General features: G+C 40.3%; 4 protein-coding genes and 2 pseudogenes across 21 annotated transcripts; 5 read left to right on the top strand and 1 right to left on the bottom strand.

The window, feature by feature from the left end:
• The first annotated feature begins 22,626 nt into the window (after window positions 1-22,626).
• Window positions 22,627-24,019, top strand: LOC118928734 (zinc finger protein 234-like; annotated as a pseudogene).
• Window positions 24,020-24,973: 954 nt separating this feature from the next.
• On the top strand, window positions 24,974-37,864 carry LOC130681115 (rho GTPase-activating protein 20-like). The gene is given in 4 exon segments (XM_057493316.1): window positions 24,974-25,083; window positions 36,484-36,673; window positions 36,897-37,402; window positions 37,404-37,864. Coding segments are annotated over 4 exon segments (1,251 nt in total). The 3' UTR covers window positions 37,849-37,864.
• Window positions 37,865-38,133: 269 nt separating this feature from the next.
• LOC118928758 (rho GTPase-activating protein 20-like) lies at window positions 38,134-40,021 on the top strand. Its single transcript, XM_057493312.1, is given in 4 exon segments — window positions 38,134-38,376; window positions 38,502-39,082; window positions 39,084-39,530; window positions 39,532-40,021. Coding segments are annotated over 4 exon segments (1,491 nt in total). The 3' UTR covers window positions 39,752-40,021.
• A 23,651-nt stretch (window positions 40,022-63,672) lies between these two features.
• LOC118928714 (zinc finger protein 234) lies at window positions 63,673-112,570 on the top strand. 16 transcript variants are annotated; one of them, XM_057493319.1, is made up of 6 exons: window positions 63,673-63,822; window positions 66,846-66,937; window positions 69,442-69,568; window positions 101,246-101,304; window positions 102,750-102,876; window positions 105,099-112,570. In XM_057493319.1, exons 2-6 carry the CDS (start codon window positions 66,923-66,925, stop codon window positions 107,285-107,287), a joined length of 2,517 nt encoding a protein of 838 aa, XP_057349302.1. In that variant the 5' UTR covers window positions 63,673-63,822; window positions 66,846-66,922; the 3' UTR covers window positions 107,288-112,570. The 16 variants fall into 16 exon arrangements, with proteins under 16 accessions (XP_057349302.1, XP_036774093.2, XP_036774147.2 ...); XM_036918198.2 differs by having other exon boundaries at window positions 63,676-63,832; XM_057493321.1 differs by lacking the exons at window positions 63,673-63,822; window positions 66,846-66,937; window positions 69,442-69,568 and adding exons at window positions 95,492-97,450; window positions 97,964-98,017; window positions 99,046-99,220.
• On the bottom strand, window positions 91,324-91,386 carry LOC118928760 (U6 spliceosomal RNA; annotated as a pseudogene).
• Window positions 112,571-121,738: 9,168 nt separating the features above from the next.
• On the top strand, window positions 121,739-134,584 carry ZNF227 (zinc finger protein 227). 3 transcript variants are annotated; one of them, XM_036918194.2, is made up of 6 exons: window positions 121,739-121,875; window positions 124,450-124,522; window positions 124,948-125,007; window positions 126,345-126,471; window positions 127,296-127,418; window positions 131,112-134,584. In XM_036918194.2, the coding sequence occupies exons 1-6, from the start codon at window positions 121,754-121,756 to the stop codon at window positions 133,238-133,240; spliced, it is 2,634 nt and encodes an 877-aa protein (XP_036774089.2). In that variant the 5' UTR covers window positions 121,739-121,753; the 3' UTR covers window positions 133,241-134,584. The 3 variants fall into 3 exon arrangements, with proteins under 3 accessions (XP_036774089.2, XP_036774090.2, XP_036774091.2); XM_036918195.2 differs by lacking the exon at window positions 121,739-121,875 and adding an exon at window positions 122,394-122,546 and having other exon boundaries at window positions 131,112-134,582; XM_036918196.2 differs by lacking the exons at window positions 121,739-121,875; window positions 124,450-124,522; window positions 124,948-125,007; window positions 126,345-126,471; window positions 127,296-127,418 and adding exons at window positions 127,630-128,099; window positions 130,719-130,779 and having other exon boundaries at window positions 131,112-134,583.
• The last annotated feature ends 9,595 nt before the right edge of the window (window positions 134,585-144,179 follow it).

Here is a 144,179-nt window from a genome sequence, read left to right as displayed (position 1 = left end):
CTTGCCCTCTATTCCCATTTTGCTGAGAGTTTTTAACATGAATGGATGTTGACCTTTGTCAAATGCTTTTTCAGTATCTATGGAGATGATCATGTGGTTTTTGTCTTTCTTTTTGTTAATGTGGTGGATGATGTTGATGGACTTTCGAATGTTGTACCATCCTTGCATCCCTGGGATGAATCCCACTTGGTCATGGTGTATGATCCTTTTGATGTATTTTTGAATTCGGTTTGCTAATATTTTGTTGAGTATTTTTGCATCTACGTTCATCAGGGATATTGGTCTGTAGTTTTCTTTTTTGGTGGGGTCTTTGCCTGGTTTTGGTATTAGGGTGATGTTAGCTTCATAGAATGAGTTTGGGAGTATCCCCTCCTCCTCTATTTTTTGGAAAACTCTAAGGAGAATGGGTATTATGTCTTCCCTGTATGTCTGATAAAATTCCGAGGTAAATCCATCTGGCCCGGGGGTTTTGTTCTTTGGTAGTTTTTTGATTACCGCTTCAATTTCGTTGCTGGTAATTGGTCTGTTTAGATTTTCTGTTTCTTCCTGGGTCAATCTTGGAAGGTTATATTTTTCTAGGAAGTTGTCCATTTCTCCTAGGTTTCCCAGCTTGTTAGCATATAGGTTTTCATAGTATTCTCCAATAATTCTTTGCATTTCCGTGGGGTCCGTCGTGATTTTTCCTTTCTTGTTTCTGATACTGTTGATTTGTGTTGACTCTCTTTTCTTCTTAATAAGTCTGGCTAGAGGCTTATCTATTTTGTTTATTTTCTCAAAGAACCAGCTCTTGGTTTCATTGATTTTTGCTATTGTTTTATTCTTCTCAATTTTATTTATTTCTTCTCTGATCTTTATTATGTCCCTCCTTCTGCTGACCTTAGGCCTCATCTGTTCTTCTTTTTCCAATTTCGATAATTGTGACATTAGACCATTCATTTGGGATTGCTCTTCCTTTTTTAAATATGCTAGGATTGCTATATACTTTCCTCTTAAGACTGCTTTTGCTGCGTCCCACAGAAGTTGGGGCTTAGTGTTGTCGTTGTCATTTGTTTCCATATATTGCTGGATCTCCATTTTGATTTGGTCATTGATCCATTTATTATTTAGGAGCGTGTTGTTAAGCCTCCATGTGTTTGTGAGCCTCTTTGCTTTCTTTGTACAGTTTATTTCTAGTTTTATGCCTTTGTGGTCTGAAAAGTTGGTTGGTAGGATTTCAATCTTTTGGAATTTTCTGAGGCTCTTTTTGTGGCCTAGTATGTGGTCTATTCTGGAGAATGTTCCATGTGCACTTGAGAAGAATGTATATCCCGCTGCTTTTGGATGTAGAGTTCTATAGATATCTATTAGGTCCATCTGCTCTACTGTGTTGTTCAGTACTTCCGTGTCCTTACTTATTTTCTGCCCAGTGGATCTATCCTTTGGGGTGAGTGGTGTGTTGAAGTCTCCTAGAATGAATGCATTGCAGTCTATATCCCCCTTTAGTTCTGTTAGTATTTGTTTCACATATGCTGGTGCTCCTGTGTTGGTTGCATATATATTTAGAATGGTTATATCCTCTTGTTTGACCGAGCCCTTTATCATTATGTAGTGTCCTTCTTTATCTCTTGTTACTTTCTTTGTTTAGAAGTCTATTTTGTCTGATATTAGTACTGCAACCCCTGCTTTCTTCTCACTGTTGTTTGCTTGAAGTATGTTTTTCCATCCCTTGACTTTTAGTCTGTACATGTCTTTGGGTTTGAGGTGAGTTTCTTGTAAGCAGCATATAGATGGGTCTTGCTTTTTTATCCATTCTGTTACTCTATGTCTTTTGATTGGTGCATTCAACCCATTAACATTTAGGGTGACTATTGAAAGATATGTACTTATTGCCATTGCAGGCTTTAAATTCGTGGTTACCAAAGGTTCAAGGTTAGCCTCTTTAGTATCTTACTGCCTAACTTAGCTCGCTTATTGAGCTGTTATATACACTGTCTGGAGATTCTTTTCTTCTCTCCCTTCTTGTTCCTCCTCCTCGATTCTTCATATGTTGGGTGTTTTGTGCTGTGCTCTTTCTAGGAGTGCTCCCATCTAGAGCAGTCCCTGTAAGATGTTCTGTAGAGGTGGTTTGTGGAAAGCAAATTCCCTCAGCTTTTGTTTGTCTGGGAATTGTTTAATCCCACTGTCATATTTGAATGATAGTCGTGCTGGATACAGTATCCTTGGTTCAAGGCCCTTCTGTTTCATTGTATTAAATATATCATGCCATTCTCTTCTGGCCTGTAGGGTTTCTGTTGAGAAATCTGACGTTAGCCTGATGGGTTTCCCTTTATAGGTGACCTTTTTCTCTCTAGCTGCCTTTAACACTCTTTCCTTGTCCTTGATCTTTGCCATTTTAATTATTATGTGTCTTGGTGTTGCCCTTCTTGGATCCTTTCTGTTGGGGGTTCTGTGTATTTCCGTGGTCTGTTCGATTACTTCCTCCCCCAGTGTGGGGAAGTTTTCAGCAATTATTTCTTCTAAGATACTTTCCATCTCTTTTCCTCTCTCTTCTTCTTCTGGGACCCCTATAATACGGATATTGTTCCTGTTGGATTGGTCACACAGTTCTCTTAATATTGTTTCATTCCTGGAGATCCTTTTGTCTCTCTCTATGTCAGCTTCTATGCGTTCCTGTTCTATGATTTCAATTCCATCAATGGCCTCTTGCATTCTATCCATTCTGCTTATAAACCCTTCCAGAGTTTGTTTCATTTCTGCGATCTCCTTTCTGGCATCTGTGATCTCCTTCCGGACTTCATCCCATCTCTCTTGCGTATTTCTCTGCATCTCTGTCAGCATGTTTATGATTCTTATTTTGAATTCTTTTTCAGGAAGACTGGTTAGGTCTGTCTCCTTCTCTGGTGTTGTCTCTGTGATCTTTGTCTGCCTGTAGCTTTGCCTTTTCATGGTGATAGGAATAGTCTGCAGAACTGGGACGAGTGATGGCTGGAAGGACTTCCTTTATTGTTGATTTGTGGCCCTCCTCTCCTGGGAGAACAGCGACCTCTAGTGGCTTGTGCTGCGCAGCTGCACGCAGACAGGGTTTCTGCTTCCTGCCTGGCTGCTATGGAGTTAATCTCCGCTGTTGTTGTGGGCGTGGCCTGGCTCGGGCAGCTACTCCAAAATGGTGGAGTCGCGTTGGAGCAGGAGCTGCTGGGAGGCTATTTATCTCCGTAAGGGGCCTCCCTGCTCCCTGCAGCCCAGTGGTTAGGGTGCCCAGAGATCCCGGATTCCCTACCTCTGGATTAAGTGACCCGCCCTGCCCCTTTAAGACTTCCAAAAAGCACCCGCCAAAACAAAACAACGACCACCAAAAATAAAAAAAGAAAAAAAAAATTTTTTAATTAAAAAAAAAAAGTTTAAAAAAAAAAAAAAAAAAAAAAAACGTGGTCGTTTGTTTTTCTTTATTCTCCGGTGCCAGCCTCAGGCCTCTGCTCACTGGTCTTTCTGCCCTGTTTCCCTAGTATTGGGGTCCCTATCCCTTTAAGACTTCCAAAAAGCGCTCGCCAAAACAAAACAGCAAAAAAGCAAAAAAAAAAAAAAAAAATGGTCACGCACTTTTCTTGTGTCCTCTGTCGCCCAGCCTCCAGTGCCTGCTCACTGTTCTTGCTGCCCTGTTTTCCTAGTATCAAGCGCCCTGCACTCTGGCCCGGATGGCTGGGCTGGGTGCTCGGCAGTCCTGGGCTCCGTCTCCCTCCCGCTCTGCCTGCTCTTCTCCCGCCGGGAGCTGGGGGGAGGGGCGCTCGGCTCCCGCAGGGCCGGGGCTTGTATCTTACCCCCTTCGCGAGGCGCTGGGTTCTCTCAGGTGCGGATGTGGTCTGGATATTGTCCTGTGTCCTCTGGTCTTTATTCTAGGAAGGGTTGTCTTTGTTATATTTTCATAGATATATGTTGTTTTGGGAGGAGATTTCCGCTGCTCTACTCACGCCGCCATCTTCCGCCCCCCTTTTGATGTATTTTTGAATTCGATTTGCTAATATTTTGTTGAGTATTTTTGCATGTATGTTCATCAGGGATATTGGTCTGTAGTTTTCTTTTTTGGTGGGGTCTTTGCCTGATTTTGGTATTAGGGTGATGTTGGCTTCATAGAATGAGTTTGGGAGTATTCCCTCCTCTTCTATTTTTTGGAAAACTTTAAGGAGAATGGGTGTTATGTCTTCTCGGTATGTCTGATAAAATTCCGAGGTAAATTAATCTGGCCCGGGGGTTTTGTTCTTGGGTAGTTTTTTGATTACCGATTCAATTTTGTTGCTGGTAATTAATTGGTCTGTTTAGATTTTCTGTTTATTTCTGGGTCAGTTTTGGAAGGTTGTATTTTTCTAGGAAGTTGTCCATTTCTCCTAGGTTTTCCAGCTTGATAGCATATAGTTTTTCATAGTATTCTCTAATAATTCTTTGTATTTCTGTGGGGTCTGTTGTGATTTTTTCCTTTCTCATTTCTGATTCTGTTGATTTGTGTTGACTCTCTTTTTCTCTTAATAAATCTGGCTAGAAGCTTATCTATTTTGTTTTTTGTCTCAAAGAACCAGCTCTTGGTTTCATTTATTTTTTCTTTTGTTTTATTCTTATCAATTTTGTTTATTTCTTCTCTGATCTTTTTTATGTCCCTCCATCTGCTGACCTTACGCCTCATTTGTTCTTCTTTTTCCAATTTTGATAATTGTGACATTAGACTATTCATTTGGGATTATTCTTCCTTCTTTAAATATGCCTGGATTGCTATATAGTTTCCTCTTAAGACTGCTTTCACTGTGTCCCACAGAAGCTAGGGATTTGTGTTGTTGTTGTCATTTGTTTCCATATATTGCTGGATCTCCATTTTAATTTGGGCGTTGATCCATTGATTATTTAGGAGCATGTTGTTAAGCCTCCATGTGTTTGTGAGCCTTTTTGCTTTCTTTGTACAATTTATTTCTAGTTTTGTACCTTTGTGGTCTGAAAAGTTGGTTGGTAGGATTTCAATCTTTTGGAATTTACTGAGGCTCTTTTTGTGGCCTAGTATGTGGTCTATTCTGGAGAATGTTCCATGTGCACTTGAGAAGAATGTGTATCCTGTTGCTTTTGGGTGTAGAGTTCTATAGATGTCTATTAGGTCCATCTGTTCTAGTGTGTTGTTCAGTGCCTCTGTGTCCTTACTTATTTTCTGTCTGGTTGATCTGTCCTTAGGAGTGAGTGGTGTGTTGAAGTCTCCCAAAATATATGCATTGCATTCTGTTTCCTCCTTTAATTCTGTTAGTATTTGTTTCACATATATTGGTGCTCCTGTATTGGGTGCATATATGTTTATAATGGTTATATCTTGTTGTTGGACTGAGCCCTTTATCTTTCTGTAATGTCCTTCTTTATCTCTTGTTACTTTCTTTATTTTGAAGTCTATTTTGTCTAATACTAGTATTGCACCATAATTCTTATATAGGCAAATCTGAGAACATCTTTGGGCATGGACGTTAGGGATGTGGTACATGGTGGAAGGAATATAAAGTTAGATGAAGTAAGTATAGTGATATGAGTTCACTAAATAGATATTCTGGATTCAGTATTTCAGCTCCATGTATTCAGAAGGAGTCTCATGTTTTATTTGGTTCGTTGAAATATGGATGGAAATGTGGCTTACACTAAGTTGAGTTGAAATTCCAGAACTTCCTTTGTATAATGTAGAGGAAAGTGTCCAAAGTGTAAGGGAGATTTGAATGTTAGAGTGGATATATTATGTTAGACATTCTTACCCAGACCCAGAGGAATAGAAAAGTCACCATGACCTTGGGAAATAGATTGTGAGAGGAGCCTCATCATCTTTGATGAGCTCAGGGTTTGTTTCAGGTGAGATAACACAGTGGCAATTCTATCAAACTGGGATTCCTAAATTAAATGGCATGATGGGATCCCAGTGTAGTAGCAGCCGAGTGGTGGCATTTAATCCCAAAGACAAGGTGTCCCAGAGACATAATGGACAGCAATAATAACATAGTATTCAGAATAGTGTAACATATGACATTGGCTGTTGTTTGTGGGGAAAGTGGAACTTTCTGACCAGGATTCCCACCTGGCCTTGATAATGCCTGTTGTGTATAGTAAGAGCCTGATTTCATATTTATGGGATGTTTACCAGCGACAGAACCACTGGTCCGTCCCGGGAGAGCTGGCCTAGGGGAGGGGTAGGAGAGGAAACACCCATTCTCTCTGCCCCTCAGTTCCTGGTATGTAATTGGTCAGGCGACCGCCCATCACGGGAGACCCGCCCACAGAGCTCCTTCTGGTGCTTGGGGCAGAGAAGAGAGAGCTGCCCGCGGAGCCGGGAGGAGAGCCGTGGAGGCCTGGTGTTGCCGGAGAATTAAGCCCTAGCATGGGAGCAGGGAGCTTGGCCAGCAGCAGACCTGCTGCCATGAGAATAAATGTCGTAACTCCCTTTAATCCCCAACTCTTTGCCTTTGCTTTTATCCAGTCTCTCTGAATTCACAGAGAACTTGCCCCTTCCTCCCAGAGCTACAATGTTGATGTCCCTAAGACATAAAAAATGTGAAACATACTAAATTATTATTCGATCTGTATAAGTGGTATAGGTCATGTGACTAGAAATCAAACTGCATTCACCAAAACAGAGATTTATTACCTTTTATACAGTACCCAGACATGAGCCAGGACCTGCCCAGGGAAGGCTGCATCCTTCTAAGTACCCATGTGAACATGGTATTAATTTTTCTCCTAGGCCTCCCCAAAGGGACCATTTACCTAGGATTACTGGATCCTGGCTCTGAACTGCCACACTGATTGATTCTGATTGGTCTTGGTGAGCAGGAATTAGCAGTTACCCTTGACATACTGGTAAGACATTTGCATGCCAGAGGGTGGGACATAAATTCTGCAAAATCCAGGGGCCTTCCATTTCGATAAAAATTTTAAGGATCATTGGTTTGAGCATGTTGATATATCACTTCTAAAGTAAAGGACATGTTGCATCTGGCCCCTCCTAACCAAAAAAAGAGTCACCATGCTTATTGGGCTGCCTTGGATTTTTGAACAAACATATTCCTCACTGGGGTGTGCTACTTTGCCCATTTATGAGTGGCCTGAAAACATTTTGACTGGGCCCAGTGAGAAAGACTCTCAATAAACCCAGGCTGCCTTGTAAGCTGCCTGCCACTTGGGCCATATGACCCAGCAGATTCAAAGGTGCTTGAAATGTCAGTGGCAGACAGATGGTGTTTGGAATGTTTGTCTGGTTCTTTTAAATTATTTATAGCACAGACCCATAGGATTTTGCAAAAAAGCTCTGCCATCTTCTACAGTACCCACTTCCCCTTTGAGAAACAGCTTTTGGATTTGCTACTAAGCCTTAGCAGTAACTAAGCAGGTAAACTTGGGTCACCAGATTAGCATAAGCCCTGACCTTCCCTTCATGAAGTAGGTGTCGTCTTACCAACCTAGGCTTACATTTAGGCATGCACAGAAGCACTCCATTATCAAAGGGAAGTTATATATATATGAAATTGGGCTCAAGCAGGCCTAGAAGGCACAAGCAAATAGCCCAAATGCCCATGGCCCATCCTTGTGCTACACTACCTTCTCTCTCCAGTCTGCCCCTGTGGCCTCATGGAAAGTTCCTTATGACTAATCAAGTGAGAAAGTGAAAACTCACTCTTGACTAATTTGCAGTTGGTTCTGCATGATGCAGGTACTTGCTGGAAACTGTTCGTTTGAAACACAAACAGCCTCTTTCTGAGACATCCCTGAAGGACAGTTGTGAAGGGGAATTCCTCACAATTGACCAAGCTTCAAACAGTGCACCTGGTTGTTCATTTGTTATGAAAGAACAAATGGATAGAACTAAGAGTCTATATTGTTTTACGGGCTGTGGAAAATGGTTTGGCTCGATTTTCCAGTTCTTCAGAAATGTTTGGAAAATTAGTTAGAAAAAATCCTGAGGGAGAGGTAATATGGACAGACCACTCTGAATGGGGTATATAATGTGAAGATAAATGTGCTTCATATAAATGACCACCATAGGGTACTTTCACTAGAGGAGGGTTTTAATAAGTGAGTGGAGAGTATGACCCAGTTTGTTGGTATCGTTAGCCTCTGTCAACAGCCACTTCTGTTATTTCCCAATGACCTCTTAAGTCAAGTAGCCATGGTGGCAAGAATGGAGGTTATCCTTGGTTTCAGCATCTTGGACTTCCATGTACCAAGGCCATCCTGGCTGTAGCAATTGTTGAGTGCCCAGTTGCCAGCATCAGAGACCAACATTGATTCCTTTATATGGCCCCTTACCCCAGGATGATTATGCAGCTACCAAGGAGGGTGATTCCATTAGACTATTTCCACTATGGTAGGGGCAGTGCCTTATTTGTAATTGAATAGACACTTACTCTGGATGTGGGTTTGCCTTCCATGCCTGCAGTGCTTTGGTCACAACTGCCAGCTTTGTACTGTCACAGTGCCTTTTCCACCACTGTGGTATCCCACACAGCATTGTTTCTGATAAGGAATTCACTTTAGAGCACATGAAGTGTGGCCGTGAGCCCATCCTCATGGAATGCATCATTCTTATCATGTTCTCCATCATCCTGAAGTGGTTAGCTTGATAGAAAGTGGACTTGCCTTTTGAAGACTCAGTTACATTACCAGGTGGGTGGTGGTATCTTGTTGAGCTGGAGAAATGTCCTCACAGATGCTGTATATGACTTAAATCAGTGCTCCAGATATGATGCTCTTTCACCCATGTCCAGGAATCCAGGGGTAGAAATTTAAGTGACCCCACTATCACTTCAAGTGATCCAGGTGCAATATTTTGCTTTCTGTCTGTGAACAGGCTCTACAGAGATCTTAATTCCAAGGGAATAAATTATTCCATCAGTGACACACAATGATTCCACTGAACTTAAATGTGATACTTCCAACTGGGTACTTAGTGTCTCTTGCTTCTGAATGAATAGTCATAGAAGGAGCATATTGTGCTGGCTGGGGTAATTGATCCTGATGACAAAGAGAGAATTAGGTTGCTACTACACAATGGAGGTATGCAAGAGTATGTCGGGGATGCAGGAGATTACTCAGGGTGTAAACGTACCAAAGCCAGGCGAGATATTCTGGAAATACTACAATTATCTAATCCACAGTCCATATTTAAAATTTTTATGTCTTTTATTTAAAGTCCTTTTAAATTTTATTTCCCAAGTAAGGTCAGTTTTATGGATTGCCATTTATTGTCACATATCTGTTGTCTTCCTTAACCTGGAATAATTCCCCAGCCTTCATTATTTTGCTCACGATGTTTTTAAAGTGTGTAGGGAACCCACATTGGAGAAAGTTCATCATTTGTAGTTTACCTGATATATTTCATGATTTCATTCAGATTATGCATTATTAGAGGGATTCCACAGAAGTGGTGAGGTGTCCTTTTCAGGCAACATAAAAGAAGCTGAAAGATGTTTTTTTTAGCTTTAAAATGATGATGTCATCTTTGTTCTCTTGGTGAAGGAGTTGGCTGTCCCATTTCTCCACTAAAGTTACTATTTTTCTCTTGCAATTAGTTTCTTGTGGGGAGATGTGTTTTATTTGTGGACTTTCAACTATAAAGATGAGCTTCCCTTTATCACCCACTTGTTTATTCATTCAATCAAATATAAATTCTTTATTTGAATCCAGTCTTGATAAATGAGATGTAGCTTATCCAGTGATTCTTAAAAACAACTTGATTGACATGTATTTTACGTATCAGAATTTTCCCTTGGTGTGTATATAATTCAGTGATTTCTGTAACCTTATTGAGTGGTGCAACCATCACCATAATTTAGTTTTAAAATATTTCATCCTGTGATAAGGCCCTTTATTCCCTTTATTGTTAATCCCTGTTCTCACCCGCTACCTCAAGCAATCACTAATTTACTTGCTGTCTCTAGATTGTGAAACTTACAGGATCGTACAATATGTGATCTCTTGTGACTGGCTTCTTTCACTTACAATGTTTTCAAGGTTCATCTATGTTTTAGTATATACATTAATTTTATTCCTTTTTATTGCCAGTTAATATTTCACTGTGGGCATACCACAATTGTCTATCCATTCACCCATAGGTGGATATTTTGGTTGTTTACAGCTTGGTCTTATGAATAATACTTTATATATAAACTTTTTTTCAAGTTTGTGTGTACAGATATGTTTTCATTATTTTGGGTTCATACATAGAGTGGAATTACTTGCTTGATTGGTAGCTATAGGTTTAACTTTAGGTGTAACTGCCAAACAGTTTTTATTTTTCCCTAGAATCTTCTTTATCTTAATAGACATTAGAAACCATTTTTTCCCTTTTTTCAGAACAGTTGTCCATGTAAATTTAAAAGTTATTGATAAGGCAACACATTGTTAGGGAAGACAGTGGGGGAAGAGTTGACAGATTTTTCAGTGGTTCTGAATGACCTTCACACAATAGAGCAGTCACATCAGAAGTCCAGGTATTGTACAGTGTCTTTTATAGAGATCACATTTATAAGAGCAATTTAATATGACAGAGTATCACCTTTTCCACTATACCTATGTTGGGGGGGTTGAGCTTGTTCTCTCTTCTTATCCCCACCAAAACAAAGAATTGAAGGGGAGAAACACAGTAGTGAAGTGGAGCAAAATGGTTTTTTTCATACCCTCTAAGGGGGGAATGAGCTAGAGTCAAGGTAGACAAAGGCAGGTTTACTTGAATAAAGCAGAGAGGGAGGGGAGCTCAATGATGGGAACTTAGAAGCTTAAATCAAAGCTCTCAGTAGCCGTTCCTTATCTGGAAAGAGAGTGAAGACTTGTGCTTACAGTATAGAAAATAGAATAAAAATAGAATGAAAGTGACAAAGGCACCAATGGAAGAGCACAGAGACAAATGTAATAAGTTGAACACTAAGAAGTGTTTTAAAACTACACCAGAGAGAAGATTAAAGGTGGTGGCATGAGAGGTGAGACAGATAACTCCTCCCAATTTTGTATATAATACAAAAATATAGTTAATATAACTAATCCTAAAAGAGCAACAGGAAAGAAGGTTGCACCAGACTGCATATACCTGGAGAATAGAGCAGACCTCATGAAACAGGGTAACGTACCAAAGCTTTGATCTGGCAGGACCCAAGCCCTTCCCCCACCAAAGCTCACCAGCAGGAGGAATAGAAACAGCAGGAAGGGGGTGGAAGCCTAGGACTGCTGAACACCCAGCCCTGGAGATCTGCTTTGGGAGCACAAGCCTACATTGCATGGTACTCTGGAGATTAGTGGGGTTGGAAAGCTAAGACAGGTGGAATATTTGGAGAGACTGATATTCCAGCATTTGTGAAGGACAGGGATCCACATCCAGCCACTCTGGGACAAAGGAAAGGTGGGCTGTCTGAGAGGCTTCCTAGCAGTGAGAGGGCTGCTGAAGGGATAGGGATTACATGGAGCTTGCTGCTCAGGAGAAGGGATAGGTAGACAAGGTTGTCTGGGTGTGGTCTGCTGAGCAGGTTGGGAACTTTCAGGAGCTTCAGGTGCTCCATACCCCTGGCTGGCTACTCATCTCTGAGGAACCCACTGTGATACGCAGCCTGCTGCACCTTTCTCCTGGCCTGCAGGCGCTTGCTCACAAACCAGCAGTCCCTGCCCTGGCTTCAGACTAGCCAGAGAGAGGCCCCACCTACAGCAGCTACAAATGCACAGCATGCAGGTTTATAACTGTGTGCTTGACCCACTGGTTCTGACAGTGGAGACAGGCAGTGCAGCTGGGAAGAAGGTAACAGCTCTTTCCTCTCACCAGGCACCAGTACTGCTCCCCTGCAATCCCTGACATCACTCCAAGGGCTGACCAGCTCCAGAGACTAGGGCTTCTGGGCACTAGAGTGTGCCACATACAAATATGAAACATCAAAGGAACCTGGTTCGAACCAAAATCTCACAAACACCAGAAAAAGGCCCAGGTGAAACTGAACTCACCAATTTTCCTGAAAGAGAGTTCAAAATAAAAATCATACACATGCTAATAATGGGGGTACAGAAAAATATTCAAGAACTCTGGGACAAATTTAGGACAGAGATTCAATCATTAAGAAATTCCATATTTGAAATGACATACACAATAGAGGGATTTAAAACCAGATTTGATGTAGTAGAAGAGATGGTAAATGAAATAGAAATTAGAGAAGAGGACTACAAAGAAGCTGAGGCACAGAGAGGAAAAAGGATCTCTAGGAATGAAAGAATATTGAGAGAACTGTGTGACCAATCCAAACGGAACAATATTCGCATTATAGGGGTAGCAGAAGAAGAAGAGAGAGAAAAAGGGAAAGAAAGTGTTATTGAGGAGGTAATTGCTGAAAACTTCCCCAATCTGGGGAAGGAGATAGTCTCTCAGGCCATGGAGGTGCCCAGATCTCCCAACACAAGGGACCCAAGGAAGACAAGACCAAGACATATAATAATTAAAATGGCAAAGATCAAGGATAAGGATAGACTTTAAAAAGGAGCTAGAGAGAGATAAAAGATCACATAAAAAGGAAAACCCATCAGGCTATATCAGGCTTCTCAACAGAAAACTTATAGGCCGAAAGGGAGTGGCATGATATATTTAATGCAATGAAACACAAGACCTCAAACCAAGAATATCTACTGGCAAGATTATAATTTAAATTTGGAGGAGGGATTAAACAATTTTCAGATAAGCAGAAGCTGAGAGAATTTACCTCCCACAAACTACAGTGTATTTTGGAGGGACTGCTATAGATGGAAGTGTACCTAAGGCTAAAGAGCTGTCACTAGGGGAAGTAAAACCACAGTAAAGAAAGTAGAACAACTAATTATTAAGCAGATGCAAAATCAAATCAACTACCCCCAAAGTCAATCAAGGGACAAAGTGTACAGAATATGATACCTAATATATAAAGAATGGAGGTGGAAAAAAAGGAGGGAAAAAAAATCTCTAGGTTGTGTTTGTAATAGCACAGTTGGTTAAATTAGACTGTTAAATAGTAGGGGGATTACTCTTGAACCTTTGGTAACCATGAATCTAAATTCTGCAATGATAATAAGTACATACCTATCGATAGTCACTCTAAGTGTAAATGGTCTGAATGCACCAATCAAAAGACACAGAGTCACTGAATGGATAAAAAAACAAGACCCATCTATATGCTGCCTAAAAGAGACTCACTTCAAACCCAAAGACATACACAGACTGAAAGTAAAGGGATGGAAAAAGATATTTCATGCAAATAATAGGGAGAAAAAGCAGGAGTTGCAGTACTTGTATGAGACAAAATAGACTTCAAAACAAAGAAAGTAACAAGAGACAAAGAAGGACATTACATAATGATAAAAGGGTCAATCCAACAAGAGGATATAACTATTATAAATATCTATGCACCCAACACAGGATCACCTACATATGTGAAACAAATAGTAACAGAATCAAAGGGGGAAATAGAATACAATGCATTCGTTTTAGGAGGCTTCAACACACCACTCACTCCAAAAGACAGATCAACCAGGCAGAAAATAAGTAAAGAGACAGAGGCACTGAACAACATGTTAGAACAGATGGACCTAACGGACAACTACAGAACACTCCATCCAAAAGCAGCAGAATACACATTCCTCTCAAGTGCACATGGAACATTTTTAAGAATAGACCATATACTAGGCTACAAAACTAGCCTCAATAAATTCGAAAAGATTGAAATTGTACCAACCAGCTTCTCATACCACAATGATATGAAACTAGAAATAAATTACACAAAGAAAATGAAAAAGCCCACAAATATATGGAGTCTTAATAACATGCTCCTAAATAATCAATGGATCAATGACCAAATAAAAACAGATCAAGCAATATATGGAGACAAATGACAACAGTAATTCAACATCACAAAATCTGTGGGACACAGCAAAGGCTATGCTAAGAGGGAAGTATATTGCAATACAGGCCTGCCTCAGGAAAGAAGAACAATCCCATATGAACAGTCTAAACTCACAATTAACAAAACCAGAAAAAGAAGAACAAATGAGGCCCAAAGTCCATAAAAGGAGGGCTATAATAAAGAGTAGAGCAGAAATAAAATTGAGAAGAATAAAACAATAGAAAGAATAAATGAAAGCAGGAGCTGGTTCTTCAAGACAATAAACAAAATAGGTAAGCCCCTAGCCAGATTTATCAAGAAAAAAAGAGTCTACACACATAAACAAAATCAGAAATGAGAAGGGAAAAATGATGACAGATACTACAAAAATACAGAGAATTATGAGAGAATACTGTGAAAAATTATATGCTAACAGACAGGATAACCTGGAAGAAATGGAAAATTTTCTAGAAAAATACAACCTTCCAAGGCTGACCCAGGAAAAAACAGAAAATCTAAATAGACCAGTTTCCAGCAATGAAATTGAATTGGTAATAAAAAAACTACCCAAGAACAAAAATCTTGGACCAGTTAGTTTCACTGATGAATTTTATCAAACATTTAATGAAGACCTAAAACCCATCCTCTTTAAAGTTTTCCAAAAAGTAGAAGAGGGAATACTCCCAAACTCATTCTATGAGGCCAGCATCACTCTAATACCAAAACCAGTCAAATACACCACCACAAAAAAAGAAAATTACAGACCAGTATCCCTGATGAACATAGATGCAAAAATACTCAACAAAATATTAGCAAACTGAATTCAAAAATACATCAGAAAGAGCATCCATCATGATCAAGTAGGATTTATTCCAGGGATGCAAGGATGGTACAATATTCAAAAATCCATCAACATCATTCACCACACCAACAAAAAGGACAAAAACCACATGATGATCTCCATAGATGCTGAAAATCATTCGACAAAATTCAACATCCATTCATGATAAAAACTCTCAAGAAAATGGGTATAGAGGGCAAGTACCTCAACATAATAAAGGCCATATATGACAAAAACCCACAACCAAAATAATACTTAACAGCAAGAAGCTGAAAGCTTTTCCTATAATATCAGGAACAAGACAAGGATGTCCACTCTCCACACTTTTATTCAACATAGTACTGGAGGTCCTAGCCATGGCAGTCAGACAACACAAAGAAATAAAAGGCATCCAGATTGGCAAGGAAGAAGTTAAACTGTCCCTGGTTGCAGATGACATGATATTGTACATAAAAAACCCTAAAGAATCCACTCCAAAACTACTAGATCTAATATCTGAATTCAGCAAAGTTGCAGGATACAAAATTAATACACAGAAATCTGTTGCATTCCTCTAACAGTGAACTAGCAGAAAGAGGAATCAGGAAAAAAAATTCCATTCATAATTGCATCAAAAAGAATAAAATACCTAGGAATAAACATAACCAGGGAAGTGAAAGACCTATACTCTGAAAACTACAAGACATTCATGAGGGAAATTAAAGAAGATACCAATAAATGGAAACACATCCCATGCTTGTGGATAGGAAGAATTAACATTGTCAAATGGCCATCCTGCCTAAAGCAATCTACAGATTCAAAGCAATTGCTATCAAAATACCAACAGTATTTGTCAATGAACTAGAGCAAATAGTTCTAAAATTCATATGGAACCACAAAAGACCCCGAATAGTCAAAGCAATCCTGAGAAGGAAGAATAAAGTTGCGGGGGGTGGGGAGTTTATGCTTCACAACTTCAAGCTCTACTACAAAGCCACAGTAATCAAGATAATTTAGTCCTGGCACAAGAACAGACCCATAGATGAATGGAACAGACTAGAGAGCCCAGATATAATCCCAAGCATATATGGTCAATTATTATACGATAAAGGAGCCATGGATATACAGTGGTGAGATGACAGCCTCTTCAACAACTGGTGTTGGCAAAACTGGACAGCTACATGCAAGAGAATGAAACTGTATTATTGTCTAACCCCATACACAAAAGAAAACTGAAAATGGATCAAAGACCTGAATGTAAGTAATGAAACCATAAAACTTATAGACAAAAACAGGCAAAAGTCTCTTGAATATAAACATGGGCAACTTTTTCTTGAACGTATCTCCTCTGGCAAGGGAAACAAAATAAAAAATGAACAAATGGTGCTACATCGAGCTCAAAAGCTTCTGTACAGCAAAGGACACCATCAGCACAACAAAGAGGCATCCTACAGTATGGGAGAATATATTTGTAAATGAATATCTGACAAGGAGTTAACATCCAAAATATATAAAGAACTCACACGCCTCAACACCCAAAATGCAGATGACCCTATTAAGAAATGGGCAGAGGACCTGAAGAGACAAGTCTCCAAAGAAGAAATTCAGATGGCCAACAGACACATGAAAAGATGCTCCACATCGTTAGTCATCAGGGAAATGCAAATTAAAACCACAATGAGATATCACCTCACACCAGTTAGGATAGCCAACATAGAAAAGACTAGAAACAACAAATGCTGGCAAGGATGTGGAGAAAGGGGAACCCTCCTACACTGCTGGTGGGAATGTAAACTAGTTCAACCATTGTGGAAAGCAATATGGAGGTTCCTCAGAAAACTAAAAATAGAAATACCATTCAACCCAGGAATTCCACTCCTAGGAATTTACCCAAAGAATATAACTTCTCAGATTCCAAAAGACATATGCACACCCCTCTTTTTATTGCAGCACTATTTATAATAACCAAGATATGGAAGCACTTTGTGTCCATCAGTAGTTGAATGGATAAAGAAGAGGTGGTACCTATACACAATGGAATACTCTTCAGCCATAAGAAAGAAACAAATCCTACCATTTGCAACAACATGGATGGAGCTAGAGGGTATTATGCTCAGGAGAAAAAGTCAGGCAGAGAAAGACAAGTACCAAATGATTTCTCACATTTGTGGAGGATAACAAAGCAGAACTGAAGGAACAAAATAGCAGCTGACTTACAGGCTCTAAGAAAGGACTAGTGGTTACCAAAGGGGATGGGTGGGGGAGGGTGGGTGGGGAGGGAGGGTAAATGGGATTGTGGGGTATCATGATTGGTGAACATGGTGTGTGTGGGGTCACAGGGAAGACAGTGTAGCTCAGAGAAGACAAATACGGCCTCAATGGCATCTTACTACACTGATGGACAGTGACTGCAATTGGGTGTGGGAGGGGAACTTGAAAATAAGAGTGGATGTAGTAACCCCATTGTTTTTCTTGTGAAATCTTCATAAGAGTGTATATCAATGATACCTTAATAAAAAATAAAGAAATAAAAATACACACTCCAAGAAAGGGGAGTGTGGGCAGCCTCAGAGAGGAGACCATATGGGTTTAAGATTCTGTCTTTTAAGGCTTCCAAGAATGGCACAAAGGGCAGAGATGTGGGTTGTTGGGCATAGGCTTGACTTGTGTTCTCATGACATCTCTGGTGAGAGACATTATGTCACTATCCACAGCCAGTCCTCTAGATAATTCTGTAGAATAAACTTCCTGTTCTCAAGAGAGTGGTTTCCTTCAAGCACTGGGAACATCTCAGTTCAGACTGCTTGCCCTGCCTTAAGATCGGGTGTGTTAATGTCTGATTAGCAGAGAATATGTTAAGAATCTTACCTCTTAACTCCCTGTTTTTAAAAATGGAATCTTAGGCTTAAGATGGAGTCCCTCCAGTTCTTACTATACCACTTATGTCTTGGCATTTTTCATCATAGACAGGAAAAGTTCATCATGATGCTTGTCTCATGTCCCTGCCCTATGTCACTTGCTTTAGCTAAAGCAAGTCTCAAGGTCAGCCCAGTTTCAGAGCATGTGGAGTGAACTCACTGCAAAGTGTGATAACACCATGAGTCCTTTCTGGTTCTCTGACTTTATCTGATTAACTCCCTGAGCTCTTTGTGAGCTCCACCCTCTTTTCATCCCTCTCATATCTGTTTTTCTGTTTAACAACTACACAAATAAGAAACCCTGTTAGTATTCAAAATGCTGTCTAGTTCTCAAAAGTTACATGAGTTGGAATATATATTTTTCTCTAAATTGTGCAGATGACAAAATTGAGGAAAGATATATTACTAATTATGACATAATAAGTCATAAGAAATGCATATTTGGTCATTCATATGGCCAAATACATATTTCCTAAGTATATTTGGTTTTCACCTACAGTTCCTGAACACTGCAGTTTTAAAGGTGAAAAGGGTGTTTAGTCATGTTGATGAGAGGCTTTTGGGCTGCCACACCCAAGGGCAGGGGCTGGAGGCTGGATTAGCCAACAGCCAATAATTTAGTCAATCATGACTATATAAGGAAGCCCTCACAAAAAAACCCTGAGAACAGCTCCTCTCTCTCTGCTCTGCACAGTGCCTTTCAGCTGAGCAGAGCTTCCATGCTTGGGGAACCAGAGCGCCTCCATGTGCCACCCAGCCAGGCCCCAAGCTCCATGAGGATAGAAGCTCCTTTATTTGGGACCTTGCCCAGTCTCTCTTCTTCTGGCTTTTAACTTGTATCCTTTGTGATATCCTTTATTAAACTGGTAAACGTGTTTTCCTGAGTTCTGTGAGCCGCTCTGGCAAATTAATCTAACCTAAGGGGGTGGGAACCTCCAATCTGTAGCCGGTAGGTCAGAAGCACAGAGAACTGCCTGGGGCTTGCCACAGGCGTCTGGAGTGGAGCGCAGGGTGGGGTGGGGAGGCGGTCTTGTAGGATGGAGCCCTTAACCTGGGAATCTGGTGCTGTCTCTGGGCAGATAGCCTCAGAATTGAGTTCTTGGACACCCTGCTGGTGTTTGACAATTACTTGGCATATGTATGTGTGGGAAGACCCCCTCCCACATATTTACGCACATTGGGATTGGGTCTGGGTACCTGAATGAACTTAACAGTACTATTACTATTACTGGTATGTATAATATTGTTAGTTACACATACATGTAGGGAAAAAATATACCATCTCATTTGGTGTCAGAGGTATTGCAGTCCTACATACCCTGTGTGTCTTTCACTTATTGATCTCCTTTTATTCCTTCATGGATTAATTTTTTCAAAGTAATATATAACCTTAGGTTTGTGTATGTTTGTGTTTAAATAATAGAGTATTTTCTAGGGAGGTTTTACATTCACATTAAAATTCAGCAGAAGACACAGAGTTCCCATATTCCTGCTGCCCCCACACATGCATAGTCTCCCCCATTATCAACATCCCACACCAGAGGGGTAAATTTACACATCTTTATTACCCAGAGTCCAAAGCTTACATTATGATTCACTCTTGATGCTGTACATTGTATTAGTTTAGATGAATTTATAAGTACACATCCCCACTATTGTAGTATCATACACAGTAGTTTCACTGCTCAGAAAAATCTCTTCTCCCCCTGTTTATCCCTTTCTCCCAACCCCTGGCATCTCCTGATCTTTTTACAGTCTCCATGGTTTTGCCATTTCCAAGGATATCTTGGTTTCTTCTGGTTATAAACCAAGATATAATCTGAGTTTTAACCATCCAGTATTGCTGGAGTTGCCAGACACTTACCTCTGCCTCTGCATTTACTCCTTAGAAGTGCTCGTTAAGAAGGTTCTTGATCTCATCTTCCATTTAAAGACATTAAATACAAGAAGCCTGTTGAGGTTCACACAGGAAACCAAGAGTCAGGAATGTTAGCCCTTCCATTTGAGTGAAAGCAACAGACAAAAAGGTGTCATCTGCTCAGTGCCATCCCTTTCCCAGTGGAGGCTGGTTGTAAGATTGAGAATGCATGTGTTGGTGCTGAAGGAGGAAGTGACCTTCAAGGACATGGCTGTGACCTTCACTGAGGAGGAGCTCGGGCTGCTGGACTCCACCCACACAGCTGTACTGAGATGTGACGCTGGAGAACTTCCGGAACCTGGTCTCTGTGAGTGAGGACAGGCGCCCTCTATAACTCAATGTCAGCCTCCAGGAGTGGCTTTGTATCCTTGGGTTTTCTAGGCTTTGGGGCCCTGGACACGGTTCCCTAAGTCTTGAGCTCTGACTGTCATAATATATGTGGGACACAGAGAATTATTTTGTGGGTTTTTTTTTTTATCAATGGGAAAGATTTGTTACAGAACTGTAAATGGACAATATACAGCTATAACTTATCTATTTTTTACTATGTCACGAGTTATAAAACCACTATGTGGAGTCCTATGATCAATTTTTAATGCAATCTTCCAAAAAATTGAAGGGGAAGAAGCACTTCCAACTCATTCTATATGTGTGTATGAGACTTGACAAATGATAATCTTCAAATGGATCATGAAAAATATGTTTGAAAAATACCACTTCTGATTACTGGAGGTGTATGCAGTGGGAACCTAGTTTTCCAGTGACCCTTACCCAGCATGTGTTGGTTTTAAGCACGTGATTTTGCATGTTCACAGGGCATTAGCCATTCTGATGAGATATGGTCCACTCAGTGAAGGAAGATAGGTTCTGGATGATTCCCAAAGAAAAGGGAACCCAGGTAAGAACCAAGTAACTGTGAGTCTCGGACACAACTTGCCTCGTCTCTTTTACTTCTCTCATGTGTATTTCCATTGCCCTGGTCAAAATTGCCAAAACCACTTTCCTGAATTATTACAACAGCCTTTGCCCTGGTTCCCTGCCCCCACCCTTCCCACCATACATCTGTTGTCCACATAGCAGCCAAAGTGACCCTTAGGAGATATCAGAGTGCCTTTATGGCTCCTTCCCCCATCCCCCACATTAAAGTTAAAACCACTTAAAGTGACTCCTGGATTCCCCTGCGTTCTGCTCCGTATCCCCACTCCCTCTCTGAGTATATCCTATGTCTCCCTCTTGCTCCTTTTTTGCACTCACATTATCCTCCCTGCTATTTCTCAGACCTGCTAAGGATGCTGTAATTTGCCCATTGCTGCTGTAACAAATTTAGTAAATCACAGAGGATTAAACAACAAAATATATTATGCTTTAGTTCTTTAGGTGTGAAGTGTGGCATATCTCACTGGGCTAAAATCAAGGTGTCTAGAGGGTTGTGTTCCTTTCTGGATGCCCTAAGGGAGAACTTTTCCCTTACCAGTCTTTAGGGCCTGCCCAGTTCCTTCGCTTTTTGTTCCCCTTCCTCCACGTTCACCGCCAGCAACAGTGCATCTCTCTGACTGCTCTTCTGCCTCTGTCTTCCATCTCTCAGGACCCTTCTGATTAATTTGGTACCTCTCAGATAATCCAGGATGATTTTCCTACTTTCATGATCAGCTGATCGGCAACCCTCATTGTGCCTGCAACCCGAGTCCTCTGCCGTGTGACGTAACATGTTTGTAGGTTCTTGAGGTTGGATGTGGACATATTTCAGGAACCATTATTAAGTTCTACAGAAGCTTCTCCCTCAGGGTCCTTTACTTCTCTCTGCCTAGAATACTCTTTGACCTAAAGTCCTACTGGTCCTTCCCTTCTTCATTCAGGTCTCAGCTCAGTTTTAATATCAGGACGCAGGCCTTCTAACCACTCTATTTTAAATAACCATGTTGTCTTCTTGAATTGTGTATCATGTATTTTTTGTTTACCTCTCACTTCCCTTTCCCCAGTAGTAGAATGTCATCTACAGGGGAGAATTTTAATTATTTTGTTTATTGTATCCTCAGTACCTAGAATAGTTCTGGGATATGGCAGATATCTTTAAGTATTTATTGACTTAATGAGTCAATGGATAGGTGTACTTACTGTCTTTCTTGCTGTTAGAAATGCTTTTATCTTCCTATCCTGTTTATTATTATTAATGTTTGTTTCAAGCTTTTAAATTTATTTCACAGCTAGCTGTAGGCCTGTACTCCCTAATTTGAAAAACTGATGGGAAAGACCAATTTACGTACATCCAGAATTTTTCCACACTGTTTTCAAAGAGATAGTCCAAGGCCCTCATAAAAAACAAGTGTTTAGGCCCTCATGCTTCCTTTTCATCCCAATCCAGTCTGTGACTCAGAGGGACAACTAATAAGTGACACATAAAACAGTGAATTAAAGATACTGCAGAATGTTTCTTGTCTTCAAATGGCTGCCCATCCAGTTTCTACTTAGATACTCTTAGTGTGCTTGTGTGTTTGTGTATGGAAAAATACCCAAAATCATATTCTTGGACTTTCTGGTGTGGTCAGCTTAATACCTAAATCATATTGTTAGGCTATCTAGTGTGACCCAAGACACTCAGGCAGTCCTTTCAGGACAAGTGACATTCTACAAGCTTAGAGCTATCTCTCAGATATTGAAGACAAACTCCAGACCCCCTTTTTGGTAAGATGAAATTATTTACTACCTAAGTATATGTAACATAAACTGAAATATAAAAGTATTGATTAAATTATTGCTTTTCCTCAAAGTTTGCATTTATTCGTACTTTATTGTATTATGTATACAATTCATTTACATAGTTTACTATGCAATAGTTCACACTGATTATGAAATTCAGTAGAAATAGCAATAGATTAACATTATCATTCTTGTTATTAAGTCTTTGATTTCTAGTTTGTATCTCACATATAAATTTGTTTCACTGATTCTTAGCAGATAGGAGTCTATTGGACTACCTCTTAGTTTCTGTAAACATGTAAACCAGAGACCATGATGCACACACAAAGGACATAGTGAATATTCCCTGGGTTCATAAAGTCTCATGCTCTCTCCTAATAGTGAAATCTTAAAGACAGTAAACAAAACCTTCACTTGTCCACATCTCTGCATTCTCTGTCCTTTAGGAGGCAAGATCACCATGAGATAGAGACTGTTTCAGAAGCAGAACTATATGAAGAACTTTGGCAAATCTGTCAGCAAATTGCAAGCAACTTAACCAGGTGTCAAGACTCCATGATAAAGAGTTTTCAGTTCCATTAAACAGTGTGATTCACCCAGCCAAGTTGGGGCAGGATTATCTATGACTCACCCAGGCCAGAAACCTTACCAGGGAAATATGTGTAAGAAATCCTTCAGTGATGTCTCCAACTTTGATCTTCACCAACAGTTAAACTCAGGAGAGAAGTCTTGTACATGTCATGATTGTGGAAAAAGCTTCTGTTACAGCTCAGCACTTCATATTCCTCAGAGAGTTCACTTGGGAGAAAAACTCTATAAATGTGATGAGTGTGGTAAGGAATTCAGTCAGAGCTCACATCTGCAAACTCATCAGAAGTCCACACTGTAGAGAAACCATTCAAATGTGAGTAGTGTGGGAAAGGCTTCAGTCGTAGGTCAACACTTACTGTTCACTGTAAATTACACACAGGAGAGAAACCTTACAATTGTGATGAATGTGGAAGAGCTTTCATTCATGCTTCACATCTTCAGGAACATCAGCGAGTCCACACTGGGGAGAAACCTTTCAAATGTGATATATGTGGTAAGAACTTCTGTCACAGATCAGCACTTAATAGCCATTGTGTGGTCTACCCAGGAGAGAAACCATACCAAATGTGAGGAATGTGGGAAGTGCTTTGCTTGGAGCTCATGCCTTCATGTCCATAACAAGGTCCACCTGGGACAGAAATCATACAAATGTGAGAAGTGTGGGAAGAACTTAATTTCTAGGGCATATCTTTATAACTGTCAGAGGGTCCATACAGAAGAGAAACTTCATAACTGTAACAAATGTGGGAAGGGCTTCAGATGGGCCTCCCATGTTTTGACATATCAGCGAGCCCACAGCGGAGAAACACCATTTAAATGTGAACAGTGTGGGAAGTGATTTGGTCAGAAATCACACCTGCAAGCTCATCAAAAAGTCCACACCAGAGAAAAGCCATACAAATGTGAAGAGTGTGGGAAAGGTTACATGACAAGCTTGGATCTTGACATGCATCAGAGTGTCCACACAGGGAAAAACCATACACATGTAGGAAGTGTGATAAGCACTTCAGCAAGACCTCAAATCCTAAACTTCATCAGAGAGTCTACACTGGAGAAAAGCCATACAAATGTGATGTGTGCAGTAAGTCTTCAGTTTGCACATCTACAATCTCATCAGAGAGTTCACACAGGGGAGAAACCTTACAAGTGTGAGATATGTGGTAAGCACATCAGTTCAAGTTCATACATTAAAATTCATCACAATCCATGTTCGTGATAAACTTCATCCAGTCTCATTGGAGAGAAAACATGTTTCACTAAAGTGACTGTTTTGGCCATTGCTGAACATATATCCCAGTGATCCCAAGACCACACAGTTAGTGGGAAGCTTAACTATCATAGTTATCACCCCAGAAACAGGTCTTAGAAAATAATTTGTTCAGGCATTTGCAGAACTCTGATGATGGATGTTAAAATTACGTCCACCAGAATGTAAACTCCATGAGGGCAGTGAGTTTGTTTGCTGATGAATTACCTTCCCATTGACTAGCACATTGTATGTGCACTCAATATTTGCTGTTAAATGAACCAAAAGGAGAAAATGTACAACACGTATGGAAGAGGAAACGGGTGAAAAGTAAATTTAACAAGTACGAGTTGAAATGCAGAAATAACACTGCATTCCACAGCATTATTTTGGTATCCTGTTGCATTTGGCTCCTGGCCTACCCTCAGCCTTTGTTCTAAGGTTGGGTTTTTATTATTTCAGTCTCTGTCCCATGTTCTATTGGTGTATGCAGTATAAATTCAACTCTGTGATTTTTCTCACAGTACAGTTTTAACTTTGCAACACTGAAATTTTTCCAATAATGTAAAGGCAGCAGTATAAAGTAATACATTAAGTGACTGATTCATTTACCAGTGATGAAAATTTCCATAGTTAATCTTGAATTCATCATTTATTTTTAAATTTCTTCATTTCTCTGTGGGCTTTGATAGGAGTGGCTTCTAATTGTTGCATTTCTTATCAAACTTTTCTAGTAAGGATTATGCCAAATTTAATTAATTGGTCAAATTCTCATATTTTTCCCCCAGCCCCATGAAATTCATATCAGAAAAACTTGATATTTGGTAATTTCATCAAATGCGTTCATTACTGGTACAAGAATGACCTTAAAATGCTTTTCTTGGTGGCAGTAAAAACACTTCTTTTGAAAAGCAGTATATAAAAATGTATAAAGTGGAGAAGTGTGTGCCTTCATCCCTGGACCTACTCACGGTGCTGCAGCTCTCCCGGGAGCAAGGCATGACCCTGCGCAGGAGCGCCGAAATCGTGGCCAAGTTCTTTCATTCTTCAGCTCCATGAACAAGAACCCTGGAATCATTTTGGGGGCTCATTTGGGATAACTTCGGAGGTGAGTATCAGCACCCAAGCCTGCCTTTTCTTTCACTGTCATACAAGGAAGCTGTCTGTGGCCCTCAAAATCGGGCGCTCATCAGCCACTTAAATGGGACAAGCCCGGCTGCCGATCTCAAAGTCTCGAGCAACAGTTTCCCCTGCGTCTCCCTCAGTGGATGCCCCGTCTCCCTTGGGAGCTGGGGAAGTCAGCTGAGCGGAGGCCAGGATTCCCTTTCAGAGGCATCTCCTTGGATACGAGGGACCGAGGAAGGCCGTGGGCAACTGCGAGACTCTAGGCTGAGGCTGCACTTCAGTGGCTTCTGAAAGGCCCACGTGTCTGGAATCAGACCCCGACAGCCCGACTGGGTATCCGTGAGGAGTGTCTCTCTTTCTGTCTCCCTGACTTCCAGCCTGCTTTTTCAGGCCACCCTGACCTCTGAGTAAGGCAGGGGCGCTCTTTACTCTCTTAACATGCTCTGTGTGCCTCTAACTTCATCAATTTCACGGAACCCGATGCTCACCACAGCAAGGTAGGAGATCTATGCTTCACTCTTATTCTTGACTAAATGCTGTACTTTTTAGCTCATAAAAATGTGTCTGGGCACCTGTTAGCCACTTAAAAGATGATTAGTGTCGCTACCAGTCTTGTCTCAAGTGAAAAGTTTCCTGGTGTCTGTGGCTCCTTGATGTCCCACCTCTGGGCAGGAATGTTGGGGAGTGGCTGAGCTGATTTCCTACTTTCCTATCCTAATCTGTGGACTCCAAGGGCAGACCAGACTAGTAGGCAGTAGTCCTTGAGTCTAGGCTCTGGCCTATTGATTCTAATAGTGCTGAGTAAACCTCCAGCTAGGCTGCTGCCTATGTGAGAGTTGCAGATGACCCCCAACCTCTTTGTCTCTCAGGTTAGATCTCTTACAGTGGGTGACTAGTAGGATAATTCCCAGGCAGTAGCATAAACTGGTGTTTGAGAGTATAGATCCCCTACTTCATAATTTTCCATGGCAGCCTCTGTCTGAATTTTATCTCTGGCCTTAGAAAAAGTTACCCTCCTCCTTATTCAAAGCAGTTCTCTTAGGCCTGCGCCTCTTTCTCCTGTGTGATGTAAATGTCTGTAAAGTAATCAAGCTGAAACCTGAGACCCCAACATGTAAATGGCTCTATTCTGTTGATCTCCTTTCCTTAGAGGCAGTCATTCTGGGGCTAGGCATTTCATTTTCTGTGACCCCAGGGAAGCAAAACAGGCTGTGATTCAGATCAAGGCTCTGGCTGCAAGAGGTCACACAGTTCCTGCACTTATGGGACAGGCAGGGGACTCTCAAGGAATGACTAAAGCTCCTGCAGAGAAAACTAGGAAAACTCCCAAAAGGCGTAAGTAGGGGCACACTGGTAAGGTCCCACCAAATCCAGAGCTCTGAGGCAACTCTTGCTGAGTGGGAAGGCAAGACGGAAATCAAGGCAAGGTGCAGGCCATGCTGGTAAGGCGTGGTTAAGTCCAGTAGGCCTGACAGGGGAGGTGATTGACCACTGTCTTGCCAATGGGTTTCAGCCCCAGGCAAGTTCACTATGGATTCAATGTGACCAAAGAAATTGACAGCAAAACGTTCTTTGGGGTGAAATGGTTTATTATCTGGCTTGGTGGTAGGTCGAGCACTAGCATCTCTGCCTCTGCCCAGAGGATGGGCCGAGCTCTCTATATAGTGCAATAATAGCTTATTGCCTAAAGGTGCGGAAGCGGTAGCCTAGCAACAGGTCAGTTACATCATCACGTAGTTTAAGTTCAGTGAGGATCCTGACCATAGGAACCCCAACTTCCCCACACTCCAGCCCTCCAGGATTCTCACCTTACAATCTACACGCTTTCAATCTTCCGCAGTGGTCCCTGTGCAAGAAAGCTGGAGGACTATAACCAGATTCCACAATAGCAACAGAGGATAACAACTTAGAGATAATAAAAATTAAGACACAGCAAGATTTCGATACAGGTAACAAAAATTACAATAATCCTCAAGCCAGAGGAGGTTCCTAATAACAAAAATTATAATAATCCTCAAGCTAAAGGAAGTTCCCAATCCACAAAAACTTTAGGGGTGATAAGACACATTTTTAATGCCACCAACATAGGCAAATCTTGTCCATCAGGTAGGATGCATGCAAGAGAGTGGTCCTGTGAAAGGACTGTAGCAGGAAGGGGGTCCCTCCCAGGTCTAGTATACCATACTTTTACTCCTTTCCCCGTGGGGGTTACTGAAGGGTCTATATATAGTGCTACTGGAGGTGCATGCACTGGCCATAATGATAAAACAAAACTGCCCAGTAAGATGCTCCTTCCTTCTGGCCGTTCAGGATATACTACTGTGACCTTTGGCGGCCACTCTGCTGTTATTCCAGAAATACACAGGAGGCCAGCTTCCAGGCCTTGTCCCCAAGGTGCCAGGAGAGCCAGCCATCATTGGTCCAGGTGTTGAAAGGGCCAAGGCCACGTCCACTCAATGGAGTCTCCGGGGTTCAGTGCAGTTGGTGCTGGCAGCAAGATGTTATTCTGGTGGCCGAACCTCAGCTTCAGTGATTCTTCCTTGGTTTGTACTTGCAGTTGCATAGAGGAGGCAGCCATATGTGTTAACATGTCTACAGGGCTCAGGGCTCCCTTTCAGGGTCTTGTTCAAACACTGTAGCACAGCCCATAAGCAGACTGACCATCCCCACAGACTACTGGTGTCTGACTTTAGTCCGGATTTTAACAAACCATTGTGCCTCTCTGTCATGCCTGCTGCAGTAGGATTGTATGGCACATGAAACCATTTGATTCCCAGCTGTCGCACCCATTCTTGCAGTGTATGTCCAGTAAAATGGGTGCCCTGTTCACTCTCAATTACCTGTGGTTGGCCATAGGCAGCAAAGAGATGCTCCAAGCCTCTCTTGGTCAGCTGCTGGTCTGCACAATGGGTAGGAAAAGTAACCAGAAGTCCAGTAGCTGTGTCCACACAAATCATCGCATACCAATATCCTTCTGACACAGGTAGAGGCCCAATATAGTCTATCTGCCACCTGACGAGGGGTATAGGCCCCTTAGCTATTGTCTCTTGTTGCTGTGGAACTCAGTGTAAGTCCCTTTTGGAGCACATGACACACTCCTGCCAGGCTCTAACTTTTTTGAAGGTCAAAGGCAAGCCCCACCGACGGGCTACAGCCCACATTGTCTTTTGCCCCGCATACAACAAACACTGATGTAGCCATTGGGCTACATCAGAGGCAGGCTCTCATTCTAACCAACGTATCTGAGCCAATTTATCGGCATCATTTCCTGGGGATGCCAGTGGCAAATGACCTGTCACATGGTATACTGTAATTATTTTAGTCTGACCACAAGCCCAGAAGTCTTGCCACAATTCTTGCCCCCAAAGGGGTCAGTGACCAACTAGCCAGTTGGCATGGTACCAGGTTGGTAGCCACAGAGTCAAGCTCCAATAGACAGCCCAGCTGTCAGTGCAGACAACTATAGGGGAGGGCTCCTGGCTGATCACAAGCCACACAGCCCACAACTCTGCCCATTGGCTGCTCTTCCCCTCACCATCTTCCATCCATATTGTCTCAGTCTTAGGATGGAAAGCTATGGCCCTCCATTATGGGGGCTGCAATGGCTGGAGCCATCTGTGTACCATGCATCTTTGGGTATAGGGGCTCTTCCCTCCCGATAGGGACTCTCTGCTACTAATGGTTCAAAAGCAAGTTCTTCCTGCTTTTCACTAGTGTATGTCACCAACCCCAAGAAGTGTTGGAGTTCTTCACTCAAGGGGCTACTAGAGAGGGCACTACGCTGCTGTAGGTAAGCACCCCATTTGGCTAGTGTGGGTGTTTGTGCCACACCACTCCTTGACTTTTGGGTCCAGTCTTGTACCCACCCCAAGATGGCATAGGTGGTTATTATATCAGGGCCATTCCAGTGATGGGTTCTGTAGTCAGCAAGGCGTGATACACGGCAGCCAGTTGCTTTTCTATCAAAGTGTATCGTACCTCTGCCACTTTCCAGAGTTGTGACCAGAATCCAGCGGGTTGGCGAGTTTGTGCAAGCCACTGCCAGAGACCCCAGCCATAACCGTCTTCAGTCACATGAATGTCCAGCTCACAGGGCCTCGATGGGTCTTTCACACTCAAGGCCTGCACGGCCTTGACTGCCCGTTTTGCTGTAGTAAAGGCAGATGCACATGTCTCGTCCCAGTCCCACCTGACGCCCTTTTGTACCAACCAGTATAAGGGCTTCAGAATTTGTGCCAAATGCGGTATAAACACTCTCCAGTAGCCTAGAAGACCCAGAAACTCCTGTAGCAATGCTACAGTTGAGGGGGGAGAAAAGGCCTGGACTTTACCTATAACTGCTTCTGGTATAACTTTGGTTTTACCCGACCAGATGACCCCCAAGAATTTGACAGACAAAGCAGGTCCCTGAACCTTGGTGCTGTTCACAGCCCATCCTTTCTCCTGTAAATGTTGGAGCAGTTTAGGTGCTGCACCTTCTAGATCTGAAAGAGAACTGGACATGAGCATGACATCATCAATATAATGGTACAGCCACACCATTGCAGTTTCTCCCATGTAGCCAAGTCATGGGCTACAAGTCCATGACAGACGGTGGAGCTGTGGAGGTATCCCTGTGGAAAGATGGTGAAAGTCCATTGACATCCTTCCCATGTGAAGGCAAACTGTTCCTGACTTTCCTGCTCAATGTCAATGGAAAAGAAAGCATTAGCAAGATCTACCACATAGTAATATGTTCCTAGTTCATGGCTGAGGGTATCCATCAAGCCTGCAATAGAGGGGACAGCAGCATGCATAGGGGGTATGACTTCTTTCAGTTCTCTGTAATCCACAGTCATACGCCAGGAGCCATCTGGCTTTTTTACAGGCCACACTGGGGAATTGAAAGGACTACAAGTGGGCTTTATAATACCCACCTTTTCCAGCTCCTGGAGAGTTTCTCCAATCTCTTTATGGCCTCCAGGCAGTTTGTATTGTTTGGTATTAGTCACCCGCTGAGGCACAGGCAAAACTATGGGCAGGTGCCTAGCATGTCCCCTTAGGACCCCCTTCACCACATGTACTCTCAGTCTGAACTCACCTGCAGTGGTCTGCAACCATAGACCCTGCAGGATATCAATCCCCAAAATATACTCAGGAATAGGAGATATATACACAGTGTACTCTTTGGGGGGTAGGTGCTCTATTCCCAAAGGGATTTGGGCTTTTTTCACCCTGATAGCCTTCTCCCCATATCCATCTATGATAGTGGAGGTCCTGGGGAACTGCTCAGGGTTACCATGAATCAATGAACATCCAGCCCCTGTGTCCACCAGAGCCAGACACATTGTATGTTCACTGGGGACCAATGGATAGCTAGTTCAACATGTGGCCTCTGGTCTCCCCCCGGTCCCTCAGGGCAGATACTTTGACCTTTCCCTCAATCAAACCGTGTTCCCCAATCACCTTCCTGTGTGGGCTCAAGTGAGGTTGGCTCACTCTCCAGCAGGGAGTCTTGCAAACACACAGGCCAGACTTATGGCTCTGTCTCTGATCTCTGCCTCTTTGGTCTTAATGGCTGGAACTGCTGCTCTGGTTTCAGCTGTTACCATAGCTCCAGTAAGATCCTATTGGACTTCCCGTCTAACTTCCTTCCATCTGCTCCTGCCCATATTAAATCAACCCATATCTGGGTCCTTGTAACCTTTATGGGGCCCTGTAAATTCTTCTTGTGAGTAACAGATCTTATTTCTTTCTGGATTCTTGTTGCTTCAGCCTCTCCTAAGTCTGCTACTGTATGTGTCATCTCGCTTATGGGATGCCCTAAGTGAAGGGGAAGAATGGCCACTAGAGACCCAAAGAGGGATGTAGGAGCCATTTGAAGTACAATATTTCTCATCCCAGTAGTGAAAATTTCTTCATCTGGGCCATAATTCTCTGGACTATAGATGGCATTTCTTATGCCTAGCTGTCGTGGCACCTGTTGGAGCTCTGCATATGTCTGCCATCTAACAGGAGAGGATGGCAGATCACCCGGATTGGGCCACACAGCACGAAGTGCAGCCATAAGCCAATCAAGGAGGGAATGACTCCCTGGGGTCTGATGTGCATTTTGTAATCGCTGCCTCAAGGCAGGCTGCACTGTCAGGTAAGACAGCTTTCCCATCTCTGATCCCCACAGACAATTCCATCCACACTTAAGTCCCACAGAGGCAGGAGCCAAGCTGATATTGACTCCGAGGGCTTCTGTCTAAACCAAGAGCCCAAATCCACCAGCTCAGCCTGAGTACAGGGGCGGACCACGGAGTGCTCCATGACCTGGGGAGGGGGCCGCTCCTCTCCTTGGGGAGCTCTCAGCTGCTGGGTTTTTATTTTCTTTACAACCACTGGGCGTGCTTTCAATACAGGAGGCGCCAGTGCCTCCAGCACCACCCCTTCATCCTTCCCCAGCTCCTCCATTTCTGGGGCTGATGGCACCTTTCTCTCCCCTCCCTCGAGTGCCTCCTCTGCTACAATCTTTACCTTTTCTACTCTGCCTCACAGCAATGCTACCTCAGTCTTCAGAACTTCTCTTTCCTTCATCTCAATGCTTTGCAGCTGATACTCTCGTGCCACCTCTGCCTGTGCTTCCCTGAGGACTGTGTCCTTTTCCTTGATGGCCTCTTCCTCCTTCAGAACACCTGGCAGCGCTGCCGTCTCATCTCCAGTGGCACCTTGCTGCTAGTGTTCCCATGCTGCCTCCTCTCATATCAATGCCATATCTTTCTTCAGGGAATCCACAGAAGTTTGCAGCTCGTGTTCTTGTGCCACCTCCTCTCACATCAATGCCATTTCCCTCCTCAGGGAATCCACAGAAGTTTGCAGCTCATGTTCTCATGCCACCATTTCTTGGGTCTCTTCTGTAGACCTTTTTTAATACTGTGAGCAGCAGTCAACCCACAGTCCCTGCTGCCTCATGGGCACTCCGTTTCTTAAAGTATCACCTTACTATATACCAAGGGCAGCCCCTACTGCCTCAGGTGTCACCTCCACCTGCCTCCAGTCCTGGGGTGGGGCCCAGTCCTCTAGGAGGCAAGCCACCTCAGACCACATACCCATTGGGGTATGATCCACTGTTTCCCCATTCACAGGGGCAGCCCGCTGAAGCACCCCTCCCATTGGGCAGCCTGTCTTTTTCTGTGGTCAACAATGAACCCTGCCAACCTTTGCCAATTGTCTTGCCACTGGGTTTCGGCCCCAGGCAAGTTCACTATGGATTCAATGTGACCAAAGAAATTGACAGCAAAATGTTTTTTGGGGTAAAAGGGTTTATTACCTGTCTTGTTCTCCCAGCAGTAGATCAAGCGCTAGTGACTCTGCCTTCGCCCAGAGCACTGGGCCGAGCTCTCTATATAGCGCAATAATAGCTTATTGCCTAAAGGTGTGTAAGTGGTAGCCTAGCAACAGGCCAGTTACATCATCAGGTGGTTTAAGTTCAGTGAGGATCCTGGCCATAGGAACCCCAACTGCCCCACACCACTGTCACCTAGACTCCAAGGCAAGGATACGCCCTCACAGAGAAAGGCCGACCAGGTGTTGCCCACCTGTCTTTCTCTCTCTTCTGGATGGGAGCTTCCTCTTCAAGGTTAAAGCCAGACACGCCTCTGGCATGCATTCTGAAGAACTGGGAGAAATTTGATCCCCAGACCCTGAAAAAGTGTCTTATCCTGTGCACACAAGCCTGGCCTCAATACAAACTCTCTGATTAGAGAGGCTTGGCCCCTGAAAGAAGTATGCAATATAAGAAGGTTGTGCAGCTAAATATATTTTGCCACAAGAAAGGAAAATAGTCAAAAGTCCCGTGAACTACTACAATGTAGGACTAATTTTCTGAATTTTTTTTAGTAAAAATCGATTCTACTTATTGGGTTCATCATTATCCCCAAAATTTGGGAGATTTTTTAAACCGGACTCCCTGAGACGAAAGAAATATATCTTCTGTAATACAGCCTGGCTTTAAATAACTGGTGCTAGAATTGTACTTGCATTTCATTTCCAGCCCCCTGGCCACTCACGGTCCTTATCAGTTCAGAGCCTTTATTGGCCCTGTTAGTCTGGGGCCATCTAAACCTTTACCGTTATATAAACTGCTCACCCTTACAGTGTATTCTTGAAAACTGAGATACTTTTAATCAAATAAGCTAGTTTGTCTTTGTATATGTTTTTATGAAAAGTGTTGCTAACTGTAGTCATTACATCTCAATCTGTATGTTTGTGTGTCTAAGTGTGTAAATGAAAGATTTTTCTACCTCTGGAAGGTATTAATAAAAACTGATTTAAAGACAAGTGCTTGTGAAAATTGGGCATTCTAAAACTTACAGAAAATTTTAATAAAAAATATTGAACATTACTGCTAATTTAAGTTGAACTTAAGTGGACATGTCCTTAGGGTTATCAGCTGCCTGTTTACCTAAAGTCATTTAAGTTGATGTTATTTGTTAAATCTTTAAAGAAAAAATACTTAGGCTTGACTCTGTGTAATGTTTAGTAAAAGTTTTGTGAGTAATCTAGTATAGTTATGAGTAAACATAATTGTGTGTTAGTGTGTGTACATACAAACTGCCCGAGAATCTTTGTGGTAACCTAAAACCTAAAAGTTTTGTTAAGTTAAGTAGACATATTTTATGCTTAGAGATTGTGCTGTAAAGCACACAGTTTCGAAAATTATGAAATGTGTTCACAAATTTGTTAATCTAAAGAATGCTAGTGTAATAGTTTACAATAGCCCACTTCTCAGTGTTCACTGAAAATTAAGGTTCCTAATGGTTTTAAATTTTAAATAAAACTACTTAAGTAATAAAGAAAACATCTCTGCTTGCTAGAAAAGATGTGTGTTTAATACGAGAAGGTATAAGGAATGGAAATTGGTTTTGTTGAGGGTAAAAGATGGTAACTTCTAAAGTACAGCTGTTTACTTAAACAGGGAGAACTCTGAATGTAAAAGAAAGTTGTAGACTTGAAAACCTATGTCCATGCAAATACCTGGACACATATGTTTATAGCAGCTTTATTCATAACTGCCAAGACTTGGAAGCAACTAAGACACCCTTCAGTAAGTGATGGATAAATAAGCTCATACATCCAGACAATGGAGTATTACTCAGTGCTAAAAAGAAACAAGCTCTCAAGCAATGCAGACTTGGAAGAAGGCTGAATGCAAATGCCTGAGTGAAAGAAGCCCATCTGAAAAGGCTACCTACAGTATGATTCCAAGCACAGGACATTCTAGAAAAGGCAAACTATGGATCCAGTAAAAAAGATGACTGGTTTCCAGGGGTTAGGGAGGAAGGAGCAATGAAAAGGTGGACCAGAGGATCTTTAGGACAGTAACATTAGTCTGTAGGATGGCAGATACGTGTCTTTATACACTTGATCAAACCCATAGAATGTATAATGACATCAGCTGTAAGCTCTGGACTTTGGGTGATGGTGATGTCAGTGTAAGCTCCTCTACTGTAACTCATGTCCCACTCTGGTGGGCGATGTTGAGGGGGAGATCATGCATGTGTGGGGGCAGGAGGGGTACGGGGAATCTCTGTACCATCTTCTCAACTTTGCTGCAAACCTAAAAGGTTAAGTCTTAAAAATATTCTGATAGACAAGCAGGCATGGATGTAAGCAGAGGAGATACATGCAGTACACATGTTTATCGCTGCCTGGTGTGCAGGTAGCATTCGTGATACCCACAGGCAGAGTTCCAAGGCCCCATGAGGGCTGGGTGTTCAGTGAGCCTCAACGTGAGTATAAGGAACTGTGCTATGTCTACATCTGAGTTTGTAGGGGCACTAGCAGCCCCAAGAAGCCATGCTTTCCATTCAAATCAGAAATCATCTCAGATGCAGAAAGAAGGCAACGCCCCCTAAACAGCAAGAATGACTAAAGAACTCCCTCATATCCTTTCCCGCTTATGCCGCCTCCCTGCCATAGCCAATGTGCTGAAAACAACGAGAGGGGAAGACAAGACAGGCAAACCACAGTTTCTTTTCCTTTCAACCCTTCCTTACTCACCAATGAACTGAAGGCAGAGAGTGTTGGTAGAATGTGTGAGTATCTAGATGTGAAATAAAACCAGTGGCGTCAAAAAAAAAAAAAAGTTGTAGAAAGTTTGTGGAAGAATTGATACAGTCATGCCAATGTGAAATTGAAGCAAATGAGTCTTGATATCAAATACACAGCAAAATTAGAATTTTGTTCTCAGTTAAAAGGACAAAGTTTTCTTAAACTGTTAGCCTGCTCTTAATGTTGAAAGATTGCAAAGAGCTTTCTAATTGTTTTTATCAAAGCAGTTTCTCATGCTTAAAGTCTCAGTGAGTTGTCAGAGTATTTAAGAAAATAAGATCTTGGTATTAAAAGGATGAAAAGTTAAATTTTGCTAACAACTGTGTAGTCTTCTGTATTTGCCTTTAAAATCTTCTGTTGTCATTCTGGTTAAATACATCCCCTAGTCACGCCTCACCCCAGGGCTCTATTGTCCCCTCCTCGCCTGAGCCAGGAGTGCTGTCCTCTTGCTTTCTCTCTAAATAAAAGCCTCAACCTTGCTCGCCTACCTTGACCATTTGCAACGTTCATTCTTTACCTTTGTGAACAAGAACCCCAGTATCACTACCTTACCTCCAGCATTTGGAATCAACAGCATTTTGCATCAGCCCAGCATATCCATCTGAAAACTTCACTAGAGTGTAGAAATATGGACTTATGCTTGTAACTACTGATCCTGAGCTCATAAAATACTTAATGTGGTGGAACAACTAAAACATGTGTGAAACCATTTGATGCATGTCTTTCTCCGCCTGGCTTATTTCACTGAGCATAATAACCCTGTAGCTCCATCCATGCTGTTGCAAAAGGGAAAGCCCTTCTGTTGAGGTGGACACACACAGTGAAGCTACTACATCAACTGAGGGCACCCATCGGACTCTGCTGCTTCACGGCCACGTAGAACTCAGAAGAGGCTGGAGGAGACAGCAGCGGCACCTCTTCTTGTTCAGCGGTTTGTTGCTTGTGTCTAACACCACCTCACCTGCAGGCTTCTGCTGGAAACTCTTTGAACTTTGAAATCAACTGAAATGGAAGAAGTAGTTGACTCACAGCTACCTAAGTATTTGATCAGAGTATGAAAAAATCTATAAGAAAAAAAATTAAGTACGATTGAACAGTGTGGACTGCTGACTCTAGGGGAGAGCCAACATCAGTGCCCAGAGGTCCTCTGTCTTGGGCTGGCCCACGGTGAACTTTGTGGCCACCTTTAGATCTCCGGAACTAAAGAAAAAATGGCACTCTTTCCTTCAAAGATACATCAATCTAGCCAAAGAGAAGGACCAGCCCAAAAACATTCCCCTCAATATCTGCACTGGGGACATCAAGGACTGTGCTTGTTCTATACCTATAACAGTAACAAATTCAGACACAGTGAATGACGTAATCAACATGTCACTACCAGTGCTAGGAATAACCGGCTGTGAGAAAGATTACCAGCTGTGGGTCAGTTCTGACAAGGAAAAGAGCCCATATCTACTCATTGGGCATGAACGCCCCTATGGAATTAAAATGAGCCATCTTCCAGCTACTACTTTCCTGCCCCAGGGACTGGAGGATTCTGCCTCTTCTTTCATCCTGAGGCCGAGGCACCTGGCCAGGAACCAACACGGGAGACATTCCGCTGGAAGAGAGAAAGATTCCCGGCGCACACCTGGCCTGTTGACAGGGCTCGGGTACTTGTCTGGACTACCCCTGCCCGGCCCCACCAACTACAAAGCCAGGACATCCCCCTGGCATTTTTCTCACGGATGTGTGTGACAATGACGAGCTGCTCAACACCATCCTGGATCTGCTTGATTCTATCAATCAAAAAAGGCTGCTCACAAAAGACATCTTCAGGACAGTGACCAGTAAAGAATCCTGCAGATCCCTAAAGGAGCAGCTCAATTCCGGGGACAAAGGGAACTGGGATGGTGAATCTGTCTTTGTGGCAGTGGTGGTCTTAAAGAACTTTTTTGAAAATATCCAAGGAAGGATATTTTCATCCAGTCTCTATGGTAAATGGTTTGCTGATCCTGAGCAAGGGGAGAGCGAGGATGAGAAAATAACTGTCACCTGGAGGCTTTTAGACCAGGTGCCGAGAGCCAATGTTGTTCTCTTGCGGTATCTATTTGGAGTATTACATAACATCGAGCAGCAGGCAACACACAAGATGACAGCTTATGGTTTATCATTGTATAGGCCCGAGCCTTTTTTGTCTGCCCAGTCCTTGCAATGCAGATTTAGGAAAGGACTTGGAAAAAAAGCTTAGTCTTGTGCCATTTCTCATTGAAAACTGCCTCAAGATATTTGGAGAAGACGTCCCTTCCCTCCTGGGGGAGAGCTCCATGAATGGTGGTAACAGTGAGGCTACAGATTCCTGCCAGAAGACAGTCACAAAACTGCAGGTACACACATGGCCTGTTGGCAGGGCTTGGGTACTTGTCCAGACTACCCCTGCCCGGCCCCACCAACTGCAAAGCCAGGACAGCTCTCTGGCATTTCTCTCACACACGTGTGTGACAATGACGAGCTGCTCAACACCATCCCGTATCTGCTTGATTTTATCAATCAAAAACGGCCGCTCACAAAAGACATCTTCAGGACAGCGACCAGTAAAGAATCCTGCAGATTCCTAAAGGAGCAGCTCAATTCTGGGGACAAAGGGAACTGGGATGGTGAATCTGTCTTCGTGGCAGTGGCGGTCTTAAAGGATTTTCTTGAAAATATCCAAGGAAGTGTATTTTCATCCAGTCTCTATGATAAATGGCTTGCTGTTCCTGAGCAGGGAGAGAGCAAGGATGAGAAGGTATCTGCCACCTGGAGGCTTTCAGTCCAGCTGCCGAGAGCCCATGCTGTCCTTTTGCGATGTCTTTTTGGAGTATTACACATCGAGCAGCCGACAACACACAAGATGACAGCTTATGGTTTATCACTGTATAGCCCCAAGCCTTCTTTGTCTGCCCAGTCCTTGCAACGCAGATTACACCCGCAGCGAAGGTACTACAACATCTGAGGGCACCCATCAGACTCTGCTGCTTCACGGCCACGTAGAACTCAGAAGAGGCTGGAGGAGACAGCAGCGGCACCTCTTCTTGTTCAGCGATTTGTTGCTTGTGTCTAACACCACCTCACCTGCAGGCTTCTGCTGGAAACTCTTTGAACTTTGAAATCAACTGAAATGGAAGAAGTAGTTGACTCACAGCTACCTAAGTATTTGATCAGAGTATGAAAAAATCTTTATGAAAAATAATTAAGTACCACTGAACACAGTGTGGACTGCTGACTCTAGGGGAGAGCCAACATCAGTGCCCAGAGGTCCTCTGTCTTGGGCTGGCCCACGGTGAACTTTGTGGCCACCTTTAGATCTCCGGAACTAAAGAAAAAATGGCACTCTTTCCTTCAAAGATACATCAATCTAGCCAAAGAGAAGGACCAGCCCAAAAACATTCCCCGCAAAATCTGCACTGGGGACATCAAGGACTGTGCTTGTTCTATACCTATAACAGTAACAAATTCAGACACAGTGAATGACGTAATCAACATGTCACTACCAGTGCTAGGAATAACCGGCTCTGAGAAAGATTACCAGCTGTGGGTCAGTTCTGACAAGGAAAAGAGCCCATATCTACTCATTGGGCATGAACGCCCCTATGGAATTAAAATGAGCCATCTTCCAGCTACTACTTTCCTGCCCCAGGGACTGGAGGATTCTGCCTCTTCTTTCATCCTGAGGCCGAGGCACCTGGCCAGGAACCAACACGGGAGACATTCCGCTGGAAGAGAGAAAGATTCCCGGCGCACACCTGGCCTGTTGACAGGGCTCGGGTACTTGTCTGGACTACCCCTGCCCGGCCCCACCAACTACAAAGCCAGGACAGCTATCTGGCATTTCTCTCATGGACGTGTGTGACAATAACAAGCTGCTCAAGCACATCCTGGATCTGCTTGATTTTATCAATCAAAAACGGCCACTCACAAAAGACGTCTTCAGGACAGTGACCAGTAAAGAATCCTGCAGATCCCTAAAGGAGCAGCTCAATTCCAGGGACAAAGGGAACTGGGATGGTGAATCCATCTTTGTGGCAGTGGCGGTCTTAAACGATATTCTTGAAAATACCCAAGGAAGTGTATTTTCATCCAGTCTCTATGATAAATGGCTTGCTGATCCTGAACAAGGGGAGAACGAGGATGAGAAAATAACTGCCACCTGGTGGATTTTAGACCACGTGCCGAGAGCCCATGCTGTCCTGTGGTATCTTTTTGGGGTATTAAACATCGAGCAGCTGACAACACACAAGATGACAGCTTATGGTTTATCACTGTATAGCCCAGAGTCTTATTTTTCTGCCCAGTCCTTGCAATGCAGATTTAGGAAAGGACTTGGGAAAAAAGCTTAGTTTTGTGCAATTTCTCATTGAAAACTGCCTCAAGATATTTGGAGAAGATGTCCCTTCCCTCCTGGGGGAGAGCTTGGTGAATGGTGGTACCAGTGAGTTTACAGAATATTCTTGCATCTCAAGCAGTGACAGTGATTCATAAATGGCACAACTGGAACATGATGCCAATGCCCCGGCAAACATGGTTTTACACTGCTTCTTTCCTATGTTTTTCCAAGTTACTGAAGAATCGGGAATCTGTTGGAATGCCTCATAGTACCTGTTTCTTTTTTTTCCTGTAATAGTCCACTAGAACGATTTCCAAATATTTGTAGTGTTTGTTAAAGATCTGGGTTAAGTCCTCAGGTTCTGTCCAGAATTAAGTGAATTTCCTGGCAGATGTATGAGCACAGGTTACCTTAAACTAAGTCAACCATTGTGGATCATTTTTTTGAGTACTTATTATATTTATTTTTAATGAGATTTAAATTGTAACCATATACAATTTAAGTATTCTTTTACTTCATTTTTTATTTTTTCTCTTTTGGTATCATTAATCTACAATTACATGAAGAACATTATGTTTACTAGGCTCCCCCCTTCACCAAGTCCCCTCCACATACCTCTTCACAGTCACTGTCCATCAGTGCAGTAAGATGCTGTAAATTCACTATTTGTCTTCTCTGTGTTGCACAGCCCTCCCCATGCCCCCCCACATTATACATGCTAATCATAATGCCCCCTTTCTTTATCCCCACCCTTATCCCTCCCTTCCCACCCATACTCCCCAGTCCCTTTCCCTTTGGTAACTATTAGTCCATTCTTGGGTTCTGTGATTCTGCTGCTGTTTTGTTCCTTCAGTTTTCCTTTGTTCTTATACTCCAGAGATGAGTGAAATCATTTGGTACTTGTCGTTCTCTGCCTGGCTTATTTCACTGAGCATAATACCCTCTAGCTCCATCCATGTTGTTGCAAATGGTAGGATCTGTTTTTTTCTTATGGCTGAATAATATTCCATTGTGTATATGTACCACCTCTTCTTTATCCATTCATCTACTGATGGACACTTAGGTTGCTTCCATACCTTGGCTATTGTAAATAGTGCTGCGATAAACATAGGGGTGCATCTGTCTTTTTCAAACTTGAGTGCTGCATTCTTAAGGTAAATTCCTAGAAGTGGAATTCCTGGGTCAAATGGTATTTCTATTTTGAGCATTCTAAGGAACCTCCATACTGCTTTCCACAATGGCTGAACTAATTTACATTCCCACCAGCAATGTAGGAGTGTTCCCCTTTCTCCACAACCTCACCAACATTTGTTGTTGTTTGTCTTTTTGATGATGGCGATCCTTACTAGTGTGAGGTGATATCACATTGTGGTTTTAATTTGCATTTCTCTGATGCCAAGCGATGTGGAGCATCTTTTCATGTGTCTGTTGGCCATCAGAATTTCTTCTTTAGAGAACTGTCTATTCAGCTCCTCTGCCCATTTTTTAACTGGATTATTTGCTTTTTGTTTGTTGAGGTATGTCAGCTCTTTATATATTTTGGATGTCAACCCTTTATCGGATTTGTCATTTATGAATATATTCTCCCATACTGTAGGAGGCCTCTTAGTTCTATTAGTGGTGCCCTTTGCTGTGCAGAAGCTTTTTAGCTTGATATAGTCCCACTTGTTCATTTTTGCTTTTGTTCCCTTGCCTGGGGAGATATGTTCATGAAAAAGTCACTCATGTTTATGTCCATGAGATTGTTCCCTATGTTTTTTTCAGAGTTTTATGGTTTCACGACTTACATTCAGGTCTTTGATCCATTTTGAATTTACTTTTGTGTATGGAGTAAGACAGTGATCCAGTTTCATTCTCTTACATGTAGCTGTCCAATTTTGCCAGCATCACCTGTTGAAGAGACTGTCATTTCCCCATTGTATGTCCATGGTTCCTTTATCATATATTAATTGGCCATATATGTTTGGGTTAATGTTTGGAGTCTCTATCCTGTTCCACTAGTCTGTGACTCTGCTCTTGTGCCAGTACCAAATTGTCTTGATTACTGTGGCTTTGTAGTAGAGCTTGAAGTTGGGGATTGAGATCTCCCCAACGTTATTCTTCCTTCTCAGGATTGCTTTGGCTATTCAGGGTCTTTGGTGGTTCCATATGAATTTTTGAACTATTTGTTCCAGTTCATTGAAGAATGCTGTTGGTAATTTGATAGGGATTGCATCGAATCTGTATATTGCTTTGGACAGGATGGCCATTTTGATGGTATTAATTCTTCCTAGCCAGGAGCATGGGATGAGTTTCCATTTGTTACTGTCCTCTTTAATTTCTCTTAAGAGTGTCTTGTAGTTTTCAGGGTATAGGTCTTTCACTTCCTTGGTTGGGTTTATCCCCAGGTATTTTATTCTTTTTGATGCAGTTGTGAATGGAATTGTTTTCCTGATTTGTCTTTCTATTAATTCATTGTTAGTATATAGGAAAGCCACATATTTCTGTGTGTTAATTTAGTATCCTGCAACTTTGCTGAATTCCAATATTACTTCTAGTAGTTTTGGAGTGGAGTCTTAGGGTTTTTTATGTACAATATCATGTCATCTGCAAATAGTGAGTTTGACTTCTTCTTTACCAATCTGGATTCCTTGTATTTCTTTGTTTTGTCTGATTGCCGTGGCTAGGACCTCCAGTACTATGTTGAATAACAGTGGGGAGAGTGGGCATCCCTGTCTTGTTTCTGTTCTCAGAGGTTAAACTTTCAGCCTCTCGCTGTTCAGTATGATGTTAGCTGTGGGTTCATCATATATGGCCTTTATTATGTTGAAGTACTTGTGCTCTGTGCCCATTTTTTTGAGAGTTTTTATCATGAATGGATGTTGAATTTTGTCGAATGCTTTTTCAGCATCTGTGGAGATGATCATGTGGTTTTTGTCCTTCTTTTTGTTGATGTGGATGATGTTGATGGATTTTTGAATGTTGTACCATCCTTGCATCCCTGGGATGAATCCCACTTGGTCATGGTGAATGATCCTTTTGATGTATTTTTGAATTCGGTTTGCTAATATTTTGTTGAGTAGTTTTGCATGTATGTTCATCAGGGATATTGGTCTGTAGTTTTCTTTTTTGGTGGGGTCTTTGCCTGGTTTTGGTATTAGGGTGATGTTGGCTTCATAGAATGAGTTTGGGAGTATTCCCTCCTTTTCTGTTTTTTGGAAAACTTTAAGGAGAATGGGTATTATGTCTTCTCTGTATGTCTGATAAAATTCCGAGGTAAATCCATCTGGCCCCGGGATTTTGTTCTTGGGTAGTTTTTGATTACCGCTTCAATTTCATTGCTGGTAATTGGTCTGTTTAGATTTTCTGTTTCTTTCTGGGTCAGTCTTGGAAGGTTGTATTTTTCTAGGAAGTTGTCCATTTCTCCTAGGTTTTCCAGCTTCTTAGCATATAGGTTTTCATAGTATTCTCTAATAATTCTTTGTATTTCTGTGGGGTCTGTCGTGATTTTTCCTTTCTCATTTCTGATTCTGTTGATGTGTGTTGACTCTCTTTTTCTCTTAATAAGTCTGGCTAGAGGCTTATCTATTTCGTTTATTCTCTCGAAGAACCAGCTCTTGGTTTCATTGATTTTTTCCTAATGTTTTATTCTTATCAATTTTATTTATTTCTTCTCTGATCTTTATTATGTCCCTCCTTCTGCTGACCTTAGGCCTCGTTTGTTCTTCTTTTTCCAATTTTGAGAATTGTGACATTAGACTATTCATTTGGGATTGTTCTTCCTTCTTTAAATATGCCTGGATTGCTATATACTTTCCTCTTAATACTACTTTTGCTGTGTCCCACAGAAGTTGGGGCTTTGTGTTGTTGTTTTCATTTATTTCCATATATTGCTGGATCTCCATTTTAATTTGGTCATTGATCCATTGATTATTTAGGAGCATGTTTTTAAGCCTCCATGTGTTTCTGAGTCTTTTTGCTTTCTTTGTATAATTTATTTCTAGTTTTATACCTTTGTGGTCTGTAAAGTTGGTTTGTAGTATTTCAGTCTTTTTGAATTTACTGAGGCTCTTTTTGTGGTCTAGTATGTGGTCTATTCTGGAGAATGTTCCATGTGCACTTGAGAAGAATGTGTATCCTGTTGCTTTTGGATGTAGAGTTCTGTAGATGTCTATTAGGTCCGTCTGTTTTAGTATGTTGTTCTGTGCCTCTGTGTCCTTACTTATTTTCTGTCTGGTGGATCTGTCCTTTGGAGTGTGGTGTGTTAAAGCCTCCCAAAATGAATGCATTGCATTCTATTTCCTCCTTTAATTCTGTTAGTAGTTGTTTCACATATATTGGTGCTCCTGTATTGGGTGCATATATGTTTATAATGGTTATATCCTCTTGTTGGACTGACCCCTTTATCATTATGTAATGTCCTACTTTATCTCTTGTTACTTTCTTTGTTTTGAAGTCTATTTTGTCTGATACTAGTATTGCAACACCTACTTTTTTCTCCATTGTTTGCATGAAATATCTTTTTCCATCCCTCGACTTTTAATCTGTGCATATCTTTGGGTTTGAGGTGAGTCTTTTGTAAGCAGCATATAGATGGGTCTTGCTTTTTTTTATCCATTCTATTACTCTGTGTCTTTTGATTGTTGCATTCAGTCCATTTACATTTGGGGTGATTTTTGAACGATATGTACTCATTGCCGTTGCAGGGTTTAGATTCATGGTTACCAAAGTTTCAAGGTTAGCTTTTTTACTACCTCACTGTCTAACTTAACTTGCTTATTGATCTATTATAAACACATTCTGATGATTATTTCTCTCCCTTATTTGTCCTCCTCCATTCTTCATATGTTGGGTGTTTTGTTCTGTGCTCTTTTTAGGAGTGCTCCCATCTAGAGCAGTCCCTCTAAGATACCCTGTAGAGGTGGTTTGTGGGAGGCAAATTCCCTCAACTTTTGCTTTTGTGGGAATTGTTTAATCCCTCCTTCATATTTAAATGATAATCGTGCTGGATACAGTATCCTTGGTTCAAGGTCCTTCTGTTCCATTGCATTAAATATATCATGCCATTCTCTTCTGGCCTGTAAGGTTTCTGTTGAGAAGTCTGATGATAGCCTGATTGGTTTTCCTTTGTAGGAGATCTTTTTCTCTCTCTGGCTGCCTTTAATACTCTGTCCTTGTCCTTGATCTTTGCCATTTTAGTTATTATGTGTCTGGGTGTTGTCCTCTTTGGGTCCCTTCTGTTGGGAGTTCTGTGTGCCTCCGTAGTCTGAGCAACTATTTCCTCCCCCAGTTTGGGGAAGTTCTCAGCAATTATTTCTTCAAAGACACTTTCTATCCCTTTTTCTCTCTCTTCTTCCTCTGGTACCCCTATAATGCGGATATTGTTCCTTTTGCATTGATCACACAGTTCTCTTAATATTGTTTCATTCCTGGAGATCCTTTTATCTCTCTCTGTGTCAGCTTCTATGCATTCCTTTTCTCTGGTTTCTATTCCATCAATGGCCTCTTGCATCTTATCCATTCTGCTTATAAATCCTTCCAGAGATTGTTTCATTTCTGTAATCTCCCTCTGGACTTCATCCCTTAGCTCTTGTATATTCCTCTGCAGCTCCATCAGCATGAGTATGATTTTTGTTTTGAATTCTTTTTCAGGAAGACTGGTTATGTCTATCTCCTTCTCAGGGGTTGTGATATTGGTTTGTATCAAATTCTTCTGCCTTTTCATGGTGATAGAGATAGTTTGCGGAGCTTGTGCAAATGGCTGGGAGAACGTCTCTTCTTGGTTTGTGCCCTTCCTCTCCTGGGAGAACAGTGACCTCTAGCAGCTTGTGCTGGGCAGCTGTGCGCAGACAGGGCTTCTGATTCTTGCCCGGCCATAATGGAGTTTTAGCTCCACGGTTGCTGTGGGCGTGGCCTGCCTCAGGCTGCTGCTCCAATATGGCGGGGCCATGTCAGAGGGGAAACGGCCAGGAGGCTGTTTATCTCCATGAGGGACCTTCAAGCTGCACTGCTGCCCAGGGGGTTAGGGTGTCCAGAGTTCCCCAGGATTCCCAGCTGCTGGGCTAAGTGTCCCAGGATGCTTCCGTCCAGCTGTGAGGTCCCTGTCCCTTTTAGACTTTCAAAAACCATTTGCTTTTCTTTGTCCCAGGGGCACCAGCTGTGGGGACCCACTGACAGGTCTTACTGTCCTTTTCCCTATTTTCCAGCACCCCCCACACACACTGTGTCTGTGCTCTGGTGTGGATGGCTAGGGCTGGCTATTTAGCAGTCCTGGGCTCCCTCTCCCTCCCTGCTCCAACTCCTCTCCTCCCACTGGGAGCTGGAGTGAGGGGCGCTTGGGTCCTGCCAGGCTTGGTCTTGCATCTTACCCCCTTCACAAGGTGCTGGGTTCTCGCAGGTGTGGATGTCGTATGGCTGTTGTCCTGTGTCTTCTGGTCTCTCTTTTAGGAAAAGTTGTATTTGTTGTATTTTCAAAAATATATGTGGTTTTCGCAGATTTCCGCTGCTCCACTCACACCTCCATCTTGGCTCCGCCCTCTTAGATCATTTTTTTAAACACTGAATTTAAGAATGAGCAACTTCCAAAGTCCCAGTTTATCCCATCTGGTTGTGATAATTGATCCCATATATGCATATTAGATCAAATCTTCCCACAAAATCTCTCTTCCATCTTCCATTCGTACCATATTATAGAATGTATTTTTTTTATCTTGTCTTGTGCTGTATATTTTTATATTCATGCACTAAAAATCATTCCATAAAAGAAATGTATCAAGTACAACTCTTTGATCTGGAAATCATCAGAATTTCGGAGTATGAGATTCAAACAATGAAAAGATAAATACCACACCAGTAATGTCATGTACCTTTTTTTTTTTTTCGGAGCAGAAAGGCTGGTTTATTTCTCTTTTTTTTTTTTTTTAGATAATTATTTTTTATTGAAGGGTAGTTGACACACAGTATTACATTACATTAGTTTCAGGTGTACAACATAGTGATTCAACATTTATATACATGACAATTCTAGGTACCAGATATCACCATACCAAACTGTTATATTATCTTGACTATATTCCTTATGCTATACATTACATCCCAGTTACTTATTTATTTTACCATTGGAAGTGTGTACTTTTCTTTTTTGTTTTGTTTTTTTGTGAGGGCATCTCTCATATTTATTGATGAAATGGTTGTTAACGACAATAAAATTCTGTATAGGGGAGTCAATGCTCAATGCACAATCATTAATCCACCCCAAGCCTAATTTTCATCAGTCCCCAATCTTCTGAGGCATAACAAACAAGTTCTTACATGGAGAACAAATTCTTACATAGTGAATAAGTTACATAGTGAACAGTACAAGGGCAGTCATCACAGAAACTTTCGGTTTTGCTCATGCATTATGAACTATAAACAGTCAGTTCAAATATGAATACTCATTTGATTTTTATACTTGATTTACATGTGGATACCACATTTCTCTCTTTATTATTATTATTTTTAATAAAATGCTGAAGTGGTAGGTAGATACAAGATAAAGGTAGAAAACATAGTTTAGTGTTGTAAGAGAGCAAATGTAGATGATCAGGTGTGTGCCTGTAGACTATGTGTTAATCCAAGCTAGACAAGGGCAATAAAACATCCACGTATGCAGAAGATTTCTCTCAGAACGGGGGGGTGAGGTTCTAAGCCTCACCTCTGTTGATCCCCAATTTCTCACCTGATGACCCCCCTGCGACTGTGCCTGTCTTAGGTTGTTCCTCCCTTGAGGAATCTTACCCGTCTCTGGCTAACCAGTCATCTTCCGGGGCCATACAGGGAAATGTAAAGTTGGTAAGTGAGAGAGAAGCCTTATTGTTTGAAATGGTTAGCTTTTTATTTCTTTGCATATTTATGCCCTGTAGCTTCTATGCCCAGCATTTGTCTTGAGGTATCTTTACCACTTGGAAGAATTATGATACTCGGTAAATTTGATATGAGGCACGAATTCTATTTAAGGGTTATAATTAGGAAGGAAGAAGAAAAGCTATAGAAGTAGCAGGCGGAAGAAACCATGGGAAGATTGATTATTTCTTTGACATATCTTCTTGTAGAGTAACTTCAGCATGTATAGGTTTTAAGCTACTACTTAAATTGCGCACACACATTAACATAATAGGAGTATAGTTACATAACCAAAGCATATCTGTAATTACCAGCCATCTCCAGTGAATCCAAGAAAACCAGATAGGCACCTTAGGCATTTGTGAAAACTTATCTATGATATGGTGGATATTGTCCAACTGAACTTGAACAGTCTGAGAGAAATCAGACAAATTAAAACAACCCATTCCTGAGGAATGTTCACATCCCTTATGTTCTTTTAACAGTAAATAGTCTGTAGTTGTAAGATTTTGGAGCACTACAATTTGCACTTCTCCTAATTCTTGATTGAGTTCCAACAGTATAGATCCAGTCAAATTTGTTGTTTTACTGTATGCACAGGCCAGCTTAGATATCTCCTTCTTCATTCCCATGGTAAGTCCAGGAACTGGTGGGATGAGTGCACCTACAGCTGTAGCAGTGCATGGATCTTTGTTGGGGTTTTTTGATGATCATCTTCTGGCATGAGTCTTCCAGAGAGTGCAGATGTTGGAAGCTCTTTTTCATATCATATCTTAGTTCATTTTCGGGGTAGCCCAATTAGGCTTTGATCCTCTGTATAAACACAAACAGACCCTTTGCCTACACTTTTATATGCCCTTTATACCCTTGTGTAGAACTCATTGGAGGTTACCACACAGGAACTGCCCCCCTTTTTTTTTTTGGTATCACTAATCTACACTTACATGACGAATATTATGTTTACTAGGCTCTCCCCTATAAACCCCTTTACAGTCACTGTCCATCAGCATAGCAAAATGTTGTAGAATCACTACTTGCCTTCTCTGTGTTGTACAGCCCTCCCTTTTCTCCTACCCCCCCATGCATGTTAATCTTAATACCCCCCTACTTCTCCCCCCCTTATCCCTCCCTACCCACCCATCCTCCCCAGTCCCTTTCCCTTTGGTACCTGTTAGTCCATTCTTGAGATCTGTGATTCTGCTGCTGTTTTGTTCCTTCAGTTTTTCCTTTGTTCTTATATTCCACAGATAAGTGAAATCATTTGATATTTCTTTCTCTGCTTGGCTTGTTTCACTGAGCATAATACCCTCCAGCTCCATCCATGTTGCTGCAAATGGTTGGATTTGCACTTTTCTTATGGCTGACTGGTATTCCATTCTGTATATGTACCACATCTTCTTTATCCATTCATCTATCAATGGACATTTAGGTTGCTTCCAATTCTTGGCTATTGTAAATAGTGCTGCGATAAACATAGGGGTGCACTGATCTTTCTCATACTTGATTGCTGCATTCTTAGGGTAAATTCCTAGGAGTGGAATTCCTGGGTCAAATGGTAAGTCTGTTTTGAGCATTTTGATGTACCTCCATACTGCTTTCCACAATGGTTGAACTAACTTACATTCCCACCAGCAGTGTAGGAGGGTTCCCCTTTCTCCACAGCCTCGCCAACATTTGTTGTTGTTTGTCTTTTGGATGGCAGCCATCCTTACTGGTGTGAGGTGATACCTCATTGTAGTTTTAATTTGCATTTCTCTGATAATTAGCAATGTGGAACATCTTTTCATGTGTCTGTTGGCCATCTGTATTTCTTTTTTGGAGAACTGTCTGTTCAGTTCCTCTGCCCATTTTTTAATTGGGTTATTTGTATTTTGTTTGTTGAGGTGTGTGAGCTCTTTATATATTCTGGACGTCAAGCCTTTATCAGATGTGTCATTTTCAAATATATTCTCCCATACTGTAGGGATCCTTTTTGTTCTATTGATGGTGTCTTTTGCTGTACAGAAGTTTTTCAGCTTAATATAGACCCACTTACTCATTTTTGCTGTTGTTTTCCTTGCCCGGGGAGATATGTTCAAGAAGAGGTCACTCATGTTTATGTCTAAGAGGTTTTTGCCTATGTTTTTTTCCAAGAGTTTAATGGTTTCATGACTTACATTCAGGTCTTTGATCCATTTTGAGTTTACTTTTGTATATGGGGTTAGACAATGGTCCAGTTTCATTCTCCTACATGTAGCTGTCCAGTTTTGCCAGCACCACCTGTTGAAGAGACTGTCATTTCGCCATTGTATGTCCATGGCTCCTTTATCAAATATTAATTGACCATATATGTCTGGGTTAATGTCTGGATTCTCTAGTCTGTTCCATTGGTCTGTGGCTCTGCTCTTGTGCCAGTACCAAATTGTCTTGATTACTATGGCTTTATAGTAGAGCTTGAAGTTGGGGAGTGAGATCCCCCCTACTTTATTCTTCTTTCTCAGGATTGCTTTGGCTATTCGGGGTCTTTGGTGTTTCCATATGAATTTTTGAATTATTTGTTCCAGTTCATTGAAGAATGTTGCTGGTAGTTTCATAGGGATTGCATCAAATCTGTATATTGCTTTGGGCAGGATGGCCATTTTGACGATATTAATTCTTCCTAGCCACGAGCATGGGATGAGTTTCCATCTGTTAGTGTCCCCTTTAATTTCTCTTAAGAGTGACGTGTAGTTTTCAGAGTATAAGTCTTTCACTTCTTTGGTTAGGTTTATTCCTAGGTATTTTATTTTTTTTGATGCAATTGTGAATGGAGTTGTTTTCCTGATTTCTCTTTCTGTTGGTTCATTGTTATTGTATAGGAAAGCCACAGATTTCTGTGTGTTGATTTTGTATCCTGCAACTTTGATGTATTCTTATATCAGTTCTAGTAGTTTTGGGGTGGAATATTTAGGATTTTTAATGTACAGTATCATGTCATCTGCAAATAGTGACAGTTTAACTTCTTCTTTACCAATCTGGATTCCTTGTATTTCTTTATTTTGTCTGATTGCCGTGGCTAGGACCTCCAGTACTACGTTAAATAACAGTGGAGAGTGTGGGCATCCCTGTCTAGTTCCCGATCTCAGAAGAAATGATTTCAGCTTCTCGCTGTTCAATATAATGTTGGCTGTGGGTTTATCATAGATGGCCTTTATTATTTTGAGGTACTTGCCCTCTATTCGTATTTTGCTGAGAGTTTTTATCATGAATGGATGTTGAACTTTGTCATATGCTTTTTCAGCATCTATGGAGATGATCATGTGGTTTTTGTCTTTTTGTTGATATGGTGGATGATGTTGATGGACTTTCGAATGTTGTACCATCCTTGCATCCCTGGGATGAATCCCACTTGGTCACAGTGTATGATCCTTTTGATGTATTTTTGAATTTGGTTTGCTAATATTTTGTTGAGTATTTTTGCATGTACGTTCATCAGGGATATTGGTCTGTAGTTTTCTTTTTTGGTGGGGTCTTTGCCTGGTTTTGGTATTAGGGTGATGTTAGCTTCATAGAATGAGTTTGGGAGTATCCCCTCCTCCTCTATTTTTTGGAAAACTTTAAGGAGAATGGGTACTATGTCTTCCCTGTATGTCTGATAAAATTCCGAGGTAAATCCATCTGGCCCGGGGGTTTTGTTCTTTGGTAGTTTTTTGATTACTGCTTCAATTTCGTTGCTGGTAATTGGTCTGTTTAGATTTTCTGTTTCTTTCTGGGTCAGTCTTTGAAGGTTGTATTTTTCTAGGAAGTTGTCCATTTCTCCTAGGTTTCCCAGCTTGTTAGCATATAGGTTTTCATAGTATTCTTTAATAATTCTTTGTATTTCTGTGGGGTCCGTCGTGATTTTTCCTTTCTTGTTTCTGATACTGTTGATTTGTGTTGACTCTCTTTTCTTCTTAATAAGTCTGGCTAGTGGCTTATCTATTTTGTTTATTTTCTTGAAGAACCTGCTCTTCATTTCATTGATTTTTGCTATTGTTTTATTCTTCTCAATTTTATTTCTTCTCTGATCTTTATTATGTCCGTCCTTCTGCTGACCTTAGGCCTCATCTGTTCTTCTTTTTCCAATTTCAGTAATTGTGACATTAGACCATTCATTTGGGATTGTTCTTCCTTTTTTAAATATGCTTGGATTGCTATATACTTTCCTCTTAAGACTGCTTTTGCTGTGTCCCACAGAAGTTGGGGCTTAGTGTTGTTGTTGTCATTTGTTTCCACATATTGCTGGATCTCCATTTTGATTTGGTCATTGATCCATTGATTATTTAGGAGTGTGTTGTTAAGCCTCCATGTGTTTGTGAGCCTCTTTGCTTTCTTTGTACAGTTTATTTCTAGTTTTATGCCTTTGTGGTCTGAAAAGTTGGTTGGTAGGATTTCAATCTTTTGTAATTTTCTGAGGCTCTTTTTGTGACCTAGTATGTGGTCTTTTCTGGAGAATGTTCCATGTGCACTTGAGAAGAATGTATATCCTGTTGCTTTTGGATGTAGCGTTCTATAGATGTCTATTAGGTCCATCTGCTCTAGTGTGTTGTTCAGTGCTTCCGTGTCCTTACTTATTTTCTGCCCAGTGGATCTATCCTTTGGGGTGAGTGGTGTGTTGAAGTCTCCTAGAATGAATGCATTGCAGTCTATTTCCCCCTTTAGTTCTGTTAGTATTTGTTTCACATACGCTGGTGCTCCTGTGTTGGGTGCATATATATTTAGAATGGTTATATCCTCTTGTTGGACTGAGCCCTTTATCATTATGTAGTGTCCTTCTTTATCTCTTGATACTTTCTTTGTTTTGAAGTCTGTTTTGTCTGATATTAGTACTGCAACCCCTGCTTTCTTCTCCCTGTTGTTTGCTTGAAATGTTTTTCCATCCCTTGACTTTTAGTCTGTACCTGTCTTTGGGTTTGAGGTGAGTTTCTTGTAAGCAGCATATAGATGAGTCTTGCTTTTTTATCCATTCTATTACTCTGTGTCTTTTGATTGGTGCATTCAGCCCATTAACATTTAGAGTGACTATTGAAAGATATGTACTTATTGCCATTGCAGGCTTTAAATTCGTGGTTACCAAAGGTTCAAGGTTAGCCTCTTTAGTATCTTACTGCCTAACTTAGCTCACTTATTGAGCTGTTATGTACACTGTCTGGAGATTCTTTTCTTCTCTCCCTTCTTATTCCTCCTCCTCGATTCTTCATATGTTGGGTGTTTTGTGCTGTACTCTTTCTAGGAGTGCTCCCATCTAGAGCAGTCCCTGTAAGATGTTCTGTAGAGGTGGTTTGTGGAAAGCAAATTCCCTCAGCTTTTGTTTGTCTGGGAATTGTTTAATCCCACCGTCATATTTGAATGATAGTCGTGCTGGATACAGTATCCTTGGTTCAAGGCCCTTCTGTTTCATTGCGTTAAATATATCATGCCATTCCCTTCTGGCCTGTAGGGTTTCTGTCGAGAAGTCTGATGTTAGCCTGATGGGTTTTCCTTTATAGGTTACCTTTTTCTCTCTAGCTGCCTTGAAAACTCTTTCCTTGTCCTTGATCTTTGCCATTTTAATTATTATGTGTTTTGGTGTTGTCCTCCTTGGATCCTTTCTGTTTGGGGTTCTGTGTATTTCCGTGGTCTGTTCGATTATTTCCTCCCCCAGTGTGGGGAAGTTTTCAGCAATTATTTCTTCTAAGATACTTTCCATCTCTTTTCCTCTCTCTTCTTCTTCTGGAACCCCTATAATACGGATATTGTTCCTTTTGGATTGGTCATACAGTTCTCTTAACATTGTTTCATTTCTGGAGATCCTTTTGTCTCTCTCTATGTCAGCTTCTATGCGTTCCTGTTCTCTGGTTTCAATTCCATCAATGGCCTCTTGCATCCTATCCATTCTGCTTATAAACCCTTCCAGAGTTTTTCATTTCTGTGATCTCCTTTCTGACGTCTGTGATCTCCCTCCGGACTTCATCCCATTTCTCTTGCGTATTTCTCTGCATCTCTGTCAGCATGTTTATGATTCTTATTTTGAATTCTTTTTCAGGAAGACTGGCTAGGTCTGTCTCCTTCTCTGGTGTTGTCTCTGTGATCTTTGTCTGCCTGTAGCTTTGCCTTTTCATGGTGATAGGAATAGTTTGCAGAGCTGGGACGAGTGACGGTTGGAAGAACTTCCCCTCTTGTTGGTTGTGGTCCTCCTCTCCTGGGAGAATAGCGACCTGTAGTGGCTTGTGGTGGGCAGCTGCACGCAGACACGGTTTCTGCTTCCTGCCCGGCTGCTATGGAGTTTATCTCCGCTGTTGCTGTGGGCGTGGCCTGGCTCAGGCAGCTGCTCCAAAGTGGTGGAGTTGCGTTGGAGGGGGAGTGGCTGGGAGGCTATTTATCTCTGTAAGGGGCCTCCCTGCTCCCTGCAACCCAGGGGTTAGGGTGCCCAGAGATCCCCGGATTCCCTACCTCTGAATTAAGTGTCCCGCCCTGCCCCTTTAAGACTTCCAATAAGCACCCGCTAAAAGAACACAACGACCACAAAAGTATATATATATATTTTAAATTAACAAAAATTTTTTTTAATTAAAAAAAAAAGGTGTCCGCTCGTTTTTCTTTATTCTCCGTCGCCAGCCTCAGGCATCTGCTCACCAGTCTTGCTGCCCTGTTTCCCTAGTATTGGGGTCCCTATCCCTTTAAGACTTCCACAAAGTGCTCGCCAAAACAAAACAGCAAAAAAAAAAAAAAAAAATGGTCGCTCACTTTTCTGGTGTCCTCCAGCGCCAGGCCACTGGTGCCCACTCAAGTGTTCTTGCTGCCCTGTTTCCCTAGTATTGGGGTCCCTATCCCTTTAAGACTTCCAAAAAGCACTCGCCAAAACAAAACAGCAAAAAAAAAAAATTGGTCGCTCACTTTTCTTATGTCCTCCAGCACCCAGCCTCCGGTGCCCGCTCACTGTTCTTGCTGCCCTGTTTCCCTAGCATCCAGGGCCCCCTGGGCACGTACTGTGTCTGCACTCTGGCCTGGATGGCTGGGGCTGGGTGTTCGGCAGTCCTGGGCTCCGTCTCCCTCCCGCTCTGTCTATTCTTCTCCCGCCAGGAGTTGGGGGGATGGGCGCTCGGCTCCCGCCGGGCCGGGGCTTGTATCTTACCCCCTTCGTGAGGCGCTGGGTTCTCTCAGGTGCAGATGTGGTCTGGATATTGTCCTGTGTCCTCTGGTCTTCATTATAGGAAGGGTTGTCTTTGTTATATTTTCATAGATATATGTGGTTTTGGGAGGAGATTTCCGCTGCTCTACTCACGCTGCCATCTTCCGCCCAGCCTCTGTCATGTACTTTTTAAAATGGAAATAACAGGTGTTCACCAGTAGGAATTTGTTTAAATTATATGTACTTCCTTAATAATGTGGGGCCATTAAAGTGATGGCAAGGATGTGTAATAACAGGAGAACATGATATGGGCTTTGTGAAAACATACCATACCCTTTATAGTATAATCAAATTCGTAAGTCTTTGTGTATATGTCTATGTGTTCTGCACATATTCATAAATAACAATGTGAAAGTAGATAATGATTTTCTCTGGCAAGGAATATTTGGTGGCATTTTCCATTATAATTCCATTATATGTTTTTATTTCTCATAAACATTGATTTGATTAAACTGATAAATTATGTACAGTAGAATTTGAAAATTATTAATATGAATCCTTACAGTTAAGGACTCCTAGTAAGATTGCTCTACATTGTATGATGGATAAGATCAAAATTAAGGACTAGGACTCAGTCAGTATTAAAAAAATTTTTTTTGCTTTGAATACACAAATTAATGAGTGTGATCAACCAACTTTGTAGCTAATAAGTGACACATCTTGAGGTATAAGCCAGGGAACAAGCAATATTGGAGATGGCAGTAAAGTATACATATATTGTGGGCACTTAAAGATAAAAATATCCTTTAAAAAAAAGGTATACATGATTAGGGGACATAGAATGATGGCAGCAGAGCCTCTAAGAAGAAAGAGCAGCTTTCAGTGCTGTTTCATGCTTACTGGACTCCAGTGATTATTTTAAGTGTACTAGGTTAAGAGGTGTTACTTACAATGTATATCTAATAGATTCATTTTATTAGGTTTCTGAGCTATATTATCACAGGATACTAGTACTTAATTAAGATTCAAGCTGTCTCAGTTTGTATAGTGTTTTGGGGATAAGACCACCTTCAGGTTCTGTGATTTGCTTGGAGGACTCAATTGGATTTATGATGATACTGCAGTGAAAAGATACAAAGTATAAAAGGAACAGGTGCATAAGAGATGTCTGGAGGAAACCTTCCAAGAGTCCTCTTCCCAAGGCATTACACAGAACTCACCTCCTCCAGCACTGAATTGTGGCCACGTGTGAAATGTCTGCAATAAGACATCATTAGGTTGTGACAAAGTGATGTGAAACAGTCTAGCTTGCACCAAGTCCTGAATTAATGTCTCCTTTCCCCATCTGGTATACTGCACTGCTTTTGTTGAAAACCCCGTTGGGACTTGAGTACCTGAGGTGGTAGGCAGGAGTCACACCCCCACTGTTATGGCTTGAATTCTTTGCTGTGAGGAGGCATATCCTCTCAGGAGTTGGTGGCATTCTGTGTCACAAGCAGTCAAAATATCCATGCCCATATTGCACTTAGCTATGGGAACCACGGTGACTGGCATGTGAAGTGTCCCAAAGGACTCTACCCACAAGTACATACGCTACTTAAATCACACAATCAGATAAGCACTATGGGTTGTCATGTTCTCACTCAACCCCACCCCATGCCCGCAACATCACCAGTTTAATCTTTAACCCTTCAGGGACATAGAACAATTATCATGTGGGCCCCAGTACTGAAAAGCTCCAGAAAAGTCTGAATTCCCCTGATTTCTCATTTTATCCTGACAGAATAGGGCCACTGGTCTGGGACACAGAGACCTTGGTCCCATCCCTAACTGCATCATTTGGCCTGAGACATTTGGATTTGCAACGTCCCCTCATCAAACATCATCCAGGCAGCATGGGATTTTCCTGACTTCCAGCCATGTCTATACTTGAACTTTTTTAAAATTAAGGTATCGATATACACTCTTATGAAGGTTTCACATGGCACTGTGGTTACTACATTCACCCATATAATCAGAGGCCCCATACCCCATTGAGTCACTGTCCATCAGTGTAGTAAGATGCCACAGAGTCACTACTTCTCTGTGCTACAGTCTTCCCTGTGATCCCCCCTACAGCGTGTGTACCAATCATAATACCTCTCCATCTCCTTCTCCCTCCCTCCATGCCCACCCTCCCCCACCCCTCCCCTTTGGTAACTGCTAGTCCCTGCTTGGAGTCTGTGAGTCTGATGCTATTGTTCCTTCAGTTTTGCTTTGTTGTTAAGACTCCACAAAGGAGGGAAATCATTTGGTACTTGTCTTTCTCTGCCTGGCATATTTCACTGAGCATAATACCCTCTGGCTCCATCCATGTTGTTGCAAATGGTAGGATTTGTTTTCTACTTATGGCTGAAGAGTATTCCATTGCGTATATGTACTACATCTTTATCCATTCATTTACTGATGGACACTTAGGCTGCTTCCATATCTTGGCTATTGTAAATAGTGCTGTGATAAACATAGTGGTGCATATGTCTTTTTGAATCTGAAAACTTGTTTTCTTTGGGTAAATTTCTATGAGTGGAATTCCCAGGTCAATTGGAATTTTTTTTAATGGCTTTTCTTCTTTATCACAATTTCAAGTGATTCAAATTGCAAACAAAATGGACATTCACTAATGTTTTTCCTAAAGAAGATGACAAAAACAACCTTTGCTATTTTTTACCCCATATCATCCATTTTCAGTTATACAGAGTATAAGTACATATCCTAGATACATTTTGTATATCTGACTTAGACTACTGAGAAACATTGAGTTCCATAGCTTTCTTTTGACTATTTACTATGTAAAGTGTTTTTTATTAAGGTATTATTGATATACACTTTTATGAAGGTTTCACATGAAAAAAAATGTGATTACTACATTCACCCATGTTCTCATGTCCACCCCATACCCCATTGCAGTCATTGCCCAACACTACAGTAAAATGCCACAGTCACTCTTTGCCTTCTCTGTGCTACACTGTCTTCCACATGATCCCCCCCACCATGTGTGTCAATCATAATACCCCTTCACTCTCCCTCCCCAGCCGCCCTCCCACACCCCTCCCCTTTGGTAACCACTAGTCCTATTTTGGGGTCTGTGAGCCTGTTGCTGTTTTGTTCCTTCAGTTTTGCTTCGTTGTTAAACTCCACAAATGAGGGAAATCATTTGGTACTTGTCTTTCTGTGCTGGACTTATTTCACTTAGCATAACACCCTCCAGCTCTATCCATTTGTTGCAAATGGTAGGATTTTTCTTCTTATCGCTGAATAGTATTCCATTGTGTATATGTACTACATCTTCTTTATCCATTCATTTACTGATGGACACCTAGGTTGCTTCCAAATCTTGGCTATTGTAAATAGTGCTGCGCTAAACATAGGGGTGCATATGTCCTTTTAAATCTGAAAACTTGTTTTCTTTGGGTAAATTCCTAGGAGTGGAATTCGTGAGTCAAAATACTATAATAGTATTTCTATTTCTAGTTTTTAAAGGGATCTCCATATTGCTTTCTACAATAGTTGAACTAATTTACATTCCCACCAGCAGTGTAGGAGGTTTCCCCTTTCTCCACATCTTCACCATCATTTGTTGTTCCTAGTCTTTTTTATGTTGGCCATCCTAACTGGTGTGAGGTGATATCTCATTGTGGTTTTAATTTGCATTTCCCTGGGAATTAGCGATGGAGTATGTTTTCATGTGCCTGTTGGCCATCTGAATTTTTTCTTTATAGAACTGTCTATGCATATCCTTTGCCCATTTTTTAATAGGGTTATTTGCTTTTTGGGTGTCAAGGCATGTGAGTACTTTGTATATTTTGGATGTTAACCACTTGTCGGATATGTCATTTACAAATATATTCTCCCATACTGTAGGATGCCTTTTTGTTCTACCAATGGTGTCCTTTGCTGTATAGAAACTTTTTAGCTTGATGTAGTCCCATTTGTTCATTTTTGCTTTTGTTTCCCTTGCCCAAGGAGATGCGTTCAGGAAAAAGTTGGTCATGTTTATAAACAAGATATTTTTGCCTATGTTTTCTTCTAAGAGTTTTATGGTTTCATGACTTACGTTCAGGTCTTTGACCCATTTCGAGTTTACTCTTGTGTATGGAGTTAGACAATAATCCAGTTCCATTCTCTTATATGTAGCTGTCTAGGTTTGCCCAAACACCAGTTGTTGAAGAGGCTGTCATTCCCCCATTGTATAACCATGGCTCCTTTATCATATATTAATTGACCATATATTCTTGGGTTTATATCTGGGTTCTCTATTCTGTTCCATTGATCTATGGGTCTGTTCTTGTGCCAGTATCATATTGTCTTGATTACTGTGGCTTTGTAGTAGAGCTTGAAATTATGGAGCATAATCCCCCTTGCTTTATTCTTCCTTCTCAGGATTGCTTTGACCATTTGGGGTCTTTGGTGGTTCCATATTAATTTTAGAACTATTTGCTTTAGTTTGTTGAAGAATGCCATTGGTATTTTGATAGGGGTTGCATTGAATCTGTAGATTGCTTTAGGCAGGATGGCCATTTGACAACATTAATTCTTCCTGTCCATGAGCATAGGATGTATTTCCATTTATTGATATCTTCTTTAATTTCTCTCATGAGTGTCTTGTAGTTTTCAGGGTACAGGTCTTTCATTTCCTTGGTTAGGTTTATTCCTAGGTATTTTATTATTTTTGATGCAATTGTGAATGGAATTGTTTTCTTGATTTTTCTGCTCATTCATCATTAGTATATAGGGATGCGATAGATTTCTGAGTATTAATTTTGTATCCTGCAACTTTGCTGAATTAGTTATTAGTTCTAGTAGTTTTGGAGTGGATTCTTTAGGGTTTTTTATGTATGATATCATGTCATCTGCAAACAGTGTAGTTTAACTTCTTCCTTGCCAATCTGGATGCCTTTTATTTCTTTGTGTTGTCTGATTGCCGTAGCCAGGACTTCCAGAACTATGTTGAATAGAAGCATGGAGAGTGGGCATCCTTGTCTTGTTCCCGATCTTAGAGGAAAAGCTTTCTGCTTCTTGTTGTTAAGTATAATGTTGGTGTGGGTTTGTCATATGTGGCCTTTATTATGTGGAGGTACTTACCCACTATACCCACTTTGTTGAGTTTTTATCATGAATGGATGTTAAATTTTGTCAAATGGTTTTTCAGCATCTGTGGAGATCATGTAGTTTTTGCCCTTTTTGTTGATGTGGTGGATGATGTTTAATGATTTTCTAATATTGTACCATCCTTGCATCCCTGGAATAAATCCTACTTGATCATGATGGATGATCTTTCTGATGTATTTTTTAATTCAGTTTGCTAATATTTTGTTGAGTATTTTTGCATCTATGTTCCTCAGGGATATTGGTCTGTAATTTTCTTTTTTTGTAGTGTCTTTGTCTGGTTTTGGTATTACAGTGATGCTGGCCTCATAGAATGAGTTTGGAAGTACTCCCTTTGCTTCTACTTTTTGTAAAACTTTAAGGAGAATGGGTATTATGTCTTCTCTAAATGTCTGATAAAATTCACCAGTAAATCCATCTGGTCCAGGGGTTTTGTTCTTGAGTAGTTTTTTGATTAACAATTCAATTTCATTGCTGGTAATTGATCTGTTTAGATTTTCTGTTTCTTCCTGTGTCACCCTTGGAAGGTTGTATTTTTCTAGAAAGTTTTCCATTTCTAGGTTATCCATGTACTTGAACTTTTAAATTTCTCCCTCAGAGATCTTATTTCAACAGTCTTATTTTCAGCAATGCCATCAGTTGTTTAATGTTGAGTCAATGGGTCTTATTTGAGGCTGTCAAGTGACTTGGAGCAGATGGAGCTTCCTGCACAGGCCCTTCTGCTACCCCCAGTGATTGTCTGCAATCCTTGGGACACTATGGGACTTGGAAGATAGCATAGGAGTGGTCAAAACCTGAAGCATAGCTTCCTTGCTCTTCTTAGGAGCCACCTCTCATACTTCAGCCCCCACCCATTACACCAACTCACTCCTGTTAACAGGGATATTGTTTACAATCCATTTGTCCCTATGTCCCTATGCCCAGCACCTTAAGACAGCTCCTCCCTGGGAACCTGGCACTACCTTGAGGCCATGGGGCTGACAAACCCTTGCAGTTCCACCATACCATGGTATGTTTCTGAAAGTATGCCTTGCAGGATTGCAATTGCAAATGATTAATCAATACTCTTGAGCTTACTTTTCAAATAGTGACCAGAAATGTCCCAGCCCTTGTCAGGCCTGCAGCAACCTGCTAGGTCCAGGTGAAACTTGTGGAGCCCTCTAGAGCATGCCCAGGTTAGGTTCATTTGCCTGGTTGTTGACCTTTTTGATGCCTGGAACAAAAATTCTCCAGGCAATGAAAGTAAAGGCCTTGCCTCAAGGACTTGAGTCTAAGGATTTGAGGTGACAGGTGACATAAAATGAAAGGGAAGTGGCAATCAACAACAGAAAGCATGACCCAAATTAGCATGCAACTAATCACTCTCATTGTGGAATAGGAGAAACCTGAGTAGGCATTTCCCAACCCTCAACCAATCCCACTTCATGCTCTGAACAGCCTCCATCTTAATCCTGTCTAAAGCACTTTAAAAAGCCTCTTCTGCTGATGAGCGGAGACAGATTTGAGCTCAAGAGTGTCTCCTTGTTCCATTGCCATTAATAACACTCTTGCTTTTGCAAAATCTGGTGCCCCGTTTGGCTTAACGTGTGTTTCGGACAGTGGACCCTTGTTTGACTGCATTTCTTTGGTGACCCTGCTTACTGTACCAAACTGTCAAGGAGATAACTGATGCACAGTACCCTTTACCCTTAGGATTGACAACCAGTGCATAGCAATCTGCTCCAAGTATCTCATTGGCCAGGTCTACCCATGCAAATGTGTTGCTACAAGGAAGGTGGGAAAGTGAGCATTTAGCATTGCTGTTCCCTATAGTGAAGGTATAAGAAATGAGGGATTTGTGATGGGTAGTTGGTTCACTAGCCAACAGTGTCTATCCCAGAAGAACATAAAATTATGTTAATTGCAGCTTCATATGTAATAGCCAACCTATTACTCATCAGAGGGTATGCCAAAATGCTTAATTCATCCAGGCACACACAAGTAGGACAAGCTGAGCTTATTATTTGTTGCAGTGAGAGAGTACACCCATCACAGGAATGTGTCACATGGATAAGATGGTGTCAGAAATGATCTATTATAGGATTTGGGCTTTGGTTGGGTGGTTTGGGGGAGGGTCTAAGGAAGCAGGGTTCACTCTGGATTGGATGCTGTCAGAAGGCCAGGGCAACATTATCTCAACAAATTTTATCCTTTGGGAGGGCAGACTAGAGTGAGGATAAAGCTGTAAGTGGGAAAGAAGTAGCAGTTATTTGGCCAAGAGAGGACTATTTGAGATTGTGTGGTTTGTACAGTGACCTTGTTTTCATCTGTGTCTAAACAAAACTATGAAAGGGCATTGTTTTGTCTCACTTTACCACGGTCTCAGAGAAACATCAATTGAGGAGAGTATTCTGCAGTTCTTTTATGTCCCAAAGGAGAATAACAGGGCCTACCTGTGAGAGTCACACCAGCTCCCAGATGTCAGGGGCAGCTTTGCTTTTCGTTCTCAATCCATTCAATACAGCATTATACAGCCATCACTTGGAAGGACTTAGATTTTCAGTGACCGATATTAGAAAATGTATACCATATACTGAGTTTAGAACAATGGACACAGAACATGAGGCTTCACTTTAAAAATAAAATATGTATGTTGTCCCATGAGGACAAGCTTTCACTTTGGCCCTTTCAAGTTGTTTTTTTCCTGCCAAACCAATGTTACCACAGGGGCCAGAGTAAGCGGTTGGTATCTTCCTCGCTTCCACCCACACTATTCTACCTTGTCCATTCTTTAAACTGAGTTTTAGTCTCATCGTGAGATTATACAGAACATTATCCTCTCAATCATCTAGTGTCCCCTAAACAATCATTAATTTCTTGAGGATTGTATCTCCTTACTTGTTCCAACAATACTACTCCTGTCATAATATGAAGCACTACTGAGACAGGGACCATGGGTTTAGGTAGAGTAGGGTGAGGGCCTCCAGAAAAAAGCAAAGCAAGATAATTACAGTCAGAAGAATGTAACAATGTGCAAAGAAGTCCCTATCAAAACTCTGTGTTAAGCATTACCCAAAGTCAGAGTTACACTAATTCTCTAGGGTAAAGAAACCAGACTAGGAATACAGACATTCTTCAGTGAAAACAGGTAAAGCTGCAAAGGCCAAGAGCAACTTGGTCTGAAATGTTTAAATGTTCTCCAGATAAAGAAAAGTATCTTAGCATAACCCGGGACTTCATTGTGTCAATTAGATCATGACACTGTAAAATTTACCTTAGCCTGCTAAAAGGCCCAGCTTATTTTTAACTGTACCTATATGCTGTTTTTCCTTCTTTAATCCTAATCAAGTAATCTGCAATCTGGGCAAACGATTAATTTAGTAAGCAAGCCAAACTATAAACAACCCAAAAAGTTAAGAAGACTCTTACCACACTCTTTAGCAAACAGACAACAACCCAGCCCACCTGGGGGCAGGGCAGGTGGTCTTCATTGATATGCTCCCAGAGGGAAACTGCTGTCCTGAGAAACAATCAGGGCAGCAGATGTCTTCTGTTACTCATCAAAAATGGGCATTTTATCTCTAAATAAAAGCCTCTACCTTGAGTGTTTCCGAAGTTCATTCTTCCGCTCCGTGAACAAGAACCCCGGTATCACTTCGACTTCAGAAAGTCATGTCCATGGAATATTTTCTTTGAAGGACTCAAGGAAAGGCTACTCACAGGCTTAGTGTAGGAACCGTTATTACCGCCCAGGAAGTCGGGACTGTGGGATTTTTTTCCGCTCTGGCCTTTTGCCAAATATAGTCACGGAGTTTCCGGTCTCCGCAACACTTGTTTCGGGAGGGTGAAACTATGGACGCTCTTCCTGCAGCATTCTGGGAAGTGTAGTCCAGACGCCCTGCGGCCGCGACTGTTCCGCTGAGGAAAGTGGGTTTGGTGCATTCTGGGAAGTGTAGTCCAGGAGCTCCGTGGGCGGGCAGGCACTACCGCCCGGGTAGTGTGCGGTTGCTAAGGTATTTTCCGCGGGAGTGTCGCGTCAGTTCCGCTTCTCGCTGGCCCTTCCGAATTTCCCGGACCTGCAACAACCAGGCGGTGAATTTAGGGGAAAATAAGCCTCAGCGAAGAGCGCAGGTATGAAAAGGCGAGAGCGGCAGTGTGCGTCCCCTCCGTCGAGCTTCAGCCTTTGCGGCGATTCTCGGGTCCCTGTGTGGGGACGAGCTCGGGTCGCGTGTCGCGCGGTTTGAGAGTTCCCTGGGTCTCAACTGGGACAGTCCGCCTCCCTACACCTTCCGCTCTCGCTTCTGCTTCCTAGCCTTGAGGAGTTAATCTCCCTTGTGCTTCCCGTTGCCGTTCTTTGAAAGGAAGATATTAGGACCTTCCTAAAAGAATTGTTTTGGGAGTTAAAAAGTGGTAGAAGTATAAATCTTAAAACAGCTCCTGGCACGTGGTGAATGGTGATGTCTCCTTAGTGTTTTGTATCTCTTCCTTTGGAGCGGTCAGGTCCCCGGTTAGGGTCAGAGATCCAGCTGCAGTGACCCTTGCTCTTCTTCCTGGTCCCTGCCTGACTCTGCTTAATCGTGGACCGCTTCTGATCTCATTTTTAGGAAGGTGGGGGTTGCCTCCAGACTGCAGAGGGGGAGTGAAGGCTTGAATTTTATTGAGGATGGCGACACGATGATGACGATTCACAGCATTCTTTCTTTCTTCAGCCTGACTTCTCCAAAAAGACTGAATAGAGGTGGAATGAGTGACTCCTAAGCTACCTCAACTACTGACATCAGCTCCACATAAGTGGGACTTCGCATTTTTTCTGTTACAGCATGTTCAAATCAATAGGAGAATGTGTAGGACGTGTAATGGGCATGGATATTGATAATCTTTAAATGCTCATTTAAGTGATGAGGTCTTTATGCAGATTAAATACACTATGCCACACCACGGCTTTGCGAATAAATTTTTTGCCCTTAATCTATAAAATGAGATTGAGACCGAGGAAGTGTAAATTATTTGCTCATCCTCACCCACCTGCTAAGAGCCTGAGCTGAGGTTGGAATTTAGGCGCTCTGAGTCCAGAGCTTGAGTTGTAATCTCTTGGATATATTCTCTTAGCTGGAATCAGGCCAGGTTGTTAGGACTTCATTCTGGGTGACCTTAACAGCAAGGCTAGTGGGCTTGCACTTATTTTATAAGTTTTTTATTGTCAACTATTCGTTTCACTTATAATATTTCTTACTCTTACTGAACGACTATCATCGTGCAACATTCAGAAATTCTAAAAATATGGAGAAAACAATTTTTTAAAAATTTCCCAGTAATCCAAGGTGTAAAGACAGCAGCTATTGGACTTCTAATGCATTTCTGTTTAGTGGGTTTTGTGTATATTTGTCTATAAACATTTTATAAAATTCCTACCATATTTGTCTTAATGTTTTTTCCCCTTGTGTTTTTTAACTATGGAAATTTCCAAACCTTGCCAATAAAGAATAAGCTAATGAACTTACATATAATTTCATGATCACCCTTATTTTCATTATTATTGCTATTCCTGTGACTGTTTACTAATTTTTTTAAACTTCCTATTTTTATATAACTTCAAATCTATAGAAAAATGACAAAAATAGCATAAGGAATTCTTATATACTCTTTACCCAAATTCACCAGTTGTTTACATTTGGCTTATCTTCTTTGTGGCTCCATGAGCACATAACACCAAGAATATGCATGGATTTGGTGGCAGCTTATTTCAGGTTTTTGCAGGAAGGAAGCCCACATACCATGGAAACAGGAGATGTCTTGGTAAGAGAGATTTAGGAGAGGCTTATTATAGGATTTTAGCATCACGTGCTTGGTAATAATTAGACATACTAGGTAATAGTATTAGTATTATCTATTAGATATTAGATTATATTAAGTTATTGTTAATAGTAAATAGTGTTATCTATTAGATTAAGCTAGATAATGCACTGTTATGTAATCCTGTATTTATTTGTTCTGTTTTTAATTTAAAGTCCTTATAACTGCTTGCCCACCAGTTCAAAGTTCAATTATATGCATTGCCTTAAATGGTATATTTGTTCATAAACATTTTACAAAGTTTGTATCACACAGTGTACTTTAACATGGAACAGTTCCATAGCCTTTGTCTTTTTTTATTATTGATGTTTTTGAAGAGTATGGAGGCAGGTTCTTTTGGAGAAAGTCCTCCGTTTGGGGTTTATCTGCTAGAGGCGATGTTTCAGTTCAGATTATGCACTGTTGGTGGGGAAATGGTGAGGTGTCCCTCTCACTGCAGCATAACAGCAACAGAAGGAAGTTAGTTTGTGCCTAGGTTGGGGAATTCAACTTGGTTCTCTAGGCTGAGATGCTATCTGTCAGATTTCTCCACTGTAAAGTTACTGTCTTTTTTTTTTTTTTTTTAAATTAGTGAAGTATTTTTTGTGGGAAGATACAGTTACCTAGTATACATTCTACTATGAAGACAAGTTTCCTCTTTTCCCTCACTTATTTATTCATTCATTCAAATAAAAATATTAGTACGACTCAAAACCCATAAGTTAGTTTTGCTAATTTCATATGACGTGTAAATTAGCAAACATTTATTTTGCCTACTTGAGATATATCGTTCATATAGAATTCACCCATTTTGGGTGTGCAATTCAATGATTCTTAGTGACTTTACTAAGTGGTGCAACCACTGCCATCATTCAGCTTAGAACAGTTTCATTCCTCAATTGGATTCCTCACATCCACTTTCAGCTAACCCACGATAGCACTCCCCAGACACCCAGACAATCACCAGTCCACTTCTTGTCCCCGTGCATTTTCCTGTGCTGGCCATTTCATGTAAATGGAATCAAACAATATGTGATTTTTTGCAACTGGCTGCTTCTGCTTTCCATAATGTTTACAACATTCATCCACGTTATAGCATAATCAGTACTTGTCTCTTTTTGTGTCATTCCTTTTAATTGGTGAATAATGTTCACTGTATGGATACACCACAATTTGCTATTTGTTCATGCAAAGGTCATTTCAGTTGTTTGAGGTTATAAATAATGCTGCTATGAACATTCATGCGCTCATTCACAATAATTGTCCGTGTAAGTGAGCAGTATTCCAGGCCCCCCTTCCATCTCTTCTTCCTGCCTTCCTAGGTGCTGCCAGGCACAGTCTGCCTGCCTGGGATCTCTATAGCTCAGGACTCTGCACATCCCTAGAAGTAGAAGGAAAAATGACCACATTCAAGGTGAGTAGAGCTTGCCTTTCTCACTTCAAAATTCCACCTCATTACTCATATTGTCAACAGGCTTTGTAGGACCTATTTTGTTCCAGAGTTTTACTTTGTCCCTTTCAAGTTTACTTTGTGTTCATTTTTAGTTTTTATCTTATTTACTTATTTTATGGAGTGGAAGAATAGAAATGAACAATTTTCCCACATTACTACTTCCCTGCTGACAAATTAGCTGTCTTTATTTTTCTCATACTCTTCCTTATTTATAGTCACAATACACATCTAATTTTAAATTGTGACTCTTTACCTTTAATGTTATATAACATTCATTTTTTGTGTGTGGAATGTAAATCACACCACATTTGCATTGAATTGATGCATCTTTTTAACTGCTTCCCCTTCATAGACGTTTAGGTGGTTTAGGAAACTGTTTTAAGCAACACTGCCAGGTCAGCTGGCTCTCCAGCAGAAAACCTTTCACCCCAAAACCAGTTCTGAAAACAGTCTGCATATTTTTGGTGTTCGATGTACCATGAGCTCAGTATTGAAAGAGTGCTTTTGATATGTGTCAAATTGGCGGCTTTGTAGGTAGAATATCTGCACACAGACACAGCCCAGCAGGCTCTAACTGCTGCTTCACATAAATATTGTTGAAGGTCTTCACACAGGAAAAGCTAGATTCTGCCTTCCACTTGCCTGTCATGATTTGTGTGTATTTTCTTTATTGACCTTTTTCATTCTTTTATGTGTTAACTAGCTGGACCAAACTAATAGGTAACCTTAGTATCAGATGTCCAGTGATAGTAGATTTGCCGCTAACTTGCACTTTGTTTTCTGCATTCACTCCATGGAGCAGTGGGATGCGGAGATTTTGGTCCCATCTTCAACTTAAACACATGAAGTATGAGCTACCTGCTCAGGCTCACTAGGAGACCGAGGGTGGCAGTGTTAGGCCTTCTGCTCAAGTGACAGAGATGATCAAGAAGAAAGAATTCATCTCGGGACCTGTGCCCTGTAGTGTGGGTGTCTGGGTTGCCCTTTTAAGGGCTGGTTTCCACAGGGGGCGCTGCTCCCCTGGCCCCCATTTTGAGGTGCATCTCTGCTCCTCTTGTAGGACCAACGCCTCAGGTGCTCCAAGGTGCTCAGTGCCCCAGGTGCACAAAGACCGCAGTGAGCACAGTCGTTTAAAAATCTTTAAATTCCTCTGGCAAAAGATACTTTACATGTATTGTCAGAAAAAAATAACAGCCTGAGGCAAAACATTTACCGCTCAGATGCAAAAAGAGACAAAATCCATAATAGGAATCTTATGTATATGATAAAGAAAAATATCCATTGAGTATGAATAAGGACATGAACAGACATGTTCAATAAATGTCAGTTATTAATACACATTAATGGATATTGGAAAAGGTAATTAATTTTATTAATTTATAATCAAATAAGTCAGAATACAAAAATTAATTGTTCCTCCCACATGGGAAAATTTATAACCTGCTGTCATATGGCAAATCGGGGCCCTTGTGTTCTCTGAAAAGATTACACAAGTAGGAAAAAGTTTGAGAAGAAAATCTTCCATTATATGATAATTCTAAGCATGCTTATTTTTAACATTTAAATTTTCATTTGCAGTTATTTTTTAAAAGTGAGACAAGGAAGTACATAAAATTGTGCTTTTTGCAGGATGGGTTATAATGAGAAAAATATGTAAAATTTAGTATTCTTCCTTAAGAACAGTAAATATAGATAATCAGTTCCGTGGAATAATATACAGCCACAAAGTGAAATGACGTAGATACTGATAAAGATACTATGAAGAAGTAATAATAGCCGATGTTTACAAGGCACTTTTTTCTGTGCCGCACACTGTTCCAAATGCTGGATAGTCCCTTGTTTGATTCTTGAAAGAACTCTTGTCATGTCAGGACCATTATACAGAGAGGAAACACACGGGTCTGTGAACTTGGCCAAGGTCACACAGCTAGTAAGGGGCAGACCTTTGGGAATCGTCCTGAGGCATGCTGGCTACAGAGCGTGATGCTGAATGATCCAAATAGCTGTCCTGCACAGGTTGCCAACAGCTTGTTAGTTTGGCAGATGCTAAAGAAAAGTGATAGCATCCGGGATTCATGTGTGTGAGAGGAAGTCGGGTGCTGTCAAATACGTCTGGACTAAATTGCTAAATGTTTCTGGAAGCAGCTGGCAATTTCACTAAAACATAAAACACCTGTAACCCAGGATGCATGCTTGTAGTTTTTGGGGTCAGTTATAAGGAGCCTCAATGAAGGCACAAAATAAAGAGCCAAGGACATTGTCATTGTCACACTTCAGTGAAGCTAAGGAAAATCAAGGTATGGCATTGGCGACACAGAAGGGAAGGGCTGAGAAGTCTAAAAATTGACTTAAGTCCCTCAAAATCTGGAATCACTTCCCACACTGTCCTTTCCACCTTTCAGAGCTGTCCCTTTCCAAGTGGCCATTGATTATAAAATTGAGGTTACAAGTGTTTGCTGTTCTAGGAGGACTTGACTTTTGAGGACGTGGCTGTGGTCTTCAGCGAGGAGGAGCTGGGGCTCCTGGACGCCCCCCAGAGGCAGCTGTACCGAGACGTGATGCTGGAGAACTTCCGGAACCTGGTCTCTGTGGGTGAGGACTGGCGCCGTCTCTAACTGAATGTCAGCTCCCTGGACTGGGTTTGTGTCCACGGGTGTTCAAGCCTTTGGGGGTCCTGAAATGGTCACCTGCATTTGTGGACATGACTTTTGGAGCAATGAATTCTCATGAAATAAAATAAGGTAGGAAATATCAACTTGTTAGGAAGAACTGACTACACTGCAGCAAAACCTCTGGCCAGTTGTATGAGTGATATAAGACCCAGTGGGAGAGATTTAATGAAAATAGAAATAGGTTTTTGGGATTCATATTCATGCATTTGTGTGTAGGTCTTGAAATACTGGTATTTCTTCAAATAGGTCATGTTTCTTAAAATGTTTGCAGACCACTAGTTTGATTAATTGATTAGTTAGCAATAGGAATCTGAATTTCCTGTAAATTGTACCTTTGGTGTGTGTTCATTTTAAATATGTGACTTCGCGTGTTCGCGTCATCCCTTCAAACGTGACAGACGCCACTTAGAAAAGGAAGAAAGGCTGTGGACAAGGAAGACAGCAACCCAAAGAGAAGGGAAGTCAGGCAAACACCAAGCAGACGGGAGGCCAAGTAGGTGTTCTCCCATGCGTCCTACTTCTCTGCACACCAGTTGCCATCATCTGCTCCAAATTGCCAAACCCTTTTCTCGAATCATTTCAGCCGCCTTCGTACCGGTTGCCCTGCTTCCGCCTTCCCTGCTGTAGGCTGTTCTCCACGCAGCAGCCAAAGTGACCCCTAGGAAAGGTAGGTCAGATGGCCATTGCTCTGCTCAAAGCGCTTTAGGGCTTTATTTCTCTTAACCTTAAAACCTCTCCAGGTGGCACCTAGAGTGCCCCTGGTCTGCTCCACATGCCCTGCCGCCTCTGCGAGTACATCTCCTCTCCTCCCTCCACCCTCGTCCTCCCTGCGCTTCCTCAGACCTGCCAGGGACTCTTGCTGCTCTAACAAATCACCACGGTTTCACGGCTTTCAGCAGCACACACCGATGACCTTAGAGCCCCACAGGTCAGAAGGGTCTCTTGGTTCTTACTAGGCTAGAATCAAGGTGTCCCCGTGTTGGATTCCCTTTTGGAGGCTCTGGGGAGAGTCGTGTCTTTGCCTTTTCAGCTCCTAGAGGTCACTCAAATTTCTTAGCCACTGGCCACCTCCCTCTGCCTTCTCAGTGTTGCCTCTCTCTGCCCCTCGTCCGTGGCCACATCTCCCTCTTCCACCCTGAAAGACCCTTTTGTTGCGTTGAGCCCACCAGATGAGAGGGGATAGTCTTTCATATTAAGGTGCCCTGGCTGGTAGCCTTAAGTCCATCTGCAACCTTAATTCCCCATGTAGGTTCATTTGCCATGTAGCCCAACATAATATTCTGGGCTCCAAATATTAGGACATGGATTCTTTGGGGGACAGTTATTCTGCCTGCTACAGATACTTCTACCTCAGAGCCCTTAGTTGCTTCCTCTGCCAGACATAACTTCTCACCTAAAAGCCACCCAGTTCGCCCTCTGACTCATTCAGGTCTCTGCTCAGTTTTTAACGCCACGAGAAAGGCCTTCTCTGACTGCCCTATGCACAGTGCCAGTTCCTCCCTCTCTTTGTTCTGCCTTTTATTGTGTCTCCTAGGCTTTTGTTTGCTTGCATATCGCCTCCCTCCTCACTAGAGCATAGTCCCCAGGAGTGAGGATTTTTGTGCCTCCCTCCTGTTTATGACTGTTCTCAGTGCCTAGAATAGCCTGCTTTGTGCCAGGCATCTGTAAATAACTGCTGTCCTAGTGGAGGTGTTAATGGGTGCGGAGCTCAGTCTCCATGGGTTGGGAGATAACTCTAGGTCACATGCGAACCAGAGGGAATGGAAGCCATTGCAGAATATTTTTTCTTCTGGCGAATGCCTATCCAGTTATTTTCATAGGTGCCCTGGGCGTGAATGTGCATTGGTGTGTGTGCACTTGGCCCATTTCCCAGAGAAATTCGTAAGCATTGTGGTTGTGACGATACTGAGTCACGTGCTTTCCCTGTGGCTTTCCTGGAGCCTTCCAGAGGGGAGCATGTTCACTTATGGGAAGAATACTTTAGGAATGAGGATTCTCATGTCTAATTCTCAGACAGCTTCCACACACGAGGAAAAAACATCTATTTCCTACAGTGTCAGACAGTTACCAGGCTGCAAACTGCCTGTCCACTGATTTGCCATCTACAGCCAGTCTTCTCTTTCAAAACTCCTGTCTGTGTCAGTGCCCCCTGGGCTCCCCTTCCCTGTTCTTGACGGGGAAGATTTAAGGTAAGAATGACATGAGACGCATACCTAATTATTGCCTATATGTCTGGTTCAAAAATCTGCTGTGCCTTTGTTTTCTACAAATTTAGCTGTTAAACAAACACAAAAATTCCCTTGATTTTTATAAAGACTTGGTGTTTTGTCACTTAGTGAACATTATAACCTGGGAAGAATCTAAAAAGTTCATGCTCGAAATTGTCACATCCTCAGACTCCCTGACCCTCTCACACATCCATTTTTAAGGTTCAGTTTGTTAACTACAACCATAAACCACCCTACCTACCAAGAAGTACATCGGTACCTAGTAATAGTTTTGCAAGCTTCTACTCTGGAACTCATGTTTCCCATTTGAACAATTTGTTTAATTAAGAACAGAACCAAACTTTTCAAGATTTTTTTTTGAGCATGAGCCATAATAAGAGATGTGTCTTTCATTGTAACCAGAACAAACATTCATGTGTTGGAGATTTATATGTATGACTTCCATAGGCATTTCATGTAATGATCCCTTTCCTGTTGGTGGTGATGTTCTGATCATTTCTATCCTGGTTCTTTTTTCTGATTGCTTATTATAAGCTTCTAAATTTATTTCAAGCTCCTTGGCTAGAATTTTCCATTTGAAAAACTGTTGTAATGGATATTTTATCTACATCCTAAGTTTTTCACACTCTGTTTTTTTAAATTAAGGTATCATTGATATACAGTCTTATGAAGGTTTCACATGAGTGACACTGAGGTTTCAACATTCACCAGTATTATCAAGTCCCCCCCCGCCGCCCCGTTACAGTCACTGTCCATCAGCACAGTAAGATGCTGTAGAGTCATTACTTGTCCTCTCCATCCACACTGTTTTTAAAGAGACAGCACAGAGGCTTCAGAAGGGACCACAGATAGGCCCTCTCACTTTCTTTTCACCCCAAGGCATTCTTGCCGCCTTTGGTTTTCTCATTAACATCATTCTTGGTGTACCCCCATGTCTGGTACAGCTTTTCAGCTTTCCAGCAGAAATGCGGTTTTCTGTCCCTTTCCTATTTCAAATAACTTACCTGGAAAATAGGCTCCCTTCTAGGACTTGGCTTAGACTCTCACCAAAAAAGTCAAACCAGGATTCATTTATTCATTCAACATGCATTTTTTGAGCGCTCTCCTTGGTCCAGGCATGGTTCTGAATGGTGGTTATAAAGTAGGAATGTGTACAAAGTGTTCAGCGTACAAGGTGTAACGTGCCCCCCTCCTTGAAGCTGCGTCGTGTTGGGAAAGACAGGCACTAAACAACAAGTGACTTAGTATGTGCGTGGTAAAATGTGCCGGGTAGAACACAAACAAGGAAGATGGAAGTGGCCAGAGGTGAACTGAGTGGGGGCAAGACTTATTATTTTGCACTGGGGGCTACGAGGCCTCTGTGGGCTGACACTGAGCAGGGACCTAGAAGACAGGAGCCATCCATGTGTTCGGGGATAGTTCCTGGCAGAACTGGACTCCCGTTCTGGGGTTGGCTTTCAGTTTACACTGTGACCTCATCTTTTCCTTCTCCCAGGCTCTGCCTTCATTGTAAAAGATTACCTTCCTCTTTGTCACTTTTTCTCTAGAGATCTGAATCACTGTCGGGTTTGAGAATAATATGTATTATCTACTCAGTTTCATTTTTGTCTTCATGCAGGAAACTTGCTAGTAGGAGCTAAAGTTCCATTCTCTGCTTTATGCTGTGTTTTAGTCAACATGTGATCAAGTATTTGCTCCCAAGCTGCAAATCATTCTAGTCATTCCAGGCACTTTGACATTGAAATAACTTTCTAATAAAATGACCCAAGGCAGAAATACAGAGATGTTTATCACACCATGTTTACTGGATAAAAAGAGGAGGCAGCTTGTAATTGACTCCTACAGGGAGGAGAGTGGATTTCTCCTTTGTAAAAATTTCTTCAGAAGAACTTTCTTTTTCTTAAAAACCAACTTTATTTTTTAGAGCAGTTTTAGGTTCATAGCAGAACTGAGAGGAATGTACAGAGATTTCCCATATTTCCCTGCCCCCACACAGCCCCTTATAGCATTGACATCCTCCACCAGATAAAACTGATGAACTTAAATAGACACATCATTACCACCCAGAGTCTATACTTTACATTAGGGCTCACTCTTGATGTTGTACATTTTATGGACTTGGACAAATGTATAATGCTTTCTAGGCACTGTTACAGTATCAAAGTATTTTCACTGCCCTAAAAATCCTCTGTGCTCTGACTCTTCATTCCTCCCGACCAACCCCTGGCAACCACTGATTTTTTTATTGTCTCCATACTTTTGCTTTTTCTGGAATGTTACATAGTTGAAATCACATGGTATGTAGACTTTTCAAATTGGCTTCTTTCACCCAGTAATATATCTTTAAATTTCCTTCACATCTTTTCACAGCTTGACAGCACATACCATTTTAGAACTGAATAATATTCTTTTGTGTGGATGTACTGCAGTTGATTTATCTGTTTATCTACTGAAGGGCACCTTGATGTCTTCCAAGTTTTGTCATTATGAATAAAGCTGCTCTACTCATCCATATACAGATTTTTGTGTGTACTTAAGTTTTCAACTCCTTCTGGTAACTACCAAAGAACATCACAGGTGGATGGGATGATAAAAGTGTGTATAGTTTTGTAAGAAACCACCAAATTGTCTTCCAAGGTGGCTGGACCATTTTGCGTTCCCATCAGCAATGAATGAGAGTTCCTGTAGTTCCACATCCTGGCCAGCACTTGGTGTTGTCAGTGTTCTGGATTTTTGCCATTCTGTATGGGTATCTCATTGTTCAAATTTGTATTTCCCTGATGACATAAGATGTTGAGCATCTTTTCACATGCTTATTTGCCATCTGTACATTGTCTTTGGTGAGGTGTATGTTAAGGTCTTTTGCCCATTTTTAAATCAGATTCTTTGTCATTTTAAGAGAGGTACTTTTTAAACTAATTGAGAAGTTTATTGAAAAAAGAATCTCCAGATGTTTAGATATCTGTATAAATACAGAAAATTTGAAATATCAACGGTAAATCTCTTAGAAAACACATTTCAAAAATTCAATTATTAGAAGTGGTCAAAAGTCTGTTAATAGTTGCTAACTCATTTAATGTCTGTCAACACAGAAAAATAAGATCAGGTGTACATGTGCAGAATTTCAAGAAGTACTTTGAATATATAAATTCAAATACTTAAAGGTATTTGATATTAGGATATATAACATGAGCCCAAAATTCAAAATGTTTGGTTATTATTGCTCTTCTCGTTCTAGCTGATTCATATTTTATTATCTATATACTTTTCCTATCTACAGAGTTAATTAACTGCATAATTTGCTGTCAATGATTCTACCCTGACTTTGAAATTAAATAGAAATGGTCATAGGTTAACAGTTTGAATATTACCAATTTTCTAAATTAAGTCTTTGACATCTCCCTTGTACCTCACCAAGGAGATTTGGTGTGTACTAATGTATTTCTGTGCTTAGTGGATAGGAGCCAGCTGGACCACCTCTTGGTTCCCATAGGCCTGCGAATCAGAGAACATGATACACAATGGGAAAGACAAACTGAATATTCTCTAGATTCATTGAAGTCTCATGTTCTCTCCTAAATGTAAAATCCTGAAAACACCAAACAAAGCCTTCATGTGTCCAAATCTCCGAATTTTCTGTCCTTACAGGAAGAAAGAGCCAAAATGAGATGGAGATTGCTTCAGCATCAGGACCACATGAAGAGCTTTCCTGCTGGCAGATCTGGCAACAGATTACAAGTGACTTAACCAAGTGTCAAGATGCCATTAAAAGTTATTGTCAGTTCCCTAAACAAACTGATTTACCCAGACAGATGGGGGCAGGATTGTCTATAATTCACACAGACCAGAAACCTTATCAGTGTAACGAATGTAAAAAATCTTTCAATGATGTCTCCAACTTTGATCTTCATCAACAAAAACACTCAGGAGAGAAGTCTCATACGTGTGGTGATTGTGGAAAAAGCTTCTGTTACAGCTCAGCACTTCGTATTCATCAGAGAGTTCACTTGGGAGAAAAACGGTACAAGTGTGAGGAGTGTGGTAAGGAATTCAGTCAGAGCTCACATCTGCAGACTCATCAGAAAGTCCACACTGTAGAGAAACCATTCAAATGTGAGCAGTGTGGGAAAGGCTTCAGTCGTAGGTCAACACTAATTGTTCATGGTAAATTACACATGGGAGAGAAACCTTATAATTGTAATGAATGTGGAAGAGGCTTCATTCATGCTTCACATCTTCAGGAACATCGGCGAATCCACACTGGGGAGAAACCTTTCAAATGTGATATATGTGGTAAGAACTTCCGTCGCAGATCAGCACTTAATAGTCACTGTATGGTCCACACGGGAGAGAGACCATACAAATGCGAGGAATGTGGGAAGTGCTTCTCTTGCAGCTCAAATCTTCATATCCATCAGAGGGTCCACACAGGAGAGAAACCTTATAAATGTGAGGAGTGTGGTAAGTGCTTCATTCAGCCTTCACAATTTCAGGCCCATTGGAGAATCCACACTGGTGAGAAACCATATGTATGTAAAGTGTGTGGTAAGGGGTTCATCTACAGTTCAAGTTTTCAAGCCCATCAGGGAGTCCACACAGGAGAAAAACCATACAAATGTAGTGAGTGTGGGAAGAGCTTCCGGATGAAAATCCATTATCAGGTTCATCTGGTAGTCCACACAGGAGAGAAACCCTATAAATGTGAGGTGTGTGGAAAGGGCTTCCGTCAGAGTTCCTATCTTAAAATCCATCAGAAGGCCCACAGCATAGAGAAACCTTACAAGTGTGAGGAATGTGGGCAGGGCTTCAACCAGAGTTCACGACTTCAGGTTCACCAGCTGATCCATACTGGTGAGAAACCATACAAATGTGAAGAATGTAGGAAAGGATTCAGTCGTAGAGCAGATCTTAAAATTCATTGCAGAATCCACACAGGAGAGAAACCATATAATTGTGAGGAGTGTGGGAAAGTCTTCAGTCAGGCCTCACATCTTTTGACCCATCAGCGAGTCCACAGTGGAGAAAAACCATTCAAATGTGAAGAGTGTGGGAAGAGTTTCGGTCGGAGTTCACACCTTCAAGCCCATCAAAAAGTCCACACTGGAGAAAAGCCATATAAATGTGAGGAGTGCGGGAAGGGGTTCAAGTGGAGCTTGAATCTTGACATGCATCAGAGGGTCCACACAGGAGAGAAACCATACAAGTGTGGGGAGTGTGGGAAGCACTTCAGTCAGGCCTCAAGTCTTCAACTGCATCAGAGTGTCCACACTGGGGAGAAGCCGTACAGATGTGATGTGTGTGGTAAGGTCTTCAGTCGGTCTTCACAGCTTCAGTATCATAGGCGAGTTCACACAGGGGAGAAACCTTACAAGTGTGAGATATGTGGTAAGAGCTTCAGTTGGCGATCAAATCTTGTAAGTCATCACAGGGTCCATGCTGATGATACAGTTTATAAAGGCAGAAAGAGTGGTAAAAATATCAGAGACTCCACATGGGAAAGAAGTTCTACAAAATGATGTTTTAAAAAAAAAAGCTCACATGTGACCTGAATTCTTATCAGCTCTCAGAGGAGAGAAAATAATTGTTTTAATTTATTTGGTGTTTTAAGTAGTTGCTGAATATATCTGTTTTTACCAGACCATGCAGCAGAAAACCTTTGTAAGTGGTGCAGTAAAGGATTCATTCCAGAACTTTGATATTTATCAGATGTCACTTAGAGGATAGTATTTAGAAAGAAAAGAGTTTGGTCCAGCCTTTAACGAAGATGAAATGATGGGCATGCAGAACTGATACCTACCAGAATGTAAGATCCACGAGGGCAGGGACTTTGCTGCTGAGCCTACACAGCCTTAACACTGACTAGCACGTGTAGGTGTGCTCAGTGCTTGTATGTCAAAGAAACCAAAGGAGAAAATGTACCATATGTGAAAGTCATATCCTGAGGGGAAAACCTGCGAAGTGAAATTAATTCAGGGAAGTGAACCTGTGGAAATGCAGAAAACCACTAGACAGTATGGTCTGCAACATGAATGTGGTATTTCCCTTCTGCACTTTGCTTCTGGTCCCCCCACAACCTCTGTTCTCAAGTTGGATTCTTACTTGGGGCCCTGTCTAGTTTTCCAAGTATTGGGTACAGTATAAATTGGACTGTTCTGTGATTTTCCTGAAAGTACAGGCTGCCCAAGTTTTTAAAACTTTATAAGAAGTTACTGCATATTGCACTTTTTTTTTTCAGTGTTGAATCGGGTTTACCATAACACGTTGAAAATGTTGTAGGCGGTTACCAATGATAATGTTCTTAATTGACCTTGAATTAATTTTTTAATTCTCTGCATTTACATCCGGACTTTGAAATGTTTGCTTTCTAATTTCTGAGCATTTCTTTCATTAAAACTTCTCAGGTAGGGGTTATACCATATTCTTTCCCCACACCCATGAAATGAGTACTAGAAAGTCTTAAGGGAATTTGATAATCTTATCCAATATATTACTGAAGTAAGAATGGCATTTATATGCTCTTCCCTGTTGGTAGCAATAAAGCATAGTTTTGGGAAAGGACTATATATCAGAATATAGATTATGTATGTCTTTCATCTGGAAATTATATAATTGGATGTTATGATGATGAGATTAAAATACCAAAAAGATGAGAACCACATTGATGATGTCACTGAATTTTTTTAATGGACGTAAGTGTATATATGTAGAAATTTGAGTTTTGGTATATTCCTATGTTAACATGAAGACATTAAAATTATGACCGATATCTTTAATAACAGGAGAAATATGTATTATGGGCTTTGAGATAATAGTTTATGGATTTTATAGTATCAAATCTGTGTGTATACATATATGTGCGTATGTATGTGTACATGCATGAGATGCATAAAGGAATAGTCTGTGGTATTTCTCCTTTTATAATTTGCTGTTTTATTTTTTTATTGAACATTGAATATTACTAAAGCAATAAACTATTACAATAGAAATTGAAAAAGTACTAAATAATCATCCCTTTCAGTTAAGACCCCATGATATGAGTTTTCTATATTGTCATAAGACATATCAAGATTAAGGAATGGACTCCGGAAGCCATTTTCAAAAATAAAAAATTCTCTGGTTGTGTTGCATTCAAAGATAAACTGAGTTTTCAACAATTTTATCTTTGTAATTTGTGCATGTATGCTTTAAGTATAAACCCATAACAGAAAGAGGGCAAATCCTAGAGCTAAAAAATCGTGTACATACCTTGTGCAGGTATTAAAAAAAAAGACTCCATGTTGAAAAGGTATGCATGAGGGAGGAACACAGCAGAATAGTGGAGGATCCTCTAGAAGTAGAACCAGTAAAGATAAGTTTTGTTGCCATTCCGTACTCAGACATGATGATATTTTCAGTGTAGTTGGTTAAAGGGATCTACTGACCAAATCACGTGTAATTGAGGGGACAGGTTTCCACAGTTGGTTTTCTGTATCATGCCTTCACAGGATGTGAGGTACTCACTAAGGTCCATGCTGTCTCACTCTGTGTGGTGTATTGCACGTCCCTAAGACTACTTCCATGTTCTGTCATTCAGTAGGAGTACTCAAAAGACGCTAGTCATATTCGAGGTGATGATTTGATAGAAGGGATACAAAGTAAAATGAGCAAAGGGAAAAGGTACATGGGATGGTGTCTGGAGGAAGTCATGTGTCAGCTTCCCAGAAGCCTCTCCCTGTGGATCACACATGATGTCTAAGATCCTTCAGCATTGAATTGTAACAACACATGCGAAATGTCTACCAGAGAGGCTTGACACCCTAGGTATTTATTTGGGACTGGTCACCTAGGCACTCTGCATAACATGTACCAAAATTAGACACTCTCAGAAGGAAAATAGGTACTCAGCATAAACCACATTGTACAAATAGCTTTGGCACTGTGATCTACTCTTACCAGGGAATGGTCGAAGCCCTCCTGCAACCCGAATATCCAGACACCAGTCATGAGTCAGCCTTGCAAGCAGGCCTTCCTAAAGATAGCAGTCTCAAGTCTATGTTAAACTCTTCTCTGCACACGTGACACCAGAAATCCAGTGCCTTCATTTTGTTTTGTTTTTACTGTCATAAGATGTAATGGGTCATCTTTCCTTGAGGTAAATTTGTAACAGAAAACGAGATGAAACCAAAATGGTTTATTGTCCTCATAACTGCATAACTGGCTTATATCTACCCTCCTGGGTGACCATGAGGTCCATGCTGGTCACAAGATAGCAACAGTACGTGAGCTATGCAGTAGCTTTTGTTTGTTCTTTGTTCACAGTCAAGAGAAAAGGAGCTGTCTTGTCTGTAGTGTTGTGAAGACTATGTCTCAAAGTGCATGGAGTGTCAACTTCTTGGAGGACCAGGACAAATTCAACACCTGACAAACACCCCTGTTGGCCCATTCTAATAACCTTTCTTTCCCTATAGTAGCCACTAAGTTACAACAGCACAGATTCACTTAGCCCGCTTTGTACTTTGTATTAATGGAGTCATACAATATGTACAAGTTGTCTAGTTTCATTCAGTCAACATTATGTCCATGACATTCATCCATATTGTTTGGAATGGATGACTTTGATTCACTTTTATTGGTGGATATTATTACAATGTGTAAGCATTAATAATTTATTCATCCTATTGTTGAGTATTAGGTGATCTCCAGTTCTTGACAATCATAAACAGTGCCAATATAAGCACTCTAGAGTAGGTCTTATGCTTAATGTATGACACATTTATTTGAGGAACATTTCTATGGGTGGAATGAACGGGTTATAGGTTGTATGTTCTACTTTAGTAGATACTTCCAAAGAGGATTCCAAAGTAGTTATGCCAATTTACACTCCCTCTAGTGACATGCATTTATTGGCATCTGTGCCAACATTTTTTTCAATCTTTTAAATTTTAGCCTTTTTGATCAGAGTGTACTGGTATCTCATAACAACTTAATTTGAATTTCCTTTCTGATTAATGGAGTTTCATGATTATTGGCTACTCTGACATCCTCTTTTCTGGATTGTTAAGTCTTTTGTCCATGTTTGTTTTGGGGTACCGGTCTTTTCCTTACTGATTGGGAGGTTTGCATTTTGCATAGGAGTCTTTTGTCCCATAAGTGTTTTAAAAATATCTTTTTTCCTTTTCATTCTATTAGTGGTGTGTTTTGATTAACAGTGTTTCTTAACTTTAAAATAGTCCAGGTCTTTTTTTTTCATTTTTTTCTTAGAAACTTTGAGATTCTTCTTTTTTTTCTCTTGGTCTTAAGATATTCTTCCTACTCCAGGTAAAAAGCTGTTCTCTTTTGTTTCTGTCCTAAAGCATCATTGTTTACTTTTCAAATAGGTCTGCAGAACTTCTGGAATTTGTATCTTCGTATCCTATGAGATAGTGATAAATTCCCCCCCATATAGACAGCCAACTGACTGAGAACCACATTTAGAAGACCTCTTTACCCTCTCTGCTACAGTGTTTTCTTTTGTACAAATTATATCTATTTCAATATGGATCTTGATGTCTCCACTTATTTGTCTACAGCAAACACCAGGCTATCTTATATTGTAGATTTATAATAATATTTAATATATACTATTGTAAGTCTTCCTTTTCTTTCTTACTTCAGATTATCCCAACTTTTTTTTAGCTCTTTGCTTTTCCACATAATATTTATCATCAACTCATTGATTTCCAGGAAAAAATATGATATTTTTATTGGGGTTAGATTGATACCATAGATCACTTTGGGGAACACTGACATCTTGGTAATATTGAACCTTCAAGCCAAGAATATCACTCTTTTTAATTTCTTTTGAAGAAAAATAAAAGTCGAGTCCCATGTAATAAGGTGTACATAAATAGACTCCGGAATATTTAAAGGGCCTAAATGAAAGACAACATCCTATAAGAGGACCCATAAAAGACAAGTCTAGAAAACTAATTTTAAAAAGGAAGAAATAAATTTTTTACCTTGGTTTCAAAGCCACAGAAATTTCAAAATTCATAGTTTTGTATATTATAGCTGAAGATTTCTATTCAACAAAGGGCACAATAGACAAAATTTTAAAACATGGTTAATCTCTAAAGCCAACAATGACAATAATCAGAATATTATAATGCAAACAAGAAAGAAAAGGATAGTATCCACAAAGAAAATGTAGTAAAGGGGATAAGCAGACATTTATAAATAAGGCAATGAAGCATTTGAAAAAAGCGGTCAAGCTTATTAGGCATCAGAAAATTTTAATAACAATGAGATACTACTATACATTTAATATACTAGCAAATTGAGGGTGATGAGTCAGTCATCCAAATGAAAGAAGTAGTTACGCAAAAAATCTCATACAATTCTTGGTAATATGGACTGGTGTAATTCTGGAGATCAATTTGGCTAATATAAATTTCAGTATAAACATGCTATGAAATAATTTCATTTCTTGAGTATGTATTCAAAAGATTTGCACATAGTTCTATAAGCCATCATGTATGAAATTGTTCATTTAATTGTTATTGGCAATGGGTATAGGAAGAATAGATGGGTAAAATGCTGTGGGTGCAGAAATGGAGTTCTATAGATGGGTGGATAAATCTTAAAAACATACTCCCAGATGGAGAAAATAAACACCAGAGTTAATTTTATGACACAAGATTATTTATATCAATATAAATTATTTGTACATAAACTGAACATATTTTGCACAAGAACACACCTAAAAGGAAACACATCAAATTAGAATGATTGCTGATGGGGCAGAGAAGGAAGTAGAGGATGTCATGGAGAAAAAGTGAGTAAATAAAATGTTAAATTATGTTTTATTTATTGTGGGAAGAATTCTATGTCTGCTGTGTGTGACATGTTGCCTTAAGATAGTTCTTGGAGGATTTTTTCCTGAAAGAATTCAGAACATAAAAATATAAAAAAGGACAATAAAATCCTGTAATTACTGTTCCATTGGATATAGTTTTTGATGTTGTAGGAGCAATCAGCCAAATCTGAACCATCACAAGTGTAAGAAAAGCAACAAGGTTTCCTCTTTCACATACAAAAAAAAAAAAAGTGACAGAGCATGCACTATTAATAGAACTAAATTTAATAATGATAACCAGTAAAAACTATGGCTCTTTTTGGTATGTGAATTTGAAAAAAATGCTCTAAATAAACAAGTGAGGCATTTTTATGAGAGCTTAGGTATTATTAAACATTTTTACTTTTCTAAAATGGGTAATTGCATGTTACATTTAGGCTTTAAAATTTTTCTTATCAGTAAGAGATAGTAAGGCATTTACATGTGAAAGTACATATCTAGAATTTGCTTTAAAATATTGAAGGCAAAAATAAAAATTGAGAATGTATCAGAGGAAATAAGTTGTCCTAGTCAATGCAGAAATGAAGAAAAATAGAAGATATATATATTGGAAATGAAGAAATAAAATTGACATTATTTACAATTAGCACCTTAAAAATAAAAGATACCTTACCAGCAAAAATAAGTTTATTCAGGAATAGCCGAGAATTGCAATTTGGAGCATGCAAGCAATGACAAAACCATGGGCAAATTCAGCATAAAAAGGAGAGGAACATTATAGAGAAGGAGGAAGTTGGAAGGAGTTGTTTTAGTGACAGTCCAGAGGAGAAATGTTCAGGGTGAAAGGTTGTTTCTCATTGACCAAGTTGCTGGGGTAGTTGATTTCCTGTAGGGGGTACAAAGTACATTCTTTCCTGTTGGGACTTGTAATTAATGATTCTTTCCTATTGACAGATTCTTCTGTTAGGGTCTGTAATTGACAGTTCTTCCTGTGATTGGCCTCAAGTGGTATGCTGTGAAAGCTCTCCATGCTGGCCTCCTGACTCCATTTTTTTAATTAAGGTATCACTGATATACACTCTTATGAAGGTTTCACAAGAAAAACAATGTGGTTATTACATTCACCCATATTATCAAGTCCCCCCTCCATAACCCATTGTAGTCACTGTCCATCAGTGTAGTAAGATGTCACAGAGTCACAACTTGTCTTCACTGAACTACACTGTCTTCCCTGTGACCCCACACACACCACGTGCACCAATCATGATACCCCACAAACCCCTTCTCCCTCCATCCCCACCTGCCCTCCCCAACCCCTCCCCTTTGGTAACCACTAGTTCCTTCTTGGAGTCTGTGAGTCTGATGCTATTTTGTTCCTTCAGTTTTGCTTCACTGTTATCCTCCATAAATGAGGGAAATCATTTGGTATTTCCCTTTCTCTGCCTGACTTATTACACTGAGCATAGTACCCTCTAGCCCCATCCATGTTGTTGCAAATGGTAGTATTTGTTTCTTTCTTACGGCTGAATAGTATTCCACTGTGTATATTTACCACATCTTCTTTATCCATTCATCTACTGATGGACACTTCCATATCTTGGCTATTGTAAATAGTACTTCGATAAACATAGTTGAATCTGGTAAGTTGTTTTCTTTGGATAAATTCCTAGGAGTGGAATTCCCGGGTCAAATAGTATTTCTATTTTTAGTTTTTTGAGGAACCTCCATGTTTCTTTACACAATGGTTGAACTAGTTTACATTCCCATCAGCAGCGTAGGAGGGTTCCCCTTTCTCCACATCCTTGCCAGCATTTGTTGTTCCTAATCTTTTCTATGTTGGCCATCCTAACTGGTGTGAGATGATATATCATTGTGGTTTTAATTTGGATTTCCCTGATAATTAGCAGTGTGGAGCATCTTTTCATGTGCCTGTTCGCCATCTGAATTTCTTTGTTGGTGTCTGTTCATATCCTCTGCCCATTTTTTAATGGGGTTATTTGCATTTTGGGTGTTGAGGCATGTGAGTTCTTTATATATTTTGGATGTTAACCCCTTGTCAGATATGTCATTTACAAATATATTCTCCCATACTGTAGGAAGCCTTTTTGTTCTTTTGATGGTGTTCTTTGCAGTACAGAAGCTTTTGAGCTTGATGTAGTCCCATTTGTTCATTTTTGCTTTTGTTTCCCTTTCCCAAGGAGATGAGTTCAGGAAAAAGTTACTCATGTTTATATTCAAGAGATTTTTGCCTATGTTTTCTTCTAAGAGTTTTATAGCTTCATGACTTACATTCAGGTCTTTGATCCATTTTGAGTTTACTTTTGTGAATGGGGTTAGACAATAATCCAGTTTCATTACCTTGCATGTAGCTGTCCAATTTTGTCAAAACACCAGTTGTTGAAGAGGCTGTCATTTCCCCATTGTATACCCATGGCTCCCTTATAGTATATTAATTGACCATATATGCTTGGGTTTATATCTAGGCTTTCTATAGTCTGTTCCATTGGTCTATGGGTCTGTTCTTGTGCCAGTACCAAATTGTCTTGATTACTGTGGCTTTGTAGTAGAGCTAAAGTCGGGGAGCGTAATCCTCCCACTTTATTCTTCCTTCTCAGGATTGCTTTGGCTATTCGGGATCTTTTGTCGTTCCATATGAATTTTAGAACTGTTTGCTCTAGTTCACTGAAGAATGCTGTTGGTATTTTGATAGGGATTGTATTAAATCTCTAGATTGCTGTAGGCAGGATGGCCATTCTGACAATATTAATTGTTCCTATCCATGAGCATGGGATGTGTTTCCATTTATTGGTATCTTCTTCAATTTCGCTCATGAGTGTCTTGCAGTTTTCAGAGTGTAGGTCTGTCAGTTCCTTGGTATTCTCTTTGGTGCAATTGTGAATGGAATTGTTTTTCTTTTTTCTCTTTCTGCTAGTTCATCATTAGCATATAGGAATGCAGCAGATTTCTGTGTATTAATATTGTATCTTATGACTTTGCTGAATTTGGATATTAGATCTAGTAGTTTTGGAGTGGACTCTTCAGTGTTTTTTATGTATTATATAATGTTATCTGCACACAGGGACAGTTTAACTTCCTTGCCAATCTGAATGCCTTTTATTTCTTAGTGTTGTCTGAGTGCCATGACTAGGACCTGATGACCTGTGTTTAATAAAAGTGGGGAGAGTGGGCATCCTTGTCTTGTTCCTGATCTTAAAGGAAAACCTTTCAACTTCTCACTGTTAAGTATGATGTTGGCTGTGGGTTTGTTGTATATGGCCTTTATTATATTGAGGTACTTGCCTTCTATGCCCATTTTGTTGAGAGTTTTTACCATGAATGGATGTTGAATTTTGTCAGATGCTTCCTCAGCATCTATGGAGATCATCATATGGTTTTTGTCCTTTTTGTTGATGTGGTGGATTATGTTGATGGATTTTCAAATGTTGTACCACCCTTGCATCCCTGGGATGAATCCCACTTGATCATGATGGATGATCTTTTTAATGTACTTTTGAATTCGGTTTGCTAATATTTTGTTGAGTATTTTTGCATCTATATTCATCAGGGATATTGGTCTGTAATTTTCCTTTTTTGTGGTGGTGTCTTTGCCTGGTTTTGGTATTAGAGTGATGCTTGCCTCATAGAATGAGTTTGGGAGTATTCCCGTCTCTTCTTTTTTTTGGAAAACTTTAAAGAAGATGGGTCTTCGTTTGATAAAATTCAGCGGTGAAACCATCTGGTGCAGGAGTTTTGTTCCTAGGTAGTTTTTTGATTACCAATTCAATTTCCTTGCTGGGAATTGGTCTATAGATTTTATGTTTATGCCTTGGAAGGTTGTATTTTTCAAGAAAATTGTCCACTTCTTCTAGATTATCCAGTTAACATAATTTTTCATGGTATTCTCTCATAATTCTCTGTATTTCTGTGGTGTCCATAGTGATTTTTCCTTTCTCACTTCTGATTCCATTTATGTGTGTAGACTCTCTTTTTTTCTTGATAAATCTGGCTAGGGGTTTATCTATTTTGTTTATTTTCTCAAAGAACCAGCTTTCATTGATTCTTTCTATTGTTTTATTCTTCTCAATTTTATTTATTTCTGCTCTAATCTTTATTATGTCCCTCCTTCTATGTCTCAAAATCCTGACTTTGAGCCTTACTTGTTCTTCTTTTTCTAGTTTCCAAAATTGTGAGAGTAGACTGTTCATATGGGATTGTTCTTCTTTCCTGAGGTAAGCCTGTATTGCAGTATACTTCCCTCTTATCACGGCCTTTGCTGCATCCCAGAGATTTTGCAGTGTTGAATTATTGTCATTTGTCTCCATATATTGCTTCAGCTCTGTTTTTATTTGGTCATTGGTCCACTGATTATTTAGAAGCATGTTATTAAGACTCCGTGTGTAGCTGGGTTTTTTCTTTTTTTGTGTGTAATTTATTTCTAGTTTCATACCTTTGTGGTCTGAGAAGCTGATCGGTACAATTTCAATCTTTATGAATTTACGGAAGCTCTTTCTGTGGTCTAGTATATGATCTATTCTTGAAAATGTTCCATGTGAACTTAAGAAGAATGTGTATTCTGTTGCTTTTGGATGGAATGTTCTGTAGATGTCCATTAGGTCCATCTGTTCTAATATGTTGTTCCGTGCCTCTGTCTCCTTACTTTTTTTCTGTCTGGTTGATCTGTACTTTGGAGTGTGTTGTGTTGAATTCTCCTAAAATGAACGCATTGCATTCTATTTCCTCCTCTGTTGGGTTCATAGATATTTATAATGGTTATATCTCTTGTTGGACTGCCCCCTTTATCATTATGTAATGTCCTTCTTTGTTTCTTGTTACTTTCCTTGTTTTAAAGTCTATTTTGTCTCATACAAGTACTGCAACTCCTCCTTTCTTTTTAACTTTTTAAAAACTTTTTGTTGTTGTTGTTATCATTAATATACAACTACATGAAGAACATTATGTTTACTAGGTTCTCCCTATCCCAAGTCCCCCCCCCCAACCCCATTACAGTCACTGTCCATCCGGGTAGTAAGATGTTGTAGAATCATTACTTGTTTTCTCTGTGTTGCACAGCCCTCCCCTTTCCCCCACCCCCCACATTATGCATGCTAATCATAATACCCCCTTTCTTCTTGCCCCCCCCTTATCCCTGTCTACCCCCCCATCCTCCACAGTCCCTTTCCCTTTGCTAACTATTAATCCATTCTTGGGTTCTGTGATTCTGCTGCTGTTTTGTTCCTTCAGTTTTTCCTTTGTTCTTATACTCCACAGATGAGTGAAATCATTTGGTATTTGTCTTTCTCCGCTTGGCTTATTTCACTGAGCATAATACCCTCTAGCTCCATCCATGTTGTTGCAAATTGTAGGATTTGTTTTCCTCTTATGGCTGAATAATATTCCATTGTGTATATGTACGACATCTTCTTTATCCATTCATCTAATGATGGACATTTAGGTTGCTTCCATTTCTTGGCTATTGTAAATAGTGCTATGATAAACATAGGGGTGCATCTGTCTTTTTCAAACTGGAGTGCTGCATTCTTAGGGTAAATTCCTAGAAGTGGAATTCCTGGGTCAAATGGTAAGTCTATTTTGAGCATTTTGAGGAACCTACATACTGATTTCCACAATGGTTGAACTAATTTACATTCCCACCAGCAGTGTAGGATGGTTCCCCTTTCTCCACAACCTGGCCAACATTTGTTGTTGTTTATCTTTTGGATGGTAGCCATCCTTACTGGTGTGAGGTGATATCTCACTGTGGTTTTAATTTGCATTTCTCTGATGACAAGCGATGTGGAGCATCTTTTCATGTGTCTGTTGGCCATCTGAATTTCTTCTTTGGAGAACTGTCTGTTCAGCTCCTCTGCCCATTTTTTAATTGGATTATTTGCTTTTGTTTGTTGAGGTGTGTGAGCTCTTTATGCATTTTGGATGTCAACCCTTTATCGGATCTGTCATTTATGAATATATTCTCCCATACTGTAGGGTACCTTTTTGTTCTATTGATGGTGTCCTTTGCTGTACAGAAGCTTTTCAGCTTGATATAGTCCCACTTGTTCATTTTTGTTTTTGTTTTCCTTGCCCAGGGAGATATGTTCATAAAGAGGTCTCTAATGATTAAGTCCAAGAGATTTTTGCCTATGTTTTTTTATAAGAGTTTTATGGTTTCATGACTTACATTCAGGTCTTTGATCCGTTTTGAATTTACTTTTGTGTATGGGGTTAGACTGTGATCCAGTTTCATTCTCTTACATGTAGCTGTCCAATTTTGCCAGCACCATCTGTTGAAGAGACTGTCATTTCTCCATTGTATGCCCATGGCTCCTTTATCGAATATTAATTGACCATATATATTTGGGTTAATGTCTGGAGTCTCTAATCTGTTCCACTGGTCTGTGGCTCTATTCTTGTGCCAGTACCAAATTGTCTTGATTACTATGGCTTTGTAGTAGAGCTTGAAGTTGGGGAGTGAGATCCCCCCTACTTTATTCTTCTTTCTCAGGATTGCTTTGGCTATTCAGGGTCTTTGGTGTTTCCATATGAATTTTTCAACTATTTGTTCCAGTTCATTGAAGAATGTTGTTGGTCATTTGATAGGGATTGCATCAAATCTGTATATTGCTTTGGGCAGGATGGCCACTTTGACTATATTAATTTTTCCTAGCCAAGAGCATGGGATGAGTTTCCATTTGTTAGTGTCTTCTTTAATTTCTCTTAAGAGTGTCTTATAGTTTTCAGGTTTCAGTGTCTTATAGTCTTTCACTTATTTGGTTAGGTTTATTCCTAGGTATTTTATTCTTTTTGATGCAATTGTGAATGGAATTGTTTTCCTGACTTCTCTTTCTATTGGTTCATTGTTAGTGTATAGGAAAGCCACAGATTTCTGTGTGTTAATTTTGTATCCTGCAACTTTGCTGTATTCCGATATCAGTTCTAATAGTTTTGGAGTGGAGTCTTTAGGGTTTTTTATGTACAATATCATGTCATCTGCAAATAGTGACAGTTTGACTTCTTCTTTACCAATCTGGATTCCTTGAATTCTTTGTTTTGTCTAATTGCCATGGCTAGGACCTCCAGTACTATGTTAAATAACAGTGGGGAGAGTGGGCATCCCTGTCTTGTTCCCGATCTCAGAGGAAAAGCTTTCAGCTTCTCGCTGTTCAGTATGATGTTGGCTTTGGGTTTATCATATATGGCCTTTATTATGTTGAGGTACTTGCCCTCTATACCCATTTTGCTGAGAGTTTTTATCATGAATGGATGTTGAATTTTGTCGAATGCTTTTTCAGCATCTATGGAGATGATCATGTGGATTTTTTCTTTCTTTTTGTTTATGTGGTGGATGATGTTGATGGATTTTCGAATGTTGTACCATCCTTGCATCCCTGGGATGAATCCCACTTGGTCGTGGTGTATGATCCTTTTGATATATTTTTTAATTCAGTTTGCTAATATTTTATTGAGTATTTTTGCATGTACGTTCATCAGGGATATTGGTCTGTAAGTTTCTTTTTTGGTGGGGTCTTTGCCTGGTTTTGTATTAGGGTGATGTTGGCTTCATAGAATGAGTTTGGGAGTATTCCCTCCTCTTCTATTTTTTGGAAAACTTTAAGGAGAATGGGTTTTATATCTTCTCTGTATGTCTGATAAAATTCCGAGGTAAATCCACCTGGCCCGGGGGTTTTGTTCTTGGGTAGTTTGTTGATTACCGCTTCAATTTCATTGCTGGTAATTGGTTTGTTTAGATTTTGTGTTTCTTCCTTGGTCTATCTTGGAAGGTTGTATTTTTCTAGGAAGTTGTCGATTTCTTCTAGGTTTTCCAGCTTCTTAGCATATAGGTTTTCATAGTATTCTCTAATAATTCTTTGTATTTCTGTTGGTTCCATCGTGATGTTTCCTTTCTCGTTTCTGATTCTGTTGATGTGTGTTGATTCTCTTTTTCTCTTAGTAAGTCTGGCTAGTGGCTTATCTATTTTATTTATTTTCTCAAAGAACCAGCTCTTGGTTTCATTGATTTTTTCTATTGTTTTATTATTCTCAATTTTGTTTATTTCTTCTCTGATCTTTATTATGTCCCTCCTTCTGCTGACCTTAGGCCTCATTTGTTCTTCTTTTTTCAATTTTGATAATTGTGACGTTAGACTATTCATTTGGGTTTGTCCTTCCCTCTTTAAATATGCCTGGATTACCGTATACTTTCCTCTTAAGACTACTTTTGCTGCGTCCCACAGAAGTTGGGGCTTAGTGTTGTTGTTGTCATTTATTTCCATATATTGCTGGATCACCATTTTAATTTGGTCGTTGATCCATTGACTATTTAGTAGCATGTTGTTAAGCCTCCATGTGTTTGTGAGCCTTTTTGCTTTCTTTGTACAATTTATTTCTAGTTTTATACCTTTGTGGTCTGAAAAGTTGGTTGGTAGAATTTCAATCTTTTTTAATTTACTGAGGCTCTTTTTGTGGCCCAGTATGTGGTCTGTTCTGGAGAACGTTCCATGTGCACTTGAAAATAATGTGTATCCTGTTGCTTTTGGGTGTAGAGTTTTATAGATGTCTGTTAGGTCCATCTGTTCTAGTGTGTTGTTCAGTGCCTCTGTGTCCTTACTTATTTTCTGTCTGGTGGATCTGTCTAAAAGGGGCCATGCTACTCTTCTCTGTATCATTCCAATTTTAGTATATGTGCTGCCAAACAAGCACACAACTCCTGCTTTTTTCTCCCTATTATTTGCATGAAATATCTTTTTTCATCCCTTTACTTTCAGTCTGTGTATGTCTTTAGGTTTGAAGTGAGTCTCTTGTAGGTAGCATATAGACAGGTATTGTTTTTTTATCCATTCAGTGACTCTATCTCTTTTGATTGGTACACTCAGACCATTTACAATTAGGGTGATTATTGATAGGTATGTACTTATTGCCATTGCAGGCTTTAGATTTGTGGTTATCAAAGGTTCAAGGATAATCCCCTTACTATCTAACAGTCTAATTTAACTCACTTAGTATTCCATTACAAACACAACCTAAAGGGTTTTTCTTTCCTCCTTTTTCTTCCTGCTCCATTCTTTATATATTAGATGCAAAATCGTATTCTGTACTCTTTGTCTATCCCTTGATTGACTTTGGGGGCAGTTGATTTGACTTTGCATCTGCTTAGTAATTAATTGTTCTACTTTCTTTTTTTGTATTATCATTAATGTACAATTACATGAGCAATATTATGTTTACTAGACTCCCCCCATCATCAAGTTCCCCCCACATACCCCATTACAGTCACTGTCCTTCAGCATAGTAAGATGCTATAGAAATCAGTACTTGTCTTCTCTGTGTTGTACAGCCCTCCCCATACATCCCCCTACATTATGTCTGCTAATCATAATGACCCTTTTTTCCCCTTATCCGTCCTTTCCCACCCATCCTCCCTAGTCCCTTTCCGTTTGGTAAGTGTTAGTCCATTCGTGGGTTGCTGCTGTTTTGTTCCTTCAGTTTTTCTTTGTTCTTATACTCCACATATGAGTGAAATCATTTTGTACTTGTCTTTCTCTGTCTGGCTTATTTCACTGAACTTAAGACCCTCTAGCTCCATCCATGTTGTTGCAAACAGTAGGATCTGTTTTCTTCTTATGGTTGAATAATATTCCATTGTGTATATGGACCACATTTTCTTTATCCATTCATCTACTGATGGTCACTTAGGTTACTTCCATTGCTTGGCTATTGTAAATAGTGCTGCGATAAACTCTACTTTCTTTACTGTGGTTTTATTTCCCCTGGTGACAGCTATTTAGCCTTAGGAACACTTGCATCTATAGCAGTCCCTCCAAAATACACTGTAGAGGTGGTTGTGGGAGGTAAATTCTCTCAGCTTTTGCCTCTCTGAAAATCATTTAATTTCTCCTTCAAATTTAAATGGTAATCTTGCTGGCTAGAGTATTCTTGGTTTGAGGCCCTTCTGTTTCATTGCATTAAATATATCACGTCACCCCCTTCTGGCCTGTAAGGTTGCTGTTGAGAAGTCTGAGGACAGCCTGATGGGGTTTCCATTGTATGTGATCTTTTTTCTCTCTCTAGCTTCTTTTAAAAGTCTATCCTTATCCTTGATGTTTGCCATTTTAACTATTATATGTCTTGGTGTTGTCCTTGGGTCCCTTGTGTTGGGAGATCTGTGCACCTCTATGACCTGAGAGACTATCTCCTTCCCAGATTGGGGAAGTTTTCAGCAATTACCTCCTCAGAGACACTTTCTATGTCTTTTTCTCTCTCTTCTTCTGGTACCCTTACAATGCAAATATTGTTCCATTTGGATTGGTCACACAGTTCTCTCAATATTCTTTCATTCCTAGAGTTCTTTTTTTCTCTCTGTGCCTCAGCTTCTTTGTATTCCTCTTCTCTAATTTCTATTCCATTTACTGTCTCTTCTACTACATCTAGTCTGCTTTTAAATCCCTCCATTGTATGTTTCATTTCAGATATGGAATTTCTTTATGATTGAATCTGTGTCCTAAATTCATCCCTGAGTTCTTGAATATATTTCTTTACCTCCATGAGAATGTTTAGGATATTTATTTTGAACGCTCTTTCTGGAAGATTGGTGAGTTCAGTTTCACTTGGGCCTTTTACTGGTGTTTGTGAGATTTTGGTTTGTACTTGGTTCCTTTGACGTTTCATATTTGTATGTGGTGCCCTGTAGTGCCCAGAAGCTCTAGTCTCTGGAGCTACTCATCCCCTGGACTGATGTCAGGGGTCACAGTTCAGTGGTGCTGGTGCCTGGGGGTTAGGAAAGAGCTGTTTCCTGCTTCCTGGCTGCAGTGCCTGTCTCCACTGTCAGAGCCAGTGGGCCAAGCACACAAGTGTAAGTCTCTGTGCTTTGCATTTGTAGCTGCTATATGGAGGACCTCCCTCTGACTGACCTGACGCCAGGCAGGGACTGTTGGTTTGCGAGTTGTTGCCAGCAGGCTGCAAATCACAGTGGGAGGCCTTGGAGCTGAGTAGCCAGCCAGGGGGATGGAGTGCCTGAAGCTCTTGAAAGTTCCCAACCTGCTGGGCAGAGCATGCCCAGGTAATCTTGTCCACCTATCCCTTCTCCCAGTAGCAAGCTCTGTGCAATTTCCACCCCTTCAGCAGTCCTCTCACTGCTAGGAAGCCTCTTAGACTCCCCGCTTTTCCCTTGTCCCAAAGTAGCCAGATGTGGATCCCTGCCCTCCACAAATGGCTGGAATCTCAGTATCCCCAAGTTTTCTTCTGGTCTTAGTTTTCCAACCCCACTAATCTCCAGAGCACCATGCAATGTATGTTTCTGCTCCCAAAGCAGATCTCCAGGGCTGGGTATTCAACAGTCCTAGGATTCCACCCTGTCCCCACTCCATTTCTCTTCCTCCCACCAGTGGGTTGGTATGGGGGAAGGGCTTGGGTCCCACCAGATCAAGGCTTTAGTACATTACACGTTTCGTGAGGTCTGCTCTGTTCTCCAGGTGTATGCAGTCTGGCACAGTCTTCTTTCCTGTTGCTCTTTTAGGATTAGTTGTATTAATATATTTTTGTATTATATGTGGTTTGGGGAGGAGTTCTGTGGCTCACCTCTCATGCCACCATCTTTAATCCCCTCTCCTGACTCCATTTTAAATGAGGTTTTCCTTTATTAATTTTCACAGTGTATATATAGAAAATCCAAAAGAATGTGGAGATAACACTGAAATTTTTAGGTGAATTGGAGAAGTTTATATCTAGTATGATTTGATTAGAAGTGGTTATACCAGCATTGTCTTCTAATTTGTAGTGTCAAAAGTGAAGTTTCCACCATTTCATCAAGTATGAAGTTTATGTAGTTTATTATAGTTTTGTTTTTCTAGAGATATGTCAATTTTATCTAAGTTTACAAATATATTTTTGAGAAGTTATTAACAATATCCTCTTATAAGATTTAGTGATATTCTTTTTTTATTTCTGACCTTGGAAGTTTTTCATATCCTTTTTCTTGGTCATTCTCAGTAGGCTTTTGTCAACTTTACTATTTTTTCCATTGGGTGATCTTTGAGCATTTTTGGGGAGGGTCCACTTTGTTTGTTTTTCATTAATCTGCTCTAATTTTCTTCCATCTACTTTCTTTGGTTTTCCTATTTATTTTCTCCTTGACATGGATGTTTTCTGAATCTATTTTCAGCTTCCCTTGTATTTTAATATGTGCACTTAAGACCCAACATTTCCTTCTATGTGTGTGTTAAAATCTCCAGTTCCAATTATGAGTCTGATTTTTTTTTACCAACGAGTGATTTTTGCCCCTAGAAAAGATCAATGGTTTGCTTTTGAAAGTAATAGCTGTTATTTACCAGTTGTGTACCACATGTAAAGCACTATATCTAACACTTGACATTGTCCTTAATCCTAAAAACCTATAAAGTAAGTGATAATAGCCTTGCTTTACAGGTGAAGAAACTGAAGCTCAGAGTTGTTCAGACACTTGTACAGGGTCACGCAGCTTACACTGGCAGAGCAAGAACATGAACCCATGAATGCCTGACTCCAGAGCCCAGCCAGTGTCTCTCACTGCCTCTTCACTCACTTCCTTCTAGGCTGTTGCCAAAGGCTGTTATTGCCAGAGCTGATAAAAGGCTTTTCATTTCAAGAAAGTGGTGTGTGTGTGTGTGTGTGTGTGTGTGTGTGTGTGTGTGTGTGTGTGTGTGTGTGTGTGTGTGTGTGTGAGAGAGAGAAAGAGAGAGAGAGAGAGAGAGAGAGAGAGAAAGAGAGAGAGAGATTTGAGAGATTTACTGTTTGGTTTGGAGTTACTGCTATAATACATGGGAGAAGGTAAGGTAAGATACTGGATTATCTTTTCGAGGTTGAGAAACACTATAGTGAAGTAAACTTTGGCATCCTTGAGTATGAACAAATATTGGCCATGACCCTTTGAGTGTCAGGCAGACGGTTCTTACTCATTAGTTCACAGATACTTCTAGAGACACTCTTTGTTAGGAAGCATAGTGTGTGATGCTGTAAGGTGGAAATGAATGGGCAGGATCACCATCTGGGGGCCTTTGTTACCCCGATGAGCCCTGCTATGAGTAGAACATGGAAGATTTGACCCTCACCAATAGGTTCTTCAAATACTTTATTCAGTTGTGCTGTTGTTTGTGTCCCCCCAAAATGACAGAAGAGGCTGGTGGTGTAGGTGGTGATTATAAATATATGCTGTACCCTGTGATGAACATTTGGACAGTGACCCAGTAATGAGCACAGCAGTTAAAATGAATCACCTGCTTGAATTGCCAGTAGCCCAGCTGCAGACCTCCTCTTTTCACTTTGTGTGCTTCAGAGCCTCCTCACACCAGTGCTTTGTGTCTTCTGTCTCCTGCGCAGTATTTGCAGATGAAATGGCCTCTCCTTGGTCTCCCCTTTACAGCCACACTCAAGGACACCATCCCCAGCACACTTGATAAGCCTGTTTCTCCTTAAGGCACCAAAGGGACACACTCTCACTCACTTTGTCCCATGTCACTGCCTCCCCTCCACCTTTCATAAGCTGACGGCGTCTGGTGTTGCCTCAGGTGTGGTAGCATAGTGAGAAGAGCCGAGCAGTCAGGGGGTTAGCAATTAGGTAGCTACCCATGCACTTCCCCACCTCATCCACTTCAACACCCATGCAGATCCCACCTAGGTATCTCAGTGTCATGCTCCAGGTGTATTGTGAGACACCACTATGACCCACAGTGCTGGCTTTTTTTTTAACCTTGACCCCCTTTACCCATTTGAATCTTTTTGTGGTTCTGTCAATTTTTGCTTTATAAAATATGAACTGAAATTACCAGTTCCTGATAATTTGAAACTTTTGTCATTATGGTGTCCTTCTGTATGTCAAGCAATGGTTTTCTTCTTTAAGTTCACTTGGTCAAATATTGTCAAATTAGTAATTATTATATTATAGAAATAATTTGAGGCCTAGGATGATGAAACCGTTGTGTAGAAAGGATTTTCATTTGCTTCTGCAAGGGGAAGATACTGACAATTCGTTCATCTTCATGCAATTTCAGTATTGAGGTGATTTGACGTTTGGCTTCAGTCCCTGCCAGAAAACGCCCTGGTCCCTTTTGCTCTTGTTCCTATGGTGAAGTCTTCGGGGATTACCAGAAAAGCTGTATAGCAGGCAATGGATTTATGCCTCTTAGCCCTTAGAACGTGTCTAAAGTGCTACTCAGCTTCTCGGCCTTTCAATGAATAGAGTCTACACTCTTGGTTCCAAGGCCGGCAGAGTAGAATAGCAAGACATTTTGCCCGAGAGGTCAGCGATTCCAGGAAGTTCTGAACACCAGGAGCTCAGAGCAATTGGGCACTTCCGCATCAGGGGACGCGGCTTTGCCCGCTGTTCACTCAGACATTTGGAACAGTGTAGGACAGGCAGGTACTGTGGCCGTTTCCCCGCTCTGGCTTTCTCATAGAGTCCAGAGCTCCGTGCAGCCTCACATCCCTCTGACCAGTAAGGCAAGCCTGTGGACAGCTTCCCCCACGGAATTCTGGGAAGTGTAGGGCCAAGAACTCTCCGGCACTTCCCTTCTCGGCGGGCGGTGCTGAGGAATTCTGGGAGATGTAGTCCAGGAGAGCCGGGTTACTCGCAAGCGCTTCTGCCCCAGGAGGACGTCGTAAGCCATCATTTGTTCTCTGATTACAGTGATTCAGGTCCGCTCTTCTCGACCCATTCAGACTTCCCTGAAACGCACCTGGGCCCAACAGCGGCCGGCCTTTCTTTTGGGGAGAAAGGAGGAGGCTAAAAGCGAAGGTTTGAGGGCCTAGGGTGGTGATCTGCGTTCCCTGGGCGGAGCTTCTTTGCGTTTGGGACGTCCCCGGGATGGGGCGGGCTCGGGCGGAACTTCGTGCGTTGGGAGGGTCCCCCGGGCTCTCTGCACCCATAACCCTGCTCCCCCACCCACGAATTAGCCCTACCGCTTCATACGGTATCACATTAGGTGAGTTCCATAACTCTTCTTGCCTTCCTTTGCTGTTCTGTAAAAGGAAAATAAAAGCAGTACTTAATACCATAATGTTTTGAGAAAAAACGAGGTAGCAGAGTGAAAGGTTTAAAACTGCCTGGCATGTGGATTGTTGTTATTAATACTATTGTAATGCTCAGAGAAGCGCCAGTTTCGCCGTGAGATTCTGTGAGCCCAGGAAGTTGAATTGCCCTGGACTCCTGAACATTTTTGGAAGGCGAGAGTGGCTTCTAGCTGGTACCAGGGGATGTGATTTGTCAGGGATTAAAACATATTTCACACCCTCTCCTTCCCTTCCCCAGCCCTGACTTCCCAACAAAGCACTGCGTGGAGGAGGAGGCGGAGGCGGTGACAAAGTCTCACGTGAGTAGGACTTGGCGTTCTTCTACCCAGGTAGTCACATGAGCTGGAGAATGTGTAGGACATGTACTTGGGCATGAGTAATAATTATAACTACGCCTTAGTTGCTAAATTCCATCCTAAAAGCTTTACCCAAATGAGCACATTTCCATCACACAGTAGCTCCGTCAAGTGGTAGTGCTATTTTCTCTTCTTTAAAGATGAAACTGAGGCGGGGAACACAACCTGTTTGCCCATGGTCACCCAGCTAGAAGGCAGAGAGAGGTTGGAATCTAGGCAGTCTGAGTCCAGCACCCGGGTTCATTAATCTCTTTGGTGTCCTTGAGCCTAGGAAGTGGCTTGAATCATCTAAAGTAGGTTGGGACTTGACTGTGGGGACTTTGAAGGCAAGGTTTACACTGTTCTATGTGTTTTTAAAATAGTTTCCTGAGCTGTGTCATTTATTTCAAATGATACTTACATTGTAGAAGTAACAATCATTATGGAAAATACAGAAATATATAAAGAAAAATTTAATTACCTTTAACCTTAGAATGTGAAGACAATAATTGTTACCATTTTAGTGCCTTTTTGTCATTTGGTGTGTTTTCTTTGGGACTCACGGTACACTGCCGTGCTGCTCAAATAGTGGTCCACAGACCAGCAGCATCGGCACCACTTGGGTAGAAAGGCCCATCCTTGAGCCCCTTGAGCGTTCTTCTACCCAGGTAGTCACATGAGCTGGAGAATGTGTAGGACATGTACTTGGGCATGAGTAATAATTGTAATTACGCTTTAGTTGCTAAATTCCATCCTAAAAGCTTTGGGATGAACTTTGAAACCTTCTGATGTAGAATTTCTGCATACTGGTCCCAGGAATCTGCATTCCATAAGATCTACAGTGACTCCTGTACATGTGAAAATTCAAGAAGCTCAGGAAAGGGTCTTGTCTGGGAACTGGCCTAGAAAACTGACCTGAGTTGAATACACCAGACCCCTATTCAGTCGTGATTTTTTTTTTTCTCCCACTAATTATTTTCAACAGTCGGGTCTCCTTGCAAAATCCTGACTTGAGCAGAAGGCAGCTGGCAAGTTTAGAGTCAGAATGGAGGGAATTTGAATTTGTGAAGATATATTTCTCCCAGATTTGGAGACTGGATTCATTGCCATCTTTTGTACTAGACGACTTCTGCCTGGAGTGGGAAGATCAACTAGTAACTGTTAGTATTTTTGCTGTATTCTTCACTGTAGTTATTTTTTTGCCATGTTTTTTATATTTTTGCTATATTCACGATCACCAGAACTATTATGACTGCTGTTATTACTATGACTATTTCCTGATTTCTTTAACTCTTTATATAGTTGCAAACTTAGAGAAAAGTTGCAAAAATAGCTTTTAGTTTTAGGCCGTGAGAGTTTGTTCTGGATTGGATACTGTCAAGAAGCAGCAGCAGTTTGTTGACTGGATATTGTATTGATTTTTACCTAGTAGAGAAACAAAATGAGACTGGAGTTATTAATAAGGTAGTCAACTCATTTTAGCTGGAAGGGCAGTTCTTTGGTTATTATCATTGTCAAGTGTCTTTCTGTATTATGGAGTGTCTTGTCTTTTTCTTGTTCAGCACGATCACTTTAGTGGCCCTGATTCTTGTTGATCAGTTAAAAACGCCAAATTCTAGCTATTGCTGCTATTAACTGTCAGATTTTTTCCCCCTCTTTCACAGCTTTATCATACATACTGTTTTTTTTTGTTTTGTGAGAGCAAGCTAGAGACTGATCAAAATAAAATAATGACATTGATAACACATTGGTATCTAATCCATGGTCCATATTTAAATTTTTTTTCCATTTTCCCAGTGAAGTCTTTGTAAGCAGTTTTTCTTTTCTAGTTCAGGGTCCAGTCCAGTTCTATGCATTGCACTTAGTTTTGTTTCATTAGTTTTCCCTTAATCTAGAATGGTTACTCACACTTGATTTTTCCTTTTTGTGCTTGAAATTTTTGAAGAGTCTTTGATTATTTTGTGAAATGTCCCTCTCATTTGATTTATCTGGTGTTTGTTTATAATTAGGTACAGGCTCTCTTTGCATTATCAAGAGGGATGCCTCAGGAGTGGAGAGGCATCCTTCTCGGTGCAGGATATAAAGCAAATGTCCGTTTGTTGGTTTGTCCCAGTTGCTGGTCTCAACTTTGTTTTCTTGGTTGAGGTGTCTGCCAGGTTACTGTTTTTCCTTTTGCAATTAATATTTTGAGACTATGTAGCTATCTCATTCCTCACCAAACTTCCACCAGTTTTTAGAATTCATTGATGATTTTCTAATTATCTTTCATTCTACATTTATTAGTTTGCATTGTACCATGAGGGAAGCTTACTCTTCTCACTCATTTATTTCTTAGGCATTCCCTTATTTATTGCAATATATTTGTAACTCAGTCCTGTCTTCTTAATTTAGAGTAGGTATGGACAATCAAAACTATTTTGTTCTTGTTGCAAAATCTTGGGTTTTATTAGTTTTCTTTACCTCCCACCATACTTGTCAAAAGGGTGCTGCTCCGTGGTTAAAGAGAAATTCGCGTATTTTTATATTTCTTCTAAAATTGTCCATGTCAAGTCAGATATTGTTGAGGTAACAGATTATTAGGAAGACAACCAGAGATTTTTCAGAAGTTATGAGACTCTCACATGACAGAGTAACAACCTGTGAACCCATGTATTATACAATACTCTGTTGGTAGAAATCACATTTATAAGGATAATTTCAGACTATAGAATGTCGTCTGCTTTACTTCAGTTGCAAAGAAATGAGAAACCATGACAGTATTCTAAGAGCTTTCTACCTTACAGTAATTCCATGAGGTTGGAACTGTTTTGCTCCCCCACTTGCAGATGACAGAATTGAGGCAAAGAGATGTTAATTTGCCCAAGATGACACTGCTAGTGAATAGCCTAACCAGGATTTCAACCCGTGCATATTGATGCCAAAGCCTGCTCTTAACATTGTCTTAATATGCAGCCTACCCAGAATAAGAATTACTACTGCGGAAGCTACAGGCACACAGTGTTGGGCCACTGTTGGTGGTTTGGCAGGTCATTCCTTGACCCGCTACCCAGAGGGTTATGGGGGTGTCTGGTATCCATGCTGAGCTACTCATCAAGCCCCCTGAGGAATGGCCACCTTAGCTAATTCACAATGAGCAGCCACATGGGTTAGTGTCAGTTGCCATTAACTTCTTTTTCCTTTCCCAGTCTGTCTTCCTAGGACTCTGCATTTCCCCAGAAGGAAAAAGAAAATGAGCATGTTTAAGGTCAGTAGGGCTTGCCTTTCTTGCTGTTAAAACACCATTTTAGTACTCAGAGATTGGACACAAGTTTTTCTCTTTCAAGGAGTCAAGGCATTTGGGAACCTACTAAACATGCCAGGTGAATTTTTAAATTCCTTTTTAAGTTAAATTGGTTTTGGTTCTGGTTCTAGTTTTATTTCCTAATTTTTTATTTCACAAATAAAAGTAGAAAATAGAAATGAAAACATCTTCCACTTTGTTACTTCCCTGTTTACAAATTAAATTAGCTGCTTTTATATTTCCATCATCTTTTCATCATATGCATTCATAGCTATGTATTTATATTCCTCACATAGATACAACTTTAAACTGTTTTTATCGGTCTATACTATGCAGCATTCTCTTTTTATTACCATCTCATGTTCCCATCAAATCTGTATACCTATTTTTTGAACTATTTTCTATTCATAGACATTTAGTTCAGGATTTTTACTGCTTGAGGAACACCACAGTGACAGTTTTCCAGATTTAACATTTTTCTCAAAAGAGAAATTCTGACAACTACTGCCTTTTTAAAATCTTTAATTACTTGGTATTCAAAATTAAAGAAGTTAGTTTTATGTGTGGTGCCTTGGGTAGGTTTTTTGGTAGGATAGTCATATATGGCAGAGTGCGTCAGGATCAGACTTCTGCTTCACACTGAGAAAATATTGTCAGAAGTTTTCTCTAAGAGCTACATTCTGTCTCCCCCATGCCTGAGTCAGACTATGTGTATTTTATTTACTGATTTATATTTTTTTCAATTAAAGTAATACATGACCTTAGTTTTAAAAGTCCAGTGGTACTAAAGGACTTGTTACTGCATTGGCATCTTGGGACAATTTTATGAAGAGGTGCTTGATTTCATTTTCATTTTAAATGTAAAGAAAAAGATTGTGAAAATGGGGAACCTGCTTCACTTCACACAGAAGACCAAGGATCTGGAGTCAGAGCATTGTATTCAAGTGAAAGAGACATGAGGAAAGAGAGTTTTCCAGAGACCTGGAATGCCCTTTGGTTTCTTCCCACACAGAACGTTATTTCTCACTTGTTTCCCACCTCAGTGCTTTGAAAAACAGAAGATGAAATAGGCTGGAACTAAATTGGTGAATGTTTCTGGGGCAATTGGCAATATTAAAAAGTGAAACCTTTTCAATTCAGAAAGCAGGAGTTCAAATTCTAGGGAGCTGGCTTATAACAGCACTCAGAGCACGAGGTCAGTATACAGAACTTTCTTTCTCATAGCAGCACTTTTGGTGATGCTGAGGAAAATCTGTATATGGCATTGGCAGGCTAAAAAGGAGAAGGGCTGGAAAACCTACAGATTGCTCAGAAACAGAGCAACTGCCTGCTTATCCTTCCTACCTTAGGACTGCCCCTCTTCCAGTCACCACTGGGTGTAAGGTTGAGGTTGTGTGTGTTCTTTGTAGGAGGTGGTGACATTCAAGGATGTGGCTGTGGCCTTCACGGAGGAGGAACTGGGACTGCTGGACTCCGCCCAGAGGAAGTTGTACCAGGAAGTGATGGTAGAAAACTTCAGGAACCTGGTCTCAGTGGGTGAGGACAGCTTCCCTCCGAGTGTCTTTGTGACCTTGGGGTCTTAAGGCTTTGGGGCTCTTGAAATGGTTCCCTGAGTTTGGGGACCAGACTTTCCCAATTCTGTGGCAGCAAGAGGACATTTCTGGCTTTTCTAAACTGTATATTTCAGGTCTTTGTCACTTGTGTTTCCTAAAAGAACTGTAAATGGACAGTATATTGCTATGCTTTGTCTATTCATTTTCAAATTTCACTCTTGCCCCACTAGTGAGTTATAAAACCAATTTATTGAGTCTTATGAGAAACTTTTAGTGAAATAAAATTATGCAGAAAATATCAGAGCTGCTTGGGAAGAATTGAATATACTGCAACAAAGACTGGGCAATTCCATGAGTGGTTTACGAGCCAGTGGGAGCAGATTAAATGGGAATAGGCATTGGTTAGATATAAGTCATTCAACCTGTGTTTTAGTAATACGTATTTTGCATATGTCTAAATCATGAAACAAATGCTGTTTCTTCAGTGGGTCATGATAAAAAGGTTTGAAAACCACTATGTTCAATGTTCAGTATCTTGAATATGCAGTTGAAACTCAAATTTCCAGTAAATTTTTTGTCTAGTATGTTCATTGTGACTATATGTTCTGAGAACATCAACCCTTGAATAAGATATATCGCACATAAAAAGTGAAGAGAGGCTTTGGGTAATGAAGACAACCCAGATGACAGAAATTTAGGTAAGAACCAAGCAGTTGTGAGTTCTGGGCTTAACTGTCCATCGCCACCACTATGCTATTAACTGGTCCAAATTGCCAGATCTTTTCCCTGAATTATCACAACAGTCTCTACACTGCTTGCTTGCTCCTACCCTCCACCTCCTCCAGTCTGCAACCAAAGCGATCTCTTGTAACTTTAAGTCAGATCATGTTAATACTGTATTTAAAATTCTCTAATGGCTTATTTTACTTGAACTGATTTCTAGAGTACTCTGTGGCCTAGTGTGGCATCCCCCACTGCCCCTCTGAATACACCTTCTCAACCTCCCTCTTGCTCCCATCTTTTCCACTTACTGTCCTCCCTGCTGTTTCTCAGACTTGGAAAGGATGCTTCTGGCTCCACACCCTTTACTAGTTCCCTCCATCTGGAATACTTTTTCACCTATAATCTTTCAGGTCCCTTCTTTACTTTCACATCACTCAGTCTTAATGTCACAAGAGGGCCATCCTCTGACCACTCTGCTGAAAATAGTCTTGTCTACTCTGTCCCTGCCTTATTTTGCCTCTAAGCAGTGATCATCACCTCACACATATATTTTTATTTACTTATTTCATGAGTAACGCCTTTACTAGTGATGATTCTCTGATAGTCTGTTTCTTCTAAATACTTATCGTAGCTGTGGAGTTTATTTCCCAGTTCACTAATAAATTTCACTTTGGAAATCATTCTTGTTAAAAGGCAGGGAATCTGTATCTATATCCAGAACTTTTCTGTGCTGTTTCCAAAGAGGTAGCATTCTTCCCTAGTCTTTAAATTTTGACTCCTACTTAGGAAAAAAAACAAACATATCAGAGAGATAGTACAAAAGCATCAGAAGATTCCAGTGCATAGGTCTTCATGCTTTTCTCTCACCCCAAGGGATTCTTAGCACCTTTAATTTTCTCCTGAGCATTAACCCCCTTGGTGTAACTACTGCCTCTGGTGTAGCCTTTCAGCTTCTCAGCAAGCTGTACTTTCCACTCCTTTTCCTAATTCAGATAGCTTACATGTAAAGGACGTTTTGCTTCTCTGACTTGGTTCAGACTTAAATTGGAATTTAGGATTATAGAGAATCCCACAGTTCAAATTGGGATTCATCTACGCATGCATTTCTTGGGCACCTGTTAACTTGCAGGCTTTGTTAAAGCTGTGCCTTATGCTTTTTGTGCCTAAATGCTTGTCCTTACTGATACTGTGTTGTGGTAGGAAAGACATGTAACTTTGAAAAAATGATTTAAATAGTATATCAGATGGTAGTGATTTTGTTTTAAATGAGTCTCATTTATGCTAAGTGTTTGGTTGTTTAATGGACCACCTCTTGGTTTCTGTCAGTGTGTAAACCAGCAAACTTCCTATGTGGTGAAAAAGATAAGCTGAACCATCCTGAAGTTAATTAAAGTCTCATACTGTGTCCTATGTTTTAAACCTTGGATCTTTGAAAATTGAAGATTCCCGTTGTCCTTATCTTTGAATTGTCTGTCCATGTAGGAAAGAACAATCAAAGTGAATTGAGTACTGTTCAAGACAGAGGATCACATGAAGAGCTTTCCTGCTGGCAAATCTGGCAACAGATTTCAAATGACTTAACCAAATGTCAACATTCTGCAATAAATTGTGCTCAGTTCCACAAACAAGGTGATTCCCCCTGCCAGGTTGGGGTAGGACTGTCTATTCAAATTTCTGAAAATGAGAACTTTATACTAGATCATAAAGTCAGTGGTCCCAATGGTACCAGAAACCCAGAGTTTCCAACTTTGAGAGCCCAAGATTCTTGCAGGAAAACTTCCTTGATTGAGTCACAGAATTATCAGAATGGATATCAGCAAATTTCCATGAGAAATAAATTATGTTGGTGCAAACAGGATGTTGATACCATCCGTTGCATTTCACATCACCTCGATGATCATGGAGTACACAAAGGTAAAAAATCTTATAGCCACAATGATTATGAGAAAGACAGCATGAAGATCCCAACACTGGATCGGAATAGCATGATTCACACAGGACAAAAACCTTACCAGTGTAATGAATGTAAAAAAAACTTAAGTGATCTCTCCACTTTTGATCTTCATCAGCAAGGACACTCAAAAGAGAAGTCTCACACATGTAGTGAGTGTGGAAAAGGCTTCAGTTATAGCTCAGATCTTCATATTCATCAGAGAGATCACATGGGAGAAAAACACTGTAAGTGTGATGAGTGTGGTAAGGAATCCAGTCAGAGCTCACATCTGGAAACTCATCAGAAAGTCCACACTGTAAAGAAACCATTCAAATGTGAGGAATGTGGGAAAGGCTTCAGTCGTAGATCAGCACTTACTGTTCATTGCAAAGTCCACACGGGAGAAAAACCTTATAATTGTGAGGAATGTGGGAGGGCCTTCAGTCAGGCCTCTCATCTTCAGGACCATCAGAGAGTCCATACTGGAGAGAAACCATTCAAATGTGGTGCATGTGGTAAGAGCTTCAGTCGGAATTCACATCTTCAGTCCCATCAGAGAGTCCATACAGGAGAGAAGCCATACAAATGTGAGGAGTGTGGGAAGGGCTTCATTTGTAGCTCAAATCTGTACATTCATCAGAGGGTCCACACAGGAGAAAAACCCTACAAATGTGAGGAATGTGGTAAAGGTTTTAGTCGGCCTTCAAGTCTTCAGGCCCATCAGGGAGTCCACACTGGAGAGAAATCATACATATGTAATGTGTGTGGTAAAGGCTTTACTCTGAGTTCAAATCTCCAAGCACACCAGAGAGTCCACACAGGAGAAAAACCATACAAATGTGATGAGTGTGGGAAAAGCTTCAGGAGGAACTCTCATTATCAAGTTCATCTGGTAGTCCACACAGGAGAGAAACCCTATAAATGTGAGGTGTGTGGAAAGGGCTTCAGTCAGAGTTCCTATCTTCAAATCCATCAGAAGGCCCACAGCATAGAGAAACCTTACAAGTGTGAGGAATGTGGGCAGGGCTTCAACCAGAGTTCACGACTTCAGGTTCACCAGCTGATCCATACTGGTGAGAAACCATACAAATGTGAAGAATGTGGGAAAGGATTCAGTCGTAGAGCAGATCTTAAAATTCATTGCAGAATCCACACGGGAGAGAAACCATATAATTGTGAGGAATGTGGGAAAGTCTTCAGACAAGCCTCAAATCTTCTGGCCCATCAGAGAGTCCACAGTGGAGAAAAACCATTCAAATGTGAAGAGTGTGGGAAGAGCTTCGGTCGGAGTTCACACCTTCAAGCCCATCAAAAAGTCCACACTGGAGAAAAGCCATATAAATGTGAGGAGTGCGGGAAGGGGTTCAAGTGGAGCTTGAATCTTGACATGCATCAGAGGGTCCACACAGGAGAGAAACCATACAAGTGTGGGGAGTGTGGGAAGCACTTCAGTCAGGCCTCAAGTCTTCAGCTTCATCAGAGTGTCCACACTGGGGAGAAGCCGTACAAATGTGATGTGTGTGGTAAGGTCTTCAGTCGATCTTCACAACTACAGTCTCATCAGAGAGTTCACACAGGGGAGAAACCTTACAAGTGTGAGATATGTGGTAAGAGCTTCAGTTGGCGGTCGAACCTTACAATTCATCACAGAATCCATGCTGGTGAGAAATCCTATAAAAGTGATAGAGGTGGTAAGAACATTAGAGAGTCCACTCAGGAAAAAATCTGTATAAAATGATTTTTTTAAGTGTCATGTGAATTCTTCCTACCAGTAAGTTCAAAAGGAAAAGTATATATATATATATATATCATTGAAGTCAGTGTTTCAGCCGTAGCTCAGCATATCCCAGTAGTCAGGAGGCTACACAGCAGAGAACACTTCTATGTGGTATAGTAATGGCTTCAGTTTGTCTCTTGGCCTTTATTAAATATTACTCAGGGAAGAGGCTTTTAGCAAGTATGAATTATATCAGGCCTTGTACAAAAGTATGATAGAAATGCCAAAATCAGTGCTCATTAAAATGTAAGTTTCATAAATGCAGACATTTGTTCTGAATCTATATAGTCTTAATATTGCCAGGTACTTTGTAGATGCTCATAACTTGTTAATAAGTTAGGAAAATGTATATTTGAGAATTGTTGAGATCTCCAGAATGTCATAAAAGTGTATTCAGAACGGGAAACCTAAATGTGGCCTTAATAAAATTAATTCAGAGAGAGATGAAATGTTAGAAGACCACTCATTACTGTAATGTGTTTAATCAGTTTGGCATTGCCCTATTGTGATGAACTCCTGCCCCACATCCAGCTTCTCATCAAGTTGGGTCTTATCATCTTGGACTTTGTCTAGTGTTTTTTATTGATACTATACAGTATAGATCTAAATGGATTGTTAATCTTGCAGTAATTAGACATATTACACTTTTTTCCAAGGATGTCAAGGCAGGAGTTTGTGTCAGAGTTCCTAATGACAAACATTTCTTAGTAAATATTGAATTGATCATTGGTTTCTTATTCTGCACGTTTCCATCCAGGCTTCAATGTGATTGCCTTTAATGTTTTTAGTAATACTTTCATCAAAATTTCTTAGCTATGAGAGCTATTTGGAGTATATTACTTTTGTCAAATTCTCTACCCCATTTCTCCTTGCTCTCTGCCCAGCCTGATGAAAAGGAAAAAAATGTTTGTTGGGCTTTGATTATCTTATCAAATGCATTCATTTTGGGGCCTGATTTTCATACTTTTTACTAGCAGTGGTTGAAAATTTGGTTTTCAGAGTGGTCAGTATATATCAAAATATAGAATATGAATCCCTTTGAATTGGAAATCACAGAATACAAATTTATGACTAGGAAGTTCACATAGAAAACGTGTACATCGATGATGTTACTAAATTTTGGAAGAAAATATCAGTAGGGATTTAAGTATGTTTTAATATACTTATGCAGTAATGGATTAAAATGGTGGCTAATATTTATAACTGAAGAATTTAACAGTTTAATGTAGTTTAGGTACATCACATACCTTAATCAAATATGTGTCTCTGAATGTTAATGCATTTGATGATGTGTGAAGGGATATTCACCCTTAATGTAAACAGTAGCAAGACAGATTTTCAGATTTTTTTCCACATTTAACTTCAATATTTTTTATTTTCATTGCATCCATTTTGCAGTAAAATAGTTATTTTAGGTAGTAAAACTATATAATTTGAAAAATTACTAATATATTATTCCTTTATAGTAAGAAATCCTGTTATCATGTGGTATATACAGCCAAATTAAGGAATAGAACACTGAAAATCAATTATTTTTAAAAATTCTGTGGTTATTCAAAGATAGAGATACGTTAGTGAGTGTATAAATTTCTAAGTAATGTATTTTAAGTTTAGGCACGAATCTGTGTAGCACAGAAAACTCCAGTGTAATTCCAGTAGAAATGCATATTTCCTACTTCTTGTCGGACTGCCCTACTGGGGGAATGGCTGGCCCAGGGTACTCACTTGTCCTTTCAAGGTTTGGTCTGATTGGGGAAGTGGCTGGGTCTTTCCAGACACTATGGCACAGAGAACCTTAAGCAATGAGAAAAGAAGAAATGATGAAAAAATGGTTTCAGAGCAGCAGTGAGTGGGCAAATCCTGAAGATAGTGGAAATATGTTTTGGAGGTAAAATTTAACCAAGAGTCCCTATGTAAAAGATGTACATAGGGACAGAACCTAGCATGATGGGAAATAAAGATTTTTGGGGAGCAGGTTTGTATACTATTTCCTGCTTAGCCATTTAGCTGATGTTCAACACTGTGGTTAAAGGGCATTGCACAACAAAGGATGTATGTGATGTGAGAGGCAGGTTCTAAAATTGATTTTTTGGACCACACTACATGCTAAGTGTATGAAGTCCATGCTACCTCAACTGGCATTAGAGATGATAAATCCTGGGCTTCCCATGTTTTGTTTTGTAGATACTGGTGTAGCCCTCCCACTCTCAAGGTGATGTAGTTTAGTGGGTTAAGTCAAGTGTTGGCAAACTACCTCTTGGCCAAATCTGGCCTACTACCTTTAAAGTTTTATTGGAACATAGAAATGCCCATTCATTTATGTTATCATCTGTGGCTGCTTTCTGATTGCAATGATGAAGTGTAGTCGTTGTGAGAAACACTATGGCCACAAAACCTAAAATACTTTTGGGTCCTTCAGGAAGTCTATTGACCTCTGTGTTAAACCAAAAGGATTTCTTTCCCGCAATTGAAAATACCACAAGTAGAGCAGAACTTAGATCTGGTTCCCTCAGGATTCCAGAATTGTTCCCTTTTGATTCGCATCTGCTTTTCTGATTGACCTTGTTCATTAGATTGGTCCAAAGATGGTCAAACTAGAGACTCTGTTTCTTTCTCCACAGCCAGTGAAAGAGAGCTGCTCTTTTATCGTAATGTTGGGTAGTTCACTGCTTATTCTCGGTGTGCATGACTGCTCTGACCCTGACTCCGAGCCATGTTAAAGGTTAAACCTCTAGCTGTGTATCCAATTTTTGGCCTCTGGGGAGTTTTCCTATCTTAGCATTGAGCTTGGCTACATGTTAACACTTTGGAGAACTTGGGTATGTGTGTGTGGGTGTGTGTATGTCAGCATTCTTTTTTTTTAAAAGGGAACACAAAGTCAAATTCAGTCATCAGCTGAATAACAGAATACATTGATTTGCAACCTTGTAAATCATCGTATAAAGTCACCCAGAGGAAGGAATAGAAACATGAAGAAATGAGGTGAGAGTATATGGGCAGACTCCAGCAAAGCCGGTGACTTTGACCTCTAAGTTTAACTGAGCCTCCTTTGCCATTGGAAGGAAGCCTTCCTCTCCTGAGTTTCTCTCCCCTGAGAACTTGTAATGATTTTCCCCGAGATAGTTTCCTTCCCTGGAACTGTAGATTCTCAAAAGACTTGGCTCCACCACCTCATTTTCTAAACCTAGTAATCAGACTGAAGTCCTTGTGGGCCACGGGGAGAAGGGTAAGTTGGGGAAGAGAGCCATCAAGAAGGAAGTATGACCATGGGGATAATATACCTGCCAAAATAAGGGTTTTTATGATTCGTATCACCAGAAACCTGATAAATGTATATAGTTGTGGACAAATGGGCATTGAATTGGGAGGAAATAATAGGTTAGGCTGGATTGGTTGATACGGGACACTGAACACTGATTCCAGACTCAGTGTATTGAGCACCTAGGAAGGCCTTGAGCAGTTTGCCCAGTTGAGGGACTGAAACCTGGACCTAATATTAGCTTATGCTTATGCTAAAATCAAAATGCCAGAACTTTCTGAGTATGTTGTAGAACAGTTTCCCAGCCTTAGCACCATTGATATTTTGGACTGGATAGCTCTTCGTTGGGGGTTATTCTGTGCCTTGTAGGGTGTTTAGCAGCATCTCTGGCTTCTACCCACCAGATGCCAGTAGCACATCCTCTTCCCCAGCACCCAGTTGTAACAATAAAAAGTTTCAAGACACTACCGAATGTCCCTTGGGTGGGGTAAAGGCAAAATTGTCCCCAACTTGAGAACCACTGCTATAGAAGAAGATAAAGATGGGAATGCCAGACTGCTGGAGTGGATTTATCATGTAAGACCTGCTTACTCAACTTCCCTATGTGCCTTGGGAGGGTTCAGAGGACCCTCCCTTCGCCAAAGATTTAGGAAATAGATTGGTGAGGGGAGTATTGGCAGACCTTTGTAAGGACTCCTCTCTGCAAGTCAGAAATTATGGCATCAAAATGGGCTCCCTGAATTCAGTGAGGATCATGGGGTGCTGGGACATCAGAGATCAAGTGGAAACACTTCATTGGCAGAGAGAGATAAAGAGTGTGTCATAATGAATGGCAAAACCAAAGAGATCAGAATGGTTTGATACACAGATTTTTGCGTTTGTATGCTGATTATGGTGTCCCGGGAGCTGAAAAGGAAGCCTACTAATATCCTACTTGATATAAGTGGAAAAGCACTAGGTCTGGTGAACATAAATCTGACTTGGATCAACATGAGAGTTGTGTCCCTCGGCCAATTCCACAACAGGAGTCACTTCCCATTTCCAGAGTATCTTGAATAAAGGTCAGGCTGGATCTCCGTGAGGAAGGACCCTGATATATTGCAAAAACTATGCCATAAATCAATCTGTTCTTCCTCAAAGTGACTTGCAGCCATATTTTATTGAGATTCTGCATTAGGTAAGTTGAAATAACCAGATAATGGAGGGATTACTGGAATCAAGAGCTGACATGAATTCCTGGTACCCCCAAATGGCAGTGTGGTCTACCAGTTAGTAGAGGGGCTTCTAAAGGACAAATAATTAATGGATGTTTTTGCGAGGTCCATATGTGGTAGTCTGAAGGAATCCCTGAACCCATCCTATGGTTATTTCCCAAGGTCCAGAATGCAGAGTTGCAATAGAAATATAATACAGTGATTGGCAGAATCCTTACATTGGTTTCCTGATCCATGGAACAAGAGTTATTGATAAGAAAGGATAAGTAAACACTATAACTGCCTTGTCTGTACCAAAATAGAAAACCAAAAGCAATACCATATTCCTGAAGGGATTGCAGAGATTAGTGCTACTACCAGTACCTTGAAAGTTTCAGGGGTCATGATTTCTATCATATCCCCTCAATTCACTCATTTGATCTGTTCAGAAGAGAGGAATCTTGGATGTGACATGGGATCACTGTGAACTTAATTAGAAGTTGATGCCAATTGCAGCTCCAGATGTGGTTTTATTACTGGAACAAATCACCACATCTGGCACCTGATGTGCAACCATTTAGCTGATGTGCTTTTTTTCTCTGAACCTATTAATAAATATCCAAAGAAGTTTAGTTTCCCCTTGTTGGGCTTTCAATATACTTTATGGCCCCAGCTCAGGGCTACATCTATTTTCTAATCTTTCACAGTTAGGTCCAGGGATTGGAAAACTCTGTTCTATGGGTCAAATCTGGCTACCACTTGTTTTGGGAAATAAAATTTTATTGAAACATGGCCATGACAATTCTTTATATATTGCCTATGGGTACTTTCATGCTAAAATGGCAGGATTTTGTAGTTGTGACAGATTGTGTGATCTGCTAAGCCTAAAATATGTCTTATTGGGACCTTTACAGACCTCTTTCATATAACCCCTGATACATATCCAATGATGTATGAAGTATCTGTAACAGGGATGCTGCATGGAGCTCACAATAACTTTTTGGAGTTGAGAGGCACAATTAGGTCATTCTTTGCAGACGGCATTATTCCTTCTGAGAAAGGAGTTTCTGGTTTCATTGGCCCATAGTCAAAACTAAATACTTGGCCATGAGCTAGAGAGTTTCTATGCAATGAAGTCATAAATTTGGGCATACCAGAAGCACCTCATCAAGTGGAGGTGATACATACGAGATGGTTTGAACAGAAGTCAGGAGAGTTGCATGAGCAAGTGACTCAGATTCCTGTAGCTCCAGTTCCTACAAAAGTGACCCCTGTGTCTCAACCCATACCTGTGGCCTCATGAGGAGTTCTCTGTGATCAGTTAAATGAGGAGAGAAAATTTGGTACTATTCTCCAAAGACAACCACCAAGCCCACGTGATGACACAAGAGCCTTTCCTTCCCGGAAGGGACAGCACTTTGTTTTCACTTGAAAAGGAACAGTCGCTCTAGACATCAAATTGCCTTTCCCGCTCCAGGGCTTATGCTGAAAGCCCCATCTGTGGCCCTTACAGGATGCTTTGTTCTCTGCCCTGGTGTTCAATCCATCATTGCGACCAGGGAAGTCGTTTTACAAAAACTGAAGTGTAGCAGTCGGGCTCACATTCTCAGAATTCACTGTTCTTAACCGTGTTCCTTGTTAACAGTTCCACTTCAGTAGCTGGATGTGCCTGGGTTCTCAGAATTCCTACAGACTTTCTCCTTTCATATTTGTGTAAGGACTAGTTCCTATTTTAACATTCCTTTATCTAAAATCATAGTGATGCAGTTTTTCAGATTAAGCCATGACTCATACTGAACTCTTGTGTAAGTGCTTAACAGTAAGCTTTTGATTTTCAAGGCATCCATTTAAAGACATACACTTTGAGTAAATATAATGCCAGCTATATGACACAGCTCCTAGTAAAACAACCAGGTAAGGAACTCGGCCACCCACACCCATAAAGTCACCTTTTCAGAAACCCTGGGTGACCCAGATAACTGACTGCTTGAATGACCCTGCCTCCATGCCCTACGCTCTAATTTCCACTCTGACATTTCAACTGAGCCAATAATGAATGAACCCACGTGACACTCCAGAGCCCTTTGGACTTTAATAAAGGCTCTCTCTACCTTTGACTTCACCGTCTAACCCTTGGGCATGCTGTGTATGCTCCAGAACTGTGAGTAGCAAATCTTGTTCCTCAAAGTTCCCTGATGTTTTTTTGCTGAAGTGTGTCCTTTATCATAATGAGACCCTCAGGGCTGGCCCAGCCACAACACTGGCTCCAGTGGCGCTGGGGGAATGTCTGTGGGGCCACATATGAGTAATACAGAGCCTGTGCCTGTGCCTCGGGCATTTGTAGCCAAGAACATTACCATCAGTAGGCTGGGACAAACAGCAAACCTTTTCTGCTTCATTTCAGCCACTACCCTTCTCTCTCAAATGCACCTTTCTAACTTCTATCACCATTGACTACTTTTCCTTTTGTTCATATAAATGACATCATATTATATGTATTCTTTGGTGTCTCACTTGTTTTGCTCAACATTGTGTTTGTGAGATTGAACTGTATTGCTGTTTATAGCAATCGTTCACTTATTTTCTTACTGTAGAGCAAGGGTGGGCAAACTACATCATATGGACCAAATCTTGTGTATATGTTTAGGGGTGTGTGTGTGTGTGTGTGTGTTTATTTTTCTGCTTGCTAGAAGTGGAATTCCAACATCATGGAATATGCATATATTTAAGTTAGCTGAAACTGCCAAATATTTTCCAACGTAATTGTACCAGTTTACAATCTCACAAGCAAAGTGATGCTGGGACAGTTTTTTAGCAATGCATACTTTTTTGGTCTTGATAATTTCCTACCCCAGACAACAAACATCTTCTCTTACATTTTATTCCTAAAATCTTCATTGTTTTACTCTTTAGTTGGATCTGCAGTCCTGGAAGTCATTTTGTGGATTCTATGAAGTAAAAGTAAATATATCTTTTGGGTATATGGATATCCGATATAGATATCCAGTTGATGGAGAAGTATATATTAAAAAGAACTCTCTCTCTCTCTGCTGCAGTGTCTCCTTTTCACAAATCAAAGGACAGTGTCTGCTTTGATTTGAACTCTGTTCTCTTCCCTTTCTATCTTTACACAGATGCCACATGATCTTAGATAATGTAGCTTTATAATATGATTTACTATCTGATAAAGTAAGTCCTCAGTTTTGTTACTTTCACATTATCTTGACTATTCTTAGCCCTTTGCTTCTCCGCAAAATTTTTGTAACCATTGCATCAATTTCCAGAAAAAAAAAGCTGGTATTTTTAGTTGGTTCGCATTGATATTATAGCTCACTATAATAGTTGATATTTAAAATACTGAATTTTCTATCCACAAATACCACTATTTATTTTTAAGTATTTCTTTTATATATGCAGAAAAATAAAATGGGTCTAATTAAGCTAATCACATGTACATAGGTAGACTCCAAAAGCATATAAATACAAAAGATAAATCAGAAAGTTATTTTTTAAATATTAAAGAATCCTTGAAATGTAGGAGTTTCAAAAGCTAAGAAATTAATGCAATTTTTTGTTAAGTTAATTTCCTCATAATTAAGGATGTTTATTCAATGTAGGACAGAACGAATTTTAAAATCCAGTTCAAGTGCCAAGACAGTTAAGCGGGAAAAGAATGGTCTCTTCAACAAACAGTACTGAGACAACAGAATATGCACTTGCAAAGGACAAATTTGAACCCCCTACTTCATAGAATATATGTAAATTAATTCAAAATGGATCAAAGACCTAAATGTAAGAGCTAAACATTATAAAATTCTTAGATGCAAGCAGAGACATAAATCTGCAAGACCTTGGATTACGCATGGTTTCTTAAGACATTTAAAGTGCAAGGAACAACAACAAAAAACAGGTACACTGAATTTCATCAGTATTAGAAATTTTTTATATCAGAGGATATTATCAGGAGAGTGAAAAGCCATCCAAAGAATGGGAGAACATATTTGCAAATCATTTATCTGATAAGGGACTTGTAAGTAGAATATAGAAAGGTTTTTCACGTAAAGCTAGTGATAAAAAGACAAGTAATTAAACAATGGGCCAAAGTATCTGAACAGATATTTCTCCAAAGAAGATACACGAATGGCCAATAAGCACACGAGAAGAGCTTCCACATCATTAGTCATTAGAAAGATGCATATCAAAACCATGATGAGATAGCACTTCATATCCACCGAATTGGCTACAATACAAAAGATAATTGGGAGAGGAGAAATTGGACACCTCAAACACTGTGAGTGGAATGTACAATGCTCAAAGGCTTTGGAAAACAGCCTGGCAGTGTCTCAAAGTGTTTAGCTATTATTTATAAATGTAAGTATATGAATATGCAGTGAGACAAATGTTCTTCTTAGTTATGTGTCCCAAATGAGTTCTCATACATTTGTATAGGATTATAGGGATGTGGAGAAATATTCCTAACATCGTTACTGACAATAGAAAACTGGGTGTCTGTCATGGAAGAGCAGATAGATAAAGATGTTATGCATGTAGACAATGAGTTCTGCAAAGTAGAGGATGCTAAAAACATGGATGAATCTTAAAAATATACTACTGGGGAAAGATGCACAATTTATTTTTATAATACCATTTATGTAAATTAAAAATACGTGCACAAAACTACACCACACATATTTTTCACAAGAACGCACACAGAAATACATCAAACAATATCCTATGGGGTAGAGAAGTGAATGAGAATGTCTCACGGGGAAAGAAAGGAATCAAAATTGTTTTATCAAATTTTATCACATTTTACCCAGGATTTCAATTTGATTGTACTGAAAAAAATTTCTGCACTTTGCTTTAAAATATTTTAGCAAAAATTTTTTAGAAGTATCAATGGGCTAAAAATAAAGAGATCCTTGTTAGCGTACAAAAGAAAAATAAAGTATTGGAAAAGAAGGGAAAAACTCAGTATTTACCAATGACATTATTACATATTTAGGAAATTTATTTACAGAGAAGTTACTGGAATGGAGTAATCTTGAACAGGTTGCTGGATACAAGGTCCAGTACAATTTGATTAGAAATGGTGATAATCAGAATTCTCTGCTGATTTGCATTCTCAGAGGTAAAATTTTCAATATTTTATCACTATGTATTATGTGTAATTGTTCTGTAAGTTTAGTTTAGTTGTAAGTGGTATTTTTCTAGTAATTTATAACCATTTCACATTTATTTTCAAGTTTATCATTATAATGTTCCTTATAATGTCCTTAATGTCTTTAGTGATGTTCCCCTTTTTATTACTGAAATTGGTAATATGCCATTTCTTTTTTTTTGTCTTGGTCAACTCTTACTACTTTATTGTTTTATTCATAAATGGTCACTATATTTTGTTTTCTATTTCACGAATCTCTTTTATCTTCATTTCCTTCCTCTCATTTCTGTAGTTTTTAACTGTTAAATTCCTGAGTGTTTTTATTTTAAGCTTCTCTTTTAGTATATGCTTTTAAGACTCTACATTTCTTCCTAAGTATGTATTGAATTTCCTGACTGAATTTTTCTCCTTGTGGGTCTGTCAATTTTGCTTTTAAAAATTTGCATTATATTATGTGGAGCTGTTATTCCTAATAATTTAAAACATGATTTTTTGTTTATCTTATAATGCTCCCCCTCCCAGGGCTATTTTGTGCAATATTAATATATTTTTAAATTATAGAAATAATTTGAAACCTAAGACGATGTTCTCATTCTCTAGAGAGGATTTTCATTTGTTTCTGCTAGATGCCTGAAAATACTAAGAACAACAACAAAATGTTTGTCTAATTCAGTTTCAAGTGCCGAGTGATAGGGAGTTTGGTTTCAGCCTCCACGAATGATGATTCACTCTCGGATCTTTTGGGGTTTTACCAAGGACTCCTCCCCTCCCTACCCCGACCTCCTCCCCAGCCCCTAGAACATAGATAGCTAAAGCGCTGTTCAGCTTTCAGTAAGAGAATCGATGGGAGCCACCGAGGCCGACACTAGCTGCCTATAAGAGCACACCTTGGCCAAGGTTTGCTCAGCCACGCTAGGAATTACTACCCAGAAGCTCAGGGAACTCAGGAGTACTTCCGCTTCAGGGGCCGGGGCTGTTACCGTCGTTTGTCACCAGCGTTCTGGGAAGCGTAGTCTGGGGTCTATGTAGTTCCGAGCACTTCCGCTTCGAACTGCAGGGAATTCTGGGAAGTGGCCGAGCCTCTGTTTCTGGGCGGAAGGAAGCGCCTTCGCGGTGAGAGGGCAAGACTGCTACGCACCTTTTGCTCTCGTAGATGAGTCTTCGAAACCGCGGTATCCGCTCCAAGCCTGTGGCTGCCCCAGCCTGGGCGAGGAGCCAGTGGGGCTCCGTCCCTCGCCCTCCCTCAGGCTGAGAAGCCGCAGCCGGCGGAGGAGGATGGAGTTGGGAGAAGTTGGTGTGCCCGGGTCGCGTGTCGACTGATTGGAAGCTCTTCCAAACAGCTTCCCTCACCTACCAACCAGCTCTGCGACTTCTAGCCGTATAACGTTATAGGATTTTACTTAAATATCTCTTGGCCTCATAATGCTCATCTCTAAAGTGCTCTTATTGGTAGTAGTCAATCCCTTATCATTTTATATGAGTTAATTCGTTATGAATTCATTAAATCACCTCAACAGCATTATGAAATAGGTAGTGCTGCTAGCCTTAAAAAAGAAGAAAGGAAACGGAGGTAGCGTTGGGGAAGTATTTTACCAACACAGAAAGTCCGGTCTACACAGTGTAGAAAGAAAACGCTATTTTCTTACTAAATAACCATATGTAGAATACAGTATTGTAGGTAATTTATGGAGATTTCAAAGAAATTGCACCCTATTTTTACAGTCAAGCAGTTACAAGCTTTTATATCATTACATTTTTAACCACTAAGTACATTTATTCTGAAGATGAATGGTACCTTGTCTTCCCAATAAGAGGACTGCACCATTTGCTGCAAATTCTTTAATAAATTCATCCTAAATTTACTGGGGAATCAAGTCTTAGTTGACTTTATCCAAAGTAGTAGTAAAATTATCTCCCCTGCTGGCGATTTACAGCTCAGAAAAAGGCACCCTGGTTAAACTCCCACGGAGATAGAGACACTAGGCTATTTTTCTCAGGCATTTACATTCAAAAGGGACAAACCCCAGACGCTTGAAAAACACTTCTGGGCTGTTATCTTGTAAGAGATTACTTAGTTTCTAACAAGATTTACATCTCAAAAGGTTAGAGAAAGGAACCCAAAGCCCTGAGTTACGGAAATGCTCTTAAGAAAAAAGATGGGCAAAACAGTCCCTTTGGAGAAGGAACATCCTTTTTTTCCTTCTTTTTTCATTTATACTTGGAAAATTTGTGTTGTTTGCTTAGCATAGCTAGTAAGAGGCAGAACTGCCCTTTGAGCCCAAGAAGTTGGAGCATCAAGTCTGTGTTTTTAACCTCTACGCTGTAAATGTAAAAATAAAATCACAGGTAATAGTTATGTATATGGTTTGAAAACATAAGCAAACTAAGAGACAGAAAAACATTGAAATTTGGAGAGGAGTACTTATGAATTTGGTTTATTTATTTGGAGTTTGACTTGTCATTGTCTTCCAGATCTTGGTTTCTGATCGTTTGCTCCCTTATGTTGCAGGCTACTTTGTTGCAGAGAGTACGTCCCATTCTTTACAGTGTGTTAGCTCCCAGCTGGGGACTGGCAGAGATGTTCTTCCGTGTTAATGGCTCGTGTAGTTGCCCAACGTCCTAAAACCAGGGGTCTGTCTGATTTTATTTAGGATTCTTGAAATGGATTTAGCGAACAATAAAAGAGAATAATAAAGACTTGGGTAATCCTTTACCTCACTTGCAGTGAGATGCAGAATCTACCACTTTTTCACAACATTCAAAAGTTGATGTATGATTATAGATAATATTTTAATGATTGTAAAGCAAATCTATTTAGAAACAACTACTCTTACTATATGTGCCCTGTGTTTATCATCTGAGTATAATCCTTGTTAGCTTTTTATAGGGTGGTCATGAGGCAGGCACTTTCCAATGCTTTTACATGTGTTTATTAATTAGTGCTTCATGTCAACCCTATTTATTTCCACTTCGAATGAAGAAAAGAGGGACAGAGTTCACAGAGTAAGTATTTTAACCTAGGTAGCCTAATTCAACGTCTGTCATCTTGGTTATTACACACTGCTTTTGTAGTCTACAGGACAAAACCCCACAAATCTGACTGGAGCAGAGATATTTAAGCTGTGGTTGAAGGTTATGACCCAGCAGTGACTTGAGCAACAGGATATGACAGAAGGAACGGCAGATACAGAGAAGTCTTTTGTAGGAGTACAAGTGATTCAATAAGTCTGAACATGTGAAGTGGAAAGTAGGTTTAAAGAGGGAAGACCCCTGTTTGTGTAACTTGCTAAAGCGTTTGGACCTTCTCTTGAGGGCACCGGATAGAAATATAGGTGAAGATAACTGAATTTCCTTGTTAGGCTATATCTCTCTGGCATTAGGAATGAAAAAAAGTGATTAAAGTTAAATATTCATGGTGCTTATACAAGAGGTAGGGCTTAGCACTCAGGCCCTTGTCAAATGCCAAGTTTTGAGACTTGGCTCTAGGATTTACTAATTTAGTAACATGGCAAATTACTTAACCTCTTTCTGCCTCTAACTCTTAAACTATAAAATAGAGGAAATAATAGTTTTACCCCAACAAAGTTGTGAAGGTGAAGGGAGAATCCTAGTATTTGAATAGTCCCTGGCGCACATTAAGAGCCCCATAAAACATAACTGTGTATACATTGTTAAAAGTAAAACTGTGAAAGTTATTTTAGCATCAGAAATGGGTATATCTGTGAACAGAAAATTGCAACCCAGGGCAAACAAGCTGTGACAAAGTCACAGGCAAATTCCAGAGAATGGAGGAGAGGAAGCTCTTTTATAGAGTTGGGACTGTTCCAAGCAAAAAGTCCATAGGAGGAAACAGGGAGTCCCACATGTCGTGGCTGCTCATTGGCTGAGTTGCAACAGTCTCATTGGCTGGGCTGTTGCCAGGCAGTTCGTGGGGGAGGCAGAAGCTCTTCATTCCTCTTACTGGGTGGTATAAAGTAGCCAAAATAGTTTTGAGTTGTAAGGTGTACTTTTCCTTCCCATGGGGCCTGCCATTGATTAAGAGGTAGGCATGAGAACTCCCCCTGCAGGCCTCCCAACTCCGTGTCAGGTTTCCCTCTTACCAATTTTTACAAACAGGAGGAATGTATGTGTTCAGTAAGTGAAAAATACCAACATATAGTGACTATAGTGGATACTTTTAAGTATTCTCTTCCACCCTTCATTTATTTGAACATCATTCTATCAGAGATTTGAGGAAATGATAAGGCTTTACAGTGACCATTGCATAAACATCTAACAATATGTTCAACTTCCAAATTCAGAAACACCCTCAGGGGCAATACAAAGGCCCTACTATGTCGAGAAGTTGATCACACTCTAAAGCTTTTTACTCTGAGTATGTCTAGTTGTTCTCAGCAGGCAAGTTCTTAATTTGTGCCAGTAACAAAAGTGGAAATCTACAATATACCGCGCCTCTGCTGCGTATTTTTTGTTTTTCATTCTTTTTATACCTAAAAAGTGTTTAAAATGGCAAAATAAAGGCTATCATCCCAACCCCGCCTTTTTCGGGTAGCGGTACAATTCCATTAGTAAAGGATCACGTGATCCGTTTCTTAAAAATCGTTAAGAGTGACTTTCCAAATATTTGCTAATTATCTTCTGTGCGTCAACGGGACAAGTTCAACTATACTGGCCTCAGAGAACTGCTTCAGACCGGCATGACCGGAAGCTATGAAAAGGATTCTGGGAGTTGTAGTTCGGGTTTTTCTTTTTCCTTTTCCCTTTTTGGTTCTAAGAGGACGATCACAGTCTTCCTCCTCTAGGGGCTTCTGGGAATGTATTCCCCAGCTTTGTCATTTAACAGTGGGCTTCTGGGAAGTGTAGTTCCTGGGCACCATGTAGTCCAGGCACTTCCGCTCCGGAAAAGCGACGCCGCCACCATCTTTCGGTCCCCGAGGTGAGTGAGAACTGCGCCCCACACCCTCTCCGAGCCTTTTCGGCATGAGCGTGGGGACTAGTCGCCACCTCGCCGCCCGTCTTAGGATGGAGAAGTCGCGGGCGGAGGCTGACAGGCGGAGGGCGGAAGTTTGGATTTCCTCAGCTCTCCTCCCCTTCATACCGAGCAGCGCTGCTACTTCTATCTGTACAGTATACGGCGAGTTTATCATCTCTGCGCTCTACTTTCTTCCTCTGTAAAACGTATATATATAGAGTGAGGGAGTAAACTACTGGGTAGGGCTGTGGTCAGAACTAAATGGGACAGTACATGTCCAAAGCGTAGGACGGCGGCGGCACATGATAACGGGCCGACCCTTGCTGTTGATACAGTGAACTCCCTCACGAGCGCGCCGCGGACGGGAAGCCCGGGGCGGAGAGGGCAGGGCCCTGGGGAGGATGCCACTGCTCATCGGTCATCCTCCGGAGACCCTTCTCTTCCCGAACTTGACTGACCTCTTTTAGGAAGCACGAAGTCACCCCGCCCTCGTGCCTGGGGATGTCCGCTGCGGTTTATCTCGGAGACGCACGCAGTCGTGCAGTCCCACCAAATCCATGTCTCCAAAACCCCTAAGTTCAGAAAGGGGCGGGGGGAAGAGGAGGACGACTTGGTTTCTCGCAGCACAGCCCCAGGTAACTAGTGAAAGTACTTTGTTCTGTTTGCATTTAATCAGGTTTCCTTCCCTCAGTACATTACTACTAGGAAAATGTTCAAATATTTGTTGACCAAATCTGTGAATGGTTAATCTTCTTGTTAATATATATCAGTGTGTACTCCTAACACACTTATATTTAAATATTTATTTTACATATATAGATTTAAACTCCCATGTTTTACCTTTCTTCCTTTTCTCCTGTTTGTGTCCAGTTTATTTTCGTTTATTTGCACTCAACTGGTTTGGAAATTATATAGGCTTGGGTTAATCTTTTATCTTGTAAAAATTATTATCTGTCTCTACAAATACCAAATTTAATCAGCATGTCCTTATTCTGAAAAATACAGACTAAAAATATATTTGAAATTTGATAATGGCTCTTCCCTCCCCAACCTTTTTTTTTCTTTGGCGTAGGCTAGGTTCTGGGTCTACTTTTTATTACAACCTCCCTCTAAATTTGTCATATTGTTCTTGGGCTTTTTTTTTTTATTTTTAGCAAAGATATTACCAACATATTTACAAATGTTTTTTTACCATGTCTTCTCCCTGGGTTCATTTAGTCATAAACGTTCTTCATTTTCAACTAAAACGTTTTCCCCTGATGTAAAATTATCATTTAGTTGAGCATAGAATTCAAGGTTGACAATTATTTTCTTTTCTTCATTTTGGAGACATTATTCAGTTGTTGTAGATCTCCATTGTGTTCCCCTGTTTCTGTCCATTTAATAGTCATTTCTATTAGGTAAACGATATTTTCTCTCTGGGAGTTTTAAGGATTTTGTTGTTGTTCTTTGTTTTATTATTTGCATTCCTGCAAATTTCACTATGATTTGTTTAGGAGTATGTTTATTTTTATTTATACTGTTGAATTTCTGTATTTGAACTCAGTACTTATCTCTTGACATAAAACCTCTTTGCTATTTCTTCCATTCTCGTCTCACATTCCTATTATGTAAATGTTGGGGTCTCTCAGCTTCCATGTTTCTTGATTTTTATTTTGTGTGTTTCTCTTATGTGTTTCACCTGCATGCACATAGGATTAAAAGCTTTTACCAATAAGCCTTTTCTGATGAGAATGAAAGCTTGAGAAAGCTTGCAAATAGGGTTGCCAAGGAAAGGGAAACTGTAACAAAAAGATTCTAAATTCAGTGCCTAAAACCAACTTCAGAAACATGAGTTTATCCTTTGGCATTAAAAGATGTCTCTGCTACTGAATATGACCAATGTAAGTTAGATGTATGAGATACGTAACAAAAAAATGTAAGTAAAGTAGTAAAGCAAGAATCAAAGTAGGAGCTAGAAGCCCTCAATTATTCTGATTTATTTGAACATTACCAGTATGTAGAAAAATTAGCTCCTTTTCTTCCTCTAGCTTCTCACAGCCCCTGTCCCAGTATTTGTCACCTCTATTCCCTTTGCCTAAGTGGCTAGTAACCATTGCATATCTTAAGTTGTGCTTATAATACTGCTTTTCAAGTTAAGATTATCATTTTGTGATCTTTCTTAGGGCAAGTGGTTTGGTTTTTTCTTTAGTAAACTTTGCAATATTATTAAATTTATTTTTGGTTCAGTGAAGTGATTGGAAAATTAAATCAATACCTGGAAAAAAAAGCCTTTTCTGCCTTCCTGAAGTAAATTGACCCAAAATGATACTTTGCATAAAACTAATGCCAGTGTGATAAAATATTACTAGCTGGGCAACAAATTATTAAGAAGAAATTTTAAGTCAGAATTGGACTTTCAGAGAATAAAGGTGACTTTCATAGGACAGCATTAATATATGCAGTCTAGGTACCATTCAATCTTTTTGTTGTTGTTAGAAAATACATTTGTAAATGCAGTTCATGATGCAAAGTTTCATCTGCCTTTTTTTTTTGCAGCTACAAGAAGAAAGGACTCCTGGTTCTTAGAACTTTCCATCTACTCATTTACTCTTTGGAACAGCCCTATGAGGTGGGTATGATTTATGATTCTTATCCTCATTGGGCAGATAACCAAAGAGAGGCTTTTTTTTTTAATACCCATCATGTTACACAAATGGTGAGTATCATTTCCAGGATTTGAACCTAGGCCTTTGACTCCAGAACTCATTTTTTTTTAACCCACATGTTGCTATGATGCCTTTCATTTTCTGCCAGCCCCGGATCAGAAACCCTTCTAGTGGGGATGCTGCATTTGGTTGTGCAGCTCGTCCACTGCCCCATAGCCCCTGTGACAAATCTGTTGGTAGCTAGAATCTGCTCCACACTCTGCTTCCCAAGCTTTATGTGGCTACATCTGTCTGGAAATAGGAGGGCTCTGGTATAGTATCTGCACAGATCTTCATGGGCTCATGGCAGCCCTAGCCTGCATCTCATGGCGTCTTTGTCCTTCCTCAGTTATGCCTTCTCAAGACTGACCTTCCCCCAAAGGAGCAGGAGAAAATGATCAACTTTCAGGTAAGTAAGGCATTCCTGTCTGTCTTTTAAGATGTGATTTTATTTCTTAAAGATAAGGCACATCCATTTATTCTTTCTTATAAAGGTTAATAGAAAAGGGTCAAGGATGACCTTGAATGTGTGTTGTCTGTGAATGACCCAGACTGTGTGTGCATTTGTGTGTTTTTATTTGATCATCTTTATTATTTCACAGTCCTCAGGAAAAAATAATAAAAGTCTGAAACAGACAAAAAAATTTACATTGATACCCTGCTTACAAACTAGCTCTTTGCACTTTACCATATTCCTTTTTTACTTGTATTCACAGTTATATCTTTGCAGTATTAGAATTAATAGGATATACTTATAAGATGCACATTAGATAAAGGCTTAATATCTCTAATTCTTATTAAGATTAGTAAGATGAAGAAAACCCAATTGGAATGTGAAAAAAATAAATGGAGTGTCACAAAAAAGAAAATGAATTTATGGGGGAAATGATCATTATAACTAAATGTGTGCAAACAATAAAAGCTTTCTGTTTATTTACTTCACTTAGCTTGCTGACAGTTTTTTTTGAAAAGGAATTATGTCCTGTTTGGCTAGAGTCTAATTCAGGAACGCTTGTGCTCTCTCGCACGGAAGGTGAATTGGGAAAACCTTTTGAGGGAAATCTGCCATTATGTTTTCAAGATGTTTAAAGTGCTTATTCTATGACTTTGCAGCTGCCACTTCTTGGCCAGCATTTCTGTAAGAGGATCTTTGCAGCCTTGATTATAAGTAAAAATCTGGAACCAATTGTACATTATTTGGATTGATGAACGTAGTTGCCAAATGGAATGAAAGAGGTCATAACAATACTGATGGTTTAGTTTTATCGAGCATTTGTGATGGTAGGCTCCATTCTAAGTGCTTCATGCATGCTTGCTCATCTAATTCTTTCAAACACCTTGTGATTGAGACACCATTATTACAGAGAAGAGGAAATTGAGATTGAGGTTAAGGAATTCCCCCAAGGTCTGTAAATAAAACTTAGAAATTTGAATCCAGCCTGTGCCTTCACCAGCTATGAATGCATCAGTAGGTGGGTAGGGTGTGTGTCTTGAAAACACAGCAGAAGAGCGATATACCCATCCTGGAGGGTTGCTGAAGACTTGTGAGCTTGCACACATTAAAAGTAGTGATAGAGTCCAAGCTTCGTGAGGAGGCAGGGAGAGGAAAGAGACAAGTGTTGGGACTAAAAACTTCCTGGAGTCCCTCCAAATCTAACGGATTTGTTAATCCTCTTTATCCTAGCAATGCTGCCCTCTTCCAGTGGAGGGTGTTAGGATTGAGGTTGTGTGTGTTTGATGTTGTAGGAGGCAGTGACGTTCAAGGACGTGGCTGTGGTCTTCACCAGAGAGGAGCTGGGGCTCCTGGAACCTGCCCAGAGGCAGCTGTACCGAGATGTGATGCTGGAGAATTTCAAGAATCTGGTCTCAGTGGGTGAGGACGGGCGCCCTCTGACACCGAACCTCACCCCTCTTGAGAGTCTGTGTATCCACTGCTGTTCAAAGCTTTGGACTGTTTGAAATGGTTCCCTGACCTTGAAGGCACAAGTTTGTCTAATCTCTGGGACTGCAGGCATAGGTTTTTCCAGTCTTTCTGCTCAGGCAAAATTCTGTCCAGGGGTAGTTTTGCCCCCTGGGGCATTTGGCATTGTCTGGAGACAGTTTTTGATTGTGACTAAGGGAGGGGTGGTGCTGACATCTAGTGGTTAGCTCTGCTGCTGATTCTCCCCTGCGCAGGACAGCACCTGCAGGAAAAATAGCCAGTCCGTGATATCAAGAGTGCCTCTGTTGAGAAATCCTATTTTAAATGAGTTAAAAATGGGCAGCTTAGCTTCTGTACTTTGTCTTTCACATACTTAATCTTTCAAATTATGTTTGTGATCCTTTATAGGGTTATGGAGTCAGTACATTGTACTGACATCATTTTTTTTCAATGAACTAGAATAAAATAGAACAAGGATAGAAGCTATCAGAGTTCCTAATCAAGACCTGCTCACATGTCAGCAAAAACTGACCATTTGCAGTGAGTAGTGTGAGAGTGTGGGAAATATGATGAAAACAGATGTTGGCTAAATCTAATTCTATCTGTCTATAGACATGAACTAAGTCACAACCTAAATTTATCTCTTATTACAGTTAATGATCAAAAAGGCTCTTAAAATATTACTTTAGAGGTTCCAAGGATATGGAGTTTGGGTAAAATTTTATTATAGCTGTGTGTTCAATTCATCTTAAATATATCTATTTGCCTTTTCATAGGACATCTTCCCTTCAGAGCAGATATGGTATCCCAGCTGGAGGCAGAAGAAAAGCATTGGATGATGGAAAGAGAAACCCAAAGGAATGCGTATTGCAGTGAGCACCACATGGCTGTTCGTTCAGGTACTGGCTCATCTGCCTCTCACACCTGTGATTGCCACTCTTGCCCGGGTGCTGTCATCGCTTGCCTGGACTGTGACGACAGCCACCCCACCACGGTGGCTTTCCGCCTCCCGCCTTGCACTCCTGTAATCTCTTCTCCACATGGTAGCCAGATACTCCTTGGAAAGCAAGTAAGATCTTGCCATTCCTCTGCTCAGATGCTCTAAAGGCTTCCTGTTTCACTCAGAGCCCTTACAATGCCTACAAGACCCCACCTGATGTGGCCTCCACATCATGTTCCTCTTTGATCTCCCATCTTTTACCCTTGCTCAGGGGATTGCTGCCATCCTGGCCCCCCTTGGAGTGTCCTTTTCCGCTTCATGGCCTTTGCCTAGCTCTCCCCTGCCTCGGTAGAGTCCCCCAGCCACCGCCTTACTCACCAGGTCTTTGTTCAGATTGCATCTCAGTAGCCAGGCCTTCTGTGTCTGCCCTGTTGAATATCCTCTCTGCATTCTCCATCCCTTTACCCTGCCTTATCTTGTGTCTAAGCACCGATCACCTCCTGACCTAGTAACATATTTTTATTTACTTGTTCAGCTCTCGTCCAGTGAAAGTAGGAATTTGGGTGGTTTTATTTGCTGCATCTACTCAAAGCCTCTGATGGGCATTCTGCATTGTAGGTGCTGAGCACGTACTTTTTGAGTGAATAAGTTATTTAAATAATTACTGTTCTTTTGACTAGAAGTAAGGAAGCTCTCCTCACAGCTTCTCCTACCCTGTGACTCCAGCCTTTCCCGTTTGTGGGAGCCCCTCCCTCGTACCCCTTGCTGGTCACCTTACTAATGCCCACCTTGCTCCGGCCCTCACTGACTCCCTCACTTTCCACTTCACTTTCTGACCTCCTTTCCTTTCTCTTCAGTTTATATATTCCTCAATTCTACCCACTTAAAAATGAATAATTAATGATTCCTAAAACATGTAAATTTATACAGTTTCCCTCTGTCTGAAAAACAGAACACAGAAGCTTGTCTGCATGTATGATAGATTAGCCCTGAATTCTGTAATTGATGGATATAACCTGTCTTTTTTCATCCATCTCCCTTTTTATGTCTACATGTTGCTTTACATTTGACACATTCAGGGACGTTAGATATTTGCTTCACTTTACTGAATCTCATTATTATATGCAAACTTAACCTCAGGATCCTGAATATTGTCACTTCTCAGTTTTGCATAATAGGTCAAGTCTCTCAGCAAATCTTATAGCATTTTCTGCCACCCTTTCTCAAAGGTTTCTTTGACCTTTTCAATGTCAACACGTCTTAGGATTTTGCAGCCATGCTCCAATGTACAAATACTATCCTGAAATGTTCTTTATAGGTCACAGGAGCACAAATTACAGGGCTTGCTTTTCTAAGGCTTCTTAAAAACAAAAAGCTTACAGGTAATGGAGACACCAGTGAATGTCTAATGTAATTTTAATTTCTTGGGCATATTTGAACAAAAGATTGGTACTTATTAACCTTAGAAGATAAAAGCTATTCACAATTATCAGAATATATAACTAACAAAAATTTTCAGTAGGTCAGTGTTACAATTCATCAATTCTCATGTAACAGTTTCAAGTTGGCTGCTTACAATTGCAAACTGCCTCATGTGTACATAGGGTGAGGTCTGGGAGAGTTCCCCCTCACCAACTTTCTACTTAACTACCCTTCCTTCTCTCTAAACAATCACATAACCTATAAATGGTAGTTGCTTAGTAGTTTCAAATTGGACATTTCCAGAGTCAGAAGGCACTGACATACCTGGGGAGATTAGGAGAGTCCTGATTTAAGAAAGAAAATTACAAAATTTCTAAATAGGTTTCCACTGTAATTGGCATTCCTAGTGGTATTAAGTAGCTGATATCCCAGGCAATGTGAGAATCCTTTTACATGTTGAAGTGAGTTCTGATATTAAACACCTGAAGTTAGCCCCAACTTAACAGGTTAAGGGCACAGTCCTCCACAAGACTGCCTAGTAAGGCTCAGACACCAGCCGGGTTCCCCAGGGCCACACTCACTGTGACCAATTGTCTACAGGTTTGGGGATTCCCATGATAACTTGCTAGAATGACTTACAGAGCTCAGGAAAGCACTCTACTTAAAATTTTATTATGGTTAAAAGAATATAATGGGAACTTGCAAAAGGGAGAGGTGCATAGGGTGAGGTCTGGGTGAGTTCCCTCTTGCGTTTCTCTTATAAGGACCTTGTGATCACTGTGGGCTCACCTAAGTAACCCAGGATGACCTCTCCATCTCAAGATCCTTAATTTAATCAGATCTAAAGTCCTCTATGCTGTTTACATTAATATATTCACAGGTTCCAGGGATTAGTGTTTGGATGACTTTAGGGGACCATTTGATTAGCCTACCACACTGAGAGAGGTATACATACCTGTTGAGACTTTTTTGACTTGTAATGTTAGAATATTACTTTCCATTTAAGCAAATTAATAATTAAGGGTTTGGTTTTCCCCCTTAAACATTTTAAGCTAGTGGCTCCCATGCATTTTTAACAATGATCCTCAATAAGAAATGTTTTGCATCTTGACTCAGCATAAAAATAATGTATGTGCATATTTATGTATATGTCTGCAGTTGAAACAAGCACTTCATATGGCGGTGTCCTTTACTGCTTGTGATACACTTACATATATATTTTAATATTTGTCACAATTTATGGAATTGATTTCACAGTTCACTAATACATCCTGATAATTTGAAAAATTCTGTTACAATGGGGATAAAGCAGTGAAGGAAACAAAGTACATGTTTTCCTCATGACTATTACAGCCTAATGGGTCTAAAAAGACAGGAAGAGATCAGGAAATATATAATAAATCTAATAAGTGCTGTGGAGGGAAATAAGGCAGAGTAAGTCAAATGGGAAGAATCAAAGATGTAATGGGGATGGGGAGGAATTAGTGTATATTGGGTAACAAGAAAGGCCTCACCCAATTGACATTTGGGCAGACAGACACCCAAAGGGAATGAGAGAAAAAACAAGCCACGCAGCTTTCTGGGGGAAAGTTTCCCAAGACAAATAGAACTCTCCCTCCCTTCCTCTGCAGGGTTGCCTTTGAGGGTCTGGACTGTGCTGTTTCTTTCCTTTACCCCAGTTCTTTTCCAGTTATAAAAGATTAGTTTTCCCTTCTCCACAGACACCTGAATTAACTACCAGGTTTAGAGCAGTGAATGTTGTTATTCCATCTGCTTCCCAAATTTACTCTGGAAGATAATTTCTACCAGGACCTAAAATACTATTTTATGCCTACAGTCTCAGCTTTTGTAACCTAGTTGGGTAGAATCCTACTTGTCATAAGCCTACTGAGGAAAAGGTGAGTAGGCTTTTAATTGGTATTACTGTAGGTTGGAGTGTGGATTGTCTTTGTTACTCTATGGCCACCTAATTTCAGACTTATAATTCTCATATTAAACTTTTGGCCTTGTGGTTCTAAATGGGTCACACTTAAACTTACACTTAGTGGATAAGAACCTGTTTACTCCATTTTTTGCTTCCACTTATGGGAAACATAAGAAAAGATAAATGATCTTGTACAGATATGACCCTTCCCCTGGTTTATTAAGGCCTTATCCTGTGGCCTAATCCTGATATTTCTGAACAAAGCATTTATTCATCCTCATCTCTTAATATTGCTGCTTCTTGTAGGCAGCAAGAATCAAAATGGGATGGAGACTCTTCAAAAAGTTGCATTAAAATACCTTTCACATGAAGAGTTATCCTGCTGGCGAATCTGGAGACAGGTTGCAAGTGATTTAACCAGGTCTCTTCAGCAGAAGAGTTCCCAGTTACTGCAAGGTGATTCTATTCAGGTTTCTGAAAATGAGAACAATATGATGAATCATAAGGAAAATGACTCCAGTTACATTGAAAATGAAGAGTTTTCAGTTTCAAGTACCCAGGATTCTTGCAGGAATGTGTATCTACATGAATCACAGAATCAGAGTAGAGGTAAGAAAATTAACATGAAAAATAACCTGTATATATGTGAAGCCTTCATGAAGAAATCACTACTGAGTGACCACATTAAAACTGACATGGAAAGGAAACTCTACACATGTAATGAGTGTGACAAAAGCATCGGTGATGGCTTCTATCAGCATTTGCCCTTAGGAAAGAAACTCTGTCCACATAGTGAGTGTGGCAAGGGTTTCAGTTGTAGTTCAGTGCTTCCGGTTCATCAGAATGTTCCCACAGGAGAGAAGTGCTCCAGTCAGAGCTCACATCTGCAAACTCATCAGAGAGTTCACCCTCGAGAGAAACCTGGTAAATGTCATGAATCTGGTGATTGCTTCAGTAAGAGCTCTTTTCATTCTCATCAGTCTGATCATGCAGGAGAGAAGTCCTATCGATGTGACAGTTGCGGCAAGGGATTCAGTAGCAGCACAGGTCTTATCATTCATTATAGAACTCACACTGGTGAGAAGCCTTATAAATGTGAGGAGTGTGGTAAATGCTTCAGTCAAAGTTCAAATTTTCAGTGCCATCAGAGAGTCCACACGGAAGAAAAACCGTACAAATGTGAAGAGTGTGGCAAGGGCTTTGGTTGGAGTGTTAATCTTCGTGTTCATCAGAGGGTCCACAGGGGTGAGAAACCCTATAAATGTGAGGAATGTGGGAAGGGCTTCACTCAGGCTGCACATTATCACATACATCAGAGGGTCCACACTGGGGAAAAACCTTACAAATGTGATGTCTGTGGAAAGGGCTTCAGTCACAATTCACCATTAATATGCCATCGGAGAGTCCACACTGGAGAGAAACCATACAGGTGTGAGGCGTGTGGGAAAGGCTTTACCCGTAATACAGATCTTCATATCCATTTCAGAGTTCACACAGGAGAGAAACCCTACAAATGTAAGGAGTGTGGTAAGGGCTTCAGTCAGGCTTCAAATCTTCAAGTGCATCAGAATGTACACACTGGAGAGAAACGATTCAAATGTGAAACGTGTGGGAAGGGCTTCAGTCAGTCATCAAAGCTTCAGACCCATCAGAGAGTCCACACTGGAGAGAAACCATACAAATGTGGTGTATGTGGTAAGGACTTCAGTTATAGTTCAAATCTTAAACTGCACCAGGTAATTCACACTGGAGAAAAACCATATAAATGTGAGGAATGTGGGAAGGGCTTCAGTTGGAGATCAAATCTTCACGCTCATCAGAGAGTCCACTCGGGAGAGAAACCCTATAAATGTGAAGAGTGTGATAAGAGCTTCAGTCAGGCCATAGATTTTCGGGTGCATCAGAGAGTCCACACTGGGGAGAAACCATACAAATGTGGTATATGTGGGAAGGGCTTCAGTCAGTCCTCTGGTCTTCAATCCCATCAGAGAGTCCACACTGGGGAGAAGCCATACAAGTGTGATGTCTGTGGAAAGGGCTTTAGATACAGTTCACAGTTTATATACCATCAGAGAGGCCACACTGGGGAAAAACCATACAAATGTGAGGAGTGTGGGAAAGGCTTTGGTAGGAGCTTGAATCTTCGCCATCATCAGAGGATTCACACAGGAGAGAAACCCCATAAATGTGAGGAGTGTGGTAAGGCCTTCAGTCTCCCCTCAAATCTTAGAGTCCATCTGAGTGTTCACATTAGGGAGAAACTATTTAAATGTGAGGAGTGTGGTAAGGGCTTCAGTCAGAGTTCACGTCTTCAAACCCATCAGCGAGTCCACACTGGAGAAAAACCATACAAATGTGACTTATGTGGTAAGGACTTCAGTCACCGTTCACGTCTTATATACCATCAGAAAGTCCACACTGGCAAGAATTTATAAAAAAGAGAAATATGTCAGTGGCTTCAGTTAGCATGCACATCTTCAAGTTGCTGGACAGTCCATGTTGATGACAAAGTATTGAGACTGGTAAGGAATTTCTTCAGATGGAATCTAAAAAATCCATTAGCATGATATGGAACATAGTAACAAGAGAACTAATAATCAGGGCAGACAGGTCGTAACCCTTCCGGTAAGTTCCAACTGATAGAAATGATCTCTCAAAATGAATATATGGCTAAAGGTAATGTGTGAAAAGGATATTTGCCATATATTAGTTTTTTGGAGGGTCAGAGAGGGTGAGGTAATTTTTCCTTTTTTTAAACTTTCATTTTATACTTATTCACAATGACCATTATTTTTACTGAAGCTGTAAAGCTATGAAAAATGAATAAAAACTGACAAATAGTCCCTGCAGCCAAGAAGTCATAATATGATTGCATTATTTCATATAGTATATTGGATTAAAGTTAGGAATATATCCCCAGAGATGCATCTTTGGTCTTCAGGAGTAAATTTGTATCTGCTGTGAATATAAATGTTTGGTTATTGCATCATTTATAATAGCAAACAGAGAAAAAATCAGTTGGATTTCCGAAGTATTTTGTGATTTACTGGTCCAGTGGAACACTATGCAAACATCAAATGGGAGAAGATAAATCTAATTATGGATGTTGGAACATGTCCAGGATATACTAATCTGGAAAAACAAAAGCATGGGGTTTTTGTGTGCTCTCAAAAAAAAAAAATGGTTTGGGGGGTGAAGAATAGTTAGGTATTTACATCTAGTTATCTAAATATGGGATTTTGCTTCATATATATTTTTACATTTCTGTAAACCTTTTGAAATAATTTAAAACCACAAAAAATTATAAAATCATGTAAGTCTTTTGTGTACCCTTTGTTCAGATTCAGCAGTTTAACATGGTTGAATCATTATTCTTTCCATGTATGTGAATCACACATGGATATACCTAAGTGAACACATACTTTTTTAAAACAAGAGGATGTTACAGACCTCTTACTCCCTGCATCTAAATATGTGTATATGTCCTAAGAACAAGAGTTACATAGCTACAAGTATGACATTCAGAAAAATTTAATACTGGTCCATAACACTACCTAACCCACAGACCCTCCCTATTCAAATTTTATCAATTGTCCTGATAATAAGTTTATCACTTTTTTTTTTTTTGTCTAGAATCCTGTCAAGGCTTACACATTGTATTTAGGATCCTTTAATCTGTACCATTACCTCATTCTTTGTTTTTAATGACCTTGATATTTTTTCATTGTCCCTTAATTTGGATTTATCTCAGGTTCTCTCTGTTTTAAATTATGCATTTTTTGGCATGATGATTCCATGAGTGGTGTGTTCTTGGTGCATCACATAAAGAAACATGGTATGTCTGTCCCATTATAGGCAAGGCTAACTTAAGGTAGTTGTGAGCTGGATCTTTCCACTGGGATGTTACCATTTTCACCTTTGTGATTAATTCTTGAGAAGATAAATTCTGATTCTGCTTGTTTCCCAACAGTTTCCTCCAGTAGTTTTAGCATCCATTGCTAAATCTGGCCTAAATCTAATAGTACTGATTGTTGCAAAAGGTGATTTTCTACCTTCATCATTCTCTTGACATTTGTTCACAGACATCTATCTTATTTGCCCATCATTTACTTTTCGTAAATTTGAGCACATCCTTACTCTCTGGCACAGTATGATGTTCCATACTCATACTTCCTTGCCCCAGCCATGGAATTTACTGTTTCTTAAGGAACCCTGGTTCCTCACAGTGGGGAACAGTTTAGAAATCAAGATCTGGATAATAAATATGCTCTTTTTTATTATTGCCAGAATAGAGATGACAGGTAAGTAAAAAGATAGGTGTGTATGTATAAAGAATGAATTGTGAATTCATGTTTAATATCAATTCTTAGTTCACTACCATAGTGTTCTTTCTAGCCTTTTCCCATTCCAAATTGCATCTGCATTCTCCAATAGTCAGAAATTCGACTCCCAGTATCATCCACACATAAGCTGGAGAATGTGGACATTCATCTACCTAGAACATGGGAGCTCTGTTGTCCATGGAAGAAGAAAACAGTTTGGACAATTCATGCCAGAGATTTTTGAATGGCATAGACTCCCTGACATTATAGCTTTTCCCATTCTCAATGCATTGGCCCTTTAAACCAAGTAAAATATCCTAGTAGGACCATGAAGAAAAGTACCTGACAAAAATAAATCCAGAGATGGGTATATCCAGGTGAGAACCCTGCAGTTAGTGATTCCTCGCCGATACTAGTACAGCTAATGTGATGGGGTGGTTCCTTATGAAATGTAGGTTAGGGAGCTGTCCTGGCTTGTGGGTGCAGCTGATGCCATTGATCACCTTGTGTTAACTGTATTCTCCATGCTGTGCTACTGTACCTGTGACCAACCTGTGTTATGATTGTGAATTATTGCCCCTTGATTCTCTTACCACTCCCCACCCTATGATCCCAAGCCACTCCCCTTGGTAACCACTAGTCCCTCCTCAATATCTATGAGTCTACTATTTTGTTCCTTCTGTTTTGCTTTGTTTTTATACTCCACAAACTCCACAAATAAGTTAAATCATTTAGTATTTGTCTTCACCTGGCTTATTTCACTGTTCTAGTTCATTGAAGAATGCTGTTGGTATTTTTATAGGGATTGCATTGAACCTGTAATTTGCTTGGCAACATGGCCATTTTGACCATATTCCTATCCATGAGCATGGGATAGATTTCCATTTATTGGTATTTTTAATTTCTCTCATGAGTGTCTAAGTTTTCAGAGTAAAGGTCTTTCACCGCCTTTGTAACATTTATTCCTAGGTATTTTACTTTTTTTGATGCAATTGTGAATGGAGTTATTTTCCTGATTTCTCTTTCTGCTAATTCATTGTTAGTATACAAGAATGCAACTGATTTCTGTGTATTAATTTTATATCCTGCAGCTGAATTAAGTTATTGGTTCTAGTAGTCTTGGGGTGGATTCTTTAGAGTTTTTTATGTACAATATCATGTCATCTGCAAACAGTGACAGTTTAACTTCTTCCTTCCCAATCTGGATGCCTTTTATTTCTTTGTGTTGTTGGATTGCCATGGCTGGGACCTCCAGTACTATGTTGAATAGAAGTGGGGAGAGTGGACATCCTTGTCTTGTTCCCGGTCTTAGAGGAAAAGCTTTCAGCTTTTTACTATTAATATGATGTTGGCTGTGGGTTTGTCATATATGGCCTTTATTATGTTGAGGTACTTGCCCTCTATATCCATTTTGTTAAAAGAGTTTTTATCATGAATGGATGTTGAATTTTTTCAAATGATTTTTCAGCCTCTATTGAGATGATCATGTGATTTTTGTCCTTTGTTGATGTGATATATGATATTGATTGATTTACAAATATTGTACCATCCTTGCATCCCTGGAATGAATCCCACTTGATCATGATGGATGATCTTTTTGAAGTATTTTTGAATTCAGTTTGCTAATATTTTGTTGAGGATTTTTGCAACTATGTTCATCAAGGATATTGATCTACAATTTTCTTTTTCTGTGGTGTCTTTGGTTTTGGTATTAGAGTGATGCTGGCCTCATAGAATGAGTTTGGAAGTTTTCCCTCCTACTTTTTTGGAATACTTTAAGAAGGATAGGTATTAGCTCGTCTCTAAATATTTGATAAAATTTAGCTCTGAAGCCATCTGGACCAGGAGTTTTGTTTTTAGGTAGTTTTTTTATTACCAGTTTGATTTAATTGCTGGTAATTGATCTGTTCAGATTTTCTGTTTCTTCCTGGGTCAGCCTTGGAAGGTTGTTTTTTTTCCTAGAAAGTTGTCTATTTCTTCTAGGTTGTCCAATTTAATTGGCATATAATTTTTCATAGTATTCTATAATAATCTGTATTTCTGTGGTGTTGTGATTATTCCTTTCTTGCTTTTGTGTGTGTGTGTGTGTGTGTGTGTGTGTGTGTGTGTGTGTGTGTGTGTGTCATTTAGCCTTTAGATTTGTGGTTACCAAAGGTTCAAGGATAGTTTCTTTACTATGTAACAGTCTATCTTAAATCATTATATTACTCTATTTAAAACACAAGAAGTACTTTTTTTCCCTCCTTCCTCTTCCACACTTTATGTATTAATTGTCATATTCTGCACTTTTTGTGTATTTCTTGCCTGAGTTTTTGAATAGTTGATTTAATTTTGTACTTGCTTGGTAATTAATTGGTCTACCTTTACTGTGGGTTTATTTTCACTGGTGAAAACTATTTAACCTTAGGAACATTTCCATCTACAGCAGTCCCTTTAACATATTCTATAGAGATGGCTTAGTGGTGGTGAATTCCTTCAACTTTTGTTTATCTGAAAATTGTTTAATCCCTGCCTCAAATTTAAATGATTATATTGCTGGGTAGAGTATTCTTGGTTGGAGGTCCTTCTGTTTCATTGCATTAAATATATCATGCTATTCCCTTCTGGCCTTAAAGTTTCTGCTGAGAAGTCTGCCAATAGCGTGATGGGGTTTCCTTTGTAAGCAGTCTTTGCTCTCTCTCTTGCTCTCTCTCTTGCTCTCTCTGGCTGCTTTCAGTACTCTTTCCTTGTCCTTGATCTTTACCATTTTAATTATTACATGTCTTGGTGTTTTCTTCCTGGGGTTCCTTTTGTTAGGGGTTCTCTGAACTTCCAAACCTGAGTGTCTGTTTCCTTCTCCAGATTGGGGAAGTTTTCAACAATTATTTCCTTAAAAAGACTTTCCCTTCATCTCCCTCTTCTTCTGGTTACCCCTATTATGCAAATATTGTTTAATTTGGATTGGTCACACAGCTCTCTTATTCTTTCATTCCTGGAGATCCTTTATTCTCTCTTTTTCAGCTTCATTGTTTTCTTGCCCTCTAATTTCCAAGTCATTTACAACTTCAACCTGTGAAAGTCTGCTATTAAGTCCCTCCATTGTATGTTTCATTTCCAATACCATATTCTTCAACTCTGAGTGGCTCTTTTTGTTGAGATCCTCCCTGAGTTGAATATTTTTCTGTAGATCCATGAGCATGTTTGTGACTTTTACTTTGAAGTCTTTATCTATCAAGAAGATTGGTAGTTTCAGTTTCATTCAGACCTTTCTGGTGTTTTGTTTTGTAGTTTTGTTTGGAACAAACATCCTCTGCCTTCTCATTGTTCAGTGTTTCCTATGGAGTGATAGCTTTATGATGGAGGTGCCCTGTAGTGCCTAGAAACTCAACACACTTCACTTTCTGAAGTGGGAGTCCAAGCTGTTAGCATGCAGTGGGTGGGGTGCCATTCTGTCTGGCTTGTAGTGATCTGATTTCAGGTGGGCTGTTTGCTTCAGCCACACCTTTGTGATCAGTGCAGATGTCTCTGCTGGAGCTGCTGTGGGCGTGGCCACTCTTCCTGGCCTGAAGCAGTAGCGGGGGCCACAAGTGGTCAGCATGGGTGCCTGCTGGGAAGAAGGAGCTCCTGGGACTGGCTCTTGCAGTTGGTTCCCTGGCTGGGGCTGAGAAAACTGGGAGGGTCTCCCTCTGCTGAACTTGCAGCAAAGTTTGACACCACTGCCAGGGCACGTGGGCTGTCAGCTAGTGGCACATGCAGGGAGACACCTTGGTGCTGCAACAAGATATAAAAAGCTCAGAATCAACTTAATTCAAACTCTGGAAAATATCCAAAGATTTACAACAATCCAGCAAATTTTGAACTGAGAAAACAAAAATGGCAGAGGAACTTTGTGGTGTTTTATTTGCCCTTCCTTTACCTCCCCAGCTCCGTGATGGTCTTGAAGGTGACACTACATTCCCAGCTTAGGACCCTAATCCTCAGCTTCAGAGTGATCAGAGCTGATCTTATTCTCAAAGAATTGTGTTTGTCTTTTGAGCTGTCTGGGAGCTACCTGAAGAACTGATACAAGGTGTGTGTGATTTTGTTTAACCTAAGTTGGGACTTTTTCATGGTGGAAACTAGCTAAATGGAGGCTATCCCTTGAAATTTAAAAGCGAATGAGCAGCCCACAGCCATCTGTTACAATTCAGGCAAACGATGGTTGAAATCCTGAGAGGAAAAGCTGGGTAGAGTTTCTGCGGAGGAAGTAGGACATTGAAAGACTCCCTTCACATACTGGGGATTTTAGAAAGCTGTACCCATGTCCAGGGTAGGACATGTCTTCAGAAATGACCTGAGAAGACCCCAGGCTTTCACCTCTGACTGATCTTTGGCTCAGTGAAGCAGGAAGTGAAGGCTAAGGTACAGTTGTTAACTTGGCTACGTTGAGGGAGGGTTCCAACACTGAGCCATTATGCAAAGATTGAAAGAGCAATTTTTCTTTGTTTTTTCTTCTCTCCTCTCCCTCTTCCCTCTTCCTCCATCACCATCACTTCCTCCTCCTCCTCCTCCCTCCTGTGTATTTTAATCTTCACTTGGTATTTTCCTCTTATATGATCAGTCATATTAGATTTAAGTTATATTCTAATGGCCTCTTCTTAACTTGATTACGTCTTCAAAGACCCTATTTCCAAATAAGGCCACATTCACAAGTACCAGGGATTAGAACTTCAACCTATCTTTTGATGGTAATAAACACTTAACAGTCACTAAATAAACAATTACAACTCACAGCAAGCAATAAAAACAAACTGAGCAGGAGAAAGAATCTGATTTTAAGAGATACCACATAACACTCAATAGAAATGTACACAATGTGCAAAGAAAAATGTATGAACCTTTCATAGAAGAAATGAACATAAACTGTCCCCAAGGAAGTACTGGCATTGGACTTGCTAGACAAATAACTTAAGTGAACTGTCTTAAATATTCTCAAAGTGCTAAAGGAAACTATGGACAAAGAGTTAAAGGAAACCAGGAGAATGGTGTCTGAACAAATAGGAAATATCAATAGATAGGAATTATACAAAACAAATTCTGGAATTGAAAAGTACTGTTTCTTGAAAAAAACCGACTAGATCAGATTTGAGGAAGCAGAAGAAACTGAACTTAGAGGTCAATTGAAGTGATTAAGTCGGAGAAGCAGAAAGAAAAATAAGCCTGTGGGACACCATCAAGCATATATGCATAATGGGCGTTTCAACTGGAGAGGAAAGAGAACAGGTCAGAAAGAATATTTGAAGAAATAATGATCAGAAACTTCCCAAACTCGAATACGACATAAATCTACACATCCAATAAGCTCAACAAACTCCAGGAGGATAAATGCAGAGATTCACACCAAGGCACAACATGTAAATCAAATTGTCAAAAGACAATCTTGGAAGCAGCCATAGGAGTTTTGACTCATCATGTACTGGGGATCTACAATAAGATTAACAAAAAGGAAAACCTACAGTTCTCCTTCTGTTTGTGGAAAAAACCAGTTCTTCCCTACCGTGTGCTTCCGCCCTGTGACTGTCCTTCACTACTCACACAGGACACTTCAATTTTGACACTTCTGGTCCCCAGTTGTGTGGAGGTTTTTCCCCACAACAAGCAATTCTCTGCAACACCAGCTGGGTATCCTACAGTTTAACTCAATTCTGACACTATCTACCTGGAGGTAGTATCAGATCCCACAGGTTTAGGGCTCAGTCCCACAAGACTGTTACCACACCACTTCAGATGCCAGTCATAAGTAGTATGTCACCAGGTTACCTACAACTTCTGTTCTGATTTTGCTACAAGTTGGTTCCCACAATCCACCCCTCAGGCTTGATTAATTTGCTAGAGTGGCTCACATACATCAGGGAAACACTTAATTTACCAGCTTATTAAAGGATATGACTAAAGGACGCAGATGAATGGCTAGATGAAGAGATACATAGGTCAAGGCTTATGGGAAGGGGTGCAGAGCATCCATGTTATCTCTTGGCACACCACTCTTCCCACACCACCTGTTCACTAACCTGGGTCTTCCAAACCCCATACTTTGGGGATTTTGGGGGAGGCTTCATCATATAGGCATGATAAATCATTAACTCCACATTTCAGTTCAACAGAACGTGGGGATTAAATGGAAAATTTCAAGTTCCTGTTCGTGGCTTGCTCTTTCCCATGACCAGCCCTCATCCAGGAGCCCACCCAGAGTTGCCTCATTAGAACAAAAGCCTCTCCAATCACCCAGGAAATTACAAGGGTTTCAGGATCCCTGTGTCAGGACCCACGGTCAAAGACCAAATCTTAGGACAAAAGATGATCCTTAGGAAATTACAAGTGTTTCAGGAGCTCTGTACCAGGGACCAGAGACCAAGATATGTATTTTCTCACAATATCCTGCAATACCCATTTCTCATCAGAAACCACGGAATCCAGAAGCCCGAGGGATGACATTTACAGTTCTGAAAATTTTTTTTAAACCTGTTAACCAAGAATCCTATATTCAAAACCATCCTTCAAAAGTGAAGGAGAAATTAAAACATGCCCAAATAAACAAATGCTGAAGGACTTCACTAGTAGACATGCCACACAAGAAATACTAAAGGAAGTCCTTATGGTAGAAGTGAAGGGACACTAGACAGTATCTTGAACCCAAATGAACTAGTAACACTTGTAAAATAACTACATAGGTAGACATTAGTGAAGTAATACATAGGTAATACTATAAAAGCCAATATTCATTATTGGCTTGCAACTCCCATATGACTTAAAAGAATATGCCTGAAATAATAATTATAAATTTATGTTAATGGGTAATCAACGTGAGCATAAAGATGTAATTTGTGACAACAAAAACCGTAAGGGAAAAAGGGCTGTATGGGAGCTGAGTTTTTCTGTACTATTGAACCTAGTTTGGTATTAATTCAAAAGGAATTGTTACCCATTTAAGAATGTACTCTGAGTACCCTCAGATTAACCACTAAGAAAATAACTTAAAAAGCACAGAAAAGGAAATGAGAAGGAAATCAAAACATTACACTACAAAAAAATTAGGCACGAAACATGGCATTAATGGAGGAATTGAAGAACAAAAAGGACATATAGAGAAATGGAAAACAAGCAGCAAAGTGAAGCAATCTTCCTGATCAGGAATTATGAATGTGAAGAGATTTCACAATTCATTTAATTATAAGGCAGAGCTTGGCAAAATGATTAAATAACATGATCCAACAATATGTTTCCTAGAAGTGACTTGCTTCAGAGCTAAATATACAAACAGATTGAATGAAAGGAAGAAAAAAGATATACCGTGCAAACTGTAACCAAAATAGAGCTGTGTAGCTACACTCATCAGACAACATAGACTTCATGTAAAAAAAAATTCATGAGACAAAGATATTGTATATTGATAAAAAGGCTCAATCCATTAAGAAGATGTAACAATCATAAACATTACACACATAGCAACAGAATTCCAAAATATCTGAATGAAAATTAACATAAGGGAAAAACTGTTCTATAATAATATTTAGAGACTTAAATACTCCACTTTCAGTAATGCATACAACAACCAGATAGCACATCAATAGAGAGGACTTAAAAACACTATAAACCAAATATATAACATATATGTAGCACCCCATCTAAAATCAGCACATTTTTTCTTAAGGGTTGTAGAATACTGAACAAGGTAGACCATATATTAGGCCACAAAAGAGGTCTCAGTAAATTTTTAAAAGATAAGAATCATACTAAGTATATTCTCTGACCACAATGGAATGAAACTAGAATCAATAACTGGAGGAAAACTGGAAACATCACAACTATGTGGAAATTAAACAACACACCCTTAAAAGCCAATGGGGGAAGAAAAAAAATCACAGGGAAATTGTAAAAGACTGCGATGAAAACATAGGTCCACAGTGGTAAAGAAAGTTCTCAGGGCTGTATTTTTCAATGAAAGATGGTTGATCCACCTTTTCTAGAATTTACTCAGCCTGGGAGGCGGGGCAGCTGCTGCTGTGGGTCCTCTGGATGCTCCTCTGCCTCCCCCTCCAGACCACTGCCACCGCTTGGTCCTGGCCATCCTGGGGCTGGCCCTGTTCACCTCATCCCCAGCTCTCGCGGGAGCCCAGGGTCCTGTGTTCAGTCAGATGTAACTGTAATGTGATTACCATCATATATGAAAAGAAGTCCAGGGAAAACTCACAGCTATTGCCACAGCATTTCTTTTCCTTGAAATCTGGATAAACAGATAATTTGCTTTTCCTGACTGAACACTCCCTCTCACCCTCCCTACCTACCTTTCTCTCTCTTTCCTTTTTATTTATCGTTTGGTAGGCGACAGAATTAAAATCAACTGTGGATTCTTCAAAGGAATGGATATATTACCTCACACATAATCTATTTACTCTGCATATGAAAATCCATTTGTTTCTATACCAGTTGCTGAAAATTGTCCTCATTCCCCACTACCTTACAGCACCACATTTTAAGAAAATCAGTAATCTACATATGACTAGATATATGTATGAGCTCTCAAATCCCTTTGTTGGTCTATTTTTCAATACTTTTGCCAATACAACACCTCTTGAGTTAACATAGCTTTGCAGTGAGTCTTGATGTTTGGTAGAGGATGTCTTCTCATTTTGTTCTCTTTTAGTGTGTCTTGGCGGCTTTCAGCAAGGGTAATAGGAGATCCAAACAGAACCACTCATGAAGTATTCTTTCTTAAAAAAAAACCTGTATCAACCTCTAATTCTAACCACTGATCTATAAAAATATGGAGAAATATTTGCGACAGGATGAACGAAACTGGAGGGCCATTATACTAAGTGAAATAAGCCAGACAAAGACAAATATTGCATGGTATCACTTGTATGTGGACTTAAAGGGGGGAAAAAAGAACTCACACAAACAGTAGACTGTGGTGGTCACCTGGGAATATTGGGGTGGGGAATATGGGGAGAGGTTGGTTAAAGGGTACAAACTTTCAGTTATAAGATGAATAAGGGCTAAGGATCTAAAGCATAACATAGTGACTATAGATGGT

This window comes from Manis pentadactyla, chromosome 15 (genome assembly GCF_030020395.1).
Source record: "Manis pentadactyla isolate mManPen7 chromosome 15, mManPen7.hap1, whole genome shotgun sequence".
Lineage (NCBI taxonomy): Eukaryota > Metazoa > Chordata > Mammalia > Pholidota > Manidae > Manis > Manis pentadactyla.
This window is presented reverse-complemented; position numbering and strand designations above follow the sequence as displayed.

Excerpts from the sequence above, each read along its gene's own strand:
- ZNF227 (XM_036918194.2), top strand. The coding sequence starts at position 121,754 with ATGTATTCCCCAGCTTTGTCATTTAACAGTGGGCTTCTGGGAAGTGTA. Across the intron at positions 124,523-124,947 it reads CTTTGGAACAGCCCTATGAG|TTATGCCTTCTCAAGACTGA; the intron begins GTGGGTATGATT and ends GTCCTTCCTCAG. Across the intron at positions 126,472-127,295 it reads CAAGAATCTGGTCTCAGTGG|GACATCTTCCCTTCAGAGCA; the intron begins GTGAGGACGGGC and ends GCCTTTTCATAG.
- LOC118928714 (XM_057493319.1), top strand. Across the intron at positions 69,569-101,245 it reads CCGGAACCTGGTCTCTGTGG|TCTGTCTTCCTAGGACTCTG; the intron begins GTGAGGACTGGC and ends TTCCTTTCCCAG. Across the intron at positions 102,877-105,098 it reads CAGGAACCTGGTCTCAGTGG|GAAAGAACAATCAAAGTGAA; the intron begins GTGAGGACAGCT and ends CTGTCCATGTAG.